Source organism: Theropithecus gelada, chromosome 8 (assembly GCF_003255815.1).
Source record: "Theropithecus gelada isolate Dixy chromosome 8, Tgel_1.0, whole genome shotgun sequence".
Lineage (NCBI taxonomy): Eukaryota > Metazoa > Chordata > Mammalia > Primates > Cercopithecidae > Theropithecus > Theropithecus gelada.
Window position 1 is genome coordinate 611028 of NC_037676.1, and position 131388 is coordinate 742415.

General features: G+C 47.1%; 2 protein-coding genes across 9 annotated transcripts; one reads left to right on the forward strand and one right to left on the reverse strand.

Annotated features, from left to right (window-relative positions):
* Positions 1–59323: 59323 nt before the first annotated feature.
* CTSB (cathepsin B) lies at positions 59324–82965 on the forward strand. 3 transcript variants are annotated; one of them, XM_025393147.1, is made up of 12 exons: positions 59360–59461; positions 63052–63139; positions 65016–65150; positions 73893–74043; positions 74678–74763; positions 76263–76377; positions 78062–78180; positions 79048–79133; positions 79395–79538; positions 80046–80162; positions 81423–81551; positions 81997–82965. In XM_025393147.1, the coding sequence occupies exons 4-12, from the start codon at positions 73918–73920 to the stop codon at positions 82092–82094; spliced, it is 1020 nt and encodes a 339-aa protein (XP_025248932.1). In that variant the 5' UTR covers positions 59360–59461; positions 63052–63139; positions 65016–65150; positions 73893–73917; the 3' UTR covers positions 82095–82965. The 3 variants fall into 3 exon arrangements, with proteins under 3 accessions (XP_025248931.1, XP_025248932.1, XP_025248933.1); XM_025393146.1 differs by lacking the exons at positions 63052–63139; positions 65016–65150 and having other exon boundaries at positions 59324–59461; XM_025393148.1 differs by lacking the exons at positions 59360–59461; positions 63052–63139; positions 65016–65150 and adding an exon at positions 59528–59593.
* A 2928-nt stretch (positions 82966–85893) lies between these two features.
* On the reverse strand, positions 85894–120844 carry FDFT1 (farnesyl-diphosphate farnesyltransferase 1). Of its 6 annotated transcripts, XM_025393143.1 has the most exons (9): positions 120526–120844; positions 119942–120136; positions 114519–114616; positions 113559–113742; positions 100878–101006; positions 96854–97045; positions 92783–92959; positions 91551–91703; positions 85894–86803 (listed from the first exon to the last, which is right to left on the reverse strand). In XM_025393143.1, the coding sequence occupies exons 3-9, from the start codon at positions 114521–114523 to the stop codon at positions 86582–86584; spliced, it is 1062 nt and encodes a 353-aa protein (XP_025248928.1). In that variant the 5' UTR covers positions 114524–114616; positions 119942–120136; positions 120526–120844; the 3' UTR covers positions 85894–86581. The 6 variants fall into 6 exon arrangements, with proteins under 6 accessions (XP_025248928.1, XP_025248926.1, XP_025248929.1 ...); XM_025393141.1 differs by lacking the exon at positions 119942–120136; XM_025393144.1 differs by lacking the exon at positions 119942–120136 and having other exon boundaries at positions 120233–120743.
* Positions 120845–131388: the final 10544 nt, after the last annotated feature.

Here is a 131388-nt window from a genome sequence, read left to right on the forward strand (position 1 = left end):
GATCACACCATGGCACTCCAGCCTGGGCGACAGAGCAAGACTCAGTTTAAAAAAAAAAAAAAAAAAAAATCTGAGGGTTTGAGGTCTCAATCAGACTGCAGAGAAAAAGACTGAGGCTGTGTCTAAGAAAAAGGCCAGTAACTTCATCAACTAGAAATATTAGGCATATATACAGGCAGCCCATAACCACCTTCCAGACAGGCTGCCCCTCAAGTCCACCCTTAATGTTTCTTCCCCCCTTTTTAACAATATGATGTCTACTGTCAGCGTTGGGGGCTGCGTAGGGCATAAGCGTGACTTTCTCCGTCCATCCCTCACTAAGGGTGTCCACAGGGGTCTAAGTCCCGAGAGCATGCCCTCCAGAGCATCTGTCCTCCCTCTCCTCCCTCTCCTCTCTCTCCTCCCTCTCCTCCCTCTGGGGCGCTGCCATGTGGTGCAAGTTTCCCAGAACACGGCCCATGGCTAGGACCCCAGATTTTAAGTCCATAGACCTGGGTTCTTTCCTTCCCGGCTGTACGACCTTAAGTGAGTCATTTAACCTTTGCAGGCTACAGTTTCCTCATCTGTGACAGATACAAGAAGTCTTGTTCTTTCTCCCTTCCAGGTGGTAGGAATCAAACGAGACCACCAATGTGGGCGGCTCCACACTCTGCAATGCTTGCCACAGTCTTGCCATAGCAAGACCCTGTCTCTACAAAAATAAAACTTTGTTTTAAAAGAACTTTTAAAAAGAAGACAAAATGACTTAAAATGGATAACAAGAGCAACCTGAATCAGTGGGACCAAGACCGTAAACACCAGGCAGAGCTGCAAGGGGCTGTGTGCAAATCCTTGCACCACAAGAAGCAGGAGAGACCGTCTGGAGTTGCCGTGGCAGATGGGCTCTGGAGGGACCCCGAGATCTTGAGGTCCTCGGATGCAGGAATGGGGCCTATTCTTTATATTCTCCAGAACTAGCAGAGTCCCAGGAACCTCCTAAACTGCTGAAGAAGAGCAGTATAGAGCCTGAGAGGTGTGGGAGGGGAGGGATGCAGCGGAGGAAAAGGGAGGCCTTGTTTTCAGGCACCATCCTGCCCATGTGCCCTGGGAATGGAAGAAAGGGAGGAAGGAGGTTTGCAAAGCTGCTGTGGCCACCCACAGGCTGAGCCACCTCGCATCCCCGCTTCCTAGCATGATTCCTTGCGCCCCCACGGTTACTCTGATGATTCCGATTTGCCCCGCCATCACACTCCTGGTGATTCTGGGCACCGGTCTGGCTCCAGTGTATCCCCAGCACTGCCGCCACCATGAGCTGCATCTCCCTCCCAGGCCCCAAGAGCGCCGCTTTCCATCACTGTCTGCCCATTGGGTCTGCTCAGAGCTGTGCACCCCCTGCTGGACCCCACCCCAAAACAGTCATCATAGCAGAGGCTTCCCTGGAGGGGCGGGAGAGGCTGCAGACAAGCTGTCGGGCTGGGTATTATTGTCCAGACCTAAGAGGCCACTTATCTGGGCCGCCCACACAGGGAAATGAGATAGTCCAGCACGACTTTTCCCACTAATATTCTTATCTTGACTGGAAAGAATACTGTGTTTGTGTGTGAAGACGTGCGCGTGTGATTTTGCAAACTCCTGTGTGTCTATTTGAGTGTTTTCATCCCATGACTTCTGACCACATGGCCATACATGGGGACCATTTTCTGTGAATCATGTCTGCCTGGGGCGTGCTGTATGAAAAGGAGATGGCAAGAAGGGAGACAAGAAGTGGAGGATGCCAAGGAAAAAGACAACAATCAGAGGGAAAAAAACATTTTTAAATGGAAAACAACTAGTTTTGGTAAAAGGATGAAGCAATGGGTACTTTCATATACTGATTATGAGGGTGTGTATTGATATAGTCCTTATGGAGAGCAATCTGTAAATGCTAAAATGTGGAAATGTTAAATGTGTCTTCTCTCGATTGGAAGTCTACCCGCCATATCTTCCCAAGAGAAATGCTTGCATCCAGACACACAGAAATATGTACAGGAATGTTCATGCAGAATTATTTGTAGTAGTGAAAATTATAAACAACCTAAATGTTCATTGACAAGGAAGTGATTAAATATAGTATTTTGTTGTTGTTTTTATATCTTTCCTTTAGTTTTTTTCTTTTTTTCTTATCTCTGATGTTTCCTTAGATAAATTATATTGTAGCACAGGATAACAGTGCTCTGGAATACTATGTATCAGTCAGAGACAACAAGAAAAGTCTTTATACCAGAATGAAAAGATTCCCCAAATATGTAAGTTTTTAAAAATTGTAAAACGCACATGGATTGTACCATATAAGCAACTAAAAGGAAAAAGCACGTGTGTGTGCATATATATATGCATATATATCGATATATATATATCGAGAGAGAGAAAGAGCTGGAGGGAGTATACACTAAAAGGAAGACTAGAATTGAAGGTGGGAAAAGTGTCTTTTGCTTTCTGTGCATTATCTGAATTATTCTACAATGGAAGTAAGTTTCTGTATTACTTATGAATTTATAAACACTTTTTGATTTTTAAAATCAGCAAGAGTAGAATCCAGTCACTGTAGATGCTACGACATAAACAAAAGCCAAGAAAGAAAATAAATACCTTGTTTTCTGTGATGACTGTGATGTAGCCGGATTCCCATTCTGCAGGTGAAGTGGAGAGGGACACAGGAGGAGAGGCAGGTGGGAAGAAGGCATCCCCAATGCCAGGACATCCTGGAAAATAGCTCCCACTGCAGGGAACTCAGAGGGGTGGCTGGAAGTGTTCCTCAGTGTTAAATTCAGGAAAGAGTTTAATTTGGGTCAACATTGTGTCTTTATCAATGGTGAAACTGAGGCCTGGACTGAGAAAAATGAGATAGAGCATCACACTCAAAGTAAAAATTAATTTCTGCAAGTCTACAATTATTTCTCTTTCTCTCTGTGTCAGTGGAGGAGGAGAGGGAAATTCAATCTATAGACACCAATGAGTGTTCATTCCTCCTCCCAAGGAGAAATTCTGGCAAAGTTCTTGAATGTGAGCAGACCCACAGATACTCACGGCCAGCACACTCCAAAATCTAACTCTATTAGGAGAGAGGGGAACCAGGAAGCCTAGAACCAGAAGCTGAAGAATAAAGCTCCCAGCGCCTATTGAACCACCCCGCCCCGAATCTCCTTGTCAAGATGGCAACTTTATTCACGAGGGGGCTGCCAAAGTTAAACAGAGCTATTGAAGAAGAAATCATCCCCCACCCCTCCACCACAGGCCCAAAGAAGAACTATAAGAGGATCCTTTGGAAAAATGAGATTGAATTTTGCTCTTGTGGCTGCAAGGGCACATAATGTAATAGTTCTTTCAACTAGTGTCTATGAATAGATAAACTCCATCTTTATGAACATGTTTTTGGTTTTTTTGGGGATTTTTCCCCCTTATTCTCAAACAGTACCAGTTTTGTTGGGTACAAAATTCCAGGTCACCAGTCATTTTCCTTCAATGCTTATTCCATTGTATTCTGGTTTCTAATAACTGTTTAAAAGTCTATTGACCACCAAAATGCTGTGCCTTGGCATGCTAATCCATTCTTTCTCTCTAGTTGCTTTAGAAATTTTCCTCCTGTCTTTGGTATTCTACAAAACGTATGGAAATCGATTTTTTAAAATCTTTTTAGGACTTCTGTTTCCTGAATCTAAGGATACCTGTCCTTCATCAATTCTGAAAAGCACTTAAGTATTATTGCTTCAAATATTGCCTTTCCCTCACTCTTTGTATCTCCTCCTTTTGCCTTAGTTTAAGTTCCTGTGAAAGCGAAACCTGAAAGGAAGACTTGAGTTAATTTAAGAGGTGGTCACAGTGAACTGAAGTGATGGAATCGGAAGAGTAAAACAGAAAATCCAGTAAAGTTGGATTATGAGCTGGCTACCACTGAGATTCACTGAGGCTCAGTCCTGCAGAGGATTCTTTGAGTAAATTAATAGAGAATGCCTTAGATTGTCTCACCAAAGGACAATTGAGTTGATACATTTATCTACTTACTCTCATCCCTTAGTTGAGGGCTGCTGCCCGCTGTGTCAACACCTTCAAAGGTCTGAACTCTTTGTGCATAAGCTAAATGGGCTTTTGCAGTGTTGGGGAAAGCCCAGAGTCAGAAGAACAGAGAGACACTCTGGTCTGCAGTTGAGAAGGGATGCTGGCATTGCCCATGAAATATGCATGAAATGTTGGCATTGCACTACGGCTGCACAAAATCAGGTGGGTCAAGCAAATTAGCACAATGCATGACCGGAATCATCTTCAAATTTATAGTGACACTTCTCATTTGATCTTTCATATCTCTTATCCTCATTTTTATATTTTTCATTGCTTTTTAGCTCTGAGCCTCATATGTGGCCGTTTCCTCAGATCTATATTCTCACTTGATGATTTTCTCTTTAGATGTATCTAAATAGCTCATCTCTCTCATAATAGCATTTTCTTATAGTTTCATCTCTCACATGTTTGTTTGCTTTCAGATTGTGTCATTATCTCAGTATCTTTGGCAGTAATCCTGCTACTCATTGTGCCTACTCACTATCATGGCAGGCTATTTTTCTATATGTTTTGTGATTTATTTTCAGTGAGGATTTATTGAACTTTAGTTTACTGAACTTTAATTTATTAATTTATTGAACTTTAATTTATTGAATTTTAATTTACTGAACTTTTCAGTGAGGATTTACTTATTCACTTATTCACTTATTTCAGTGAGGATTTTCAGTGAGGATTTACCACCCCACTCCCTGCCATTCTATTGTAGAAATTCTACACACTGGGAAGAGAATCATGTACTTTACTATTTGATTCTGCCAGATGCTCCATGAGGGGTATTGTAAACTTGGGATCATTTTTGTCTATTGTGATAAAATACACATAGCATAAATTGACCATTTTAAACATTTTTAAGTGTACTGTTCAGTGGCGGTAAGTACATTTGCATTGTTGTACAGCCATCACCACCATCCATTTCCATAACTTTTCCATCATCCCAAACTAAAGCTCTGTACCCATGAAACACTAACCCCCCATTCCATTCTTTCCCAGCCCTGATAACCACAATTCTACCTTCTGTCTCTATTAATCTGACTATTTTAGGTACTTCATGTAAGTAGAATTATACAGTATTTGTCCTTCTGCATCTGGCTTCTTTCACTTGGCATGATGTCCTCAAGGTTCATCCATATTATGGTATGTATCAGAATTTCCTTCCTTTTTATAGGCAGAATAATATTCCATTGTACATATATTCCACATTTAGTCTGTCCATTCATCCATGGATGGATATTTGAGTTGTTTGGACCAATGTTTAAGTGAATTTCTCAGCTTAGGTTTTGGTTTATTACATGAGAGATATTTTTTCCCCACCAAGAGCCCTAAGCAAATGAAGTCTCCCTCACCAGCAGGTAGGATTTGTCGGGTCCCCCATTCACTGAGCAGGCAGATTTTCAAGGGTCCTGGCTTTTGCACGAATCTCAGATCCAGCTCCCCTTTCTTAGAAGCCTAAGGCCTCATCATCAGTCCCCGTAAGTGTTAAAATCCAAGCCTCTGGCCAATAGGACTGATTTCCTGGTCCTACAGCCATTCCTCAGAATGTGCGCCCCCACCAGGCTCCAGCTCCCCAGCATCAGCTCTCACACTTGCCACTCTACCTTTCAACGTCCTCTTCATCTCTGGCATCTGGGATTCCCCTTTCTTGATTGGAAGAAATGGTTTTCAATCTTGGCTTATATTTACAATCAACTGGGGACATTTTTTTAAAATCCCAGGACACAACCCAGACCGATTACATTCAAACCTCTGGCACAAAAAGTGAGGTTTTAAAAACATATTATACAAATAACAGAACAATAGGCACCTGGATATGTAAAAACTCATAAAGGTATAACTTGAATTATCAAAATGTTGTGAGCCCTGCTCTAGTACCGCTGCCTGTGTTAGGTGCTTCTGGACTCTGGTTCTAACAGTGGGAGGTTGTGCTTGTGATCATTTCTAGGCAGCAATTTTAATCTGGAAATAAAATGGTCATTTGGGCTTTCTCTTTCAGCGTCCTACGTGAGAGTTTCCCAATTCTAAGAACACTCTGATGTTCTATGCCACATCTTCCTATGGGGTATGAACCATTTTTCAATAATAGCAAAGAAATGAGCCTTCTCAGTGTATCTTCATCTCATCACCACTGTTGAAGACGGCGATTCTCCTCTAGCCTATACATGAGTTTTGGCTGCTGTTCAGTTACTCCAGGAAACGCCAGGAAACTTATTACTGATGATAACAGCAGCCAACAAGTATTAAGAACTTTTGCTATTACATTGCCCTGCTACCATTGGCACCAAGAACCTGGACCACAAATTTTCCATTTTTATTTTTTATTTTCCTTCCATAAATGTAAGTATACAATATATAGTGAATATAAAATGTATACAATGTAATAAATATATAGTATAATAAATATATACTGTATATTGTTACTATTATTATAAACTGTATGTTTATTATGAACTATTCTAAACATAGAGATAAGTACAGAAAAACAGACCTCAGTATGACCGCCAGAAAGATTTAATAGATGTCAATACTTTGGCACATTGGTATCGGATCTTTTGAAAGAAAAAACAAATTGTGGCCAGGCACGGTGGCTCACGCCTGTAATCCCAGCATTTTGGGAAGCCAAGGTGGGAGGATTGCTTGAGACCAGGACTAGCCTGGGCAACATAGTGAGACTCCCATCTCTACAAATAAATAAGTGAAAAAAGAAATGGTTACAGATAAAACTAAAACCTTTACCACTCCTTCACCCCTACCCAATCCAAAGGTAACTACTCTCTTCAAGTTATGTTTACCATTTCCGAGCGTGTTTTTCCTCTTTCTACATGTGCATATATTCATAAATAGCCTATGATACATGTAAATTTTCTACATAAATTCCATTGTGTTGGAATGACTGGAGTGACTGAATGGCTGCCCGCGCACGTGCAGCGCCTGCTTGCTCCAGTAGATGTCACTCGGGTCCCAGTCAGCGAGGGCGCAGCTGTTCTGTTCTCAGCGGCGAGTTTGGGATTCGCTCTGCTGTAGTGCTGACTGGCTTTGCAGTCTGAGACTGTTCACCTGCAAAATGCAGTAGCTTTATTTTTCAAAACTTAAAGTAACATCGGCAACAATGACACCTCGAATGATTTCCTTTGCGGCCGGGCGCGGTGGCTCACGCCTGTAATCCCAGCACTTTGGGAGGATGACAGGGGTGCATTACTTGAGGCCAGGAGTTTGAGATCAGCCTGGGCAACATAGCAAGACCCGCATCTCTAGCAAAAATACAAAAATTACGCAGTCTCATAACCCGGTCTCAAAATAAATAAAAATGTAAAAATTAAAAAAAATAGTTTAACAAAAAGAATGATTTCTTTACCTAGAGAGAAAGCTCATGAGAACACAAGCACAGGGCAGAGGACGAAGAGCTGCGTTCAGATCCCTCCTGCTCAGCCGAGCAGCAGATAGGGCTCGGGCTGGCCAGGCCCCTCCCTGCCTCAGTGCCCTCCTCCTAGAATGGGAGAGCTGAACTGATTCAGGGGTGGCAAATCATCCCATGTCACACACCGCCTCTTGTCCATTGATAGTGGCTCCCTGGAGGCTGCTCTGGGCAGAGAAAGAAAAGGTTGTCCTGGACCAGCAATAGAGGGGCATGAGAGGGACGGGGCACCATGCGTGCTGCTGACCCAGGAGGCCACCTGAGGCCCTCCCAGCATAAAACCCACCTCCTGCTCCCACCTGTGTGCTGGGAGCAGCCCAGAGATGCAGACCCATGGCCAGGACCATGCTCCCATCTGGGTTACACACAGGTGTCATTATTTTGGAAGCGGTGTGGCTTCCTTTCCGGCCCAGGAAGGCTTAGGAAGCTTGACCTCACAGGTGACAGACTCAGGACCAGGGAGCACAGAGGCTGAGAAACCCCCAGGTGCTGTGTGTGCTGTGATCAAGCTCTGGCCTTTCCCACCTGAAACCACCAGCAGGTTAACCCCGGCCCCCAGGTCCACAGCAGAGCCTGAACACACATCCACAACTTCCCCACTCACTCAAATTTGCCAACAGATCCAGCAAATTTGACGAAACAAAAACAAGTCCAGAGAAGTAAGTGCTGCCAGTTTGATATGGTTCCAGGATGCAGTTGTGGCCGGTGTCTTCCCTGGGACATCTGTTGGTCCTAGTGGCTGCCCTGGAGGCAGGAGCATGGACAAACTGGTCCCCAGGGCACACTCCAGAGGGCTGAGAGCCCATCAGCTGAGCCAAAGGCGCCAGCAGCCTCCCTGCCTGCTCCTCCTCTTGGCCCCTCCCTGACCTGCCCTCTTGCTGGCCTCAGGGCCCCAGGGGAGGCCTAAAGAGGCCGTGGGAGTTTGGCTACCATTATCCGGCCCTTATCACCACTAACGTTCAAGCTGACACTGAGCCCACTTAGTTCAATGACGAGGAGCCGACCTGGGGGTCACGCCTGTCTCCAGAGAGCCGGTGCTATCTCGGTGACCTGCGGAAACCTTGGCATGAGCTCATGTTTTCTGACGACAGAGGACCCCAGCCGTATCGCCGGCCCGCACCCCCACCCTCCGCGTCTGGCATAAGCCGGGTGAAGGCTCTACCATTACTCACTGAAATAGCAACACTGATAACCGCAGCAGACAGAAGCACATTGATGAATTTCCATTCAGAAAAGCACCTACTCCCGCCCTGCCCACTGCCTGCGTGTGTCCAAGGCGGTGGACACCCAGGCACAGGCAGAGCCGTTTTCAGACACAGCCCCGAAACATCAGCACCCCCAACCCCTGGCCCCGTTGTTGGGGAACAGGCCTCAAAATCTGGCCATAAACTGGCCCCAAGACTGGCCATAAACAAAATCTCTGCAGCACTGTGACATGTTCGCGATGGCCATGACACCCATGCTGGAAGGTTGTGGGTTTACCGGAATGAGGGCGAGGAACACCTGGCCCACCCAGGGCGGAAAACCACTTGCAGGCGTTTTTAAACCACGAACAATAGCATGAGGGGTCTGCGCCTTAAGGACATGTTCATGCTGCAAATAACTAGCCAGACCCATCCCTTTACTTTGGCTCACCCCTTTATGTCCCATAAGGAATACTTTTAATTAACCTATAATCTATAGAAACAATGTTTATCACTGGCTTGCTGTCAGTAATACGTGGGTAAATCTCTGTTCAAGGCTCTCAGCTCTGAAGGCTGTGAGACCCCTGACTTCCCACTCCACACTGCATTTCTGTGTGTGTGTCTTTAATTCCTCTAGTGCCACTGGGTCAGGGTCTCCACAACCGAGCTGTTTTCAGCACCCCGTGAAGATATGATGTGTCCATATGCCCTTAGAAGAATATGTATCCCGAGAATTCATGCTACAGCCTTCTCTTCTCCTCACTCGGGAAAATGCCTTTAGGATAGAAACCTTGTTTGATATATTTGTATGTTCCAAAATTGTCCCCGACCTCACCAGCACAGGCTGTCCAACATAAACGGGCTGGGTTGAATTGAATTGGGCAGAGTCGACAGAACACAGGACCAGGAAGCAGGTCACCTGGGCTGCTGGCCCTGCCATGGCTCCTGGTGGACCTGAGGCAGGTGAGTTTCCTCTCCATGGTCTTAAGATCTGTCTGTTAACAAGAGCACTTAGTGCATTTACCTTTAATGTCATTACTGACATATTTGAGTTAAATCTGCCACTTCTTTATTTATTTATTTTTGAGATGGAGTCTCGTTCTGCCGCCAGCTGGGGTGCAGTGGCACGATCTTGGTTCACTGCAACCTCTGTCTCCCGGGTTCAAGCGATTCTCCTGCCTCAGCCTCCCAAGTAGCTGGGACTACAGGTGTGCACCACCACACCCAGCTAATATTTGTATTTTTAGTAGAGATGGAGTTTCTTGATCTCTTGATCTTGTGATCTCCTTGCCTCGGCCTCCCAAAGTGCTGGGATTACAGGCGTGAGCCACTGCACCTGCCTCCTGCCTCTTTTGGAATTTTCTATTTGTCCTGACTGTTCTATGTTTATTTTTCTCTCTCTTCTTACCATCACTTTTTTTAATTTTTTTTATTATATTCTATGCTTTTTTTTTTTTTTTTTGAGACAGGGTCTCGCTCTGTTGCCTAGGCTGTAGTGCAGTGGCATGATCACAGCTCACTATGGCCTCAACCTCCTGTGTTTAAGCAATTCTCCTGCTTCAGCCTCCTTCATAGCTAGAATTACAGGTGGAAGCCACCACACCCAGCCAATTTTTAAATTTTTTGTTGCGACAGGGTTTCACCATGTTGCCCAGGCTGATCTCAAACTCCTGGGCTCAAGCAATCTACCTGCCTCAGCCTCCCAAAGTACTGGGATTACAGGCGTGAGCAGCCACACCTGGCTCTTCATCACTTTATTTAATTTTATCATTCCATTCTTTCCCCCTACTAATTTGAAAAGTATATGCCCTATTTTATCGTGATTACCCCAGCAATTAAACATACAGAGTTAACTTCTCATCAAAGTGTAAAATTGAGTGCTATTGGCTGTGAGTGGTGGCACTTGCCTGTAATCCCAACATTTTGGGAAGCCAAGTTGGGAGGATCATTTTATCTCAGGAGATCGAGACCAGCCTGGGCAACATAGCAAGACCTCATCTCTACTCAAAATAAAAAGTGAAATAAATAAATAAATAAAAATTAAAAATTAGTTGGCTTTGGTGGTAGTGCACATGTGTGGTCCCAGCTACTATGGAGGCAGAGGCAGAAAAATCACTGGAGCCTGGAAGGTCGAGGCTGCACTGGGCCGTGATCGTGCCACTGCACTCTGGCCTGAGTGATGGAGCAAAACTCTGTCTCAAGAAAAAAGAGGTTGGGTGCATTGGCTCACACCTGTAATCCTAGCACTTTGGGAGGCCAAGGTGGGTGGATCACCTGAGGTCAATTCAAGACCAGCCTGGCCAACATAGTGAAATCCCATCTCTACTAAAAATACAAAAATTAGCCGGGCGTGGTGGCACGCACCTGTGATCCCAGTTACCGAGGAGGCTGAGGAAGGAGAATCGCTGGAACCTGGGAGGCGGAGGCTGCAGTGAACCAAGATTGCGCCATTGCACTCCAGCCTGGGTGACAGAGCAAGAATGTGTCTCAAAAAAAAAAAAAAAAAAAAGAAAGAAAGAAAGAAAGAAAGAAAGTATTTGATTACCTTCGGGATTCTATTATTACCTTTTTTATTTTTTACTTTTTTTTTTTGAGATGGAGTTTTACTTTTGTTGCCCAGGCTAGAGTGCAATGGCGTGATCTCGGCTCCTTGCAACCTCTGCCTCCCAGGTTCAAGCAATTCTCCTGTCTCAGCCTCCTGAGCAGGATTACAGGTACGCGCTACCACACCCGGCTAATTTTTGTATTTTTAGTAGAGATGGGGTTTCATTACATTGGTCAGGCTGGTCTCGAACTCCTGACCTTAGGTGATCTACCCACCTTGGCCTCCCAAAGTGCTGGGATTACAGGTGTGAGTCACTGCACCTGGACCTGAAATGAGTACTATAAATATATTTTTAGTGAGTCATCTTATTACCTTTTTTATCTGGCTACTTTAAGATATTTTTGTCTTTGGTTTTCTTCAGTTTTATTAAGATGTGTGAAAGTATATTTTATTTATTCAGGTAGCGATTTATTCTATTAGACTTGAGCTGTGGATTTGGGCATTTTATCAATTCTAAAAAATAACCAACTATTATCACTTCAAATATTGCCTCTGTTTTATTCTCTCTTCTGGGATTCAAACTTATTCTGTCTTCTGTGTATCTTATCCTTTCTTTTCTGTTTTCCATTTATCTCATTTCTTCATGTTACATTCTGGTTGATTTCTTCTGGATAATTTTCTATTCACTTTAATTGTGTCCAATTGGCTGTTATGCCCATTCATTATTGAACTTTTAATTTTCAGTTATTGTATTTTTCATTTGTGCAAGTTCTTTTTGCTTCCTTTTAAAATCTGCTGTGTCTCAAAGTCATTGAAAGAGAAGGAAAAAAAAATCTGCTATATCACTCTTGAAAGTTTCCTGCAGATATTTCCTAGCTTCTTCTTTATTTCCTTAAGCATGCTAATTGTATTTTTGGTGGGTTTTATTTTTGTGTGTGTCAGCGGGAGGGTCCCTCTCTGATTATTCCAGCAGTCAAAGCATTTGTAGATCTGATTCTCTTGCCTGTTCTTTCTCCTGGTTCTCCTCACAGTACCTTGTTTTCTTTTGGTGTTAGGTTACCTTTCATTGTGTGCTGCTCATTGCACTAAAAATACATTTATAGTAATCATTTCAGGTCCAGGATGACACTACCTTCCTCCAAAAAGGATCTTCTTGCCTCTGCCGGGTGCCTAGAGGCTCTGTCTCTCCAGAGCTACCTTAAACCAAGTCCAAAGTTTGATGTTCCTTGGACCACCCAGGCAGTGAGAACTCTAGCTGATAATCCCCAGAAGGACTGGTGTGTGTCTGGTTTACCCTTACTCCAGAGTTGTGGCCTTTTGCAATCCAAAATTTTCTATTCAACTTCCCAACTTTCGTGGGCTTAAATATTTTTTTCTCTCTGGCATCATCCATGAGACTGTTAAAGAAAAGTCTAAATTTGTCAGGATCAAAAACTACCATCAAGGCAAAAATGATTTCTGAATTCTGTTTACATCTCCCAGTACCTATTTACATTTCAATGTTGGCCTAATAATTTGGTACTTATCTGGGTAAATCCCCAAACTCCTTCCCATGGCTGAGCCCTTTCAGGTCACATCTCCGAGCTCTGACTCCATCCTTCCTTAGGCCCGAGCTGCCTGCCACCTCCCAGGCCCCCACTTCTGCCCCCACAGCCAGGAGACCGCCACCACCCACCCGAGGCCACCCTCTCAGCTCTGTCTGCAGCCACGTCCAGCCCGGGCGTCCCTGAGAAGCTCCCAAGCTGGGACCAATGGGCATGTAGGCAGCGTTTTGGGGACACTGTGGGGAGACGGAGGGTGCTGAGGAACGGGAGATGTAAACAGGAAGGTGGAAGTGATAAGGAGGTCATTTCAAGGGAACTATAATGTATTTTTAAAAACAGCAAGGCTTGGGGAAATCCTGGTCTGAAGAATAGCAGTGCCTGGTCATCAGGATCAAAGCAAAGCTGACACACCCCTTGGCACAGAGCGGGGAAGAAGAGGCAGCTGTGTGCTGCTGGGAGTGGCTCCTCCCGGAGCTGCAACCGTTCATTCGTTCAATCCAACATTGATCAAGGGCCTATTTCTTTTAAGTTCTGCACAAACACAAATCTGGCAGGTCCCCCTGGGCCATGGCACCTGGGGAGTACCCAGGTTTACTTTTCCTGGGCATCCCAGGCACACAGCTGCCTCCACACCTTCGTACTCACTTTTCCTCTGCCTGGAGGGCGTTTTCAGTGATATCCACACATACCACTCCTTTCCTCTTCTTTAGTAAAATGTCACCTTCCCTGCCCATTGTATTTAAAACTGCAGTGACACCCCACCCCCCAGTCTCCATGCCTATCTTCCCAGGCCTGTCCCTAACATTTGGAGAGCCTGGAAAAAGAATAAAAATGGGCTGGGCACGGTGGTTCATACCTGTAATCCCAGCACTTTGGGAAGCTGAGGTGGGTGGATCACCTGAGGTCAGGAGTTTGAGACCAGCCTGGACAACATGGTGAAACCCCGTCTCTACTAAAAATGCAAAAAATTAGAAGGCGTGGTGGCATGTGCCTGTAACCCCAGCTACTCAGGAGGCTGAGGCAGGAGAACTGCTTGAACCCAGGAGGCAGAGGCCGCAGTGAACCGAGATCACCCCACTGCACTCCAGCCTGAGTGACAGAGCAAAACTCTATCTCAAAAAAAAAAAAAAGAGTAAAAATGACAGTTCATCCCCTTTCTCTTCCCACCCCCATTTCCATCCTGCACCTCAGTCATGCATCTGAACATCCCAGCTACATCCCCAGGAAACAGTCACCTCTTGACCACACTTTTGGCTTACAGGTACATTCCACCCTCTCAGGGTGAGACCTGTGGGAACACATACAAGCCCCGAACATGGGTTCAGTGCCATTTGAGCAGGAACTCTTGAGGTCTTGGATAACCAGAGTGAAACCTAGAGAAGGATCCTGGGCTCCCAGGGACCACATCCCCTAGTCCTGGCCGACTCCTTGCCCTGGAGGGACTTAGAGAAGGGTGGAGCTTGGGGCGAGGGTCCCTCTTGCCCAGGTCTAAGGATAGGACTGTCCCTTCCACTTTATTTTTCCGCAAACACTCAACACCGTCTAACATACTATATATTTTAAGTATTTAGTTTGTTTATTGTCTGAAAGCCTCCAGTAAAATGTAAGCCCCGTAGAAGGCAAGGATTTCTGTTTTGTTCACTATTATACTCTCTGAACTTAGTATCTGGCACATAGTAGGTGCTCAATCAATATTTATTGAATAAATAATGGATTGCCAGGTTTGAGATTCCAGAAGATAACCTAAAGGCCCTAGTCTCCTTAAAACTTCCTTGTTCTGCAGAGAGCTTCTGGCAAGAAGAGTGTTAGGTGCATGGTGCAAAACCCCCTCTTTTCAAACCTGCAAACCCTAGAGAGGAAATGATGCATCCTGCTCTTTTAGAAGATAGCGGCACCTGGGCAGCTCATGCTTGTAATCTCAGCAGTTTGGGAGGCCGAGGCAGGTGGATTGCTTGAGCTCAGGAGTTCAAGACCAGCCTGGGCAGCACAGCTAAACCCCATCTCTACAAAAATAATTAAAAATTAGCTGGGCCTGATGGTGCCATGAGTTCCAATCAAGTGGAGAATTCAGGTGCATAAACCAACAGCCAAATGTAAGACAATAAGCACCAAAATTAAAGGGTGGTCAAGGTATCATCCACAGCCAGGTGAGAGTACAGTAAACACTGCCTGTGTGAGTCACGGAGACCTCCAGGGTGGAGTGACATGGGCTGCTCTTTGAAGGATGAGTAGGAGCTTCCGCTTTCGAGAAGCTCAGTAACCGTCTGTAGAAGCATAACTTCTTCACACTAAAAGATGGTTAGCACATGTGGTCCTATTCTTGTAAAATACGTATATGTATTTGCACAGAAAAATGTTTTTAAGTCTAAGTAACATGTTAATTAAAAATTAGCAATAGGGGCATGGTGCAGTGGTTCATGAGTAATCCCAGCACTTTGGGAGGCCAAGGAAGGCAGATTGCTTGAGGCCAGCAGTTCAAGATCAGCCTGGGCAATATAGCCAGACCCTGTCTGTCTGTCTGTCTCTCTCTTTTTCTCTCTCTCTCTATATATATATACACACACACTTATATTAGTTATATACAGGTAGTGGAATAATTCAAGAAAGTGGGTGATACTTTTTCTTTACACTTTTTTCTGTATAGAAGAGCACATATAATTGGAAAACATTAAGATAATAACAGGCCACATCTACACATCCAATATGAGCATTTGTGTGGATCTCAGGGTGAGCTGGGGGAGATGACTTCCAGGCCAAGGAAATGGCACCACAGATCGTGTGGAAGTGGGAAACCATGGAGATATTTTGGAGAACAGTGAGTCCCTCTGGCTGAGTAAAAAGTAGTTGGAGTGGGCCGGGTGCGGTGGCTCACGCCTGTAATCCCAGCACTTTGGGAGGCGGAGGCGGGTGGATCACGACGTCAGGAGTTCTGAACTAGCCTGGCCAATATGGTGAAACCCCATCTCTACTAAAAATACAAAAATTAGCCAGGGGTGGTAGTGTGTGCCTGTAGTTCCAGTTACTTGGGAGACTGAGGCAGAAGAATCGCTTGAACTCAGGAGGCGGAGGTTGCAGTGAGCTGAGATCGTGCCACTGCACTCCAGCCTGGGTGACAAAGCAAGACTCTGTCTCAAACAAATAAACAACAAAAAAATTAGTTGGAGTTGAGGCTGGAAGAGGAGGCCAGGCTTGGTGGCTCATAACTGTAACACCAGTACTTCAGGAGGCTGAGGCAGAAGATCCCTTGAGGCAGGAATTTGAGACCAGCCTGGACAATACAGTGAGACCTTTGTTTCTGCAAAAACTTTCAAAACTTGGCTGGGCAGGTGGTGCTGGCTTGTGGTCCCAGCTTCACCAGAGGCTAAGGTGGATCACTTAAGCTCAGGAGTTCGAGGCTGCAGTGAGTTATAATCGCCCCCCGGCACTCCGGCCTGGGTGACAGAGCGAGACCTGTCTCTAAAAAGTAAATAAATAAAATTGGAAGAGGAGACTAAGGCCAGACTGCGGGGCCGTAAATTTCAGGCAAAGGCTTTTGGCCTCTGACCTACCTTCATGACATGGCTTGAAGCAAGAAGGTTTTGCTTTCAACCGGGGATGTCTCTCTGCACCCCGTTTCCCAGATGACAAGAAGCTCAGACGTGGCCGAGCTGAGCCGGGATCCCACCTCTGGTGACTGCATGGCCTGGGCGGAAGGGCAGGGGTAGGGGCAGCAGAGGTGCAGGTGCAGTTGCGGGTTGGGAACTCGGCGGCCCCACCTGCCCGCGAATGCGCTCCAGACACAGACGGGAAGGTCCTGAGACAGACCTCACGGGAGAGTTTCCCAGTCCCCCAGACACAGCCCCAGCCACAGACCCCACTCGAGCAGGGAACGCCTACGTCACAACAGAAGCCACGGAGGCGGGCCTCAGGATGCTCCAGCAGGCGTGTGTGTCGCCCTCTGTCCTCGTGGGAAGGCTCCTCCCCGCCGGGATGGTGTCCACCGGATCGCAACCCAAGCGGGGCTCTCGCCACTCTCTCCGCCTCCCCGCTTCCTCGGAGTGAGTTGGCCACTGTTTCCCAGATGGCCGCTTGGTGGCGCTGCCTGCATTAACCGAGGGCGCCGCCGGACCCCGCCGCCGCCGGAGCTCCGTGGAGAAGCGCTCCGTGGTGACTTCCAGTGGCCCCAGTGGCCTACATCACTTGAGCCCTGCATTCGACTCAGATCCAGGCCTGGAGAGGCCTGTCAAACCCACATAAGGTAGACAGATAGGACAGAAATGGTGGCTGTCCATCATTCAAGGACATGTGGTCCCTGTGAGGTTATACGCTCAAGTTTCCTTGGCTCAAATATCCAGCAAGCCACCCTGGGCAACCTAACGAGACTCATCTCTACAAAACATGAAAAAAATTAGCCAGGCATGGTGGCAGGCATCTGTAGTCCTAGCTACTCCCGAGGCTTAGGTGGGAGGATGGCTTGAGCCTGGGAGGAAGAGGCTGCGATGAGCCATGACCACACCACTGCCTTCAAGCCTGGGCAACAAAGAGAGACCCTGTCTCCAACAAACAAACAAAAAGTTTAGTAAACAGAATTGCTTCCCTTTTTGTTGTTTGTTTTCTGAACAGTGCATATTTATGTAGTAAACAAAATGCAGAGCTCAGAGGGATCAACAGGATATTGGTGGGTCCAAACTGTCCCCAACAGGATTTGGGTAGGAAAAAAAAAAGCGGACAGCCCTGAACTTTGATTTCAGAGCTCGGAAACTGTGGGAGGTCACAACTATAAGATGCAGGAGACAGCGCTGGGAATGGCTCAACGTGGGTCTCTGGACTGAGGAGAGAGTCAAGGCCGTGAACTGAGCCTGACTCTTCCTCCCAGCCTCTCAGGACCTGGGTCAGCTTAACTGTGAAGTGGGAACACTGGCCAATGCCCTGCTCAGCTGGGAGGGAAGAAGTCTGGTAGGCAGAAAAGACTTTTAAAATTATTACATGCTCAATGAAGACAAAGAATTATTAATATCATTATCTTAATCATCATTATTGGAAAAAGACCTCTCATCCAGCGCCCAGGAAGAGCAAAGACCAGAAAGCACACACTCCTGGCTCCTCCTATTTTACGTGGACATTAACATAGATGGGATTCATCTATGGTGTTTTCACTTTGCAGCCAAATTTCCTGGTAGTTTATAAGTCATTAGCTTGAGGGATACTCAACCTGGAGTCATTTGGGTACTGGGGCCAAAAGCTTTCTGGGGGAACCCAAACTCAGAGTGTGACCTCCCCCACCGCAAGGGCCCCATTTCAGAGGTTATAAAGCCATAACCTTGACCTTGCCTCTCCCTCTTCTCTACCCTCTCCGCCTCTGCCATGTGACTTTTTTTGCTGCATTTGCTCCAGGTCCTCACAATTGCCCTCCACCTCCACCAACAGATTCCTAGCCACATGGCTGCAGCAAGCTACAGAAGTCAGGAGCAAAACTGGACAGGGACCACTGAATAACTGTCATGTTTATAACATCCTTTATATTTCTCATTTCACTCATGTAGAAGAAGACAAATGGCCATATTTCAAAAAAGGCTTGAACAAACATCTCATGAAAGATGTATGAATGGTCATTGGGCACAGGAAAAGATGCTCAGTGTCATTAATCATCAGGGAATTAAAGCCACAATGAGATCCCACCGCACCCCCACAAGAGCAGTTACCTTAAAAAGACGGACCCCACTGATTGTCGCCGAGGATGTGGAACAACTGGAACTCTCATCGCTGCTGGTGGCAGTATAAAGTGGTACAAGCACTTCAACACAGTTTGGTCGTTTCTTTAAAAGTGAAGCATGTACCTACATATGATCCAGTGGTTTCGCTTTTAGGTATTTACCCAAGAGAAATGAAAACACAAGACTTGCAGTAGAATGGCCACTGTGATTTTCCTTATAATGGCCAAGAAATGGAAACTTAAACTTCTGTCAACAGGTAAGTAGATAAACAAATTGAGGTCTGTCTATTTGATGGAATACTACTCAGCAATGAAAAAAGAATGAAGTGTTGATACAGGCACCTGTATAGAGAAATCTCCAAATAAGAACCCAGACCCACTGAAAAAATAATGCATACTATGTGATCTCATTTGTATATAATTCTAGAACATGCAAATAAATCCCAAGTGAGAGCAGAATCAGTGGTTGCCTAGAGATAGCGGTGGAAGGAGCAGGAGGGAAGGATGATAAAGGGCCACCAGAAAGTTTTGGGAGGTGATGAGTGTTTTCATCGTCTTGATTCTAGTGATGGCTCACAGTGTATATTAAAGGGTTTAATGTTATTGGCAGGGCATGGTAGTTCATGCCTTTAATCCCAACACTCTAGGGGGCTAAGGCAGGAGGACAACTTGAGGCCAGCCTGGGCAACACAGCAAAACCCCACCCATACAAAAAAAAAATCAAAATTTATCCAGGTGTGGTGGTGTGTACCTCTAGTCCCAGCTACTCAGGAGGGTGAAATAGGAGGATCACTGAGTCCAAGAATTAAAAGTTGCAGTGTGCCATGATCGCACCATCGCACTCCAGCATGGGCGACACAGCAAGACCCTGTCTCCAAAACAAAACAAAACAAAACAAAACTTATCAAAGTGTACACGTTAAACACATGCAGTTTACTGTATGTCAGTTATGCATCATGAAAGCTGTTAGTTTTTTTTTTTTTAATTTTTAAAAGGAACAAACCACTGATACACATAACAGATGGATGATTGTCAAAATCATTCTGTTGAATGAAAGAAGCCAGACGTGAAAGATAATGTTCTGTATGGTTCCATTTATTCAAAATGCCTAGAAATGAAAACTCATGGGGGCCAGGTGTGGTGGCTCATGCCTGTAATCCAAGCACTTTGGGAGGCAGAGGCAGGCAGATCTCCTGAGGTCAGGCGTTGAAGACCAGTTTGGTCAACATGGTAAAACCATGTCTGTACTTAAAATATATATATATGAATTAGCTGGGCATGCTGGCACACGCCTTTAGTTCCAGCTACTCGGGAGGCTGAGGCAGGAGAATCACTTGAACCTGGGAAGCACAGATTGTAGTGAGCCAAGACCGTGCCACTGCACTACAGCCTGGGTGAGAGTGAGACTCCATGTCAAAAAAAAAAAAAAAAAAAAGAAAATTAATGGGAACAGACAGAATATCAGTGGCTGCCTGGGGCAAACATGGAAGTAAAGACAGATTGCATATAGTTGTTTAAAAATATGCCAGACACTTCAGGAGGCTGAGGCAGGCAGATCACTTGAGCCCAGGAGTTCAAGACCAGCCTGGGCAACACGGCAAGACCTCACCTCTATAAACAAAATACAAAACTTAGCAGGGTCTGGCGGCACACACCTGTAATCCCAGCTACTGAGGAAGCTGAGGCGGGTGGATCACCTGAGCCCAGGAAATTGAGCTGTGATTATGCCACTGCATTCCAGCCTGGGCGACAGAGTGAGACCCTGTCTCAAAAAAATAAATAATAAAAATATATCAGAGCAGCCGGGCACAGTAGCTCACGCCTGTAATGCCAGCACTCTGGGAGGCCAAGGCAGGCAGATTGCTTGAGGTCAGGAGTTCAACCAGCCTGGATGACATGGTGAAATCCCGTCTCTACTAAAAATACAAAAATTAACTGGACATGGTGGTGCATGCCTGTGGTCCCAGCTGCTTGGGAGGCTGAGGCAGGAGACTGGCTTGAACCCAGGAGGTGGAGGTTGCAGTGAGCCCAGATCACACCATTGCACTCCAGCCTAGGTGACAGAACGAGACTCCATCTCAAAAAAAAAAAAAAAAAAAAAAAAAAAAAAAAGCCAGGTGCAGTGGCTCACGCCTGTAATCCCAGAACTTTGGGAGGCTGAGGCAGGTGGATCACAAAGTCAGGCGTTCGAGACCAGCCTGACCAACATGGTGAAACCCCATCTCTACTAAAAATACAAAAATTAGCCAGGTGTGGTGGTGCACACCTGTAATCCCAACTACTCGGGAGGCTGAGACAGGAGAATCACGTGAACCCAGGAGGTGGAGGTTGCAGTGAGCCAAGATCACAGCACTGCACTCCAGCCTGGGTGACAGAGCAAGACTTCATCTCAAAACAAACAAACAAAGAAACAAAAAAAAATCAGAGCATCAAATACTTTTGATTATAGTTGCTTGAGCACAATGAATCACAAAATCCACATATCCATAATGATACTCAAAGAAGGGAGACCCAAGACAATAAGAAAATGCAACTCATTTGTTACTATTTGAGGTGATTATAAAACTGGCTCCTGCTTTGGAAATTATAATTTAAAGGGAAGGAATTCTAGTTTATTCTACTTTTCCAGGAGGAACTATATTTCAGTTGATGAGGAAAAGCTCTGCTTTACAGAAAAATACGCCAGCTAATAAACATCAAATGAGGCCAGGTGCAGTGGCTCACGCCTGTAATCCCAGCACTTTGGGAGTCTGAGGCGGGCAGATCACTTGAGGTCAGGAGTTTGAGACCAGCCTGGCCAACATGGCAAAATCCCATCTCTACAAAAATACAAAAAAAATTAGCCAGGCATGGTGGCAGGCACCTGTGATCCCAGCTACTCAGGAGGCTGAGGCAGGAGAATCGCTTGAGCCCGGGAGGTTGAGGTTGCAGTGAGCCGAGATTGCGCCATTGTGCTCCAGCCTGAGTGACAGAGTAAGACTTTGTCTCAAAAAATTAAAAAAAAAATTTTTTTAAAAGAGATTCATAGAATTAGAAAATAATTATTTTCCAGTCATTGAGGGTTATTCTTTAACGTTGAAATTACGAAGTGAATTGTAAACAGGGAACTGGACATTCGTACAATGCTAAGGGAACATTCAAATATTACTTTCTGGACACAAGCAGGAAAATATTGTCCAGTGGGGAAATCAAGGTGTCTCCCTCTAATCCAGGAGTTATTGTAAACAACACTAATGGAAGGACAACCAGATTCTCTGTGTCTCTTGATTCATCTCCTATGATTAATTCCAGCTAATGAGTTAATGTCAATCTACCTTTCAACTATAGGAAGTGTAGGTGTGAAGGAACAGGCTAAGCTTCACCACAGGAAGTAACTAGACAAGCCCAGAAAGTGGGGGGCATTCTGCAGAACTCTTGGTGCCAGGATCAGCGTGATGATGAAAGGGTCTACTTTTGAGTCAAAGAAACTTAAGAGACATAACAACCAGGTGCAATGCTTGGTTCTATATAAACTAACTTAAAAGGACATTAGGGGTCTACCTGGATTGAACATTAAGTGATAATAAAGAATTGTTACTTTTTAAGTGTGATAATGCTAGTTTAAGCTACGTTGGGAAATCTCTTTTTTTTTTTTTTTTTGAGACACGGTTTCACTCTGTCACCCAAGCTTCGTTGCACTGGCACCATCATAGCTCACTGAAGCCTTGACCTCCTCAGCTCGAGCGATCCTCCCACTTCACCCTCCCAAGTAACTGGGTCTACAGGCACACGCCACCATGCCCAACTAATTTTTAAAAAAATATTTTTAGAGATGGGGTCTTGCTATGCTGCCCTGGTTGGTCTCAAACTCCTGGACTCAGAGTGGGAAATCTTTTTTTTTTTTTAAACATATACTGAATGCTTAAAATTTGTAATTCATGAAATACTCCAAAACCAAAATCCCATCTGTTTATGTTAATCCCTTGCATGTTCACATCATTGGTGGGAAGAAATCCGTGAGTCCAATTTTGATTACAAAATCAGGAAAACCTAAAAAGCTTCATGCTGTCGGATTCTGGAATCCAGTTAATGCTATGAAAATGCTGTTCCTGGCTGGGCGTGGGGGCTCATGCTTGTAATCCCAGCACTTCAGGAGGCTGAGGCAGGCGGATTACCTGAGATCAGGAGTTTGAGACCAGCCTGAGCAACATGGAGAAACCCCATCTCTAGTAAAAATACAAAATTAGCCAGGCATGGTGGCACATGCTTGTAATCCCAGCTACGCAGGAGGCTGAGGTAGGAGAAACGCTTCAACCTGGGAGCAGGAGGTTGCGGTGAGCCAATATTGCACCACTGCGCTCTAGCTTGGGCAACAAGAGCAAAACTCTGTCTCAAAAAAAAAGAAGAACAGAGGCCGGGGGCAGTGGCTCACGCCTGTAAACCCAGCACTTTGGGAGGCTGAGGCAGGCAGATCACAAGGTAGGAGATCGAGACCATCCTAGCTAACACGGTGAAACCCCGTCTCTACTAAAAGTACAAAAAATTAGCCAGGCATGGTGGCAGGCGCCTGTAGTCCTAGCCACTCGGGAGACTGAAGCAGGAGAATGCCGTGAACCCAGGAAGCGGAGCTTGCAGTGAGCCAATATTGCGCCACTGCACTCCAGCCTGGGGGAAAGACCAACCCCCCCCCCCAAAAAAAAAAAAAAAAAAAAAAAAACAGAAAAAAAGAAAATGCTGTTCCTGTATTGAGTGTTTTTCAGCAGCCAACGCTGACATCCACGTTCGCTGGCCAGATGAGCAGTGTTGTACTTAGAGCTCAAGACAGCTCCGGCAATCCCTGCTCCCGGGAGTCACACCCCTGTGCTTCCTCTCTGGACCTTTGTCCTGCCCAGCGACCTCCACATCTGCTGATCCTCCTGTACTGCACAGGGCCGGCCTGTGTAACCACTGGGACACTGCAGAAATGACTGTGTGGCATCCGAGGCAAGGTCCTAAAAGAACTGCAGCTTTTGCCTTGCTCTCTTTGGTGTCACTCACTCAGGGAGAAGCCAGCACCACATGGAGAGAGTGCTCAAGCAGCTCAGATGAAGAGAAACTGAGGCCTCCTGCCAAGAGCCAGCACCAACTTGCCGGCCATGCAAGTGAACCACCTCAGAAGCAGAAGCAGCAGCCTCATCGAGCCTTCAGATGACAGCGGCCCCCAGCAGATCCCTTACACAGATTCCACGAGAGACCCCTAGGTCAGAACAGCCCAGCTCCATTACTCCCAGATCCCTGATTCACAGAAAACAGGAGATCCTAAATGACTGTTGTTGTCTTAAACCACTAAGTTTGGAAGTAAACTGCTTCTCAGCAAAAGATCACTGGTATAAGTAGTGACGGGCAAAAGCACAAACCATGAGATAGCAGAGATGTATTTCAGTTCCTGCGCTTCCATTACTGCTGTGCCTGTTTGAGCCTCAGTGATCTCGCCTAAAAAAGAAAATAGCATGAAAATACTACTGTCTCCACAAGTGTGTTAAAGGATCAAACATATATAAAGCACCCAGCACAATGTTAGGTCCAGAAAGATAATAAATGCTGGTTCTCTTCTTTAACCACACTTCCCACCCCACCATTCTCCCACTCAGTGGCAGATCTTCTCATCTGTAAAATGGGCTTGAAACACCTACCATGAGATTGCTGTGGGGATCAAATGAAAGTCTGTCTTTGGAGAGGTTTTGTAAATCCTAACGTTCTCAGCAAAGGCTCTTACTAGCATATAAGGGCCTGTCTCAGGAGAATCTGCCTAGCATGACTTTCTCTGTTGGAGGTTACAATCAAGGGCTCCCCCAAAAATCTGTTTTAGATTGGAGTCACGCAGACATGAATGGAAAGTGGCAGGAAGACTGTTCTCCACTGCTGACACCGGGTTCACAAACCAGCTATTGCCAAAGAGTTGGGGTTTTGAAAAGCTCAAACTCCAAAGTAGATGGGGGCATGTGATTCCGTGGTCAGGAGACACTGAGGTCACTGTGCAAGCCAAAGATTGAGAGAGGAAGCAAAAATACAAAAATGAAAGCTCCTGTCTAAAGACTCATGAAGAAACAAGGGGAGTTTCACTGTGTTGTCAGGTTTGTGCCCTCTCCTGGCCTGCGTGTGGACGGGTCTGACATCCATGGTTCAGCAGCTCCCCCGCCCCCCTTTCACACTGCCCTCAAGTCCTTCTGGAGTGGGAACTGGCCTGTGGGGGCCTCCACTCAAGCTAAGCAAACAACCCTCTTAAATCATGCCCTGACAGCAGGCCAGGAACCACGCAGACCGGGGGACAGAAAGAGAAAAAGAACAACAACCTGGTCAAATGACCTGGTCAAATGATGCCTGAAAGTCCCTGTGAAAGTTTTGCTCTCTGAAATGTTGCTTTAAAATCTGGATTTCTTGAAAAATGGCTGCACCTGGGCCAGTTGAGCGGAGGTTGCAGCGAGCCTCGGTGTGGCTGAGGAAGACTGGGGAGGCACTGGCTGCTGGGAGAAGGGGAGTGTAATGTTAAGATGCAAAATCGGCCAGGCGCAGTGGCTCACACCTGTGATCCCAGCACTTTGGGAGGCCAAGGTGGGCGGGTCACGAGGTCAGGAGATCGAGACCATCCTGGCTAACACGGTGAAACCCTGTCTCTACTAAAAACTTCAAAAAATTAGCCAGGCGAGGTGGTGGACGCCTGTCATCCCAGCTACTCGGGAGGCTGAGGCAGGAGAATGGCGTGAACCTGGGAGGCGGAGCTTGCAGTGAGCCGAGATCACCACTGCACTCCAGCCTGGGTGACAGAGTGAGACTCCATCTCAAAAAAAAAAAAAAAAGATGCAAAATCATCAACCAGATGATACTATACTATCAAGGAAAATGTAACAATATTCAGGATCATAACCGGAAAAATTAATCAACTTTCATAAGCAGAAAGTAATCTGCGTGAGCATGGGATTGACATACATTGGACTGAACACTGCCCTTCATGGCTTCATGGCATAGTAGACAGTCTTTTTGACACACCTTAAATATGGCAATGTGACATAGGCTCATAGAGCTGCTGGCTTACCAACGGCAGTGAGCTCCCCCCCTTTTTTCTTTTTTTTGAGATGGAGTTTCACTCTTTCACCCAGGCTGGACCGCAGTGGTGCAATCTTGGCTCACTGCAACCTCTGCTTCCCGTGTTCAAGCAATTCTCCTGCCTCAGTCTCCTGACTAGCTGGAATTACAGGCGCCCACCACCATGATCGGCTGATTTTTGTATTATTAGTAGAGACGGATTTTACCATATTGGCCAGGCTGGTCTTGACCTCCTGACCTCGTGATCTGCCCACCTCAGCCTCCCAAAGTGCTGGGATTACAGGCGTGAGCCACCACGCGTGGCCTAAATTTATTTTATTCAATTTTCCTATCATATTATTCCACAGAAGTGAAATAATAAGCACATTAAAATATTTGTGTGCTTCTGCAAGCAGAGCTTTTAAATGTTTTTAATTTAAATGTTAAAATATTTATCTTTAAAAATTTTTGTCCAAAGTTGATGCAAAAAATTTTTTTTCAATAGAGGTGGAGGTAGGGCATGGTGGCTCACATCTGTAATCCCAGCAGTCTGGGAAGCCCAGGCAGGTAGATGACTTGAGCCCAGGAGTTCGAGACCAGCCTGGGCAACATGGTGAGACACTGTCTCTACAAAAAATAAAAAACAGAAGTGAAGGAAGATGGCCAGATAGAAGCCCCCACTGATCATACCCCATGCAGGAACACCAAATTTAACAACGATCCACACAAAAAAAGTACTTTCATAAGAACCCAAAATCAGGAGAGTAATGACAGTACCTGGTTTTAACTTCATATAGCTGAAAGAGCCACTGAAGAGTGTGGGAAAGACAGTCTTAAATTGCTGATCACCTCCCCCCACCCCCCAACATCCCCTGACAGTGGCTGGCTGTGTGGCATGAAGACAGAATCTGTGTGCTTGTGAGCAGGAGAGCACAGCGATTGCGGGACTTTGAATTGGAACTCAGAGCTACTGACATGGGGCAGAACTGAGCCAGTGGCCCCGGAGGGGAGCATTTAGACCAGTTCTAGCCAGAAGGATAGATTCCAACCCATCCCAGAGGTTGGAACTTGAGTTTTGGCAAGCCTCACCACCATGGGCTAAAGTGCAATGGGGACCTAAATAAACTTGAAAGATGTTTAGGGCACAAGGACTGCAACTCCTAGGCAAGTCCTGGTGCTGTGGTGGGCTCAGAGCCAGTGGACATTGGAGGGCACATGACCTAGTAAGACACCACCCAGGGTGGCTAAGGGAGTGCTTGCAGCACCCCTCCCGCAATCCCAGGCAGCACAGCTCACAGCTCCAAAAGAGACCCCTTCCTGATGCATAGGAGAAGAGAAGGAAAACTAAAGAGGACTTTGTCTTGCAACTTGGATACCAGCTCAGCCACAGTAAATAGGACACTAGTCACAGTCATGAGGCCTCCATTCCAGGCCCTATCTCCTGGATGACGTTTCTAGACACACCCTGGGCTGGAAGGGAACCCACTGACCTGGAGGGAAGAGCTCAGTCCTGGAAGAATTAATCACTTGCTAAATAAAGAGCCCTTGGGCCCTGAATAATCAGCAGCAGTAACCAAGTAGTAGAGGCAGTGGGCCTTGAGTAAGACTCTGAGGTGTGCTGGCTTCAGATGTGACCGGAAGCACATTCACAGTCTGATGGCTATGAGGAGAGACTCTTGCTGCTTGAGGAAGAGAGAGGGAAGAGGAAAGGGCACTTGGTCATGAGCTTAGGTGCCAGCTCAGCCACAGTGAGGAAGAGCACCAACAGGGCCCTTAGGGCCCTCGATTCCAGGCTTGATCCAGCAGAAGAAAGAATGAGTGAGCTTGAAGACAGACTACTTGAAAATACACAGTCAGAGAAGACCAAAAAAAAAAGAGAGAGAGAGAATAAAAAAAAAACAAAGCATGCCTACAAGACCTGAAAAATAGCCTCAAAATGGCGAATCCAAGTTATTGCTCTTTAAGAGGAAGTAGAGAGAGATTGGGTAGAAAGTTTATTCAATAAAATAATAACAGAGAACTTCCCAAACCTAGAGAAAGGTATCAATTTTAAAGTACAAGAAGGTTATTGAACACCAATCAGATTTAACCCAAAGAAGACTACCTCAAGGCATTTAATAATCAAACTCCCAAAGATCAAAGATAAAGAAAGGATCCTAAAAGTAGCAAGAGAAAAGAAACAAATGACATACAATAGAGCTCTAATCCATCTGGCAACAGACTTTTCAGTGGAAAGGCCAGGAGAGAGTGGCATGACATATTTAAAGTGCTGAAGAAAGAAACTTTTACCTAGAATAGTTTATCTAGCAAAAATATCCTTCCAACATGAAGGAGAAAAACCTTCCTGACAAACAAATGCTGAGGGATTTCATCAACTCTAGACCTGTCCTCCAAGAAATGCTAAAAGGGCCGGGGTTGTGGCTCATGCCTGTAATTCTAGCACTTTAGGACGCTGAGGCAAGTGGACCACTTGAGGCTAGGAGTTCAAGATCAGCGAAACACCATCTCTACTAAAAATACAGAAATCAGTCGAGCATGTTTACGTACGTCTGTAATCCTGGCTACTCAGGAGACTGGGACATGAGAATCGCTTGAACCCGGGAAACAGAGCTTGCAGTGAGTCAAGATTGTGCCGTTGCGCTCCGGCCTGGGTGACAGAGTGAGACTCCATCTCAAAAAAAAAAAAAAAATGCTAAAGGAAGTTCTTCAATCTGAAAGAAAAGGACATCAATGAGCAATAGAAATCCTATGAAGGTACAAAACTCACTGGTAAGTAAACAGAAAAACCGAAAATAATATATATAACACTGTAATTGTTGTGTGTAAACTACTCATCTTGAGGAAGAAGACTAAAAGATGAACCAATCAAAAAAATCACTACCATGACTTTTCAACTCATAGACAGTACAATAAGTTATAAATAGAAACAATGGGCCAGGCATGGTGACTCATTCCTATAATCCCAGTACTTTGGCAGGGGGAGGCAGGTGGATCACCTGAGGTCAGGTGTTCGAGACCAACCTGGCCAACATGGTGAAACCCTGTCTCTACTAAAAATACAAAAATTAACCAGGCATGATAATCTAAAAATTAGTACGCACCTCTAATCCCAGCTACCAGAGAGGCTGAGCCAGGAGAATTGCTTGAACCTGGGGGGCGGAGGTTGCAGTGAGCCGAGATAGTGCCACTGCACTCCAGCCTAGGTGACAGAGTGAGACTCTGTCTCAAAAAAATAAATAAATAGTACGCGGGGAGATCAAGTTAAAGTGTAGAATTTTTATTAGTTTTCTTTTTGCTTATTTGTTAGTTTGGTTTTTGTTTATTGCATAAATAAGTTGTCATCCCTTTAAAATAATTGTTTACAAGATATTTGCAACCCTCACAGTAACCTCAAATCTAAAAACATACAACAAATACACAAAAATAAAAAGAAAGAAAGTGACCAGGTGTGGTGGCTCACACCTGTAATCCTAGCACTTTGGGAGACCAAGGTGTTGGATAGCCTGAAGTCAGAAGTTTGAGACCAGACTGGATAACATGGCAAAACCCTATCTCTACTAAAACTACAAAAATTAGCCAGGTGCAGTGGCGTGTCCCCTCCTGTGGTCCCAGTTACTCGGGAGGCTGAGGCAGGAGAATCACCTGAACCTGGGAGGCGGAGGTTGCAGTGAGCCAAGGTCGCTCCACGGCACTCCACAGCCTGGGTGACAAAGCAAGACTCCGTCTCAAAAATAAAAAATAAAGAAAAAAAGAAAAGAAAGGCCAGGCACGGTGGCTTATGCCTGTAATCCCAGCACTTTGGAAGGCCGAGGCAGGTGGATCACGAGATAAGGAGTTCGAGACCAGTATGGCCAACAACGTGAAACTCCATCTCTACTAAAAATACAACAACAACAACAAAAATTAGCCGAGTGTGGTAATGTGCGCCTATAATCCCAGCTACTTGGGAGGCTGAGGCAGGAGGATTGCATGAACCTGGGAGGTAGAGGTTGCAGTGAGCTGAGATCGTGCCATTGCACTGCAAGGAATCTGAGGGTTTAGTGGCAAGGGGCTTCATCCCAGAAGACTCAAATTTACTAGGCACTTCCTTTTCTGTTCAGGGAATCTGCCTCAGGCCAATGTTAATTGGACCCCAGAGAATCTTTATTCTACCATCTCAAAAACCTTGTTTAAGATTGTCTTAGCTATTTACTGCTGAGGGGCAAATGAGCACAAATTTAGCACCTAAAACAACACACATTGGCAGGGTGTAGTGGCTCACACCTGTAATCCCAATACTTTGGGAGGCTGAGGTGTGAGGATCACTTGAGGCCAGCAGTTTGAGACCAGCCTCGGCAACATAGTGAGATACCATCTCTACCAAAAAAATGAAAGTTTTAAAATTAGCTGGGCATGGTGACATGTGCCTGCCATCCTAGCTACTCAGAAGGCTGAGGCAGGAGGATCACTTGAGCCCAGGAGTTCAAGGATGCAGTGAGCTATGATCATGCCACTGCACTCCAGCCTGGGTGACAAAGCAAGATTCTGTCTCAGACACACCCACACACACACACCCATGTTCTCTCACGGTTTCTGTGGGTCAGTAATCTGGACACAGCTCAGCTGGTTCCTCCATTTTACGGTCTCACACAAGACCACACCCAAGATGTTAGCAAAAGTTGAGTCTTATCCAAAGGTCCAACTGGGGGAGAATCTGCTTCCAAGTTCACTTTTTGGTTGTTGACATGACTCAATTGCTTTTAGGCAGTTGAATCGAGGGCCTTGATTCCTAGATGTTTTTGCCCAGAAGGCGCCCTGTGTTTCTTATCTTGTGGGCCTCCCTAACCAAGCAACTTGCTCTATGAACGCTTATAAAGGAGAGAGTCTGCCACCAAGACACAAGTCATCATCTTATATTTACAGAGGTGACATCCTATCATCTTTGCTCTTCTCTGTTAGAACGAAATCGAAGGTCCTGCTCGAACACAGTGGGGGACATTACACAAGGGTGTGAACACCAGGAGTCAGGGACCACAGGGAGCCATCTCAGAGTTCACTCTACACAAGGATATTAATCTTCATTAAACTCTTTCTGCCCCAGAAAGCAGCCCAGCTTTGGTGGACGTTGTGGGGCCTGTCTCCCAGAAGAGCATTTACGAACCAAACAGTATACAAGGTAATATTAGTCCATTTTTATGCTGCTGATAAAGACTTATCAGAGACTGGGCAATCTACAAAAGAAAGAGGTTTGATGGACTTAAAGTTACACATGGCTGGGGAGGCCTCAAAGTCATGGTGGAATGTGAAAGTCACATCTCACATGGGGGCAGACAAGAGAAGAGAGAACTTGTGCAGGGAAACTCCCGTTTTTAAAGCCAGTAGACTTCGTGAGATTCATTCACCATCACAGGAACAGTGTAGGAAAGATCTGCCCTCATAATTCAATCACCACCCACTGGGTTCCTCCCATGACACATGGGAATTGTTGGAGTTACAATTCAAGATGAGATTTGGATGGGGACACAGCCAAACCATATAAAAGAGCTAGAGTCAAACTCTAGATTTCCTCTTTTTTTTTTTTCTTTTTGAGACAGATCCTCATTCTGTAACCCAGGCTGACTGCAGTGGCACAAACTTGGCCCACTACAACCTCTGCCACCCAAGTTCAAGCAATTCTCGTGCCTCAGCCTCCCGAGTAGATGGGATTACAGGCATGTGCCAGCACACCTGGCTGATTTTGTATTTTTAGTAGAGATGGGGTTTCACCATGTTGGCCAGGATGGTCTTGAACTCCTGACCTCAAGTGATCTGCCCACCTCAGCTTCCCAGCATGCTGACGCCTGGCCCGATTTCCTCATTTTCAATATAATATGGAATTATCTGATTTCTGGATCCCAGTTGTTTATGGAACTGAAACTTCCATTTATTTTTTGGATTATTTCCAAAAACTGATTGGGATTTTTTGACTGTTTTCATTTGTTTGTGTGTGTCATCAAAAGCTGTATTTGTATGGAGATTAATAATATGTTCTAATTCCCCAGAACTTAGCCATGTCTAACCCTGATATGGACAAGGTTCCATTACCTTTTATAAGACCTTTACAGTAAGTCCTCAATAAATATTTGTTGAACAAATGAGTAAATGACTGAATGGACGGGTGAATGGATGCTTTCACTGGCCTGGGTTTGGGCAGACAGTAGAAGTGGGGGCCACTGTTTCACCAAAGGAATCACGCTGGGGAAAACCCCTGAATAGCATTGAGTTGCACAACTGTAAATCTATTCTCATAAATTCCAATCAATCCTGTAAACTTCAGAGCAAAACCGCCAGGCTGTGCTAGTTTGCTCGGGCTTCTGTAACAGTAGGCATTCATTTTCTCACAGTTCTGGAGCTTAGAAGTCTGAGATCAAGGTGTTGGCACGGCTGGTTTCTCCTGAGGCTCTTCCTTCTCTGTGTTCCCACATGTTTTTCTTTTTTTTTCTTTTTTTTTTTTTCTTTTTTTCTGCGTATGTGCAGCCTTCATGTCTCTCCCTCCTCCTATAAGGACACCAATCAGATTGAATTAGAGCCCACCCTAACAGCTTCATTTAACTTAACTACCTCTTTAAAGACCTTGTCTCCAAAGACTGGGTGTGGTGGCTCACACTGTCATCTCAGCACTTTGGGAGGTGGGAGCGAAAAGATTGCTTGAGCCCAGGAGTTTGAGACCAGCAGGGCAACATAGTGAGACTCTGTCTCTACAAAAATTTTGGGCAGATCACAAGGTCAGGAGATCGAGACCATCCTGGCTAACACGGTGAAACCCCGTCTCTACTAAAAATACAAAAAACTAGCCGGGCGAGGTGGCGGGCACCTGTAGTCCCAGTTACTCGGGAGGCTGAGGCAGGAGAATGGCGTAAACCCAGGAGGCGGAGCTTGCAGTGAGCCGAGATCGCGCCATTGCACTCCAGCCTGGGGGACAGAGCAAGACCCCGTCTCAAAAAAAAAAAAAAAAAAAAAAAATTAACTGGGTGTGGTGGCGCATGCCTGCAGTCCCAGCTACTCAGGAGGCTGAGGCAGGAGGATCACTTGAGCACAGGTAGTAGAGGCTACAGTGAGCCATGATTGTGCCGCTGCACTCCAGCCTGAGCAACAGAGCAAGATCCTATCTCTAAAACAAAACAAAAATCAAGACTTGATCTCCAAATATAGTCACATTCTAAGGTAGTTGGACTTACGGTATCACCGTGTGAATTTGGGGGAAGTCACTATTTAGACCATACCACAGACCAGGCCTCATTTTCGCAGGCTTTCCCGTTCTTGGCTCTCACCGTCAGACCCTGTCAACCCCCAAGTCAGTTGACTGAGGAGACTTCTATTAGCAGCCTCAGACCATTCTTATGGGGGTGTGAGGGGACAGTGCAGGTCCCTAGAGGATATGTCCATCTTCTTTATCCTGGGGATTGGCCCCAGCGTCTGGGGCCCACAGTGGACCCCTCTGAACAGCTTCTCCCCAACCCACACACTCCCACTCCCTCCACTGGGGCACCTCTCTACACGCCCAGCCCTCCTGCACTGCTCCTCAATTCCCACCCCTAACCTTGTCTCCTCACACAACTCCAAACCCTGAACTGCCTCCCGATGGCCCTCAGATTTAGCAGTGGCCGTAGACTCATTCGCGCAGGCACAAACCCTGATGGTACGGAGCTCCCGATAGGCTACTCTGCCAAGCCCACGAGCAGAGCACACACCCTTCCGGCGGTCCTCCCTCCCTCGCTGCTGCTCCTCCTCTTCCCCTTCCTGGTCCCTCCTGGGATGGCTCACCTTTTAGCCTTAAAGTATTTGGCTCACTCCTGGGACCTGTGGAGAGCGTTTTGGTTTGGTTTGGGTTTGGCTGTTCTCGCTACACTGGTGAACTCTCAGTCCCATAGAACTGCTGCCATCTGTGCACTGATTGATTGCAAATCCATGTCCCCAGTTTGGCTCTCTGTGAACTCCAGACTCAGCTCTGTTCGGTGTCTTGGCTTGAATGTTTAATAAGGCATCTCATTCTTGACATGCCCAAAACTGAGCTCCTACTCTCCCCCATAAAACTTCCTCCTCTGAAGTCTTCCCCACCCACGTTTATGGCATTCCCATGGTTGCACAACCATCTCCACCATCCATCTCCAGAACTTTCTCATCCCCCAGCTGAAACGCTGCACCTATTAAACACTAGATCCCTCTTCCCCAGCCCTTGGCAGCCCCCATTCTACTTCCTGGGCCTGGGCTTTTACTTTGATGGCGTGGGCGCGATTGGTGGCCTTTGAGCAGAGGAGTATATGATTTGACTTGGATTTTAAAGAAGCCCTTGGGTGCTACGTTGAGACTGGCATGCCGGGGGTGAGGGAGAAAGCAGGGGGCAGGGGTCATTAGGAGGTGCCCAGAGGCTTAGCCAAAAACAAACAAACAAACCAAAGAACCCAACTCGGAATCATCCATTCTTCCTCTTTTTCTCTCATAGCCCACACCCAACCCATGAGGAAATCTCTGCCTTCAGAATATTCTCGCTTCTCACACCTCCCTGCAAGCCCCTGCTCCAAGTCACCCTCTCCTCTTGCCTCTATTCCTGTTCTGTCTTTCATTTGAGCCAACATTTAAAAAGCAGGAAGCTTCATCCAAATATATGGATTTCTACTTCTAGCGAATAAACCAGAAGCCATGGCAACATTCTGCTATCATCCTCTCTTGGCAGGAATCTGCTAGAACTGAGTAGAAGCTACCCTCTCTATTTAAGGCTTACACGTTCCACTTTTCCTCCTCCCTCTTTTAGTTTCTCCCCAACATGAGGCCACGTATTATTTACCACTTGTCATTGTCACTGAACTTTTTCTTTTAGAAAAAAGAGAAATAGGGATAGGCATGGTGGGTCATGGCTGTAATCCCAGTGCTTTGAGGGTTCAAGGTTGTAGGATCACTTGAGGCCAGGAGGTCAAGACCAGCCTGGGCAACATAGGGAGCCCCTGTCTCTACAAAATAATAAAAATTATTTGTTTATTTATTTAGCTAGGTATGGTGACACACACCTGTGGTCCCAGCTACTTGGGAGGCTGAGGCAGGAGGATGGCTTGAGCCCAGGAGTTTGAGGCTGCAGTGAACCATGATTGTGCCACTGCACTCCAGCCTGAGCAACAGAGTGAGACCTTGTCTCAAAAAAAATAAAAATAAAAATGCCGAATGTGGCAGCTCATACTTGTAACCTCAGCATTTTTGGGAGCCTGAGGTGGGAGGATCACACGAGTCCAGGAGTTCAAGACCAGCCTGGGCAACATAGCAAGACCCCATCTCTTAAAAAAAAAATTAGCTGGGATCTTCAGTTGTTATATAGGTGGGGGAAAAAAAAGAAAAAGAAAATAAAATAAAAAATTAGCTAGGCGTGGTTGTGCATGCTTGTGTTTCCAGCTACTCAGGAGGCCGAGGTGGGAGAATCAGTTGAGCCCAGGAGATCGAGGCTGCAGGGAGCCGTGATTGCACCACTGCACTCCAGCCTGGATGACAGAGCAAGATCCTGTCTCAAAACAACAGCAACAAAAACCCTGAATTGCCAACCCGGGGAGCCTCTGATGGACTCTGCCCTAACCAGGACTGTTTCTGAGCTATGGACGGGGCTCATGGGCTACTGTGTTCCACAGTGCAATTCACCTCACCCTTTATGTGAGTGGCACCCCCCCCAAGGTTGTGCCATGGGCAATCACACAGCCATCCAGTGCATCCTGGAGGCAGAGGAGAATCAGATGTGGTCTGGGCCTAGGACCGGGAGAGCAGGGGGGGCAGGCATGGCCAACAGAAGGATCCCTCTAAGCATCACTGGGAAAATGAACAGAAGGGAGGAAGGAAGGCGTGGGGCTGGTTACGGGGTCGGACTCTGTTTCCATGACCCTCAAAGCAGATTCGGCAAAGCAAACCCCTGGGGCCTCCGAAGGCCTCGCCAGTCCTGGCTGTGGAGAGGGGGCTTGCAGGAGGCTGCAGGCTCAGGAGCACCCAGGACATCAGTGGCCTCTCCAGACCAGCCTCGTCTGGATGCTTCCGTCACAGTAAAGAGGAAGTTTCTGGACACCAAGAGACAGAGACCAGGCAACATGTTCTCACAGTCTCGGTCCCTGTCCAAAGTAATGCCATGCAATATGGGGGACGTCCCACACCGAAGGGGCATCCTCACTGCCCGGCTGTCCAGGGTCCTTACCACCACTGACAGGTCGCCTGGACCCTGCAGCCACACTCTGGAAGAGCCTCTGCAGAGAGACTTAAAGCCCCTTTTCTTTCTTCCCCTGGTGTAGAGAAGGGGCTCACGAAAGCATCCCGTATGCTTCTCTTGCGTTATTTAGAATAATGATGGGCTAGGGTTTTGTTTTTTAACTGTCAAATCGAAACAGAAAAAAGCAAGTGTAGATTGTAGACCCAGGGGACTTTTGCAAGGGATCCTGCCTGCATGAAACTTTCTCTTTTCTCTGCCTGGCGTATTTTCTGGTAAAGGGGAACACAAATCTTGGGGAGGTATCTCGAGAGTCGATAATAGTCATGGTTCAGTTCCATCTGCTTCCCAGAGAATTCTAAATGTATTGCGTAGTGAATGCCAAGACCTCCTGAGACGTGGGGGATTGCCTGAGGGGCCCCATAACTCCTCCATGGACTCATGTAGCAGGAAGGGGCTGAGGGAGGAGGCAGGCAGGAACAGGAACCAGTCCTGAGTGAGGGCGGGGAAGTGTAGGGTGCCATCTCTCCCTCCAGGGCAACCCAGGGTAGTGGCACTTATGCTGCAAGGTATAATCCCTGCAAGGCCACTGGCAAGGTGATGACCAAGAATGAACTCCAGCAGGCTTAGGAGAGGCAGAGCTCACTCCCCACCACAGGGATCAATAACGCTGCGGAAAACAGACGCATTCACCCTTGGCCTGAGCTCCCAGGTGGAAATGGAGAGAGGGGAGGGCATTTGAAGTACAGAGAGCAGCAAAAACACATTTCAAAGGCATGGCTATGAAAGACTCCATGGGAAACTTCTTCAAAAGAATGCCCCACGGTCTACTGTGGCCGCCATTCCTTCCTGGTGCTTAACCTCCCTCCCTCAGCTGCTCTTTCCGGCCACATCTAGTCCTCTTCCCAGCTAGATTCTACTGTCAGAAGATTCAAAGAAAGAAATCCCCTGTCTTCCCGTCTAACTCCGAAGCCTCTATGGCAAACCCTTCCTGAGTCTCTCAGTCTGAATTCCAGCCTCTCCTCCCCACCCTCCCTGACACAGCATTTGTGAGTGAGTACGTGTGTACTGAACGCTAACTCAGGCGGATCCTCAGCTAGAATTCCAGCTCCTTGAGGGAGCCTCTGGGGCTCACTCTGCTTTCTGTCCCACCCCATGTTCTTCCCGCCCTGCTGGCTCAAGAAGAGCCCTCCATCTCTCTGTCTCTCTCCGTCACCGCCCCGGCCATCTTTGCTGAATGCCAGTCACTGAACTGAGTTCATGTCCTGCCTTTACTGCTGACCGATCTGGGATCTTGGGTAGGTTACCTCATTCCTTGTGCCTCAGTTTCCTCATCTGTTAAAAGGTCTTAAAAGATTGATATAAGGACTGAACGATATTGTACATTGAAAGTACATGTTAACTGTTATTACCATTTATATTTACTTGTTATGGATACAAAACGTATATTTTAAAATCTGTCTTTGAAAATTCCAGAGCCGTTTTTACCTTGCACCCAGAGATAAAAGTTTGCTTCAATAACTACAGGAAGGGAGTGACCTATCCTTGAGCGCACAGTGATCTGAGACTACTCCAGAAAGAAAAAGGAATTCCTGCCATCCCCTCTCAGCTCAAACCACAGAGTCGGCTTTTAGAAATCCATAAAATATTTAGGACAGGTTTGCTACACCAGACTTGCCGTAACTGGCCAACATTTTTACAAGTGGAACAATGTAATTATTTATAACAACAAAGGGCAGGACTTCATGAGGCCACTTGAATGTAAGGAAGGGGAAAGTGCAGGGACTGAATGGTGAGTCTGAACGTTAGAAATTAGAGGAAAAAGCCCTCTTTTTTTCCTCGTGTTGATGATCATATTGCTTCCTGAAGGAACAGCACCTGGATCTGTGTGAGAACCACTATGCCCCCTCTTTCTTCTCCTCCTCTGACTTGGTTGCAACACATTTCTGTGAATTCCAGAAAAAGCAAACAATGCCTCAGTACTCCTAGCCCAAGAAAAATACCAGAGAGCAGACCCTGCATCTAGACGATGCTGAGCAGGCTTTACACGTTTTTCTCCTCCTGACGTCAGCTTTTCCCATGAAACTCTGAAAAATAGCACAAGCCCTCCCTGCACACTCGCCAATTCCCAAACCATGGAAACAGTCCAGAATCAGGAGGCGCTGCAGGAAGGAATTGAGAGCTCTTGTCATAAGAGCAGCTAGACAGAGGGTAGTGGCTCACGCCTGAAGTCCTAGCATTTTGGGAGGCCGAGGTGGGCCAACTGCTTGAAATCAGGAGTTTGAGATCAGCCGCAACATGGCAAAACCTCATCTTTACAAAAAATACAAAAATTAGCTGGGACTGGTGGTGCATGCCTGTGGTCCCAGCTACTTGGGAGACCGAGGCAGGAGAATTGCTCGAGCCCAGAAGGCTGAGGCTGCAGTGAGCTGTGATTGCACCACTGCGCTCCAGCCTGGGCGACAATGAAACTCTGTCTTGAACAAATATATAGATATAAAATGAACAGCTATAGTGGTGAACTGTGTCCCCCAATAATTCATACATTTAAGTCCTAACTCCCAGTCCCTCAGAATGTGGCTATCTGGAGATAGGATTTTTGAGGAGGTAAGTTAATTATGATTTTTTTTTTTTTTTCCCAAGAAATGCAGGCTGACCGGGCACAGTGGCTCATACCTGTAATCCCAGCACTTTAGGAGGCTGAGGTGGGTGGATCACTTGAGGTCAGGAGTTCGAGACCATCCTGGCCAACATGGTAAAACTGGTCTCTACTAAATATACAAAAATTAGCTGGGTGTTGTAGCACATGCCTATAAGTCCAGCTACGAGGGAGGCTGAGGCAGAAGAATTGCTTGAACCCAGGAGGCAGAGGTTCAGTGAGCCAAGATAATGCCACTGCACTCCATCCAGCCTGGGGGACAAGAATGAGACTCCATCTCAAAAAAAAAAAAAACAAAAAACTTAATAGAGAGGTGTTACAGCAAAAGCACACACACACAAAAAACACATGGAGAAACTCTGTCTCTACTAAAAATACAAAATTTAGCTGGGCGTGGTGGCACATGCCTGTAATCCTAGCTACTTGGGAGGCTGAGGTAGGAGAATTGCTTGAACCTGAGAGGCGGAGGTTGCAGTGAGCCGAGATGGCTCCACTGCACTCCAGTCTGGGCGACAAGAGAGAAACTCCGTCTCAGAAAAAAAGAGAAAGAAAAAGAAAAGAAATGGGGGCCGGTCGGGCACAGTGGTTCACGCCTGTAATCCCAGCACTTTGGGAGGCCAAGGTGGGTGGATCGCTTGAGGTCAGGAGTTCCAGACCAGCCTGGCCAACATGGTGAAACCCTGTCTCTATTGAAAATACAAAAATTAGCCAGGCGTGGTGGCACGTGCGGGTAGTCCCAGCTACTTGGGAGGCTGAGGCAGGAGAATCGCTCGAACCTGGGAGGTGGAGGTTGCAGTGAGCTGAGATCATGCCGCTGCATTCCAGCCTGGGCAACAGAGCAAGACTCCATCTCGAAAAAAAACAAAAAGAAAGAAAGAAATGGGGTATTTTTGTAGAGACAATGCCAACTGCTTATTGCCTAAGCTGGTCTTAATCTCCTAGACTCAAGCAATCCTCCCCCCTCAGCCTCCCAAAGTGCTAGGATTACAGACATGGGCTACTGTGCCCAGCCATAAGTCAAAATGAGGTCATACAGGTAGGCTTTAATTCCATGTGTCCACAAAAAAAGAGGTTTGGAGGCCGGGCACAGTGGCTCACGCCTGTAATCCCAGCACTTAGGGAGGCCGAGGTGGGCAGATCATGTGAGGTCAGGAGTTCGAGACCAGCTTGACCAACATGGGGAAACCTCATCTCTACTAAAGAAAAAATACAAAAATTAGCCGGACATGGTGATGGGCACCTGTAATCCCAACTACTCGGGAGGCTGAGGTAGGAGAACGGCTTGAAGCTGGGAGGTGGAGGTTGCAGTGAGCCGAGATCGTGCCAGCCTGGGGGACAGAGCGAGACTCTGTCTCAAAAAAAAAAAAAGAGGTTTGGAGACAGATACATACGGAGGAGAGCCCATGTGAGCACATAGTGAGAAGGCACCCATCTGCGAGCCAAAGAGAGGCCTCGGAAGAAATGAAACTTCTGACACCTTGGTTTTGGACTTGCCAGCTTCCAGAACGGTAAGAAAATGAATGCATAGTTTAAACTGCCCGGTCTGTAGTATTCATTACAGTGGCCCAAGCAAAGTAATACACCTGGTGTATTTCATTTCACCCTTAGAGCTACACTGATTATTTTTTTCTATCCTGCAGAAGAAATCAAGGCTCAGAGAAGTCATCTAATTTGACTCAGCTCATAGTGAGTGCCAGAGCCAGGCTTTGCAATCAGGTTTGTGTGGTCACAAAACTGACATTCTTTTTTTTGTTTTTTTTTTGTTTTTTTTTTTGAGACTGAGTCTTGCTCTATTGCCCAGGCTAGAGTGCAATGGCTTGATTTTGGCTCCCTGCAACCTCTGCCTCCTGGGTTCAAGCGATTCTCATGCCTCAGCCTCCCCAATAGCTGGGATTACAGGTGCCCGCCACCACACCCAGCTAATTTTTGAAATTTTAGTAGATACAGGATTTCACCATGTTGGCCAGGCTGGTCTTGAACTCCTGACCTCAAGTCATCCACCCGCCTCGGCCTCCCAAAGTACTGGGATTTCAGGTGTGAGTCACTACACCTGGCCAAAATGCACATTCTTTTTACCATATCAAGTTGCCTAATCAAATGAACATTTCACTAAAAATATTCTAGAATCTAACTGAAACTAATTACTAACCAGATCAGTAATTGAAGGACCTTCCAATGGGAGCGAGTTCTTGCTGATTCTACAGGTAGGCTGGGCAACACCAATTTAACGCCTTTGCCTGGCTTCAGTCTCAACCACGGCAAAGTCACATGGGCCTGATGACCACTGGCATGAGGAGGAAACTCCATCAAGTCCTCAAACCTTTTTTTTTTTTTTTTTTTTGAGACAGAATCTCACTCTTGCCCAGGCTGGAGTGCAGTGGCACAATCACAGCTCCCTTCAGCCTCCACCTCCTGGGCTCAAGTAATCCTCCCACCTCAGCCTCCCCCAGTAGCTGGGACCACAAGAAAATGCCACTACCCAGCTAATTTTTTTTTTTTTTTTTTTTTTTGGAGATGGAGTTTCTCTCTTGTCGCCCAGGCTGGAGTGCGATGGTACAATCTTGGTTCACTGCAACCTCCACCTCCTGGGTTCAAGCGAATCTCCTGCCTGAGCCTCCTGAGTAGCTGGGATTACAGGCACACACCACCATGCCCAGCTAATTTTTGTATTTTTGGTACAGATGGGATTTCACCGTGTTGGCCAGGCTGGTCTTGAACTCCCGACCTCAGGTGATCCGCCCACCTCAGCCTACCAAAGTGCTGGGATTACAGGCGTGAGCCATCGTGCCCAGCCAGATTTTTAATTTTATGTAGAGACAGGGTCTCCCTATGTTGTCCTGGCTGACCCTGAACTCCCGGGCTCAAGTGATCCTCCTGTTTCGGCCTCTCAAAGTGCTGGGATTACAGGCATAAGCCACTGTGCCGGGTCAAGTCCTCAATACTTAAGTCCACCTTTAGCCATTCCTTGCACACTCTGAAGGCGGTGCTGACTGTTGCACAAACTCCTATCTCAGTCCCTGTGCCCACGGGTATCAGAGAGTGGGGTCCCTCGCAGAACAATAGTAATTATGGTGCCAACTATTACCTGCAGCCTAACCCCTCCAATCCACTGAGCACTGTGCTAGGCACATGACGTATGCTATATCTAATCTTTTTTTTTTTTTTTTTTTGGAGATACAGTCTCGCTCTGTTGCCCAGGCTGGAGTGCAGCGGCACCATCTCAAATCACAGCAACTTCTGCCTCCCAGGTTCAAGTGAGTCTCCTGCTCAGCCTCCTGAGTAGCTGGGAGGTACACACCACCACATCCAGCTAATGTTTTGTATTTTTAGTAGAGACAGTGTTTCGCCTTGTTGGCCGGGCTGGTCTCGAACTCCTGACCTCAAGTGATCCACCTGTCTCAACCTCCCAAAGTGCTGAGATTACAAGAGTGAGCCACCGCACCTGGCCCCTGGCTAGTTTTTGTATTTTTAGTAGAGACTGGTTTCACCATGTTGGCCAGGCTGGTCTCGAACTCCGGACCTCAGGTGATCGCACCTCAGCCTCCTAAAGTGCTGGGATTACAGGTGTGAGCCACCGCTCCCGGCCTGTCATGTTTAATATTTCCCTCTGTTTTGTGAGAATATACTATCCCCACGCTGCAGAGAATAAACCTGAGCCTGGGAAAACCTGTGGGACTCACCCAGGGAGGCACCAACGAGACAGCAGAGAGCCTGGGTTCAGGCTCACCTGTGCTGGCCCCCAAAGCTTGTTCTCCCTCCTCCACCCTGCCTCGCAGTGAGAGAAACCAAAGGACACTGGGGCATACCTGTGTGGCTCATTTGGGCTGCCCCTAGAGACCCCTAAGAAGACCCTCAGGAGGTCCCTGAACCCCTTTCAGAGGGGAAACCACTACAGGAGTCGGGGAGCTCCAGGGTTGTCATCCACCTAATCAAAGCAAGTACCCAGCCAGTAATGGACCGAAGATGGTTCACAGACAGCACATTCCTGCCGGCCCATCCCAGTGGCTCCTAGCACCCTGCTCAGCCCCACACCCTTGACCCACTCTCCAACAGGCAGCCAGGGACTGGGGGAGTGGTGGGATCAACACTATGACCTTGGCATTTGTTATCTCTGGCCCAGGTAACACCAGCATGAGGATGATCCTCATCATGTGAGTGTCTCTGTTTGTGGACATCTGGGTGTGTCTCAAGGACAGGCAGAGTAGGGCAGGGGACTGCAGGAGTTCCAGCTTGAATAAGCAGCAGGCCCATGTTATCTCTCTGGGCCTAATCCTCTTCAACTCTCTATTAAGGGTGTGCCTGGTCCTCTCTGAAGACCCTCAATGAAAAATGATTTTGCATTCCATTCCCTGGATTTTAGCCCTAACCAAGAGTGGCTGTACCACGCTTCTAGATGAGAACCAGAGTTGCACTTTATAATTCACACATTTACCCCATCCAGCTGATGTCTACTAGGTGCTGCTGTGGGCCTGATGTGGGAACAGCTACAGAAATCCCTTGGAGAAGCATAAGACAGCACTTGATAACCCGGGTTATCAGGCCCCCGAGGGCCTGCCGCTGGGAGATAAGCACGCTGTGTCTGGTTGGGCTGACTGATTGACATCTGTCTTCTCCAACCTAGACCCCAGTTCCATGCCAGGTGGGCCGACATTCAGTTCCCACTGCCTGGTGCAGTGCCTGGCACATGGGAGGCAAAATAAAGATGAACACTGCAAGCCTAGAGAACGACATTATTTCATGTTATTTTATTTTATTTTTGGGGACAGAATCTCCCTCTGTCACCCAGGCTGGAGTGCAATGGCGCGATGTCAGCTCACCACAACCTCTGCCTCCTTGGTCCAAGTGATACTCCTGCCTCAGCCTCCCAAGTAGCTGGGACTAAAGGCACACACCACCACTCCCAGCTAATTCAGAAGGACATTATTTTTACATTAATACAAACATGAATAGCTCATGGAGTATAAGTCCAATTTCACATGCATTTTTAAGATGAAACTTTAGTGCAAATTGCCTAAGTGGGTACATTTGTAGGACAAGGTCATTCTTCTGGGAGAGCTTATGGGACACCAGCACCAGACCAAGCCAACAGAGAAAAAGGGGCCCCACTCCACCCGCATTATCTCCCTGCTGGGCGCTCCCCTGGCCAGCCTATGGGCATGTTGAGAACCATGGAAGCCACTAGAAGATCTGGTGTTCAAGCACACATGACCCCACCAGCAGTCCTGCCCTGACCCCCTCCGTTGCGCTAAGCAAGGCTGGAATTTCTTAAGAAGCTTTTCTAGAGAAGTGAAATTAAAAAGAGAGAGAACAGCTGGCCCCAGAACTCTAACCAGTGAAGGAACTATCTTTAGCCTGGAGAGACCTGATTGGGGCAGATGACATCTTGTGGGACGAAAGTCCGCTCTGAGCCTGTAGGTCATGAGGGAGGCTGTTCTTCAGGGGACAGAGAAGAAATGGGTTGTTTTGCCACTGAAAGGAATGGAGAGAAATCTGAGAATGAGGGTGAGAGGGAACCAAAAAATGAGAAGTTCAGGGTGAAATGAAATCTAGCCTGGAAGGGTCACGAAAGAATGTTATCTGAAAGGCAACGCCTGTGTTCCGGGTGCATTTCTACAAAGTAAATCCCTCCTCTATCTCTTGGTCAACCCCTCCTCATCCTCATTGCCTACCCCTGAGCCTCCAGAAAAGTCTAAACTCACTATGATTCCAGTGTACACAGAAATCAAGCAAGAGGCTGAATTTTACAGCCAGATCAAGCAGCATGCTCAAGAGACAGACACACAGAAAGCGTCCTCTTAGAGACAAGACATCAAAGCATGAATGAAAAACAACCACAGCCTCCTCCACCAGCACTCCCCTCTGCCCGGAGGCCTGCAAACATCTTAGAGACAGCTTTAAGCCACCAGACACCATGAGAACAGAAGGTTTTTGTCCATTTTACCTAGATCTAAAAGGAGGAGAGGCCACACATGGAAACCTAAAGCCCAAGCATGAAAAGAGAAAAGAATAAAAGGGATAAATGAACAGAGCACAATACTTTTGTCTGAATTAACTCAGGACTGTCTTAGACACACAGACCCTGGTTCCCTTCCTGCCCTGGTCTTGAGCTAATGGGCTGATTCATCATGAAGGCTTGGGCAAAGCTGGGTCTCCACCCTTGGCTCCAGACTGACATCTGGCCCAGCAGTACCACAGCCACTCTGACGACAGGCCCGGCCACGCTCCCACCCTGCCTCCACATGCCAGCTCCCTTCTGTTGGCAGGAGGCTCCATTCTCTGACAGGCTCACTCGCCTGCAAACCCTAACCCCAGTCAATCTTCCAGGAAGCTCCTGTTCCTGTTTTTCTTCTTCTTCTTTTTTTTTTTTTTTGAGACGGAGTCTCACTCTGTCGCTCAGGCTGGAGTGCAGTGGCACAATCTCGACTCACTGCAATCTCCGCCTCCCAGGTTCAAGCGATTCTCCTGCCTCAGCCTCCCCGAGGAGTGGCTAGGATTCCAGGCGCCCCTCCCCCCGTGCTCAGTTTTTTTTTTTTTTTTTTTTTTTGTATTTTTCATGGAGACGGGGTTTCACCATGTTGGCCAGGCTGGTCTCTAACTCCTGACCTCAGGTGATCCACCTGCCTCGGCCTCCCATGGGATTACAGGAGTGAGCCACCGTGCCTGGCCTGGTTCTGGTTCTGAAGGACACTTCCAGTGGAAAGGCAGTCAACCTGAGCTCTCGTTAAGCCAGCTGACCTGAGGCTGAAGATGTACCCTGCCCCTATAAAACGTTCAAGCCCTTCCCAGCTCTTGTTGCAAAATTTCACCAGCTTCCCACATGTTCCCGGGTGACTAATCCACCACTTCCCTCCATACACACAAACAAGATGGCTAACAAAAGAAAAATGTCTTCTGTGTCTAGTCACAGACACATCTGCCAATTAGGTCCTCTTGCCCACACAGAACCCTGAATAAACGAACAAGGGTCATATGCTCAGGTAGGTAAACATCTGGGAAAACAAATTATTCCATGCCTCAACATGGATTTCTAAACTCCAAAGCATCCTCAACCAAAGCAAAACTCACGAATAATAAAAACACTTCTTTAAAGATGAGTACATTTTTGAAAATGATTTCATGGCCATCTATGGTGAGCATGCCAACGATAATGAAATCCATAAAGCCCTTAGACCTTCTCCATAGATGATCTCACTGGTATCTAAGTAAGTCAGAGCAGGTCAGGTGCGGTGGCCCATGCCTGTAATCCCAGCACTTTGGGAGGCCAAGGTAGGAGGATTGCTTGAGCCCAGAAGTTTGAGACCAGCCTGGGCAACATGGCAAAACCCCATCTCTACAAAAAATACAAAAATTAGTCAGGTGGCCGGGCATGGTGGCTCATGCCTGTAGTCCAAGAATTTTGAGAGGCTGAGGCTGGTGGACCACATGAGGTCAGGAGTTCGAGACCAGCCTGGGCAACACGGCAGAACCACATCTCTAATAAAAATACAAAAAATTAGCCGGGCTTGGTGGTACACACCTGTAATCCCAGCTACTTGGGAGGCTAAAGCAGGAGAAAACCCGGGAAGCAGAGGCAGCAGTGAGCCGAGATTGCGCCACTGCACTCCAGCCTGAGCAACAGAGCAAAAAAAAAAAAAAAAATTAGCTAGGTGTGGTGGCACACACCTATAGTCCTAGCTACTTGGGAGGCTGAAGTGAGAGGATCGCTTGAGCCCAGGAGGCTTAGTCTACAGTGAGCCGTGATTGCACCACTGCACTCCAGCCTGGGTAACCCAGCGAGATACTGTCTCAAAAAAAAAATAAATTAAATAAATAGGTTGGGCGTGGTGTCTCATGCCTGTAATCCCAGCACTTTGGGAGGCTAAGACTGGCAGATCACTTGCAGTCAGGAGTTCAAGACCAGTCTGGCCAACATGATGAATCTCCATCTCTACTAAAAATACAAAAATTAGCTAGGTGTGGTGGCGGGCACCTGTAGTCCCAGCTACTCGGGAGGCTGAGGCGAAAGAATTGCTTGAACCCAGGAGGTGGAGGTTATAGTGAGCCAAGATCGCACCACTGCACTACAGCCTGGGTGACAGATCGAGACTCCATATCAAAAAATAAACAAACAAATAAATAAATAAGTCAGAATAACAATGATGCATGGAAATGGGAGTGGTTTACTGTCTACGTTTACTCCACCCACAAAAGAAGTCTCATTCACAAGCTCTTTCTGCTGGCCTGTGGTACTGAAATGTCTCTTCTGTTTGTCTGTTTGTTTGTTTTTTTGAGACAGAGTTTTGCTTTTTGGCCCAGGCTGGAGTAAAGTGGTGCGATCTCAGCTCACTGAAATCTCCGCCCCTGGGCTCAAGTGATTCTCCTGCCTCAGCTTCCCAAGTAGCTGAGATTACAGGCACCTGCCACCACACATGGCTAAGTTTTTTGTATTTTTAGTAGAGCCAGGGTTTCGCCATGTTGGCCAGACTAGTCTTGAACTACTGACCTCAGGTGATCCACCCGCCTTGGCCTCCCAAAGTGCTGGGATTATAGGCATGAGCCACCACACCTGGCCTGTCTCTTCCATTTGGACCACGGACTGGCCCAAAAATGATTGAGACACCCTGATTGGGGTACTTCCCAATTGTTTCCTTTTCTTGTCCACAGAAACTGAACTGATAAGTTTGCCAAGTGGACATTCAGTGTCCACCGTTGATGGCACAGATCTATTTTTCACAGATAGTGAAGTCAAATTTACTACCTAGGACTAAAATACTCCAAAATATTCCATGAAACCCCATGGTATGGGATCTGAAGTAGATGCCTCATTTTTCTGTGACTCAGATTTCTTCGCAAACTTCCCGGCAGATTTGGGGTGGGCCCAGGGGACCACATTGCACTCAAGGTGGTAACTGCGATCTCAGCAAAGAGACAGGAAAAGTGCTGGACTGTCAGGAGGCTGAGCTGTGTAAGTGCCATGTGACCTTGGCAAATCTCCCAGCCTCTCTTCGGTATTCTCATCTGTGAAATGCCTACCCCACAGCTTGCTGAGAAGCTAAAAGTAGAAATGGTTATGAAGATGAGAATGCATTGTAAACTGCAAGGAGTCACAGGCGCACAGGTGGTTCGCAGGGCTGGGTGGTAGCTCATGTTAACTGAGCTTGCTCTCACTGAGTACCAGGGGTACTAACTCCCTCATCTCACAACAGCCTCGTGACACCAGCCCAACATCACAACCCTTCTGCAGATGAAGAAGGAGCCATGGAGTTTAATGAACTTACCCAAGGAACCAGTGGGGAGGTGGTAGAACCAGGATCATAAACCCGTGGCCCAGATAAGCTGGAGCTCCCCCAAATCGTATTTTTTTTTCCTGGGAATGCAGCTTAAGCACATTCCCCAAACCTGTGATACTCAGACAGTTGTCATTAATGGAGCACATATCTTGCTCACCAGCTGGGGTGGTTTTCAAGACATGAGGGTTTTTCCCATTGTCTCCCTTCTCTGGAGCAGGGACCCTGGGCTCCATGTGTAGGAGATGGTGGCGCATCCCAAAGCAGCCCGAGTCCCTCAGGAACCTCAAAGCACAGCACCTCCCCTCTTACCAACCCGCATGGTCTCCAACCTGAATAAGAAATTAACCATTGTTGGGTAGGCTTGTTTGTTATAGCAGCTTGCATTATCACCCTGATGAATACATCTCCAGTCCCCAAGGTACCTTCTTAACAAGGACTACTGAACCCTCTTCTGACTACAGCCACAGGCAGCAAAGAGGTACTACCATTTAGGATGGCTTAACAGTGTCAAGGTAGACATCAAGTATCAGCCAGGCAGCCAGCCCAGAATTATATGTGAAACCAATGAAGATTCTTGGTTGCAGTATAAAAAAATGAATGAATGAATTCTACCTCCAATTATACATCAGGACACAACACAGAGTTTTCTTTTGTTTGTTTTTTGGAGACGAGGCCTCTGTTGCCCAGGCTGGAGTGCAGTGGCACAGTCTTGGCTCACTGTAGCCTCCAGGTCTCAGGCTCAAGGGATCCTCCCACCCCAGCCTACCAAGTAGCTGGGACCACAGGCATGCACCACCATGCCCAGCTAATTTTTGTGCTTTTTGTAAAGACAGGCTTTCACCATGTTGCCCAGGCTGGTCTCGAACTCCTAGGCTTAAGGGATCCTCTTGCCTCCGCCTCCCAAAAGTGCTAGGATTACAGGCATGAGCCACCATGCTTGGCCAACACAAAGATATTTTTTTTTTTTTTTTCCTGAGACGGAATTTTGCTCTGTTGCCCAGGCTGGAGTGCAGTGGCGCGATCTTGGCTCACTGCAAACTCCACTTCCCAGGTTCACGCCATTCTCCTGCCTCAGCCTCCCGAGTGGCTGGGACTACAGGCGCCCACCACCACGCCCAGCTAATTTTTTGTATTTTTAGTAGAGATGGGGTTTCACCGTGTTAGCCAGGATGGTCTCCATCTCCTGACCTCATGATCCGCCCACCTCGGCCTCCCAAAGTGCTGGGATTACAGGCGTGAGCCACCGCGCCCGGCCAAGATTTTTAAATGAATATAGGAAGAATCACTTGCTATTGCACTTATCTTCAAGGAAATTTACTTTGATTACTAATACATACGCCACCAAATCTAGGTGGCTTATAGCAAAATTTCCCTTGAACTTCCAGTTTGCAGTGCCTGTCACAGGCCAGGTTCTCAGCTAACATTTGTGGAGGGATGAGTGGCCTTGCCCCTCATCGTTTTCTGCTCACTACCTTGTTGAAATAAAAATGCTCTCAAGATCAGGTGTGGTGGCTCATGCCTGTAATCCCCGCACTTTGGGAGGCCAAAGGCAGGAGAATTGCTTGAGGTTAGGAGTTTGAGACCAGCCTGGGCAATATAGCAAGATCCCATCTCTACAAAAAATAAATATTAGCTGAGCATGGTGGCATGCACCTGTAGTCCCAGCTAATTGGGAGGCTTAGGCAAGCGGATTGTTTGAGCATGAGAGGTTGAGGCTGCGGTGAGCTGTGATCAGGCCACTGCACTCCAGCTCCAGCTCCAGCTTGGGCAACAGAGCGAGACTGTCCAAAAAAAAAAAACAAAACAAAACAGAATGTTCTCACCCAGTTTTTCTCCAGGGTTTCCAAACAGCCTGCCTCTGAAGCAGCCCTCTTCCCAAGCATAGTATTATGGGCTGAATTAGGTCCCCAAAACTTTGTATGTTGAAACCCTAACCCCTAGTACCTCAGAATGTGACCGTATTTTAACGTCTGGGTGTGGTGGCTCATGCCTGTAATCCTAGCACTTTCGGAGGGCAAGGCGGGCAGACTGCTTGAGCCCAGGAATTTGAGACCAGCCTGGGCAACATGGCAAGACCCGGTATTTATAAAAATAAAGTAAAATAAAAAAAACAGTCAGGCATGGTTGTATGCACCTGTGGTCCCAGGCAGTCCGGAGGCTGAGGTGGGAGGATTGCTTGAGCCCAGGAAGTGAAGGTTGCCATGAGCCAAGATCCTGCCGCTGCGCTCCAGCCTGGGTGACAGCGCGAGACCCCGTCTCAACATTTTTAAAAAATTAAATAAATGAAAAATAAAAATAAATCAAACTACAAGGGCTACTGAAACCCCGAGTGAGATAAAACATTTTGCTCCTCATGGAAGAGGACGAGTGAGTAAACCCTGCTCTTCTGTGGTAGGGAGGCCACAGTTAGAAGTAAAGGGGCCCCACCAGAAACGTAAATGGTGGGAAACGGTGGCCTCTGGAGGCAAAGCTTTGGGGGCTGTGGCCGTCTGTTGAGACCCTGGCTGCAGACGTGGCTTCCCTCCCGGGAGAGCTCCTGTGAAAGCCGAGGCCCCCACTGGTATTAGAGGGGCTGCCATCTCTTTTGCTCGCAGTTAAACAAGTGCACTCATAGTAGGATAAGCAGCAAAGGAGACACTGTAGGAGAATAAAGAGGAATCCTTCTGGAAGCCAACAGGAAAAAAAAAATGTGGCCAGCCCTCATAAGGCTAGAACCAGAAACTTAGTTCTCTGAAGCCGAGGCACTGTAATTTCCCTCCCTCTGATGACAGTCACGCCACAGAAAGGGAGCTGTCGGGAGGAAGAAGGAGGAGCCCAGAGGCATGGCTCATGCCTCCTTGCTCGAAGGAGGGGTGAAGGGCATGAAAGTCCTAAGAGAGGAGAGGAAGGAAAAATACAAATGAACAAGACAGCGCCCTACCCCAGCCAACTTAGAGTTTAGATAGGAATGGAGACATATTTCTGAAAATACTGGAAACAATCACAGCCAAATAAGAAATATAGTTCATTTCAATACTATGAATAGTTGAGCACTGTGGGGTATTCAAGGATAATTTTTAAAAATTAAAAAGTAAAATCAGGCTGGGCGAGGTGGCTCACACCTATAATCCTAGCACTTTGAGAGGCCGAGACAGCAGGATCATTTGACCTCAAGAGCTTGAGATCAGCCTGGGCAACATGGCAAAACCCCGTCTCTACAAAAAATACAAAATTTGGCCAGGCCCCTTGGCTCACGCCTGTAATCCCAGCACTTTGGGAGGCTGAGGCCGGGGGATCACGAGGTCAAGAGATAGAGACCATCCTGGCCAACATGGTGAAACCCCGTCTCTACTAAAAATACAAAAATTAGCTGGGCGTGGTGGTGTAATTCCAGCTGTCAGGCTTCTGGGCCCAAGCCAAGCCATCATATCTCCAGTGACCTGCAGGTGTACATCCAGATGGCCTGAAGCAAGTGAAGAATCACAGAAGTGAAAATGGCCGGTTCCTGCCTTAACTGATGACGTTCCGCCATTGTAATTTGTTCCTGCCCCACCTCAACTGATCGATTAACCTTGTGAAATTCCTTCTCCTGGCTCAGAAGCTCCACCACTGAGCACCTTGTGACCCCCGCCCCTGCCCACAAGAGAAAAACCCCTTTTGACTGTAATTCTCCACTACCCACCCAAATCCTGTAAAACTGCCCCACCCCTATCTTCCTTGCCGAGTCTCTTTTCGGACTCAGCCTGCCTGCACCCAGGGCGGCATAAGACTGGGAATGAGAATAAGAGTGAGTATAGAATTCACTCTTAGTCTCATTCCCAGTCTTATGCCACCCTCTACCTCTCCCCAGCTATCTCCACCACACTGTCAGTCTCACTCGCTCTCTCCTAGCCGTTTCTAATCTCTCCTTAGCGAACAATTGCTGGCTTTGGATTTCCCTTTCTTCCTGTGCCTACAGAGCTGTCCCTGCCTGACATACAGACTGGGCAACATCTCCTGTCTCCCTACACTTCCAAACTTCCTTCAACAGCCCTCATCTTTACCCTCCTGAAGAACTTCTTTACTTTCTAGACAGGTCCAGCAAGACCTCCCCAGACATTTCACATCAGCAAGCTGCCGCCCTCCTCCGCACTTACTTAAAAACCTCTCTCTCTCCTTATATCAACTCTACTCCCCCCACATTTGGACCCCCTCACAACACAAACTACTATTCCTGTGGCCACTGCTTTATGTATCTCTCGGCAAATACCCACTGGAATTCCCCTGGGTAACCTTTCACCTTCTCAATGTTACTCACTCTTCATCTCCAAAGCCCAACTACACACATCACTGAAACAACTGGAGCCTTCCAGTTCCGTTTTAGAGATAAGCCCTCTATCAATACTGGCAAACTTGCAAACATTAGCAGTAATTATTGCTTAGGAAGACACTTACCCTGTATTTCGCTCCATCCTTCGCTACCTTCCCCTTGCTCGTCAGTCTCTCCTCCCAGGCCCTCTTCTTGTTTACTTAGACCCAGCCCTGTAAATAACGGTGAAAGTGGCTCGTAGACACTCAACGTTTTGTCACACGCCATGAAAATCGAATCTCCCCCTCTACGCAGTTACCCCATCAGTCCCCATGACAACCTCTGACGGCTGCCGCCCTAGCTGGATCCCTAGGAGTCTGGGAACAAGACACCTCTTTTAGTACTCCTTCTCACCTTTTCACTTTGCATCTCCAGTTTTGCCTCGCACAAGGTCTCTTTTTTCCTCTGTGGATCCTCCACCTACACGTGTCTACCTGCTAGTTGGACAGGCACATGCACACTAGTTTTCCTTACTCCCAAAAGGCAATTTGCATATGGGACCTAAGAGCCCCTTGTTCCCCTCATGACACCAACGTGACAAATAAAGAGTTATTCCGGCCGGGCGCGGTGGCTCAAGCCTGTAATCCCAGCACTTTGGGAGGCCAAGACGGGCGGATCATGAGGTCAGGAGATCGAGACCATCCTGGCTAACACGGTGAAACCCCGTCTCTACTAAAAAATTAAAAAAAAAACTAGCCGGGCGAGGTGGCGGGCGCCTGTAGTCCCAGCTACTCGGGAGGCTGAGGCAGAAGAATGGCGGGAACCCGGGAGGCGGAGCTTGCAGTGAGCTGAGATCGCGCCACTCACTCCAGCCTGGGCGACAGAGCGAGACTCCGTCTCAAAAAAAAAAAAAAAAAAGAGTTATTCCACTAATTCCCTTGCTTATTGGTTTAGGACTTTCTGCCTCCACTATTACCCTCGGTACCGGAATAGCAGGCATTTCAACCTCTGTCATAACCTTCCATAGCCTCTCTAATGACATCTCTGCTAGCATCACAGACATATCACAAACTTTATCAGTCCTTCAGGCCCAAGTTGACCTTTTAGCTGCAGTTGTCCTCCAAAACCCCTGTGGTCCCTTGACTTACTCACTGCTGAAAACGGAGGACTCTGTATATTTTTAAACGAGGAGTATTGTTTTTACCGAAATCAATCTTGCCTGGTGTATGACAACATAAAACAACTCAAGGGTAGAGCCCCAAAACTCACCAACCAAGCCAGTAATTAGGCTGAACCCCCTTGGGCACTCTCTAATTGGATGTCCTGGGTCCTCCCAATTCTTAGTCCTTTAATATCTGTTTTCTCCTTCTCTTATTTGGACCTTGTGCCTTCCGTTTAGTTTCTCAATTCATACAAAACCGTATCCAGGTCATCACAAATCATTCTATACGACAAATGCTCCTTCTAACAACCCCACAATATCACCCCTTACTACAAAATCTTCCTTCAGCTTCGTCTCTCCCACTCTAGGTTCCCACGCTGCCCCTAATCCCGCTTGAAGCAGCCCTGAGAAACATCGCCCATTATCTCTCCATACCAGAGAAAAAAAAATTTTCTCTGCCCCAACATTTCACAACTATTTTATGTTATTTTTCTTATTAATTTAAGAAGGCAGGAATGTCAGGCCTCTGAGCCCAAGCTAAGCCATCATATCCCCTGTGACCTGCACGTATACATCCAGAAGGCCTGAAGCAAGTGAAGAATCACCAAAGAAGTGAAAATGGCCGGTTCCTGCCTTAACTGATGACATTCCACCATTGTGATTTGCTCCTGCCACACCTAAACTGATCGATTAACCTTGTGAAATTCCTTTTCCTGGCTCAGAAGCTCCCCCACTGAGCACCTTGTGACCCCCGCCCCTCCCCGCAAGAGAAAAACCCCCTTTGACTATAATTTTCCACTACCCACCCAAATCCTATAAAACTGCCCCATTCCTATCTCCCTTCGCTGACTCTCTTTTCAGACTCAGTCCGCCTGCACCCGGGTGATTAAAAAGCTTGCTCACACAAAGCCTGTTTGGTGGTCTCTTCACATGGACGCACGTGACACCAGCTACTTGGTAGGCTGAGGCAGAAGAATCGCTTGAACCCAGGAGGCAGAGATGCAGTGAGCTGAGATCGCACCACTACTGCACTCCAGCCTAGGCAACAGAGCAAGACTCCATCTCAAAAAAAAAAAAAAAAAATTAGCTGGGTGTGGTAGCATGTGCCTATAATCCCAGCTACAAGGGAGGCTGAGGCATGAGAATCACTTGAACCTGGGAGACAGAGGTTGCAGTGAGCCGAGGTTGCACCACTTCACTCCAGCCTGGGTAACAGAGTGACACTCTGCCTCAAAAATTTTAAAAATGTCAAAGTGTTTCTTAAAACAAGGTGGCTGTACTCTCGTTCTCCCACCAACAACATATGAGAACTTCCACTGTACCACATACTTGCCAGCCTTTACTACTGTCAATGTTTTTTGTAAGACTAGAACCTCCAGCGTATCTGGCCGTGGGTATTAGAAAATGGGAGGGGCTTTGTGACCAGCGCACGCTGTATCTGTAAGCCATGTGGCTGGTGTCTCCTATAGAATCCAACTGAAATGTATTCCTCACAACACCGTGTTCTGACACTGGGAGAGGGATGTAACTGTGGGACTAGGATCCAAGCCAGGATTTCGGGGTCTCATTTTTTTTTTTTCCTCACCCTGGCTGTGAGGAGTAAAACGAGAGTGTTGGGAAAGGAGACCCCTGTGCAAGGGAATGTTTAAACCTTTTCCCCAAGCCCGACAGGAAGCTCTGCTTCATAGTAGTTCCAAACCTGTGGGTTTAGATGAATTGGGGGGTGTCAAGGGAGGTGAGAAATGCTCCTCCAAAGACACATTCCTTTCATCTGCTGGAGGTCGCAGGAAATCAACCCTTCAGGCTCATGAAAGGCCTGGAGGAAAAGTTTTTTTTTTTGTTTTTTTTTTGAGATGGAGACTCAATCTGTCGCCCAGGCTGAAGTGTGGTGGCGCCACCTCAGCTCACTACCACCTCTGTTTCCTGGGTTTATGCAATTCCGCCTCAACCTCCCCAGGAGCTGGGACTACTGGCGTGCGCCACCACATTCAGCTAATTTTTGTATTCTTACAGAGATGCGGTTTCATCATGTTGGCCAGGCTGGTCTCAAACTCCTGGGCTCAAGCAATCCACCTGCCTCGGCCTCCCGAAGTGCTGGGATTACAGGCGTGAGTCACTGCGCCTGGCCTATTTTAAACAGATTTGGGTAGGAAGGTTGGTCTGATCTTACAAGACCTTGAACTCTAAGCAAATTTGAACTAATGGGTTTAAGCACTAATTGGGAGGAAAGAGAGGTTAGAGAGGATTCACTCTTACCAGGAGGCACTCTGTGGAGCCCGTACCTGGGAGAAAGAACTGGCCATCCCAAAACCGTCAGACTCCAATTGTCAACTACAGAAGAACCCACTGCATATCTACAGAGCCCATCCATTAAAAACCGTTCACCACAGTCTCACTTCCTGGGATTTAGAAACTGTTGGAGGTCAGAGGCAATCAGATTTACAAGGGTTTGTAAAATAAAGGAGAACAAATCGGGCATTTCCTCAGAAAAGAGACCTCTTAATAGGGTCTCATTTAGAGGGTGGGGGCGGGAAGAGTTGTTTTCAGTACTTGCAAAATCAACTTTTTGTTTTTTAGTTTTTGTTTTTGTTTGTTTGTTTTTGGTAACAGCTTTACTGAGATCGAATTGACATAAATATTCATCCTTTAAAGTGCACAGTTTAATCATTTTTAGTATATTCACAGAGTTGTGCAATCATCATCACAAATCAATTTTAGAACTTTCATGGCCAGGCGCCGTGGCTCATGCCTGTAATCCCAGCACTTCGAGGGGCCAAGGCAGGTGGATCACGACGTCAGGAGATTGAGACCAGCCTGGCCAACATGGTGAAACCTCATCTCTACTAAAAATAAAAAAATTAGCTGGGCATGCTGGCAGGTGCCTGTAATCCCAGTTACTCAGGAGGCTGAGGCAGGAGAATTGCTTGAACCCGGGAGGCGGAGGTTGCAGTGAGGCGAGATCGTGCCACTGCACGCCAGCCTGGGTGACAGAGCAAGACTCTGTCTCAAAAAAAAAAAAAAAAAAATTCATATTAGCCCCCAGAGAAACCCCACACCTTTTAGCTGTCACCTACCTAACCTCCCATGTGCACTCCCCCAGCCTAAAGGCAATTATGAATCTAGTTGCTATCTATAGATTTGCCTATTCTGAGGATTTCATGGAATCATACAACACGGGCTCCTTTGGGCCTAGCTTATTTTACTTAGCAAATGTTTTCAAGGTTTATCGATGCAGCGTGTGTCACTACTTCATTCCTTTTTACGACGGAATAATAATACTCCATTTCGTGCATTTATGACTGTTTATTCGTGCAATGGTTTTTAATGGATGGACATTTGAGTTGTTTTCACCTTTTGGTTATTGTAAATAATGCTGCTATAAATATCTGGTGCAAGTTTATATATATATGTTATTAACTTTTGGTTTAGAGATGGGGGTCTCACTATGTTGCCCAAGCTGGTCTTGAACTCCTAGGCTCAAGCAATCCGCCCACCTCCGCCTCCCAAAGTGCTGGGATTACGGGCGTGAGCCCACTGTGCCTGGCGGATTTTTGTGAGGACATATGTTTTCATCTCTTTCAGGTGTTAACTTGGGTCTCTTTTACAGATGTTCTCAAGCAAACAGCTTTTACACATGTAAGTCAGGTCTCTCTGTAAGTTCTGAGAGCTGTTCCCCAGGCCCTGAACCCTGATCCCCAAATCTAGCAGGTTAAGCCAAAATTCTCCTCAACTTCAAGGCCTACTTCATTCATTACACATCCACTCAACGCACATTTCTCCATCCTCTGCTATGGGCCAGACAGCCTGCAATGTGCTGGGATGAAGCAGGGGAACAACACAGGTAAAAATCCTTGCCCAGGTGGCGCTTAAGATCCAGTGAGGGCAGGAAGGAACATACACAAGTAAATATGCTGTACGTTCCTTTCTCCATGAAGCTTTCCTAGATGTCCCAGGAAGGGATGAATTCTACTCTGGTAGTAATTTATTTATTTTCTTTGAGATAGAGTCTTGCCCAGGTTGGAATGCAATAGCGTGATCTCAGTTCACTACAACCTCTGACTGCCTGGTTCAAGGGATCCTCCTGCTTCAGCCTCTCGAATAGTTGGGATTATGGGCATATGCCACCACACTCAGCTAATTTTTATATTTTTAGTAGAGACGAGGTTTCACCATGTTGGTCAGGCTGGTCTTGAACTCCTGACCTCGTGATCCGCCCGCCTCAGCCTCCCAAAGTGCTGGGACTACAGGTCTAAGCCACCGTGCCCAGCCTATTTCTTTTCTTTTCTTTCTTTCTTTTTTTTGAGAGGGAGTCTTGCCCAGGTTGGAGTGCAATGGCGTGATCTTGGCTCACCACAACCTCCACTTCCCAGGCTCAAGCAAATCTCCTGCCTCAGCCTCTCAAGTAGCTGGGATTACAGGCACATGCACCACCACGCCCGGCCAATTTTTGTATTTTTAGTAGAGACTGGGTTTCACCATTTGGGCCAGGCTGGTCTGGAACTCGTGACCTCAGGTGATCCGCATGCCTCAGCCTCCCAAAGTGCTGGGATTACAGGCGTGAGCCACCACACATAGCCTGTTTCTTTTGTTTCAAAAGTTATTTTTACCTCTCAAAAGTGATTTATGTGACACTAATAGAAAATGCCATCAAACAGCCATAATGCAGATCAAGCCCTCTGCTCTGCATCCCTCCTGTCACACTCTAAGGATGCGAGAGGGGAAAGACTTATGCTGGTTCTGGCTGTGTCCTGCCCATTTTGGCTATCTTATGAGTTCTTTATAGAGGTCTGAAATGATTTGACATCCATATGGAAGACAGCATGCCCCAGCACTGATTTGGAGTCTGGAGTCCATGGCCCTCAGGATAGGACTAGGGTGAGCAGGCAGTTGGGACCACCTTGACCTCCAGCCTTCTGGTCCTCAGTTCCTTGGGTATCCCACTTCGCTGGGGGCTTAGTGACCATGCTTGGGCTCCAGAGATTATTTTTTCCTTCCACTCCTATCCTTAGTTTGGTACTAACCGGGCGGGAATACAGGTATGACTCTGAAGACCCTGGCAGGCTCAGGGCTGTGTGACAGCTGACGACCTGGCTGCAGGGAGCCACGTCCCTTGGAGTCCTACTGCCTTCTTACTGTCGCCACAGCCTGGATAAAATACGATGATTCTTCTGAACTTTTTTTTTTTTTTTTTTTTTTTTTGAGGCAGAGTTTCACTCTTGTTGCTCAGGCTGGAGTGCAATGGCGAGATCTCGGGTCACCGCAACCTCCGCCTCCCGGGTTCAAGTGATTCTCCTGCCTCAGCCTTCCGAGTAGCTGGGATTACAGACATGTGCCACCACGCCCGGCTAATTTTGTATTTTTAGTAGAGCCGGAGTTTCTCCATGTTGGTCAGGCTGGTCTTGAACTCCCAACCTCAGGTGATCCGCCCGCCTCGGCCTCCCAAAGTGCTGGGATTACAGGCGTGAGCCACCGCGCCCAGCCCCTTTGAGCCTCTTGAATACAGGGGTCATGCCTGCCTTGCAGGTTTGTCTTTAGGATTAGAGCTGTTTGGGGAGGGTCTGGAGGCGGGTGTCTTGAGCCAATCCCAGCATCTCCCCTCCAGGCCCTCCCACTAATAAACCCCAAGTAAATGTGCACTTTGTCAGTCCTCTCGGAGCAGGTCTCCCGGGACTCCTGTGCCAAGCCGATTTCCGCCCCCCAAGGTCCTTCTCCTCTGTAGAAATCCTGACGCAGCTCCTAGGTTCCTTCGCGGTGACAGCCACCCTTTTCTATTTGTACGTAGCTGGAGTGTTTTGTGGGCACGTTCTCAGAACAACAAAGTGGAGCTTTTAAAGACTGTTCTGTAGGGTCCACAGCCTCGCCACCCCCAGCCCCTGCAGCGGCTTCTGAATGAATGAAATAAGCGACGGCGCCCTCTCCCCCACCCCGCCCCCGCCAACCCGGCAGGCAGGGATCCCCGGCGCCGGTTCTGGCGGAAGCGGTCCCGCGAAGCGGGGGGACTTTTCTAGGTGGGGTGGGGGCTTTGGGACCACCTTTAGGGGCTTTTTCCCCATCCCCTGGCCCCAATTCGCAGCGTTTCGCCACCCAGGGCCCGCAGGGCTCCAAGCCCCTCTTCCCCAACCCGCGCGCTCAGGCCCCCGCCCTCCCCGGCGGTGTCCCCGGACCCCCGGTGGAAGGGGGGGGGTGCGGGGCCGGGAAGAGGGGAGCGCGGGCGGCGGAAGGTGGCGGGAGGGGGTGGGGGCTGGGAAGCGGGGTGCGCGGGCAGCGGGAGGGCACGGGCGGGGCTGCGCGGTAGTCACGTGGCGCAGGACCGGGAGGGTACTTAGGGCCGGGGCTGGCCCAGGCTACGGCGGCTGCAGGGCTCCAGTAACGGCACCGGCTCCGCGGCGCGCAGGCTGGGCTGCAGACTCTCGGCGGCAGCGTTCGGTGAGTGCCGGGAGCGCGGGGTCACCGCGGCGGAAGTGACCTTGGCGGGGACGGTGCCACCGGCCGCCGAGACCGGTTCTTCTGCGTCCCCGGTCGGGCCTAGGCGCGGCCCCGCGGCGTTCCTGGGGGCAGGTGGGGAGCCAGGACCCTCGGGACTGACCCTGACGGGCGGGCTAGGGTGGGAGCTCGCGCACTCCGAAGCGTCGACGAGAAAAGCAGAAAACAGCCCCGCCCGCGCGCCCGCCAGCCCCCTCCCCTCTGCTCCCCTCCCCGGGCTGTGCGCGGGACCCCGGCCCCCGGAGCGGGGACGCGGCCAGGAGCCCCGAGGGAGGCGCCTGCGAGGAAGAGCTCGGCTAGGTCCGGAGGCTGCTGCCTGGGATCGCGCTCCCAGCGCCTGGGCCTCGGTGTCCCCGGGACAAACTGCCGAGATTACCGCATCTGCCGGCATCTATTTTCGGTTTATTTCCCCCTCGTTCCAAAGGATTTGCCTGGCCAACTTTCTGCGCAAGATCCCACACAATTCCTGGGACCCCAGAAGACAGGTCCTGTTGAAGAACAGGGATCTGGCACTGGGTGGGCTGGGGAGGAACCCGCACGGAGTTAAATCCATAAACAGGAAGAGAAACCAAGCTGCGAAACCAAGAGGCGAATGGGCGATTGGATGCCGGGTGGGGAGAAGGCCAGGGACGCTCCCTGCCCCTGGAGTCCAGTAAAGGGAAGCCGGGCAGAGTCCCTGGGGCCCTACCTCCCCCTCGGTTAGTAGCCCTGGAGGCCAGGGGGAGTTGGCCTCTGGGGAGCAGTAGGTGCCTGGGTGTGGGGCGCTGCAGGCAGGCTGGGGTGGGTGACCCAGCTGGAAGTGAATTGCACTTGGCTTCTTGGTGGGCCTCTGTCACCCCCTTCCCCAGGCATCGAGGAAGCCAGCAGGCTGGCAAGGAAAAGGATCCTAGCGCAGGCCCTACACCCCTCCTCCTAACGGAGGAGAGACCCCCAAACCCACTGGAGAAGCGATGCTGTGGGGCTCAAAGGCAGACCTGGCACGTTTTTGTAGCCTAGAAAAACTGATCCCCACTGCCTCCCGCCGGAGGAGAGGATAGCTGAGATGCACCCTCTTTCAATCCAAACGTTCAGGAAGGTAAGGCGAAGAGGCCTAAGAGGGCGTTGGCTTGGTTGAGGGCTGCTCTTTCTCTTCCATAACATCGGTTCTTTTTTTTTTTTTTTTTTTTTTTGAGATGGAGTCTCGCTCGGTCTCCCAGGCTGGAGTGCAGTGCCGCAATCTCGGCTCACTGTAACTTCCGCCTCCCAGATTCAAGCTATTCTCCTGCCTCAGCCTCCCGAGTAGCTGGGATTACAGGTGCCTGCCACCACACCCAGCTAATTTTTGTATTTTTAGTAGAGATGAGTTTTAACCATGTTGACCAGGCAGATCTCGAACTCCTGACCTCAGGTGATCTGCCTGCCGCGGCCTCCCCATGAGTCACCATGCCTGGCCTGGCGGAGAACTGTTTCTTGTTGGTGATGGTGACTTAGAACCCGCCAGCTCCTGGGGAAAGGGGCTGGGCCGCCCACCCTGTGTAGCTTTCCCAAAGACAGAGTCAGACGTCTCCTGGAGAGCAGAGGCTTCCCCTCCTTTTTGGTCATTTGTCCCGGAGCTGGGGTACCCCCTGGTGGAAAGGCACAGGTCTCTTGGCCCAGGTGGCAACGCAGACCAGACACGGCCCTGGCACAGCTCTCGCCCCAACAGCTCTCCTGGATGTTGGCTCAGGACAGCCCTGTTGTCAACTTCTCAGGCGGCGAGGGGTGGCAGCCCTTTGGCTCCAGGTTGAAGCGGCCCATGTGGTGCTGATTTAGCAGTTTGGTGAGGCTCCTCTCCTAGGCAGGTTCTTTTCTTTCCCTGGCTGCTGGACCTGGGAGTTGGAAGATAAGTTGCACCCATTTTAGGGGTAACAGATATTTTCTGTTGCTCTTGGTTGGATTGGGAAATGAAGGGAGATCACGTTTCAGGGGTGCCTTGGGATGTCTGTCGGTGATGTTCTCTTTCTTTCTTTCTTTTCTTTTTCTTTTTTTTTTAAAGACAGACTTTCCCTCTGCCGCCCAGGCTGGAGTGCAGTGGTGCACCCTCCACCTCCCAGGTTCAAGCAATTCTCCTGTCTCAGCCTCCCAAGTAGCTGGGATTGCTGGTGCCCATCACCACACCTGGCATTTTAAAAAATTATTTTTAGTAGAGACGGGATTTCACCATGTTAGCCAGGCTGGTTTTCGAACTCCCACCTCAGGTGATCCGCCTCAGCCTCCCAAAGTGGTAGGATTACAGGTGTGAGCCACCACGTGGGGGTGGGGGTGATTTTCTTAAATCTGTTAATGAGTTATAGTTGTGTAGAATAATACACCTTCCTTTCGAGATATGGACTGAAACATTGAGAGGAGGAGTTACAGGTATGCCACTTCTTATCCTTTTCTCTTTTTTTTTTTTTTTTTTGAGGCGGAGTCTCACTCTCTCATCCAGGCTGGAGTGCAGTGGCAAGATCTCAACTCACTGCAACCTCCGCTTCCTGTGTTCAAGCGATTCTCCTGCCGCAGCCTCTTGAGTAGCTGTGATTACAGGCAAGCGCCTCCACACCCAGCTAATTTTTGTATTTTTAGTAGAGATGGGAGTTTCGCCACGTTGGCCAGGCTGGTCTGGAACTCCTGACCTTGTGCTCTGCCCACCTCGGCCTCCCAAAGTGCTGGGATTACAGGTATGAGCCACTGCGCCCGGTCTGCTGCCTCTTTTTGATGGCCTGGTGTAAGGAAATTATTGGAAAAATGTGCTGTTGAGTGATATTTACTGGGCACTTCCCCATGGTACATGTAAAGGGAGAAGGTTGGGGTGGCAGGCAGTTGAGTCTAGGGGAGGCATGTACAGATGTGTTGTGCCTCTGGGACATTAGGGTGTTAGGCAGCAGTCTCTATGTCTGGTCCCAGGCTGCCTGAGAAAGAGTGTGTGGGAGGCAAACCTTGCGCCCTGGCGTGGTTGTTAAAGTTTATATTTACCCTAGCTTGTGTGGGGTAGGAGGTTTAGGGATCAAATTCCACTCTGTGTTTAGACTTTTTTTTTTTTTTTTTTTTTTTGAGACAGAGTCTCACTCTGTCACCCAGGCTGGAGTGCCGTGGCACAATCTCCCAGGTTCAAGCAGTGCTGCTGCCTCAGCCTCCCGAGTAGCTGGGATTACAGGCACGCACCACCATGCCTGGCTAATTTTTGTATTTGTAGTAGAGACAGGGTTTCGCCATGTGGGCCAGCCTGGTCTTGAACTCCTGACCTCAAGTGATCCCCTGCCTTGGCCTCCCAAAGTGTTGGGATTACAGGCGTGAGCCACTGTGCCCACCCCTGTGTTTAGACTTTTAACTAATCTCGTTTTTAGCTTCAAGCCTTATCCTCTGCCTCTACAGACCACTCCTGTGCCTGTTTACTGGTTCTTCCAGGGGCCATTGTATTCCCTGTCTGCTGCTCCTCTTTTGGATTCTCCTGTACATTTTTTTGTTCATTCATTCATTCATTCATTCATTCATTTATTGTTTGGTTCATGGCAGGGTCTTGCTTTGTGTCCCAGGCTGGTGTGCAGTGGTGCGACCATGGCTCACAGCAGCCTCGGCCACCCAGACTTAAGCGATATGGTTCCCACCTCAGCCTCCCAAGTAGTAAGTAGCTGGGAGCACAGGCGGTACCCAGCTTTTTTTTTTTTCTTTGTAGAGACAGGTTCTCTGTGTTGCCAGGGCTGCTCTGAAACTCCTAGTTTCAGGTGATCCCCTTACCTCCTCCCACTTGGGCCTTCCAAATGCTGGGATTATAAGGCGTGAGCCAACTCCAGGCCTTTTTGTACTTTTAAAACTCTGCATCAGTATATAAATAATGTTTAAGTTTATATGACTTCAGTTCCATTACATGGATCCTTTTTCACTCACGGTTGTGAGATTTATTTCTGTTGATACATCCAATTCTAGTCCATTTGTCTTAAGTGCCCAGTGTGTTTATCTACTGAGGGACAGTTATATTATTTCGTTTTCACTATTATCCCGTGCTACAGTAAATATCCTGTGTCTCCCAGATGCTTAGAAGAGTTTCTGCAGGGCAAATGCAGGAGAGCTTGTTCTGGGTCCTGAGGTGTATTCATCTTCCATCTTGCTAGATGTTGGCAAAGGGTTCTCCAGTGTGGTTGCATCAATTTACACGCGCAGCAGTGTGCACAGTTCCTGTTCCTCACATTTACCAACACTAGATACTACCAGACTTTTATTTTTGCCAATCTGATGGATTTGAAGTGGTACCCTTGTTTTAATTTCATGACCAGAAATTCAAATTTAATCTTTGCCATAGGAAAACATTAACCCACTTATGCCTAGTGTTCCATTATTGGAACGCTAAGCATGTGGGAGTTTTTACATCGTACTGCTCAAGGTCATCACCAAGGTCTGATGTTTTTACTCATGCAACAATTCAAAAAGTTGCAATCTCTGGCACAAATGGGTTAATGAGTGACATTTTTCCTGTTTTTATTGTTGGTCAGTGATGGTGTATGTGCTGGTTTTTTTCTTTCTTTTTTTATTTGAGACGGAGTCTCGCTCTGTCGTCAGGCTGTAGTGCAGTGGCATAATCTCGGCTCACTGCAACCTCTACCTCCCAGGTTCAAGCGATTCTCCTACCTCAGCCCCCTGAGTAGCTGGGATTACAGGTGTGTGCCACCACGCCCGGCTACTTTTTGTATTTTTAGTAGAGACGGGGTGTTGCTATGTTTGTCGGGCTGGTCTTGAACTCCTGACCTCATGATCTGCCCGCCTTGGCTTCCCAAAGTGCTGGGATTACAGGCCAGAGCCACCGCCAGCCTATTTGTTTTTTATTTTAAATTTTAATTTTCTAAATAGAGATGGGGTCACTATCCTGCCCAGACTGGTCTTAATCTCCTGGATTCAGTTGATCCTACCACCTTGGCCTCCCAAAGTGTCAGAATTATAGATGTGAGCCACTGTGCCCAGCCCAGAACTGATGTTTTGTAAATGCTGGGTGCTGAGAAGGATGTGTGGCTGGCAGTCTTGACTGTGTTATCTGTCTTTACCAGGCCAGTAACTTCTTTGGTCTGGACATCAAGATAATCTAGCATCACCAGCAAGCTTGCGTGGAGGAGGATGGGACCAGTGTGGCCAAGATGGTAACGGGACCAGTAGAGAGCCCTGTAGAAGACATCTGGATATTCTGTCCTAGGAGACCTGGAGGGCTAGGCTGTGTCATGACCCTCTGACCTGGACTCTGGCAGAATGTGCACACACATAGTCACGCAGCTTCCTGGCTTGCGCAAGTCCTGGGAGGGCGGTGCCAGCCACAGGCTTCTCCCATTGGAGGGTTGGAAGCGTATATCAAACCACATCAGAGTGCTGGGGGCCACCTGCCACCCATTCCCAACCCACCTAGCCCTCCTGGTGTTTGGGACGCGCTTTGCTTTGGCAGTCAAGACAGCAGAACAAATCAACTTTTGAGGCCTTGTCACTGGGTACAATTGCCATTATTTTTCATCCAAATTAGGATACTTCTGAAAATAGAAATGATGACTCTGGGACAGCAAATGTTGGCTGTCCTATGTATAAGGAGGTAGCTTTTCACCCTCCCAGTGACTGAGGAAGTTTCTCCCAGATGGCACTGCTCTGAGCCTGGTGCGGGGTAGGCACTTTCAAAAGAACGTCTCCTTGCATCTTCCATCAGCCTTGTGAGATGAGTATCTGTTCCCAGGGCCCCAAGGGAGGAAAACAGGACCTAGCTGGATCCGAGAGCTAGGCCTTTCTGTGGCTCGCCGTCATGTCAGCCAGGGCCTCGACTGCCCTGGTGTAATCTCACCCGTGGTTGAATTAGGGAACCGCCGTGTTCTGCAGGCTGGAGAGACACAGAACACTAATCTCACTGCAATCTCAAAAGATCTCTAAAAGCTTTTATAAAGCAGGCCCAAGGTCCTTTGGTATCCGATGCAGAATGGTGAATGCATTGGCTCCGTCAGCCTCTGGGCAAGTCAGTAACAGAACTGGGGAGCAGAAGCTTTCAGAACTTTCTAAAACATTGACTAACCAAATTGTCTTGTTTCCAGCCACCACCACCACCACCAACAAATCAGCTGCTGAGGGCCTTCGTAGTGTCTGCTATTTCAAGCATATGGTAGTCATTTTGTCTGCAGGATGTGGGGTTGCTGTGGCTGACCTTGTACAATATTCCACTCATGGGTGTCTTCAGGCCTATGGAGAGCAGCCTGCGTGGGCTGGCCCTGCAGCACTTGGTTTGCATATAGGTGGGCAGCACGGGGAAGGACCTGTGAGTGGCCAGCCTGGTTCAGGTGACGGAGGTGGAGTGGGGTTTCTCTGCTTCTCCTGGTTCCCTGGAAGCCTCCAAGGCTGATGAGCATCGCTGCTGCCTCTGCCCGCCTGCGTGCTGGGCGGGTTTTCCGACGGGTTTTCAATTGCTCAGGGGCTAAGGCTGCAGGGAGCCCGCTCCATGGGACAGATGGGCCTCTGGTGCCCGTTCATCAGGAGACTGATGAGACCGAGGCCTGAGAGCCCTTTGGATTTCATTTTTGTCCTTAATTTAATCATAAGCCAAGAATCTGCTAAACACGGTTCCATTAGGGGAAAAGACATAACACATCAGAGGCCACAGCAAGGCTGTGATTCCTACTCAAAAAGGAAAGGCCTCTGGGGTCTCCTCTGGGTCACTCCAGAGGATACTTGAGGTCAGCACACTCCCACCCAGTGCAGGGCTGCTCCAGCAGTGAGGTACGTCTGGCAGATTGAAGTGGGGGAAGATGAAACTCTCCAGTCTTGTTTTGTGGGTACACTTAAGTGATGGAAACTTCAGGAGCAACTGCTGTTATTAGCAGTGAGCGCCAAGACTAGTTTTTGTAGGAGAGAAAGAAACAAAGTTCTCTGGGAAGGTCTTACTGAGCCTTCAGTCCCCCACCTTTCCACTGTTGCCCTGCTCTTAGCCGCTCTGCTGGCCTGTAAAGCACGGTCTTCATTTGTGGCTTCTGGCAAAATGTAGGCACTTGACTTTTGATTTTTTTTTTTTTGGAGACGGAGTTTTGCTCTTGTTGCCCAAGGTGGAGTGCAATGTCGCGATCTCAGCTCACTGCAGCCTCCGCCTCCTGGGTTCAAGCAATTGTCCTGCCTCAGCCTCCCGAGTAGTTGGGATTATAGATGCACGCCACCACACTTGGCTAATTTTTTGTATTTTTAGTAGAAATAGGATTTCACCATGTTAGCCAGGCTGGTCTCGAACTCCTGACCTCAGGTGATCCACCTCCTTGGCCTCCCAAAGTGCTGGGATTACAGGTGTGAGCCACTGCGCCTGGCCAACTTTCCATTCTTTAGAGCTAATGGTGAGAGGAGCCAGCAGTATATTCACACATCAGCGAACGTGGAAGAGCAAAAGACTGCATGAGAGATTTGCTAAGAATTCTTTTACTTTTTTTCTCTATCAGCCAGGAGCTAGCAACTTGGCTTATTTGGAAATTTTAGGTGTACATGTCCTGTCTTCTTAAATCCTTTACAGATTTAGAGTGCCGTCTACCTGAGGGCTCTGTGGCCATGTAAGAAAGCCTTTTCTTTTTTTTTCTTTTTTTCCTGAGAGAGTCTCACTCTGTCACCCAGGCTGGAGTGCAGTGGTGCAATCTCGGCTCGCAGCAACCTCTGCCTCCTGGGTTCAAGCAATTCTGCCTCAGCCTCCTGAGTAGCTGGGATTACAGGCACCACCATCACGCCCGGCTGATTTTTGTGTTTTTAGTAGAGATGGGGGTTTCATCATGTTGGCCAGGCTGGTCTTGAACTCCTGACCTTGTGATCCACCTGCCTCAGCCTCCCAAAGTGCTGGGGTCACAGGCGTGAGTCACCATGTCCGGTGTCTTTTTTTTTTTTTTTTTTTTTCTTTTGTTTTTTGAGACAGAGTCTCGCTCTGTTGCCCGGGCTGGAGTTGCAGTGGTATGATATCAGCTTACTGCAACCTCCACCTCCTGGATTCAAGTGATTCTCCTGCCTTAGCCTCCCAAGTAGCTGGGATTATACCCTCTACCATGCACGGCTAAGTTTTGTATTTTTAGTAGAGACAGGAGTTCTGCCATGTTGGTCAGGCTGGTCTCGAACTCGTGACCTCAGGTGATCCACCTGTCTTGCCCTCCCAAAGTGCTGGGATTACAGGCGTGAGCCACTGTGCCCAGGCAGAAAGCTTTCTTTTTTGAGCTTGGTGGCAGCCCAAAACTGATTCTTTAAGGATGTCAGGACTGAACACCTCCTGTGACTTAGCAGCACCTCCTCTCCTTTGACTTTTCATTCCCCCTCTTCCAGAATCTCAAGGTCCCTATTTGTCCTGGGAGCGGCTTCAAGGTAGTCTGGGGTGCTGTTAAGGTGCTCTAGTTGATAGAGTCTCCTGGCCACGCGCTGTTTTTGGCACGTGACAACATTCTACAGAGCTGGAGTGGAGCATGCTTTCACATAAGCATCCGCAGGTATGGAGAGAGAGGATATGAGGAGCACCCTTTTCTTTCTTTTTTTTTTGTGGTTTTTTTTAACCCAAAGATTAACTTGGAAAAGGGGCAGAGGGGTGCAGTGGAACCCAGGTCTGCCCAAGCAGCCCAGCTGACCAAGGTCTAGAGATGCATCTGCTGCAGCTGTTCTTCCACCAGCCTGCATCCTGGAAAGGGTTCTTGTGGCACGCAAAGGTTCACATCCTTCCCTCATGAAATAAGGACTTTGTGTTCTTCATCTCTTGTAAGAAGCAGAGTAGAAAGCACAGAATTGAGAAATAAAAGGGAAGTGTGTGCCTATACAAAGGGAAGTGAAAGCGGGTTGCTGTCCCATGCAAAGACCCTGGAACCTGTCAACAACCCAGCTTGTCATTTTCACCATCCGCATTTGTCCAGAGTGATTGAGATTTGTGTTGTTGTGGAGAGAAAGGCGCCTGTTGCACGATGGAGTGAGGTGGTCACTGCTCTCAGGACCCCTGTGCCTGGCTTCACACTTTTTGGGTTCTCAGCAGTCTTGGGACCCTTAGAGTGGAAGCATTTTTGGATGTTTAATGCTGGGGTTAATTGAAGTTAAGAGCTTGTTTTACTGGGCATGGTGGCTCACACCTATAATCCCAACACTTTGGGAGGCCAAGGCGGGCAGATCACTTGAGTCCAAGAGTTTGAGACCAGCCTGGGCAACATAGCAAAACCCCATCTCTACAAAAAATACAAAAGTTAGCTGGGTGTAGTGGTGCATGCCTGTAGTCCCAGCTACTTAGGACAGCTGAGGGGAGCAGATCTCTCGAGCCCAGGAGGCAGAGGCTGCAGTGAGCTGTGATCATGCCAGTGCACTCCAGCCTGGGCAACAGAGTGAGATCCTGTCTCAAAACAAACAAACAAATGAACTTTCTTTTCATTTAAACTCTTCTCGCCTGTAATCCCAGCACTTTGGGAGGCCGAGGCAGGTGGATCACGAGGTCAGGAGATCGAGACCATCCTGGCTAACACGGTGAAACCCCGTCTCTACTAAAAATACAAAAAATTAGCCGGGCGTGATGGCGGGCGCCTGTAGTCCCAGTTACTCGGGAGGCTGAGGCAGGAGAATGCCGTGAACCTGGGAGGCAGAGCTTGCAGTGAGCCGAGATCGCGCCACTGTACTCTAGCCTGGGCGACAGAGCAAGACTCCGTCTCAAAAAAAAAAAAAAAAAAAAACTCTTCTCGGCGTTGGGGACCTATTGGAATAGGTTTAGTGTGAACTGAGGGCTAGAAGTGGTGGAGGAAGAGAAGAGAGGGAGGGAACAGAGCCCACTGAAGCAACTGCCCTTCCTACCTTATCATTGCACGCCAGGCGCGTGCTGGCGCTTCAGTCCTCAGTTCATTCTTGACTGCCACCTGAGACATGGTGGTTACTAGCTCCATTTTACAGGTGGTGAAACTGAGGCTTGGGGAAAGTCAGACCCCAAGAGTGCCATTTAGTCAGTGGCAGAGCCAGATCCAAATGCAGGTCTCCTGACTCCAAGTGCAGGGCTCATTTTATCAGCCGGTTGCAGCAGGCTGGCGGCCCCTTGAACCCCAACCTGGATGCCATGTGGGAGGAGCAGAGAAGCCAGGAACACCACAGCCCTGGGCCAAAGTGCGGGACTGAAAGAACTTCCCAGCGCTCAGCCTGGGACTAGTGGAACGGGCTGGACCCTGGGGCTGGTGGTGGCGGGCCCAGGGAGCCTGGGAATGAGTGGGGAGCACAGGCAGGTGTGGGAGGGCCTGGGAACCATGAAAAGAAGGGTGGGTTCAGGGAAGTTGCCCACTAGTGAAGTGGCGAGGGGGCCCTGTGGGACTCCAGGGAATAGCCGTGGCAGGTTGTCATCCAGCAGCTGAGGGCCATTGGACATGGCAGCTGCCTGTGTTCTCAGCCACCACAGAAACCAAAGAAATCTTGGTTTAAAAATTCAAGTTGCCATAGAAACGCTCCCATCCTCGACTTGGCTTATTATTTAAAATAACATCTCTACAGCACAAAAGCCCCCGGGGACATCCGAGGACACTCCTGTCTGCCCACGAGACACGCTCACCTCACAGTGTGGAGGCTGTATGGGTCGGTGACACGCAGGACCACGTGAGATGCTGCCTACCCACAATTCACGGAAAAGGGGAAGATTATTAAAGTCGCTAGGGGCCAGGTCCAGTGGCTCATGCCTGTAATCCCAGCACTTTGGGAAGCTGAGGCAGTCAGATCCCTTGAGGCCAGGAGTTCGAGACCAGCCTGGCCAACATAGCGAAACCCCGACTATACTAAAAAAAACCAGACGTGGTAGCACAGGCGTGTAATCCCAGCTACTCAGGAGGCTGAGGCACAAGAATCCCTTGAACCTGGGAGGTGGAGGTTTCAGTGAGCCAAGATTGCGCCTCTGTACTCCAGCATGGGCCACAGAGCGAGACTCCTGTCTCAAAGTCACCAGGGAGGAAGCCTCATTGGTGGGAAGGAAGACCAAATTGGAAATGCTGTGAGGAATCATTAAACCAAATGTCCTTTTATCAGTTTGGTGGCTCAGGGCCTTTAGTAACACCGCCAACTATTTTTCCTAGAAGAAACGAAACTCAAGTAATAGGAACATAGTCACTTTTTCTTTTTTTCTTAAAAGTAAGAGTATGTTGTGAAAAAAAAGTCTTCCCACTGTAGTGACCGACAACTGTACATCGTCCTCAGCATTTCGCGTGTGGTAGCAGGAGTGTGCCTGCATGTGTAGATTGTTGAGAGGGTCAGACGCTTATGGTCCTCGGTCACCCACAGCTTGCTTTTTCCCCACTTAACACTGGGACTTGGGGCATTTTTACTTTGTTAGTACAATAGAATTTACTTCAACTAGCTGCTTTTTTATTTTTATTTTATTTATTTATTTTATTATTATTTTTAGACGAGTCTCTATCTGTTGCCCAGGCTGGAGTGCAGTGGCGCAATCTCAGCTCAGTGCAACTTCCGCCTCCTGGGTTCAAGCAATTCTACTGCCTCAGCCTCCCAGGTAGCTGGGATTACAGGTGTGAGCCACCACACCTGGCTCATTTTTGTATTTTTAGTAGAGATGGGGTTTCACCATGTTGGCCAGGGTGGTCTTGAACTCCTGACCTCAGATGATCCGCCCACCTAGGCCTCCCAAAGTGCTGGGATTACAGGCATGAGCCACCGCGTTCGGCCTATTTTTATTTTTATTTTTTTTAATTTTTGAGACGGAGTTTTGCTCTTGTTGCCCAGGCTGGAGTGCAATAGTGCGATCTCGGCTCACTGCAACCTTTGCCTCCTGAGTTCAAGCAATTCTCCCGCCTCAGCCTCCCAAGTAGCTGGGATTGCAGGCATGCGCCACCATGCCTGGCTAATTTTTTTGTATTTAGTAGAGACAGGGTTTCACCATGTTACTAAGGCTGATCTTGAACTCCTGACCTCAGGTGGTCCAACCACCTCGGCTACAGGCATGCGCCATCACGGTGCCTGGCCAACTAGTTGCTTTTTTAATGGTTGCTTCATATTCTATTTAACCACTTACTATAATTTAACAATTACTCTGTTACTAGATACTTGCTTCATTTCTGGTCTTTTGCTAATGCAAAAATTATTGAGCGAGCACTCCTGTGCATGTATCTTTGCATTTTGTGGGATACATTTCTGAATGTCAGGTTGCCAAGTCCCAGGACATGCAGATTTAGAAACTGGTGGGTGTTGCTGTATATCAAGGAAAGGAAGCCTAAAGTATATGTTAGTACTGCTTTGTCATTTTTGTTTTAAAGAGACTTTTCAGTTTAATGCAAGCATTTTCCTTTGAAGGCTATGTTTTCTGTCAATCCTAGGCTTTCCTCCAGCATTACTTTAAAAAAAAAACTTTATTTTCTTTAGAGATGGGGTCTCACTATGTTGTCAAGGCTGGTCTTGAACTCCTGGTCTCAAGTGATCCACTTGCCTTGGCCTCCCAAAGTACTGGGGTTATAGGTGTGAGCCACCGCACCCGGCCCATTTTTAAAAGGGCATTGATTTTTTTCATAAAACCTTTATAATTAAGATCTGTGGGCCGGGCACAGTGGCTCACACCTGTAATCCCTGCACTTTGGAAGGCTGAGGTGGGTGGATCATGAGGTCAGGCATTCGAGACCAGCCTGGCCAACATGGTGAAATCTTGTCGCTAAAAATACAAAAATTAGCCGGGTATGGTGGCATGCGCCTGTAATCCCAGCTGCTCAGGAAGCTGAGGCAGGAGAATCGCTTGAACCCAGGAGGCGGAGGTTGCAGTGAGCCGAGATCATGCCTTTGCACTCCAGCCTGGGCGACAGAGCAAGACTCCATCTCAAAAGTCTGTGTTGCATGTGGTACTTTTTGTGTGTGAGGAGTCCAGTGTGAAGATTCAGCCTTCAGGCAGCCACTTGTACAAGCACTGTCCTGTTTCGTCTCTGGCCTCACCTAGGTACGCTGATTCCTCCGTGGAGGAGGTGCTTCCGAGCGGTCTGTTGGGTGCTCTGCTGATGGGCATCACCCAGCGTTTTATGATACATTTGCTGCCCCAGAGGGCCGGGCTCCCGTCAGAGCTACTTTCCACTGGCTGGGTGCGGTGGCTTATCCTTGTAATCCTAGCACTTTGGGAGGCCAAGGCCAGCGGATCACCTGAGGTCAGGAGTTCGAGACCAGCCTGGCTAACATGGCAAAACCCCATTTCTACTAAAAATACAAAAATTAGGTGCATGTGGTGGCGCACACCTGTAATCCCAGCTACCTGGGAGGCTAACACATGAGAATTGTTTGAACCTGGGAGGCGGAGGCTGTAGTGAGCCAAGATTGTGCCACTGCGCCCCAGACTGGGTGACAGAACAAGACCCTGTCTCAAAAAAAAAAAAAAAAAGAACTTTTTTTCCAGAGCCGTCTTGCTGTCCTCATATATTTATTCTCCCAGATGAATTGTTGCTTAAGCAACAATGCAGTTTAAATTGTTCTTCAGATAGAATCCACAACTTCAGATAGTTCCAGTCAGTTTGTTAAGCACTGACACCACAGTCCCGTGACTTTCATGTTGACCTGTGACCTGTGGGAGGTAGAGCACTTCACTCACCCGCGGAAGCCCCTGCAGTGAGGGACAGGAGCCCCTGCCTCACCCATCTCCCCACGCTGCGGTTCTCCCCAGCCCTGGGTGCAGGCGCCCAGGAGACATGTATTGATTTTGTCGAGCTGCTTGCTCAGGAGGGTGACTCAGAGTTCAAGCTGGAAAGCACTGGCTTGTGACTCATGAGCCAATCCCAGATCAAAGGGCTGAGGCATCAAGGTGAGAATTTTCCTTCCCAGAAGCCTCATCTCTGCAGCCGGAAGCAGAGCCCTTGGCTGACTGGAAAAACCAGAGAGGCCCCGGGAGTGGGTGGATGGGCAGCCCAGCCCCACCTCTCAGCCTCCACCTCGACCAGCCCACACCAAGCTTGTTTGTCTGTGTCCTGTCAAAACTAGGACTCCTGTCTTTTCTTACGTTTCTTTTCTAACTTTTCTTACATTTCCCTGTCCCATGGGTGTTCCACTTAGGGCGTAATGACACAGACAGGCTCTTCACTGTTTCACGTCACTTACTTGGGCAAGTCTCTCAAGCTGTTCCACAAATCCATGCAAAGGCCGTTTAAAACTAGTGGAGCAGGCCCTGGACTCAGTCTAGTCCAGCACAGCCCCTTGGCTTTCTCTCCTGGCTCTGGCCGCCTGGCCCCCGGGGACACACACGAGGTCATGGCATGCTGCAGGCACCAGGGCAGGGAGGCGGGGAGCCCATGGGCACCTCAGCTCCTCAGAGTTCTCCGCCTGGGCCAGGACGAGCACGGGGGTCCACTGATGTCTGAGACGGTGCCCGTGTGTGTGTGAGCCTTTGACCCACACAACAGAGAGGTGTCCTGATGCCCTCTGTCCTCTCCAGGTGGATCTAGGATCCGGCTTCCAACATGTGGCAGCTCTGGGCCTCCCTCTGCTGCCTGCTGGCGTTGGGCGATGCCCGGAGCAGGCCCTCTTTCCATCCCCTGTCGGATGAGCTGGTCAACTATGTCAACAAACAGAACACCACGTGGCAGGTAGGCTGTGGGGCTGCGTCCTACGTATGTCCCCTCCCAGGTCGGTCTGTGCACACTGACTCCAGGGATGGGGAGCTGACTCTCACTGTGGCCCACAGAACATTATGTCCTGGACTGTTGAGGAACAGCCCTGACCCCGAGTCACGGCGGCTCTGGACCACACCTGCCTCCTCTGTCCCATACCCCATCTGTGTGCACGAGTGTGTGTGCATGTGTATGAATGTATGGTTGTGTGCACGCGGAGGTGCATGGGGGAGTAGGTGAGCTTTGGAAGTGTTCAAAACCAGCTAGCCCCTGTGACGCCCGCCGTGGCAGAGTGGCAGTTCATCAGTCCTGCCCCGATTCCCTTTGTCTCTGTCCAGCTCTGACCCTGGGACTGAGAACCAGGAATGAGGAGTGAGCCATGTTGAGGGCCGGAGAGGGTCTCTGATTGTCAGCAAATGGGAGCAGATCAGGGGAGACACCCACTCTGCCTGTGTGTCACTCTGGGCTGTGCCCCACTGCCCCCCAACCCTCGTGCCCTCGAGCTGGGTAGGGCCCCTGGCTTTCCCTGGGTTGGGCCTGGTGTGTGGGCAGCGTGCCCATCCACCACTATCCCAGGAAACCCCTCAGTCAGTGGGTGACTCTCTTCCAGGCCGGGCACAACTTCTACAACGTGGACCTGAGCTACTTGAAGAGGCTGTGTGGTACCTTCCTGGGTGGGCCCAAGCCACCCCAGAGGTGAGTGCCCGCTCCTCCGCACCACTGTGATGTGAGTGGCGGGCGTTGGTTTGGGGCAATGGGAAGTGGGAGAGTGAAGGCCTCTCTGGCATCCGCAGGGCTCATGCCACCCAGGGCTACCGACACCGCTTGAGGTACAGCACTTGTCTCTTCTTTTCATTTTTGTATTATTTACTTTTTCTTTTTATTTTATTTTTTCCTTCTCAAGTTATTAGTAGAGAAGATGCTGGTGCTTTCTTTTGTTTTGGGGAGGGTCTTACTCCGTCACCCAGGCTGGAGTGCAGTGGCGCCATGTTGGCTCACTGTAACCTCTGCCTCCCGGCTTCAAGCGATTCTTGTGCCACAGCCTCCTGAGTACCCGGGACTGCAGGCTTGCACCACCATGCCCAGCTAATATTTGTATTTTTAGTGGAGACTGGGTTTTGCCATATTGGCCAGGCTGGTCTCAAACTCCTGGCCTCAGCAAGTGACCTGCCCCCATCGGCATCCCAGAGTGCTGAGATTACCAGCATGAGCCACCCCCAGTGTTTTCTGTTGCGCTTCTCTAAGGTATCTCAGCCCTAGGTGTGACAGACTAGGTCTGGGTCTCCACTATGTGGGCAGACTCAATCTTGAGTACTTTAAGAAAAATTTAAGAACAGCCAGATAAGGCCAAGTACAGTGGCTCTACTAAAAATACAAAAATTTGCCAGGCATGGTAGCGGGCGCCTGTAATCCCAGCTACTCAGGAGCTGAGGCTGGAGAATCGCATGCACCCGGGAGGCGGAGGTTGTGGTGAGCCAAGACCGCGCCACTTCCCACGTGAGGATGGGGTAGTTAAGTTGCGAGACGCTGCCTTCTGCACAATGGGGATGATATGAGAAATGATGAGAGGATCCTGGGCAGATGTTGAGGCAGGAGAGCGGGGCCAGAAACACTATCTGGACTGGATAAACTCATCTAAAAAATCCATTACATAAGCCTAGAAAGAAGCATACAACATCGCAAGTCAGACCAGGCATGGTGGATCACGCCTGTAACCCCAGCACTTTGGGAGGCCGAGGCGGGCAGATCATTTGAGGCCAGGAGTTTAAGACCAGCCTGGCCAACATGGTGAAACCCCATCTACTGAAAATACAAAAATTAGCCAGGCGTGCTGGTGCATGCCTGTAATCCCAGCTACTCAGGAGGCTGAGGCACCAGAATCACTTGAACTCAGGAGGCAGAGATCTCACCACTGCACTCCAGCCCGGACGACAGAGTGAAATTCTGTCCGGCCCGCCCCCCATCCCCAAAGAAAAAATCGCTAGTTGCATTGAGCAATAGAATTTCCTTTGGTTTTGTGAAAGTCCCAGGGACACCTGCCTGCAGCCTTCTCCTGCGTGTCTTCTTGTGCTCACTTCCTTTCTAGGGGATTGTGGCCCAGCCACAGTGACTGCTCTTAAACCAAGCGGCCTTTGCAGGGACTGGGGAGGGAGCTGTGGGATGAGAGCTTGTAATGAAGACCTTCCTTTATCCAGAGTTATGTTTACCGAGGACCTGAAGCTGCCTGAAAGCTTCGATGCACGGGAACAATGGCCACAGTGTCCCACCATCAAAGAGATCAGAGACCAGGGCTCCTGTGGCTCCTGCTGGGTAAGGCCCTGCTGGCCGGCGGGGGAAGGGCTGGAGAGAGAGGAAGCGGCAATGGGGAGTCTTGGGGGATTCGGGGTGGGGACAACTCTGACAAGGCAAGTTATAGAAACTTTCTGAGTCCCAGTTTCCATCAATACAAACATCACAATCTCTCTGGCCATGAATTATGGCAAGGATTAGGCGGAGTGGCGGGCAGAGCATCCTGCAGATTGCAAGTCCACATCTATGGGTGGCAAAGCAGCTCCCTTCCCCTGACACGCTGCCCTGTCCACAAATACCAGGAGCTCTCACCGCTACTCTGCTTCAAGAAAGCATCCCTTTAGTGTCAGCGAGCTGTCTTAATTTTGTCACTTAATTGTGGTAAAATACACGTAACAGAAAATTTAATAATCTTAGCAATTTTCTTTTTCTTTTTATTTTTTGGAGATGGAGTCTTGCTCTGTCACCCAAGCTGGAGTGCAGTGGCGGGATCTTGGCTCACTGCAACCTCTGCCTCCTGGGTTCAAGCGATTCTCCTGCTTCAGCCTCCCCAGTAGCTAAGATTACAGGCGTGTGCCACCACAACCAGCTAATTTTTGTATTTTTAGTAGAGACGAGGTTTTGCCATGTTGGACAGGCTGGTCTCAAACTCCTGACCTTAGTTGATCTGCCCTCCTCCGCCTCCCAAAATGCTGGGATTACAAGCGTGAGCCACCACACCCAGCAACTATTTTCAAGTGTACAGTTCTGTGGCATTAAGTACATTGACAGTGTTGCTCAGCCATCACCACCATCTGTCCCCAGAACTCTTTTTCACCTTGCAAGACAGAAGCTCTGTCCCCATTAACACCAATCCCCCAGCCCCTGGTGACCCCCACCCTACACCCTGTCTCTGAATTTGACTCCTAGGGACCTCATACAAGTGGGTCACACAGTATTTCTTTTCTGGGTGAGCTGTGTTTTTTGTTAAGAAAAAAACATGGCCAGGTGCAGTGGCTCCCGCCTGTAATCTCAACACTTTGGGAAGCTGAGGTGGGCGGATCACCTGAGGTCAGGAGTTTGAGACCAGCCTGGCTGGTGAAACCCTGTCTCTACCCTGTCTCTACTAAAAATGCAAAACAGCTGGGTGTGGTGGCGGGCACCTGTAATCCCAGCTGCTCTGGAGGCTGAGGCAGGAGAATTGCTTCAACCCAGGAGGCAGAGGTTGCAGTGAGCCGAGATTGCGCCACTGCATTCCAGCCTGGGCAACGAGAGTGAAAACTCCACCTCCAAAAATAAAAATAAAAAAGTGAAAAACACACACATACAAACTAAAACTACACATTTGACACATTTCAGAAATGAACTGAGTTCCCAGGCGGAGGTTCACGGTGGTGGTTCTCTTGCTTTAAAAGCTGAGTTGGGCAGATACCGAGGCAGGAGAGTGGGGCAAGTGGCTCATCATGCCTCCAATCCCAGCGCTTTGGGAGGCCGAGGTGGGCAAATCACTTGAACCCAGGAGTTCAAGACCAGTCTGGCCAACATAGCAAGACCCCATTTCAACCAAAGAAAATGAAAGCTGAGTTTGAGCCCCAGGCTCGTCCCCTGGTGTTGAGAGATCAGTTGCCCACAAGGTCTGAGGTGCCCCTGTGGCCCTTTGAGGGGACCGCGGCAGAGGGCCCAGCCCAGATGTGGCAGCCTCGTGCGGTGGGACTCGTTCCTACAGGCCTTTGGGGCTGTGGAAGCCATCTCTGACCGGATCTGCATCCACACCAATGCGCACGTCAGCGTGGAGGTGTCGGCGGAGGACCTGCTCACCTGCTGTGGCATCATGTGTGGAGACGGGTGAGTCAGGCTCTGCTTCCGCGGCGGGTTTAGTGCTGGGAGACCCTGGGCCCCGGCTTCTCAGTGCAGGGGACTCCTGGGACTCCTGCGAGTCAGAAGTGTTTCAGGGAGACTCCGGGAGTCTGGCAGGCAGGGCCTGGCACAGCTGCTGCTTCCTGAGGTGCCTGAACCAAGGCTGGCCCGGCAGAAGTGTCTGAGGGGTGGTGTCCCAGCAAAACAGTCTCAGAAAATGTGGTGGAATGTCTGACCCCGGCCTGGTTCGTGTCATCGCATGTTCCTTTTTCCTGCTTGGGGAAGCAGTCTGGGCATTTTCTTATGTGTAGTTCAGGAGGATGGAGCCACCTTAACAGCAAGGTGGTGGCACAGAACTTCCCAGCCCAGCCTCGCCTTGGTTCTGCAGTAGTGGTGTTCGCCCGCAGCTGCAGATCCGAAACACCTGAGGCCTTCAGACATGTGCCTGGGCCTCTCCCCAGACTGGTTAAATGGGAATCACTGGCGGTTCTCATTTCAGAGAACTGGTGGTGCTCTCGTAAGAACCACCAATGGTGGCTTTTCATAAGTACCTCGGGGAAGTTTAGTGTCCGCTCAGTTGAGGATCACTGTTCTACCGGGAAGGACACGAACGGGAGAGCCTCCTGTCTTCTCCAGGATCTTTGTGGGCAAGGGTGGGGCTGGGGGTTATTTCCTGCAAGCTGTGCTAATCTAGGGAGCGTCCCTTGGAGGGTTTGGTGTCTGGGAGGGCTGCTGCACCACTTGCTGAAGGTGGGGCGGGTCCACGAGTGACCTCGGGCACGCGGGTGGCACGCAGTGGTCTGGAGAGCCGCTAGTGCTGCTTCCGGAGGTTTTCATGAGAGGCTGTCTTTTCAGCTGTAATGGCGGCTATCCTGCTGGAGCTTGGAACTTCTGGACAAGAAAAGGCCTGGTTTCCGGTGGCCTCTATGACTCCCATGTAGGTGAGTGTCTCCCCTCGGCCCCTTGCCGGCCAGATGGATGGTTTAAGCAGTTAACCATCGTGGCTTTATTTGCCTTTATAAAGTGGAGGTTGAGACAGAGGGCCGGGTGAAAGGTGCGAGCAGGTGCACAGGCCTCTGGCAGGACCTGCCTGGCATCCATGCTGCAGGCACGAGGCTGGCCTTGCGCCAGGTCTGCCTGTCCCAGCGGGGCTTCTTGGTGGGGGCTGTCGGTTGACTCCGCTTTCTCCCGGGTCCCATCAGGGTGCAGACCGTACTCCATCCCTCCCTGTGAGCACCACGTCAACGGCTCCCGGCCCCCGTGCACGGGCGAGGGTGATACCCCCAAGTGTAGCAAGATCTGTGAGCCTGGCTACAGCCCAACCTACAAACAGGACAAGCACTACGGTAAGGGGCCTGGCCACGGCTGCGTGAGGCTGGGGAGCTGCTGCATCCTTCCCTGCGCTGCAGGGAAGAGGTCAGGGCTGAGAAGCCTTGGGGTCCAGGAACCCTAGGATAGAGAAGGAAAGGGAAATGATGCCCTCTTGCCAGGGGAAGCAGCACACTCTCCACTTGCTGTCTGTTCCACCCTGAACTCAGCCTCAGCCCTCCCAAGCTGGAAGGGACCAAAGCCCTCATTTCACAGGGGAGTGGCGTGTCCTGGAGTCCTGGGGTATCCTGGCCTCTTCCAGGGCCATATGCTCACTGTTCCCTTCTCCCACTTCTGAGCTTCCAGCCCCAGCCCCGTCCTTACTCCCTCAGGGGAGCCTTCCTCGAGCTCCCCTGGCTGGGCAAGTCCCCTTAGACGCACAGTCTTCCCCTGGAGGCCACCAGAAATCAGTGACTGGCTGACGGTGGCACAGCACAAGGCACTGTCACCGCCCTCCCCAACCGCCAGCTCGGTTCATTTTCCAGGATACAATTCCTACAGTGTCTCCAATAGCGAGAAGGACATCATGGCCGAGATCTACAAGAACGGCCCCGTGGAGGGCGCTTTCTCTGTGTATTCGGACTTCCTGCTGTACAAGTCAGGTGCGCGCTGATAACGGTGGAGGCTCATGCTGACCCTCCAGGGGAGGGGAGCCCGGGGGGCCAATAGGACTTGATTGGGTAGGCAGGCAAGGGGCTGGGGAAGAGGCTGTGAGGGGCCTCCTGTGCAGGCTCACTCCTCTGTGGACCAGGCTGGCTCCTCACAGTCTGTCTCTCCACCTGCTGTGCCACCACACAGAATTCCGGAAGCCTCTCCCAGGGCCTCTGGGCTAGTTCCTTCCCATCCCTTAGAGTCCAGCTCACATGTGTTTTCCGTGGAAGCGCCTCCCTCCCTGGCAGCTGACCATGCCTGCCCTCGCCTTCATGGCTTTGCATTGCTTTACCAGCATGTTCCCGTTAAAACGGCAGGCCTTTCGTGTCTGCACTGGCTGGCACATTTTCTTCATCTTTGTCTTTGCAAAGGCCTAGATCATGCCTCACACCAGTGGATGAACACACAGGGACCTTGCCCTGGGCAGTGCTGTAGGGACTCGAAGCAAGGAATCTGGACAGTCCCCATCCCCAAGTCCTGTCTTAGAAATCCCTTGCTCCAGATGAACGGTCTTTGCTGATCGCATCGATCTCATTAATATTTTGCTAGATGGGAAACTCCAAAGCTCTCAGCTCTATATAAAACAACAGTTTGATAAAGGAGGATGATTCTGGCAAGAAAAAATGACTGTAAAGATGGTAGTTCTTAGCACCGTCCTTGCCCATATTATTAAAAGATGTGTTTCCACTTTGATAGTGATTTCCGTACCAGCGGAGAGCTTGGTTGGGCAGTCCTGAACCCCTTAGCCGGTATCTGTCTCATTAGCTAGCACTGGCCGCCACCAGCCCACCCTTCTCCCTCACCTCTCCAGGGTGTACCTGGAGCAGCTGTTAAAACTCTTTAAGCCGTGTAACCCTTCTGACAAACCCTTACTTACATGGAATCCCAGTGTATAGAACAGATAAATCTGTCACGTAACATTAAATGTTTTACAAACTAGAATGTATTAGAAATTCTATTTTTAAAGACAACCAACAAGCACATTTTGTAGGAATCTATTTTAATATTTACTCAACAGATTTGAGTGTATTGGGCCTTCAGAAATATATTTAATATTCCCCAGTGTTGTGGTAACCCTGGAGCCTTCTGATGGAGCAGCAGGGTCCCTCTGGAAGCTGTTTCTCCTGCCCGGAGGGTGACCAGCGGAGTGTGGGGGGTACTGTGGGGTGCGGGCCAGTGGCCTGGTCTTGGTCTCAGCCGGTTCTTTTCAGGAGTGTACCAACACGTCACTGGAGAGATGATGGGCGGCCATGCCATCCGCATCCTGGGCTGGGGAGTGGAGAACGGCACACCATACTGGCTGGTTGCCAACTCCTGGAACACTGACTGGGGTGACAATGGTGAGTGGCGGCCCCTTCCTGTCAAGAACAGGGAATTGTGAGCCACACACAGTGCCCGTCTCGGCTTTCTCTGTTCTACCTGCTGCACAGCCTCACACCCTAGACCTAAGGCCAGGCTGTGAGCTCCTCCTATGTGCCAGGCACCCAGGAGTTTCCTTTTGCTGCAAGGGCAGACCCCGAGCAGCTTCAGAGCCCACGCCTGCCACAGTTCCCACAGCATCGCGCCAGATGCCGTGATGGGGGCGGTGACCGGGCAGGAGGGTTGTCAGTGGAGGTGTGCCCCACGGCTGCCTCCGGAAGCCTCATGGTGCTGAGGGCTGTGCTACTGGGCAAACAGCAGGAGCTGCCAGGGATTGGTGATTACTCCCAGGTCTTTTAGGGATGAGTCTGAATATATTGATTGACCCTTGTCACACTTTAAAAGCACCTTACTTTTTATTCCCAGGCTTCTTTAAAATCCTCAGAGGACAGGATCACTGTGGAATCGAATCAGAAGTGGTGGCTGGAATTCCACGCACCGATCAGTACTGGGAAAAGATCTAATCTGCTGTGGGCCTGTCCTGCCAGGCCTGGGGGAGTTTTCCCTGAATACGGTCAGGGATCGGGGTGAGATGGGGGTAGAAATGCCTTTTATTCTTTGAGTTCACGTAAGATACACGTTTTAGACAGGGCTTGAAGGACTGGATTGGCCAAACCTCACATCAGCCATCAGAGCTGTCTTCCAAGGAGACACATCCCAAATCCTGGCTACATCCCAGCCTGTGGTTACAGTGCAGACAGTTAGGCCATGTGAGCCACTGCTGCCAGCACAGCACGTCCTCCCCCTATAGACCAGTGCCACAGGGAGTGCCTGCTGCCCCAGCTGACTGTGGCCCCCTCCCCGATCCATCCATCTCCAGGGAGCAAGACAGAGACCCAGGAATGGAAAGCGGAGTTCCTAACAGGATGAAAGTCCCCCCATCAGTTACCCCCAGTACCTCTAAGCAAGTAGCTTTCCACATTTGCTATAAGATCAGAGGAGAGATGGTGTTGGGAGCCCTTTGGAGAACGCCACATTCTCCCAGACCCCCTGCATCTATCGAGTTTGCAGTGTCACAACTTCTCTGATCTTGTGCTCAGCATGATACTTTTTTAATAGAAGTCTTCTCTTTTGTGCACTCTGCTAATCATGTGGGTGAGTGAGTCGAACAGCTGGGAGCACCTGTGCTAGTTTTACAGATTGCCTCCTAATGGCGCGGCTCAAAACGAAACCAAGTGGTGAGGACTTGTTTCTGACCCACTGGTCTCTACCACCACAAGGAAACTAGTTTAGGAGAAACCAGCTTTTACTGTTTTTTAAGAATTACTGCTTTACCCTGTCAAGTTAACAAGGAATGCCTGTGCCAATAAAAGGTTTCTCCTTCAACTTGAAATCGACTCTGATGGGATCTCAGAGGTCATTTGTCACTGCCTATAGACTTGTGGCTGCCGTCTGTCCTCATCCCTGCAGAGAATTACGTCCTGGAACTGCATGTTCTTGCGACTCTTGGGATCTCATCTTAACTTCTTGCTGCCCCAGCCATGTTTTCAACCATGGCATCCCTCCCTCTTAGTTCCCTGTCATCCTCATCAACCTTCTCTCTAAGTCCTTGGTAAGCTTGCCCTTGCTTAAGAACTAACAACACAGCTGTGCTCTGTTGTTGTTGAGAGAATCTCTGTCTGTCGCCCAGGCTGGAGTACAGTGGCGCCATCTTGGCTCACTGCAACCTGCGGCCTCCTAGGTTCAAGCGATTCTCCTGCTTCAGCCTGCCGAGTAGCTGGGATTACAGGCACTCACCACCATGCCCGGCTACTTTTTGTATTTTTAAGTAGATACGATATTCACCATGTTGGCCAGGCTTGTTTCAAACTCCTGGCGTCAGGTGGTCCACCTGCCTCGGCCTCCCAAAGTGTTGGGATGACAGGCGTGAGCCACCATGCCTGGCCTCTCTTTTTTATCAGCCACAAATCCAGCAGCAGCCTGAGGATTCAGCTCATAAAATAGGCCTGGTGTCTTGGTGATCTCACATAACCAAGATGCCATCCCGTGGAGAACCACATCCCCCTGGATGCCCTCCAGTCTTGGTTTGGGCTGGCGTCAGAGCCTGTAAACGGTATTTTGAATTTGTATGCCACTGGTTTGCATTGCTGGTCAAGAACTCTAGTGCTTTGCATAGCCCTGGTTTAGAATCCTGTTACAGCAGTTCTTGGTGCAGAGGAAACTAGAAGACCCAGCAATCATTCCATTGCCCTGCCAAGGTACACCTCAGTACTCCCCTTCCCAACTGAGGTGGTGTGGGGCTAGCTCTTTCCAGAAGCATTGAAGTTTGGTTTCTGATGTGACTCAGAAGTTAGGAACCAGAAGCTACATCAAATAAGCTCTGAAAATCTGAGGAGCATTGTAGGAAAGGTTATGCTCATCATGGCACTTAAGAGATGCTTAACAAAGGTTACCAAAGCCACAATTCATAACCACTCACTCATCCGGTTTCAACTAGAGTATATTCATAACCTCAATAAAGTTTTACCTGCTCCCAAACTGAGTTGAATCATTCCACGCGCACTGTCTCCCTCACCTCCATCGTATCCCCCCCTGCAGCTCCCTCCCTGCCTCTGCATGGAGCCGGTGGGGATGGGCTAGTGACAGAAGGAATTGTGGGGCATCTCGACCTCAGCTTAAGGCTTTGTTAGAAACACCTGCCTTGCAGTGTTTGTGACTGGGACAGAGCCCAGTGCTCTAATGCACCTCAGATCACCCCAATGGTCATCACTTTGTCACCTCAGTTCAGTAGTTCCTCCTGGATTCTTGTCCAAGTGACAATGACAGGTGGAGGTGACAATGCCTTTTCAGTCTTTATCTAGACTCTCCAGAGAGTCACTCCAGAATAGAAATTAGAGTATAGGTAGGCAGTCCAACCTTTGCCTTTTAAAAAATTTTTTTTGAGATGGGAGTCTCGCTCTGTCACCCAGGCTGGAGTGCAGTGGCGTGATCTTGGCTCACTGCAACCTCTGCCTCCTGGGTTCAAGCGGTTCTCCTGCCTCAGCCTCCCAAGTAGCTGGGATTACAGGCATCCGCCACCACACCTGGCTAATTTTTGTAGTTTTAGTAGAGACGGGGTTTCGCCATGTTGACCAGGCTGGTCTCGAACTGACTTCAAGTGATGCACCTGCCTTGGCCTCCCAAAGTGCTAGGATTATAGGCATGAGCTACCGTGCCCGGCTGCCACTCTTTAAAGAAAGCAGTAATTTGCCCTCTTCAATGTGCCTCAGCCATACTCGAGTGGTCCACAGCACGGCCGTCACCTGAGAGCCTGTTAGGAAATGCTCTCCTCAGTGTGAGAAGGCCAGACCTCTGAACAGCATTCGCATCTCCCAAGACCCCAGGTGTCTCCCAGGCACATTCAAGCTCAGAATACCTTTCCAACTGCTCCCTGATGAGAACACTGCCTGAGAATTTAGGAATGCAAGCTCTTGGGCACCCCATCAAACCTACTGTGTCAAAGTCTTTGGTCCCAGCAATCAGGCAATTCTGATATAAAGTCTGAGAACCACAGCCTTAGAACTCTGTTTCCAAAACTGCTAAGAATAACCTAGAATGCTTGTTCACATGCTTGACTCGCCCTCTTCCTCCTATACACACCCGAGCCCCTGGGAAATGGCTCAGTAGATGGAAGAAGGGGCCCTCCCTGCACTTGGCCACAGGCATCCAGAAGTTCCCATATGCAGACGTCAAACTCTTGTTCCCAACCATTGTAGTTGTTTATGGTGCTAGATTCAGATGGGTCAGAGGCTCCTCTGAGGAAAACTTAAAATATTCCACCATTAGGTAGGATCCAAACAGACGCTATGCCAGAGATGCTATGAAATTATATTAGAAGTGGGGAGTAGAGGGTAGTGTTGCTAGAGTTAGCAAACAGAAATACAAGATGGCCAACTACTTTTGAATTTGCGGATACGCAAGTTTTTTTTTTTTTTTTTTGAGACAGTCTTACTGTCGCCCAGGCTGGAGTGCAATGGCGTGATCTCGGCTCACTGCAACCTCTGCCTCCTGGGTTCAAGCAATTCTTGTGCCTTGGCCTCCCGAGTAGCTGGGGCTACAGGCATGTTCCAAGCCCGGCTAATTTTGGTATTTTTAGTACAGATGGGGTTACGCCATGTTGGTCAGGCTGGTCTCGAACCCCTGACCTCAAGTGATCCGCCTGCTTCGGCCTCCCAAAGTGCTGGGATTACAGGCATGAGCCACCACGCTGGGCCATCAACTCCATTCTTGAGCTCCATCTTTTCCACAGTCAGGCAGGCTTTCAAGTGAACTGAACTTGACAAATGCAGAGCAATTAAATTCTTTATTATAAAAATCTCAAAAATGTCCACCTTTACTGAAGGCCAATCTTCTGAAATGGGGTCAAAGGCAATCCTGCTGTTTCTCTCTGAAAGCTAAACTCCCTTATGATAATAGGAGAACACCCAGAATTTTATTCCCAGCCTTCGTGTGCAAAAGGCAGTTTGCATTCTTAGGAAACACCTAAGTGTCACCTAAACCATAAATATTTCCATCTACTCCATTCAACCCAATTAAGGAAAATAAAATGATGAGAAAACTAGGAACTCAACAGAAAGAAATTTCACATCATTTTCTACTATTGTGAACATTCAAAGGTTGCTTCAAATTAAATACTTTTAATTATCATTCCAGCCAGGATCACACTAAATAGGATCTCATGACAGTTACATACGCAGCCATTTCACCTAAACTGTGGCACAGAGTCCTCTGCCGTGAGTCACAAGAAGCACAGTGATCACCACCCACAAGGACAGGTTGCTGGGGTGAGGCACCCTTTGCTTTCATGTTTAGATTCTTCTCAGCTGCATCTCGCTTTCCTAAAGGCCCCAGCCACACAGTTCTTTCAGGGATTAAAGTAGGAGGAAAAAAATAAAGAGAAGCCAACATCCATCCTTAAAGAAAAAAAGTAAATCCATTTGATGGTGAACTTCACCCACGGACAAATTTGGGATCAGTGTTCTCCAGTCTGAACATAGTCTTCTGTGACCTGGGAGAGTGTGGTCAGGTACTGCCAGCTCAGGGCAGCCAAGAGCATGACAAACGACAGGTAGATGGGGGAGTAGTGGCTTCGGGAGATCAGCTGACAGTTGGGAAGATTCTGCGTCCGGATGGTGGAGATGATCTGCCTTGTTTTACTAGAAGATGGGTCTGAGTCGGGGATTCTATGATAAATCTGTTAAAGACACAGGAAAAAATGGTAAGTGCTATGTGCTTTACATTTTCCATGGCTACTTACAATCCTCCACTGGTAGGTAGTTTATGCCTATTTTACCAATGAGGAAAGGGAGGCTCAGAGAACATGAAAGTAACTTACCCAAAGCCACCCCAATGATAAGGTGGGGATGTCAGCCCCAGCCTACTCGTCGCAAAGCCTGTCTTCCTGAGCAAACGGGAAGCACAGGTGTGCACACTGCACCCCGGAGGCCCTCAAGAGCAGCGGCTGAGCCACACTGATCTTCACATCCCCAGCACCTCACAGTGCCCTTCCAGGAGATAAGTAAGGTGAATACATGAAGAGAAATCTCGGTTGTGACGGTCCCTGGTAATGCAATTAGTGGCAAAACTTTTGAGTCCTTTGATGATCACTTCTAATATATAAGCATGACAGCACAGCCGGAAGAAGCTGCAGTCACTGGTCCTCAGACATGGCCTTACCTAAAACAGAGCCGCTAAGGCCAAAGGGACCTTCTAGATGCTTCGTTGCTAGCCCAAACCCCACTTTCCATTTACCTGAAGGCATACAGTAGGTTTTTGCAAACTCAATTATTCAGGTCTTAAAAACCTACCAGCCTCAGTCAAGGAGATACATCTGCTTGTCAAGGACAGGTTGTGGCAAACTTTTCATCTACATGCCTGGCATATAGTTGAAGCAAAAGAAATACTTGAGGGGTTTGAGACAGGGCCTCACTCTGCCCAGGCTGGAGTACAGTGGTGCCATCTCAGCTCACTGCAACCTCCACCTCCCGAGTTCAAGCGATTCTCATGTCTCAGGCTCCCAAACAGCTGGGATTACAAGTGTGTGCACCACCACGCCTGGCTACATTTTGTATTTTCAATAGAGATGGGGTTTCACCATATTGGCCAGGTTGGTCTCGAACTCCGGACCTCAAGTGATCTGCCTGCCTCAGCCTCCCAAAGTGTTGGGATTACAGGTGTGAGCCACAGTGCCAGGCCTGATGATTAAATGACAGAGGCTCCTGTAAGTGCTTACTGGACTGAAATAAGCTCTTGTGCAATGCTGTGCTACCGGAGCTCCTCTGTGAGTCCATGTGGTACTTTCAGGTCTCAGCAGTTCTACTTACAACAATAGAATATGGAATCAGCTTGATAATCATTTAAAACTCTCATCTATGAATATCTAAACTCCCATTAAAGCAAAAACATCATTTGGAAAAAAACAAAAAAAGGCAGATTCCGATTCGACAGGTTTAGGTGGGGGCTGATGTCTAACGGGCTCCCAGGTGATTCCCAGCGGCTGCTGGCTGGGACCATCCTTGAGCAGCGAGGCACCTGGGGTCCAAAGAGCCTGATGATGCTCTGACTTAACCACAGGAGGGCACAGGAAGTGTGCAGAGACACGAACAACATTCTCCCTGCCAAGGAATCACTTTGGCAGAGAGGGGAATGGGGGTTTCTGGCCGTTTGGCTGAGCATTTATTTATATCCCAAAATAGCAGGTTGATCTTCTCCCCAACTGACAGGCGTCCAGGCTGGTTTAAAGCGGCGGCTGCTCCAGGGTGGGGTGAGGGCCCTGCAGAGTGTGGCCACCTGCTTGGGAAGGCCTGGGGCTGCATTCCCAAGTTCTCACTAAGCACTGGAGATGCATGAGGAGGTCCTCTGGCAAGTCCCTTCCAGGTGCATGCTCGCTACAACACTAAGTCCAGAGATCCTACAGTCAACATTTCCTCCTTTCTTACTGCAAAGGACAGACTCGGTCAGCGAGGAGAAACAGGATCAGTGTTCATATCTGGACACCAGCAAGAGGCCAGACGACTTGTGGCTTCACACAAAATGTTTTCATTTAAAACTTTACTTGTAAAATGTCCTTACTGCTGAAACTAAAACCAAAGACTTAGAAATCTTCATAGATTTGTCTAAATCAAATCAACTTAAGTATTAATATTAACATTTCTCCCCAAATGCCTTGAGTTTTACTTGGATAACTTTAAACAAAAACAACTGATGCCCTAAGCCAGAGGTCAGCAAACCTCTTATTCAAGGGCCAAAAAATATTTTTAGCTTTACAAGTCATCCCCGTTGCAGCTCCTCAACTCGGCTGTTACATTGCAAAAGCAGCCACAGAAGATACAGAAGCAAATGGGTGTGGCTGTATTCAGATAAACTTTATTCACAAAAACAGGGCTCGGCCAGCTGTGGGTTGTCCACCCTGACCCTCAAACTATGAATTACCACTAGGATTTAATTCCAATAGTTAAGGAAAAATCAAATACATCTGAATTTTAATATAGTAATGGAATTGGCCACAAAATGTTTAAAAACTAGTTTCTAAAACTAGTGATCAGAATAAAACTGCAAAACCGAAACATTCTGAACTTACTACATAAAATGTTTCTAATTTATATAAAATGAAGAAATAGTGCTTAATATGGCAGGATTCCATTTAGAAAGGGTAGTTGGCCGGGCGCGGTGGCTCAAGCCTGTAATCCCAGCACTTTGGGAGGCCGAGGCGGGTGGATCACGAGGTCAGGAGATCGAGACCATCCTGGCTAACATGGTGAAACCCCGTCTCTACTAAAAATACAAAAAACTAGCCGGGCGTGGTGGCGGGCGCCTGTAGTCCCAGCTACTCGGAGGCTGAGGCAGGAGAATGGCGTGAACCTGAGAGGCGGAGCTTGCAGTGAGCCGAGATCGCGCCACTGCACTCCAGCCTGGGTGACACAGCGCGAGACTCTGTCTCAAAAAAAAAAAAAAATAGAAAGGGTAGTTGAACCCCTTAGAATTGGGGTTAACATCATGGATTCTGATGTCAGACAGACCTGGGTTCAAATTATCACTGCAGCCATGAGGCTGGGGCTCAAGTTTCCCTGAGATTACTCCTATCCACCTACTCGGTCACTACCCCAGGCACATAGCTCAAAATAAGTCCTGGCTACATGGCAAACTGGAGAGCCTTGGTAGCAATTTTTTTGGTCAGTGGCTGAATACTTTCATCTAGTGACTATAAAATTTTAGGATTTTTAAAAGCAATTTGGTCTTCTGTTAGACTTCTATAGGTGCCTCTGATGTTTTGGACATCAGCATTTCTATGACAGAATGAAGGTAGGGAGGAAATAGAAGGACAATATACAACATGCAAGAGAAATCAGAAATAGCTATTTTGTATAATTCTATTTAGATGAAAACACTGTTGCAAACCATATTCCTGTAAAGGCATAACAAGGGGACTAGAAGGATGTACAAAACCATGGACAGTGGTAACTTCTGGGGAGGGAGCTCAGGCAAAGGAAAAATGATCAGCGTCCTGTATGTTTTCGTAAAGTCTATAGTGTTTCAATCTCAACAAGATCACACCTGAGGATCACAGCATCATCCTGGGCCTCTACTCACCAGATGCCAGGAGCACCCGATTCGTGTCCTCTTGTGGGAGGGGAGCAAATCACCTCCATTTACAAACCACTGCTCTAGGGTCTAGAGATTCTAGAGATTACTAGAGATTACAGAGACTTCTGGTTTCTAAGAAGTAAATTTTTTTTTTGAGACAAAGTCTCACTCTATCACCCAGGCTAGAGTGCAATGATGAGATAACAGCTCACTGTAGCCTCGACCTCCCAGGCTCAAGTGATCCACCTGCCTCAGCCTCCTGAGGCAGCTGAGACCACAGGCGTGCACCATCATGATCAGCTAATTTTTAAATTATTTGCAGAAATGGGGTCTTGCTATGTCACCCAGGCTGGTCTTAAATTCCTGGCCTCAAGTGATCCTCCCACCTTGGTCTCCCAAAGTGCTGAGATTTCAGGAGTGAGATACTGTGCCTGGCCAGAAATAAATTTTCTGAACCTAGTCAGATATTAGAGATTTGACCTGAGAAGGTATGTTTTCTTTTTATAGGATGCTTTTGGTATTTGAAATGAAATTTTCCAAATAAAATTTAGGAAATAATTGCAACTGGATGGCTTTCGTTGGCCTAAATTCCCTACCGTGATTTTTCAATTGAAGCCTGTGGCATAATGAAAGTACCCGACTGGGAGTCAGAACACATGGACCAGGAGCCAGAGATCCACTCAATCACGTACTGCATCAGCACAGACAAGCTTCAACCTCACATTCCTCACCATCAGCAAGAAGCTTGGTTGGCCTCTGGCACCATCTTGCAGCTCAAAATCTATGACTGTACTCAAGGGCTCCATCCTACAGTCTTGCTCCATTTATCTCCTCTCACCAGGGTACTACACAGCAGTGAGCAATCTGCTCGACTCCTGTGCATAGATTTTTTTCCTAACAAAGGATATCAATTCCTGTCTCTTTAGGCCATAGGACAGTGAGTTGTTAGGATCATCTAATATCCAAACATGTTTAAACAGTGACATTACTAAATCATAAAAGTAGCTACGGCCGGGCGCGGTGGCTCAAGCCTGTAATCCCAGCACTCTGGGAGGCCGAGACGGGCGGATCACGAGGTCAGGAGATCAAGACCATCCTGGCTAACACGGTGAAACCCCGTCTCTACTAAAAAATACAAAAATCTAGCCGGGCGAGGTGGCAGGCGCCTGTAGTCCCAGCTACTCGGGACGCTGAGGCAGGAGAATGGCGTAAACCTGGGAGGCGGAGCTTGCAGTGAGCTGAGATCCGGCCACTGCACTCCAGACTGGGCGACAGAGGGAGACTCCGCCTCAAAAAAAAAAAAAAAAAAAAAAAAAAAAGTAGCTACAAATTATCCAAGTAGTTAAATAAAAACCCACCTCTTCCATATACTGATATATGATGGCTTTGACAGCTGGCATATTGGTGGCATCCATCATCAGGGTCACCGCTTGCCCTTTCCGAATCTTCACTGCCCCTTTGAACACCTGCTGGTTATTGTAACAGGCAGCCAAAGTGGCAATGGCCATCACCTACAGAGAGTAAGAAGAGAGGGGAAAAAAGAAGAGATGGTGTTGTAAGCTATCATTATCACATTCTGTCGAACGGGCAATTGCTAACTGCTAATGAACTAAGATGTAATTAATCAAGAAAAAATACCCACAAAGAAAGTATGCCAAGATTTTTACCTTCCCGACTCCTGCCTTTCTCAACAACACACAGAATTAAGCAGCGTAAAACAACTCTACAGTTTAGCCACAAAAGTTCCATTTTATTTGGAAAAAGCAAACACAAGTAAATCCAACATTTTCCATGCTAGAGCAATGGATTATTAGATCTGAAATATCTATTTCAAAATAATATATGGAAAGAATTTTCTGTTTTACTTGTTTTTCTATTTTCCTACAACAAACATAATCATTACATATTTAAAACTAATGCCAGGGGGAGAACAACAGAAGGGGATTAATTTCCTGTGCTCAAAGATAAACTATTTCTAGGTAAATTGAAACATAAGACAAGGATATAGATTTTACTTTCAACCACCATTCCAAGTTGGTCATTAGAACAAGATCAAACCAAGTTCCCAAATCAGTTAAATGCTATTACTTTCTTCACTTATTTGCAGTAGTATCTGAAATACTTGGTAAAGGCAACTAAAAAGTGTTAAGTTCCTAGCATACTGAGGAACTAGGTCTACAGGACCAGGTTCTTGTTATCCTGGGTCTAGAAAAAGGACAGCAATAATTAGATGCTTAATGAAGACATTTTAATGATAACAGCCTCACCCATGTTTTACCCAGCACTCCCCATAAATCTAGGCCAAAGACCTTGACTTAACTGAGGATAAGAACCTAACTAGTTTAGAACAGCTGTGGAAAAGAGGAAATCCAGAAAGAAGGTTCTGAAAAGGAGCAGGCTTAACCTCAAGGCTGAGCTGAGTCTGGGAGCTCGAAGCAAAGCGGGGTGCTATGAAACCACCAGCAAAATCAACTGGAGCCATCATCTTTTTAAGGAATCATATCCTTGAATACAGCATAGCAAAATCCACCCTTACGCCCACCCCACTCCCTTTAGCCCCATATCCACCCAGAGGAGTCCCATTCCCTACCTGTGGAATAGCACAGAAGTTAAACACACTCTGGTTTCTGAGTCTTGAAAGGTAGGTGATGACATCTGGGATGTGGTGCAGTGCATTGGTTATAAGTTCATTCAGGCACTGCACGGCCAAGTCAATATTCTCTGGCTTAGCAAAATCCCCTAACTTCTTAACATACCTGCTCCAAACCTAGACAGATAAGATTAAGGAACAGGTCAGCATGTGCATAGGGGAGAATTTATAAACAATATTAAAGGATCTTTGTGCATAAGAACTATGATACAGGCTGGGCGCGGTGGTTCACGCCTGTAATCCCAGCACTTTGGGAGGCTGAGGAGGGTGGATCATGAGGTCAGGAGTTCAAGACCAGCCTGGCCAAGATGGTGAAACCCTGTCTCTACTAAAAATACAAATATTTGCTGGGTGCGGTGGCAAAAAAAAAAACTATGATATACAGTAAAGTCTCTCTTAGCTGCAGACTCATCTTCCACCAAGATCAAGTTCATTTTAAGCTCCATGCAATGGCTATTTCTGACTACCAGTAAGGGTCCATTTGCAACCTAGGAGTGAGTTAAGTATTGGAGAACATGTCTTTATGGACAATTAGGGCAATGCTGCACTACTTGGACGAATTCAGACTAAAGAGGCTCCTGTCAGAGCTGTCGGTCTACTTCTGAAAAAAATAACCCAATATACAAAAATAGTTATAACTGTACTGCAGACTAAACATTAAACATTCTCAAGATGGCCAGGCCTCTAAATAATGACTAATATTCTATTCCTACTCTGGTAAGAATGCTGCTGAAAGGCATACCTGGGAAACAAGCTAAGTCTATCCTCTAAGTGTATTACCTCCCTGGATCCTGATAATTAGAAAGTAAAATAAAACCCTCAGTTCTAACAGTGGGATTCGGCTTGATGATTTTTAATGATATTATTTAGAGGATTCTCTGAAGCTAGCAAAAGTTCTGGAAAGATAGCGTTGACGGTTATATAACATCATTAATGTGCTTAATGCCACTGAATGATACACTTAAAAACAGTTAAAATGGCATATTCTCTATTATGTACATTATAAATAAGAAAATGTTAAGTATATATACATACAGTTAAAAAAAGATAACAAGAAGTGTTGGTGAGGATGTGGAGAAACTGGAACTCTCACACTGCCGATGGGAATGTAAAATGGTGGGGCCACCTTGGAAAAGGGTATGGCAGCTCCTCACAAGGTTCGAGCTGCTGTATGAACCAGCCATTCCACTTCTCAGTATAGACCCAAGAAAAAGGAAAACACACATCCACACAAAACCTATTCACCATAGCCAAAAAAAATTGGAAAGAACCCAAATATCCTTCAACTGATGAATGGATAAATGTGGTCTGTCCACACAGTGGAATAATACTGGGCAATAAAAAGGAATAAAGCACTGATGCAATGCCCCAGCACGGAAGAGCCCTGAAAACACACTAGCAAAAGAAGCCAATCACCTAGGACCACATTTGGCATGATTTAACTACTATGAAATGTCCAGAACCTTTATTAAGCATTCTGTGCTGGAAGTTCATCTCATTTTATTCACACCACCACACTGTGGTAGAAATAATTCTATTTTACAGATAAAGGAAGTGGATGAGAAGAGCAGGGCTCTGCGCCTGTGTGTGCAGGATGGTGTGGCTCATGCTCATGAATCACATGCCCATGGCTGATGTTCTGTCTGGGAGACAATGGAACAGTGGTCAGGTGCTGGCCGAGGAGCCGGGAGACTGAGACTCCACTTCCAAGGCAGCCACTGCCTCACTGTGCATCCCCAGACAAACCCCTTCCCTTCTCGGAGCCCTGTTGTCAGCAAAAGATGGGTAGACAAGAGTGGTTTCTCAACCCTGGCTGCACACAAGTCACCTAGGAAACTTAAAAGGCTGTGGCTGAGCTCTGGGTAGTGTTTTTGTTTTTTTTTAGAGCCAAGGGTCTTGCTCTGTCACCCAGGCTGCTAGAATGCAGTGGTGTGATTGTGGTTCACTGCAGCCTTGAACTCTTGGGCTCAGGAAATCCTCCTGCCTCAGTTTCTCAAGAAGCTAGAACTATACGGTCATGCCACTATGCCCAGCTAATTTAAAAAAAAATTTTTTTTAATGGAGTCTTGCTCTGTCACCCAGGCTGGAGTGCAGCGGTGTGATCTCAGCTCACTGCAACTTCTGCCTCCTGGGTTTGAGCGATTCTCCTGCATCAGCCTCCCAAGTAGCTGGCACTCCAGGCATATGCCACCACGCTTGGCTAATTTTTGTAATTTTAGTAGAGACAGAGTTTTGCCATGTTGGCCAGGCTGGTCTCAAGCACCTGACCTCAAGTGATCCACTCACCTGGGCCTCTCAAAGTGCTGGGATTATAGGTGGGGAGTCACTGCGCCTGGCCAATTTTTCCGTTGTTTTTTTTTTTTTTTTTTTTTTAATAAAGACAGGGTCTCACTACGTTGTCCAGGCTGTTCTTGATATCCTAGCTTCAGTGATATTCCCACCTTGGCCTCCCAGTGTGGAGATTACAGGCGTGAGCCACCGCACCCAGCCCCCAGGGTAGTTTAAATGTGAATTTTTCTTAGGAGTAAGACTCAGCATCTTTTCGGGTTTTTAATAATCATCTGCATGTCTCTTCCTGTGAACGATCTGTTCTTATCTCCTTGCCCATTTTTCTATGGGGCAGTTGGTCTTTTTCTTAACTTTTAGAAGTTCTTTTTATATTAGGAATATGAACCCTTTATCTGCTCTATGAATTGTAAATATTGTTTCCCCCTTTGTCACTTGTTTTTCTTGAGATAGTTTCATTCTGCCACCTAGGCTGGAGTGCAGTGGTATGATCATAACTCACTACAACCCTGAGCTCCTGGGCTCAAGGGATCCTTGTGCCTCAGCCTCCTGAATAGCTAGGAATACAGGTACATGCCACCATGCCCGGTTAATTTTTTAAATTTAGTTTTTTCTACTTTCTTTAATTTTTATTTTTGCTCTCTTTCAGCAGAATCATTTTCAAACAATTTTTGGTAGAGATGGTGTCTTGCTGTGTTGCTCAGGCTGGTCTTGAACTCCTGGCCTCAGCACTGGGATTACAAGTATGAGACGCCTCACTCGTCTTTTTAAAAATTTAAAGTACTTGGCTGCAGGAAACAATTTTATGGAAAGCAAAAGGTAAATGCTGGAATAAATTCAGGAAACAATCATAAAATTTTCCAGTTTCCTTCTGAACAAAATCAGTATTAAAACCTTTCCGTTCCCTGTCCATGTTTTAATTAAGTTAAAGATCAACCCTTGTCTCTTATTACAGACACCTGGAGTGTTTTGTCCACCTGGCATCCCTTTCCCCTTCTTGAGGCAGAATTCTTTCTTTGGGGGAAACCCATTCTGTGTGTACTGTGTAGACACAATCCAGGTGAGGCCAGAGAACTCAGCTGCATAGCAACGGATTCAGGGCTGAGCCGAAGAACCAAGCCCTTCCTCTTTTTTTGAGATGGAGTCTCACTGTCCCCCAGGCTGGAGTGCAGCGGTGCGATCTGAGCTCACTGCAATCTCTGCTTCCTGGCAACTCTCCTGCCTCAGCCTCCTGGGTAGCTGGGATTACAGGTGTACACCACCACGCCTGGCTAATTTTTGTATTTTTTAGTAAAGACGGGGTTTCACTATGTTGGCCAGGCTGGTCTCGAATTGCTGACCTCAGGTGATCCGCCCACCTCGGCCTCCCAAAGTGTTGGGATTACAGGCGTAAGCCAGTGTGCCGGGCTGAACAAAGCCCTTCCTAAGAACTTTGTGTTAAGCTAGTGCACGTGGGTTGTTATCATATCCACCGCCTGGAGAAAGACTGTCTGAAAGAAAGCAAAGACAGCAAGGCTTGAATATACTGATTACAACATGTAAATCCTGCGATTCAGCCAGTCTACCTGAAGCACACTCATCTCAAACGATCCTATTTTCCACATCCTCTTATGTTGCCTGGGGGAGGTCTGACTTGTGCTTCTGTCACTCCCAACCTCAAGAGTTAAATGATTTTTCAGAGAATGTCTAAAATTTTTTTCCCCCAAAATACCCTGAATCTGTTACCTCTTGAGGCCAAAACTCTCTTCCTTCTTGCTGGTCTTCCAGATAGTCACGAATGATGTTTGTTTTCTGCAGAAACAGGCCCATAGAGTTGGCACGTTCCGTATCTTCACCAACTAAGGGGTCTTCGAACTCTGAAGCCGAGAAGAGACGGGAAAGGCCAATTCCTACCAGCCCAGCGACATAGTGGCAGTACTGCAAGAGATGATTTTTAAAGTACTTTAATCATGGAATTTTTATTGAAAGGGACACACTAGAGATCATTAGCTCCAAAAAAGCAGGTTCGAAACAGAATGGGTAAGAATGCATTTTGATTTTAAAATACAAATATACATACCAGAATTTTAAAAAAACATCCAAGAAAGATGTGCTCAAAAGACTTCACAGCGGTCTCTGGCTGATGGGAATCGGATGTTTTTATTTTTTACCTGTATTTTCTAAATTTCTACAATGCACATGTACTGCTACTATAATAAAAGGCTATTGAAAAAAACTAGTCTAGTAAACATTTTTTATTTTATTTTATTATTATTTTTTAAGAGATGGAGTCTCATATGTTGCCCACGTTAGACTCAAACTCCTGGGCTCAAGCAATCTTTATGCCTCAGCTTCCCAAATAGCTGGGATTGTAGGCAAACACCACTGTGTCTAGCCTTACCTTACAATAAACTTTTTTTTTTTTTTTTTTTAGATCAAGTCTCACTTTGTCACCTGGGCTGTAGTGCAGTGGCACAATCTCGACTCACTGCAACCTCTGCCTCCTGGGTTCAAGTGATTCTCCTGCCTCAGCCTCCTGAGTAGCTGGGATTATAGACGCCCACCACCATGTCCAGTGAATTTTTGTATTTTTAGTAGAGACAGGGTTTCACTATGTTGGCCATGCTGGTCTTGAACTCCTGACCTCAACTGATCTGCCCTCCTTGGCCTCCCAAACTGCTGGAATTACAGGCCCAAGACACCATGCCCGGCCTAGCTTTACAATAAACTTTTTGATACATAAAATTGTGAGAGAAGGCAACGATTAATGATGGAATATTCTGGCTAACAGAAACTAAGACAATACTAAGTATAGTTGAATCTTTTTTTGACCAACCTGAAAACATTTCAAGATCTGCAGGCCCTCAGAATCACCATTATATGAAAGAACAAATAACTATCATATGTTCTTGACACTGTTTTAAGAACTTTGCACATTCAATCCTCACAAACATTTATCAGGTACATAGCACTATGATCTCCATTTCAGATGAGGAAACTGAGGCACAAAGAAGTTAATTAACTTGCCCAACATTGCCCATCTGAGAAAAAAAAAATTAGCCAGGCAGGGTGGCACATGCCAGTGGTCCCAGTTACTCAGGAGGCTGAAGTAGGAGGAACACTTGAACCCAGGAAGGTGGGGCTGCCATGTTTGTGGCGGGGGCTGAGGGTTCAAAACTAGGTAGTCTGACTTAAGTGTCAGGCTTTAACAACTTTGCTAAAACCTCCCCCTTTTTTTTCTTTTTAATTTTTCTTTTAGAGATAGCGTAACTTCCCCCCTCAACAGAGATTTCAGTAAATGCAAGTCTTAATTGTCAAATACTTTTTTTCCAAGACACCAATTTGTTAAAAGTTATCGTCCTCTGAAAAGGGTATCCTAAGACAACTTAACACAACATTCACATACAATAATTGTCTATTAGTTAACTTAAGAAGAGAAAAGTAAAGAAGGTAAGCTCTGGAGTGTCATTAGGAAGGGTCAAAGTTCGGCAATGACCAAAGTGCACCCCTGTAATCCCAGAATTTTGGGAGGCTGTGGAGAGGGGATTGCTTGAGCCCAGGAGTTTTAGACCAAGCCTGGCCAACAAAGCAAGACCCTATCTCTGTAAAACATTTTAAAAGGCTGACTGTAGTGGCTCACACCTAGGAGGCCAAGGCAGGTAGATTGCTTGAGTCCAGGAGCTCAAGACCAGCCTGGGCAACATGATGAAAACCTGTCTCTACCAAAAACTTACAAAAACTAGCCAGGTGTGGTGGTGTGCACCGACAGTCCCAGCGAATCGGGAGGCGGAGGTGAGACGACTGCTTGAGCGCAGAAGGTCGAGGCTGCAGTCAGCCTTGATCATGCCACTGCACTCCAGCCTGAGCGACAGAGCAAGACCCTGTCTCAAAAACAATATAAATTAAAATAGATTAGCCAGGCACGGTAGCAACATGCCTGTGGTCCCAGTTACTCACGAGGCTGAGGCAAGGAAGACTGCTTGAGCCCGGGAGCTCAAGGCCGCCTTGTTTGTGCCACTGGATTCCAGTTTAGGTGACAGAGTGAGACCCTGTCTCAAAAAAAAAAAAGTCGTCTCTGATTGAAAGTAACACAAGGCCAGAGACTAATTGGGGGCACAATGAACAGGCGAAGAGAAAGCGCTTGAAATTTGTTCTAGGAGAAAAGTAACATGAAAAAAGTAACATTTTGCTGAAATTACGTGTAAATAAATTAGCTTTGGGCAGCTATACAAAATCTTAAAAAGAATTACTAGAAATTTTAAAACCAAAAATATATTTTAAGATAATAGTTCTTTTGGTAGAAATACTCCTAAAATGAAGACGTATATAATTCATCTTCCTCCAAAGTTGAAGAAAAAAAATAACTCCTTAAAATATTTGGCTGGGTGCAGTAGTAGCTCATGCCTGTAATCCCAACATTTGGGAGGCTGGAGTGGGAGGACTGTTTGATGCCAGGAGTTTGAGACTAGCCTGGGCAACATGGCAAAACCCTCTCTCTACAAAAAAAAAAATACAAAAATTAGCCTGGTATGGTGGCATGCACCTGTAGTTACAGCGACTTAGGAGGCTGAGGTGGGAGGATCATTTGAGCCCAGGAGGTTGAGGCTGTAGTGAGCTGTGATCACACCACTACACACCAGCCTGGATGACAGAGCAAGACCCTGTCTCAAAAAAATTCAGTTTTATCTGATCAGAACGTCTATTCAACAACCTACAATTAAGTTTCCTGAATAAAGCTGCACAACAGAAAATGAAGTTACTATCATAACCAGTGCTGGTTCTTGGCCAGAAGTTTTAACTTCAACTTTATTTTCTTTCAGATGGGGTCTTGCTCTGTCACCCAGGTTGGAGTGCAGTGGCACAATCATGGCTCACTGCAACCTTGAACTCTCAGGCTCAAGCAATCCTCCCACACCTCAGCCTCCAGAGTAGCTGGGACCACAGGCACATGCCACCAATGCCCTGCTAATTTTTTAATTTTTTGAGGGATGGGGTCTCACTATGTTGCTTAGGCTTGTGTCGAACTCCTGGGCTCAAATGATCCTCTCACCTTAGCTTCCCAAAGGGCTGAGATTACAGGTAAACCACAGTGCTGAGATTACAGGTAAACCACAGTGCCCGGCTAACTTCACCTTAAATGCAGAAATTGATTTCTAGCACTCATTATATGCTGTTAACTTGGGAAGCACAAACCAGCAGTTCCAAAGACATTGCTGTTATGTTTTGAGGTTTGAAAAATTAAGAGGCCCAAGACCTTGGACCCACTAACTTGGTGACTATGTAGCAGCATCTCTTTGGAGATCCTAATTTAAGCACTGTTAAAGGTATGAAATACATCAACACTTTAGATGTTTGAAATGTCTTTGATTGTTCAGTTTGACTGGCTTTAAAATAAATTAATAAAATGTCTTTGCTTCCACAGAGGTGATAAGTCTCGCAAACACCATTCCTATGAAAAATAGGCAAGACTCCTAACCCTACCTTATGTTTTGATGTGTAGTTTAATCTTCATGGTCAATTACATCCCTTTGTCTAGATAATCACTTCTCTCCAGCCCCTCCTCCTCACCTGGCCGATATCCTACATAGCTGCTGGTTTGGAATCACCTCTGGAACCAAGTGTTTATGATGAGACATTCAACCTAAACAGATGAATTGTAAAACCAGAGGGCCTGGAACTAGTGAACGACTTTTCTTGCTCTGCGCTTCACTATGAGGATTGCTAGCTGTGTCTAATACATCACACACAGACACTGTTTTATAAGACTAACCTTGTCCCACTCCTGTTCAGAGGTCACATGCTTATCCAAAAATTCTGCCATCCCAATTCCCATTCTCTGGCAAATGTCGGCAATCACCGTTTGGTATTTCTCAGCCAGATTTCTAAACTCGAGGGAGATCTGAAATAGAAACCGTAAACACACAGAAATCATGAAATATGTACAGACATGGCACCAAAGATCACAAGGCAAACAATGGTGGAATTAATTATCACTCTGCAGTGGTTCATCCATAAGCCTAATTTAGGTCATACATGTTTTGTTTTTGTTTGAGACGGAGTCCCGCAATGTTGCCCGGGCTGGAGTGCAATGGCGCGATCTCAGCTCACTGCAAACTCCGCCTCCCGGGTTCAAATGATTCTCCTGCCTCAGCCTCCCGAATAGCTGGGATTACAGGAATGCACCACCACGCCCAGCTAATTTTTATATTTTTAGTAGAAATGGGGTTTCACCATGCTGGCTAGGCTGGTCTCAAACTCCTGACCTCATGATCCACCAGCCTTGGCCTCCCAAACTGCTGGGATTACAGGTGTGAGCTACTGTGCCCAGCCTCATGTTTCTTATTATTCCATAAATTTTATAAATATTCTAATAGAAGGGTCTAAAAATGCTAACGTTTCTAGATTAAAAAGAAGATTCAAAGTCTCACTACACATTTCATCTTTCCAATGTATAATGAGATGCTTCAACATAAAGAAAGCTGGGTATAAGAATTTTAGGGAGAACAGCTTGTTTAGACAAACCTCATTATGAGAAAGACTCATTTGTGCAAACATGGATCAAGCACTTCCTATGTAACAAGTATCATTCTAGGCACTGGGGATGTACATCACAGACACAAACAGAAACTCAGACCCGGAGCTGCTTCTAAGATGCCCAAATAGGAACAGCTCTGGTCTACAGCTCCCAGCAAGATCAACGCAGACAACGGGTGATTTCTGCATTTCCAACTGAGGTACCTGGTTCATCTCATTTGGACTGGTTGGACAGTGGGTGCAGCCTACGGAGGGCGAGCTGAAGCAGGGCGGGGCATCGCCTCACCCGGGAAGCACAAGGGGTCAGGGGATTTCCCTTTCCTAGCCAAGGAAAGCCGTGAGTGACTGTACCTGGAGGAACAGTACACCTCTACCCAAATACTGCGCTTTTCCCACAGTCTTCACAACTAGCAGACCAGGTGATTCCCTCCAGTGCCTGGCTTGGCAGGTCCCATGCCCACGGAGCCTTGCTCGCTGCTAGCACAGCAGTCTGAGATCAAGTTGGGATGCTGGAGCTTGGCGAGGGCAGGCACGTCTGCCATTGCTGAGGCTTGAATAGGCAGTTCTATGTTCACAGTGTAAACAAAGCAGCAGGGAAGCTCAAACTGGGAGGAGTCCACCACAGCTCAGCAAGTCCTACTGCCTCTCTAGATTCCACCTCTGCGAGGAGGGCATATCTAAACAAAAGGCAGCAGACAGCTTCTGCAGACTTAAACCGTCCCTGCCTGACAGCTCTGAAGACAGCAGTGGTTCTCCCAGCATGGTGTTCGAACTCCGATAATGGACAGACTGCCTCCTCAAGTGGGTCCCTGACCTCCATGTAGCCTGATTGGGAGACTCCTCCCAATAGGGGCCAACAGACACCTCATACAGGTGGATGCCCCTCTTGGACGAAGCTTCCAGAGAAGGATCAGGCAGCAATATTTGCTGTTCTGCAGCCTCCGCTGGTGACACCCAGGCAAACAGGGTCTAGAGTGAACTTTCAGCGAACTCCAACAGACCTGCAGCTGACGGGCCTCTCTGTTAGAAGGAAAACTAACAAACAGAAAGGAATAGTATCAACATCAACAAAAACGACATCCACACCAAAACCCCATCCATAGGTCACCAACATCAAAGACCAAAGGTAGATAAGATGGGGAGAAATCAGAGCAGAAATGCTGAAAATTCCAAAAACCAAAACACCACTTCTCCTCCAAAGGAACGGAACTCCTCACCAGCAAGGGAACAAAACTGGATGAATGAGTTTGAGGAATTGACAGAAGTAGGCTTCAGAAGGTTGGTAATAACAAACTTCTCCGAGCTAAAGGAGCACGTTCTGACCCATCACAAGGAAGCTTAAAACCTTGAAAAAAGGTTGGATAAATGGCTAACTAGAATAACCAGTGTAGAGAAGAGCTTAAATGACCTGATGGAGCTGAAAACCACAGTACGAGAACTTCGTGAAGCATAGACAAGCTTCAAGAGCTGATTTGATCAGGTGGAAGAAAGGATATCAGTGACTGAAGATCACATTAATGAAATAAAGCAAGAAGACAAGATTAGAGAGAAAAGAGTGAAAAGAAATGAACAAAGCCTTCAGGAAAATATGGGACTATGTGAAAAGACCAAATCTACATTTGATTGGTGTACCTGAATATGGTGTACCCTACATTTGATTGGTGTACCTGAATATTGGTGTACCTGAATGTGGGATTATGTGAAAAGACCAAATCTACATTTGATTGGTGTACCTGAAAGTAATGGGGAGAATGGAACCAAGTTAGAAAACATTCCTCACAATATTATCCAGGCCTAGCAAGGCAGGCCAACATTCAAATTCAGGAAATACAGAGAACACCACAAAGATACTCCTTGAGAAGAGCAGTTCCAAGATACATAATTGTCAGATTCACCAAGGTTGAAATGAAGGAAAAAAATGTTAAAGGCAGCCATAGAGAAAGGTCGGGTTACCCACAAAGGGAAGCCCATCAGACTAACAGCAGATCTCTCGGCAGAAACCCTACCAGCCAGAAGAGGGTGGGGGCCAATATTCAACACTCTTAAAAGAATTTTCAACCCACAATCTCACATCCAGCCAAATTAAGCTTCATAAGTGAAGGACAAATAAAATCCTTTACAGACAAACAAATGCTCAGAGAGTTTGTCACCACCAGGCCTGCCTTACAAGAGCTCCTGAAGGAAGCACTAAACATGGAAAGGAACAACCAGCACCAGCCACTGCAAAAACATGCCAAATTGTAAAGACCATCGACTCTATGAAGAAACTGCATCAATTAATGGGCAAAATAACCAGCTACCATCATAATGACAGGATCAAATTCAAACATAACAATATTACCTTAAATGTAAATGGGCTAAATGCCCCAACTAAAAGACACAGACTGGCAAACTGGATAAAGAGTCAAGACCCATCAGTGTGTTGTATTCAGGAGACCTATCTCACGTGTAAAGACACAAACAGACTCAAAATAAACGGATGGAGGAAGATCTACCAAGCAAATGGAAAGCAAAAGAAAAGTATCCTAGACTCTGATAAAACAGACTTTAAATCAACAAAGATCAAAAGAGACAAAGAAGGTCACTACATAATGGTAAAGAGATAAATTCAACAAGAAGAGTTATCCTAAATATATATGCACCCAATACAGGAGCACCCAGATTCATAAAGCAAGTCCTTAGAGACCTACAAAGAGACTTAGGCTCCCACACAATAATAATGGGAGACTTTAGCACTCCACTGTCAATATCAGACAACAGATCAACGAGACAGAAGGTTAACAAGGATATCCAGGACTTGAACTCAGCTCTGGACCAAGCGGACCTAACAGACATCTACAGAACTCTCCACCCCATATCAATAGAATATACATTCTTCTCAGCACCACATTACACTTATTCTAAAATTGACCACATAATTGGAAGTAAAACACTCCTCAGCAAATGTAAAAGAACAGAAATTATAACAAACTGTCTCTCAGACCACAGTGCAACCAAATTAGAACTTAGGATTAATAAACTCACTCAAAACCACACATCTACAAGGAAACTGAACAACCTGCTCCTGAATGACTACTGGGTAAATAACGAAATGAAGGCAGAAATAAATATGTTCTTTGAAACCGATGAGAACAAAGACACAACATACCAGAATGTCTGGGACACATTTAAAGCAGTGTGGAGAGGGAAATTTATAGCACTAAATGCCCACAAAAGAAAGCAAGAAAGATCTAAAATCGACACCCTAACATCACAATTAAAAGAATTAGAGAAGCAAGAGCAAACACATTGAAGAGTCAGCAGAAGGCAAGAAATAACTAAGATCAGAGTAGAACTGAAGGAGATACAGACACAAAAAACCCTTCAAAAAAATCAATCAATCCAGAAGCTGGTTTTTTCAAAAGATCAACAAAATTGATAGACTGCTAGCAAGACTAATAAAGAAAAGAGAGAAGAATCAAATAGACGTAATAAAAAAATGATAAAGGGGATATCACCACCGATCCCACAGAAATACAAACTACGATCAGAGAATACTATAAACACCTCTACATAAATAAACTAGAAAATCTAGAAGAAATGGAGAAATTCCTGGACACGTACACCCTTCCAAGACTAAACCAGGAAGAGGTTGAATCTCTGAATAGACCAATAACAGGTTCTGAAATTGAGGCAATAATTAATAGCCTACCAACCAAAGAAAGTCCAGGACCAGACAGATTCACAGCCAAATTCTACCAGAGGTACAAAGAGGAGCTGGTACCATTCCTTCTGAAACTATTCCAATCAAAAGAAAAAGAGGGACTCCTCCCTAACTCATTTTATGAGGCCAGCATCATCCTAATACCAAAGCCTGGCAGAGACACAACAAAAAAAGAGAATTTTAGGCCAATATCCCTGATGAACATTAATGCGAAAATCCCAATAAAATACTGGCAAATCGAATCCAGCAGCGCATCAAAAAGCTTATCCACCCCCAATCAAGTCAGCTTCATCCCTGGGATGTAAGATTGGTTCAATACATGCAAATCAAAAAACGTAATCCATCACATAAACAGAACCAATGACAACAACCACATGATTATCTCAATAGACGCAGAAAAGGCCTTTGACAAAATTCAACAGTCTTTCATGCTAAAAACTCTCAATAAACTAGGTATTGATGGAACGTATCTCAAAATAACAAGGGCGATTTATGACAAACCCACAGCCAATATCATACTGAATGGGCAAAAACTGGAAGCATTCCCTTTGAAAACCTGCACAAGACAAGGATGCCCTCTCTCACCACTCCTATTCAACACAGTAATGGAAGTTCTGGCCAGGGCAATCAGGCAAGAGAAAGAAACAAAGGGCATTCAGTTAGGAAAAGAGGAAGTCAAATTGTCTGTTTGCCGATGACATGATTGTGTGTTTAGAAAACCCCATCACCTCAGCCGAAAATCTCCTTAAGCTGATAAGCAACTTCAGCAAAGTCTCAGGATACAAAAGTCAACGTGCAAAAATCACAAGCATTCCTATACACCAAGAACAGACAGAGAGCCAAATCATGAGTCAACTCCCATTCACAATTGTTACAAAGAGAATAAAATATCTAGGAATCCAACTTACAATGGATGCGAAGGACCTCTTCAAGGAGAACTACAAACCACTGCCCAACGAAATAAAAGAGGACATAAACAAATGGAAGAACATTCCATGCTCATGGATAGGAAGAATCAATACAGTGAAAATGGCCATACTGCCCAAGGTAATTTATAAATTCAAGCTATCCCCATCAAGCTACCATTGACTTTCTTCACAAAATTAGAAAAAAACTACTTTAAATTTCATATGGAATCAAAAAAGAGCCTGCATAGCCAAGACAATCCTAAGCAAAAAGAACAAAGCTGGAGGCATCACACTACCTGACTTCAAACTATACTACAAGGCTACAGTAACCAAAACAGCATGGTACTGGTACCAAAACAGATATATAGACCAATGGAACAGAACAGAGGCCTCAGAAATAACACCACACATCTACAGTCATCGGATCCTTGACAAACCTGACAAAAACAAGCAATGGGGAAAGGATTCTCTATTTAATAAATGGTGCTGGGAAAACTGGCTAGCCATATGTAGAAAGCTGAAACTAGATCCCTTCCTTACACCTTATAAAAAATTAACTCAAGATGGACTAAAGACTTAAATGTAAGACCTAAAACCACAAAAACCCTAGAAGAAAACCGTGGCAATACCATTCAGGACATAGGCATGGGCAAAGACTTCATGACTAAAACACCAAAAGCAATGGCAACAAAAGCCAAAATAGACAAATGGGATCTAATTAAACTAAAGAGCTTCTGCACAACAAAAGAAACTATCATCAAAGTGAATGGGCAACCTACAGAATGGGAGAATATTTTTGCAATCTATCCATCTGACAAAGGGCTAATATCCAGAATCTACAAAGAACTATAACAAATTTACAAGAAAAAAACAAACAATCCCATCAAAAAGTGGGCAAAGGATATGAACAGACACTTCTCAAAATAAGATATTTATGCAGCCAACAGACATGAAAAAATGCACATCATCACTGGTCATCAGAGGAATGCAAATCAAAACCACAATGAGATACCATCTCACACCAGTTAGAAAGGTGATCATTAAAAAGTCAGGAAACAACAGAAGCTGGAGAGGATGTAGAGAAATAGGAATGCTTTTACACTGTTGGTGAGAGTGTAAATTAGTTCAACCATTGTGGAAGACAGTGTGGCGATTCCTCAAGGATCTAGAACTAGAAATACCATTTGACCCAACAATCCCATTACTGGGTATATACCCAAAGGGTTATAAATCATGCCACTATAAAGACACATGCACACGTATGTTTACTGTGGCACTATTCACAACAGCAAAGACCTGGAACCAACCCAAATGTCCATCAATAATAGACTGAATAAAGAAAATGTGGCATATATACACCATGGAATACTATGCAGCCATAAAAAAGAATGAGTTCATGTCCTTTGCAGGGACATGGATGAAGCTGGAAACCATCATTCTCGGCAAAATATCACAAGGACAGGAAAACCAAACACTGCATGTTCTCACTCGTAAGTGGGAGTTGAACAATGACAACACGTAGACACAGTGAGGGGAACATCACGTACCAGGGCCTGTTGGGGGGTGGGGGTCTGGGGGAAGGATAGCATTAGGAGAAATACCTAATGTAAATGACGAGTTGATGGGTGCAGCACACCAACATGGCACATGTGTACCTATGTAACAAACCTGCACGTTGCACACATGTACCCTAGAACTTAAAAGTAAAATAAAAAAATTAAAAAAAAAAAAAAACTCAGACCTTTGAAGAGCTTAGATTCTAGTGAGCAGATCTGCCAACCATTTCATCTCATTAGTTACCCAATTTATATTATGAAGCTACAGAGTCTCTCTCACTATTAAGGCTATACTTTTACATTCATTAAACAACTCAATATGAGGCATGCTGCCCAATACTTTTTCCATAGTCCAAGCCCTAATGTAGAAAAGTTGAACTGATGTTTTTAAAATTTATTGTTACTGCCCGAATATCTTGTTTTTTTTTGTTGTTTTTTTTTTTTGAGACGGAGTCTTGCTCTGTGCCCCAGTGCAGTGGCGCGATCTCGGCTCACTGCAAGCTCCGCCCCCCCCGGGTTCACGCCATTCTCCTGCCTCAGCCTCCCAAGTAGCTGGGACTACAGGCGCCCACCACCTCGCCCGGCTAATTTTCTTGTATTTTTAGTAGAGACGGGGTTTCACTGTGTTAGCCAGGATGGTCTCGATCTCCTGACCTCGTGATCCGCCCGTCTCGGCCTCCCAAAGTGCTGGGATTACAGGCTTGAGCCACCGCGCCCGGCCCCGAATATCTTGTTTTAACTTCAAAGAATTGTTCATAGGTTGACGAAATACAATATAAAAACACCATGGGAAGTCTTAAAACAACCTACATATAATACTGCAAACAGCGGAGAGATTTGGTTAAACATTGAAAGTGTGCAATATACTTGGTCTGTGTTTACAGAAAAGTTAGAAAAACTTCCTCGGAAAACACCTAAAATTAAGGGCCCAGAGGAAAATCAGGTGGCCGGCTGATTGCAAAGCACCAGGAATTCACAGAACTTAGGATTTCTGATTAACATCAACTGTCGACACCCCCATGCCCCTCCCAAAAAAAACAAAACCAAAAAACATCAAATCAATCAAATCAATCTGGTCTTTCCAGAACTCTTTCCAAAAAGTTGTTCTTTGCAGAACAGCTGTTCAAGCTAATGCCAAAACATAATTCCTTCTTGTGGCTGAAACAAACTAGTGATTCAACAAGAGGTTATTAGAATCCCTGAATCTCCACAGGACTCTGCTCTTTCCACAGATCCTTGGCTAGACCAGTTTTATTTATTAGAGAGGAAAGGCCAATGAGAGTGGGGAGGAGCTTAGACTCCTCCAAAACACTTTCACTTCTGAACTTGACCTATCCTTCCAACAACTTGTGGTATTTATTATATAATCGTACAGTTCCAAAAGTAAAAACAAAAGTATACAGGAGAAAGTGACAATGAAGAGCTCTATGGTTTTTCCCAGAAACCCAGAGGACGGACAGGGCTTTGCTGACTCCACACTCAGTGCCCAGTTTTGTATATTCCCTGGGTACAATAAGCCCTGACATGTGAATTGAGCCAGGAGGGCCTTTTCCCCTTCCAGGTAATTCTGTTCCACAACACAGTAGTTTTCTATGTTCTCAGATCACTTTCTGGTGACTCCAAGTACAAGAAGGAAGGTACTAGAGCAAGTCCACAGGGATAATGGAGAAAGGCCAAATCCCACATAGGAGGTAAGAGTAGCAGGGAATACAAATACAAATTCCTCTGATTATAAACCTTAGGAGTACTGTGATCAAAACACTGGGTGGGTCTACCTTTGCCTATGTTTAAACTGTTTTTGGTTTGTTGGCTTTGTGTTTTCAACCATTTTTTTTTTAAAGTGGCAGTAAAGTATGCCAGTGACTAAGCACAAGGGATCTGAGGCCAGACCTTCCAGATTCACTGATTCTGCCACTTAACTTTACAGGTAATCCTAGGCAAAGTACTTAATTTCTCTGTGCCTCAGTTTCCTCATCTACATAAAATGTAGATAATAGCAGTATGTTATGTACTAGGTAATTTCCCTGTTAAACGATGTTGTAGATGAAATAATACAAAGAGTAAATTAACAATGAAATATATTTAGCAACTAACTCATAGTAAATTGCTCAATAAGTGAATGCTATTATCGCTATTATCATTTAAAAATAAGGAAATAAGGCTGTATTATTACTTAAATTATGTTTACAGGTAGAGTTCTAAGCTTTCTAGCTTTCCACTAGTACCAGGTGAGAAAGATACGTGGTCATGTATTGTATAATGATGTTTCAGTCAACGACGACTGCAAATACAACGTTGGTCCCTTAAGACTGTAACAGCATATTTTTACTAAATCTTTTCTATGTTTAAAGACACAAATACCACTGTGCTCCAATTGCCTGCAGCATTCAGTACAGCACCGTCCTGCAGAGGTGTGCAGCCTTGGAGCAATGGGCTGTACCACAGAGCCTACACATGTAGTAGCTATGCCATCTTGGTATGTGTGAGTACACTCTATGATGTTAGCAAAATGATGAAATCATCTATCGATGCATTTCTCAGAATGTATCCTGTGCCACTCATTAAGTGATGCATGACTGTGCTCTAATCGAACCCCTAATATACAATGAGAGTTCTAGAAAGTTCTACTAACGCATAAAGCATCAGGTTCAATCTACTGTACATCGAGATGGAGGTCACTTGGTTAGAATACTGTATTGAGGCTTATTCCTAAACAAGCCTGCAAGGCCTGGGATAAGAGGACAAATGGAGGCCTACTACATGTAGCTAAAAATTTTAAAATGATCAATCGAGTTAACAACTTGTTAAATAAAATATATTCTATCCTCCTGCCTTGACGAACATATTTTCCTAACAACCTGGTTGATTCAGGTTTGAATTTAAAATTCTTAGTCCCTCAGAGTTTTATTCCAAAAGGCAGCAGGGCACAGACAGCTGATTCTCATATCCCAGGCTCTTCCCTTCCACTGCTTCCTGAATCCCACTCTCTCCAGCACAGGAGGCACCTCACATTCATTTGAGAGGATATCCCAGCCCTTAGTGCCAGGATCTATCCACGACACTCCCCAACACAGCCCTGGGCCATCACTCAGGCCCAAGGGCACAGTCAATGGTGGCATGTTCCCACCTGGAGGAGATGGACGGACCTTAGGAAACAGACTGTGTGGATGCGGACATGGGCTCAGGGATTCGGGGCAAGGAACTCCAGATGTCCAGAACGTGGTGTAGGAGAGCCCATGAGAGCTGAATAAGCACATTCCCATGTGACCCCTCACCCCATGGGGCCCTCTAAAGTGAGGAGTTCCACTTGCCCACGTTTAAGAGCAGTGCTGTGTGAGTGAGGCCAAGCTATTAGTCCTCTTTTACACTACTTGTTCTATCCTGGGACGTCTTAGCCAAAAGCTGATTGCAGGCCTAGCCCCACACAACTGGTTTCAAAGAGATGCTGGGCTACATCAGCACATATACAAATCATTCCTTAAGAAGACAAGGCACTATTAATTCCCATACAGTCCCATCTCAAGCTGAATCACAGGCTGGAGGGACCCATAATTCAAGCAGCTTAAAATTATATATGCACACAAAACACACAACTTAGTACATCTTTATATTCGTAAGGATACAAAAGGTTAACAACAGCGAAAATAGCTGTGCCTGGCTTGCGCTTTCTGCTCCCTTTTACTCTCCCCAGGGCAACTCTGCTTTCCGGAGGACTGCATCTCTAACTCTACTACCCAAAAGAGAAAACGATCAGTTCACATCTGAAACCTTCCAGAACTAAGCATTATTTTTCCACCGGAACACTGTATGAACAAAGGAAGACACTGAAGTTTTACAAACATATTGGAATATCATCTGGAAATTTGCTAGTGATATTCCCCAAAATTATGTTAGCATTCACACACTTTCATATTCTTTCACTTTTGCTGAGTGGATAGGGCTGCCTTGACTTATGTAATACCTAAGACATTTATCCCATGCCCCAGAAATTTTTTAATTATTATGAATCTACTCAAGTCAAAAGTAATTTGGCTGTTTATGGCAATAAAATGACTTTTTCAAGATTATGTGATTTAAAAGACTGACTCTTTTGACAAAATAATATGTATTCATGATAGGAAATATACACAAATAAAAACAACATAGTTCACTTAAACCCCCCACCAGAGCCCAGGGTTCACTGTTACCATTCTGAAGTGACTATGGAATTTCAGGCTAGGTCCAGCTAGAATAATATTAGTTGTTTCTAAGTGAGAATGTGCTTCCATCATAAATGGGGTATGACTACTTCCTCTGCTTTGGCAGAATTCAGAGGCCCATCCATGAATGGTCACAGATTTCCCATCAAAGGAAACCCATCCTCTGGTCATCAGGTGTCCTGTGAGAGCCAAATCACCAGGACCTTCCCAGGGTTGCAGCTCTAATTCTCACCCAGTTACTCGTCATAAATTTTCTTTCTTCTTTTGAATTGTACTGTATAAACTCGAATTATTCTTCAGATATTTTCTTCTCATTTGTATCGTGTTGTACTATATTTTGGGCTTTGGTACTGAAGGTCTGATCTCAGCAATCTGAAATAGCCTTTGCACCAAAAGAGTCTTCCCCAAATATTCCTTTTTTTTTTTTTTTTTTTTTTAAATATTGCTCTCACTATGCAGATGAATCAAAGATTCATTTCTTTGGCGGAGGACTCTCCATCTGTCCACTTAGCTCCCTCCCAACTCAGATACAGATTAGGTTTCTTTCAATAACATAAGGAATGTTCTCCAAAAGCTCTGGCAACTGTGGATAAAAAGGGCTTCTTTGGGCTATTACAGAACATGTGACTTTGCCAAATCAAACTTTTATTTATAAGATATGGAAGAATCAGTTATTTATGTGATTCAAGACATGCAAATTCTAAGATAGTAGGACCTAGTCAGATGTCCACATAAACTTGAGGGACTTTTTAAAGCTTAGGATTTTAACTATAACCTACTTTACTCCAACAAAATAGACCAAATAGTTAATATTTTCAGAACACTTACTCTGTACCAGGCACTAAGTACTTTATACATGTGAAATTACTCAATCCTCTCAGTTCTAACTTTACAAATGAGGAGATGGAGACACAGAGCAGATAAGGAATTTGCCCAGGATCACAGGTGAAGTGGCAGAGGCTTACCCTGCTTCTCAATCCTCACCCTAGCTGCCAACAGACACCACCCCCTATGCCAGGCTGCTACCCATCTTGAGCAGCAGTCCCTTGCTACCAGGCTCAGGGTAGTCAAGAGACCAGCAGTGTCACACAGGTAGGATGCATCATACAGTCAGCAGGCTTTTGTGAGCTAGCCTGAGAATCTTTTACAACACTAAAATGTGAGTACGTCTTCCCACAGGAAGAAACACTGGACTTCCAATACTGATAATAACAGCAGTAACTAACATCCTAAGATCATTACCTATGTTAATTCTTTGAATATTCAGAATACCATGAGGTAGGTGTTATTATTACCCCTATTTTATAGACGAAGAAACTGAGGCACAGAGAGGCTTTGCAAATAACCAACAGTTTAGTAAGTGGGAGATCTGAGATTCCAACCTGGGCAGCCTGGCTTCAGAGTCTTGGCTACCAGGGTTCTTAACCATCACATTATGCTGCCCTCAAACTGCTTATTTCACCTTTCTCCATAAGTATGCAGGCTAGCAGACAACCACATTAGCAATTATGAACGCAAGGGTCAGTCGACAAGATGCGTAACCCCACTCACCGTTGGGAAGTCCTCCAGCACCTGGCGATCCTTCTCCTTGCTCTCCATGAACCGCCAGTCTGGTTGGTAAAGGAAAGAGTGAAAGTTGTGTAACAGCGGGACCTTCTTTTCCACACTGATGGTCATGTCATCTTCCAGTGTGTCCAGAGCTCGGAGAACCAGATAAAATATGCACACTGCGTTGCTGTAAAAAAGGAAAACCTATTAATATATTGGAACAAACAGCCAAAGTTATCTTATTTTAAAATAACTTATGCCAGGCCATTTTCCAAACCCATCTACACCCTTAACTCTAAAGAACTACAAGGATATCCAAAGTTTTTCATACTTAACGAAACTTACATTAGTTTTCCTTTCTTACATGAGACTAATGAACTTCTGTAGTTTGTTTATTAAAAAATAAAAAGCCTACTAGTTGGGTGTCACTAGTACTCCCAGCAGTGAGTTGCATTTAACTAATGTAGAACAACTATAGAGACCAAAAGACTGAACTAATATTTGGCAAATAGAAAAGAAAGTCAGAAAACACAGTAACTTCTTGGTATAAATACGATCATACATAAAGGCATCTGGTGTTAAGTTCATGGGTGTAATCTGCACAGAGATAGCTTCAAAAGAATCAACCCAATATGCTAGAAATAGCAATGCAAAGTTGGATAAGAGAAGCCGAGAAAATACACGACCTGCTCACAGACAGGTTCAGCTGCCAGGACTAAAAAAAGTTAATAAACATCACCCCCTCCCCCCTTCTCTGAAAGGCTGGGCCCAAAGGGACACTACTAGATGGCAAAGAGCCTGGAAGGGCTTTCTAAAGTAAACACATAGGGCAGGGCTATGTTCTGGGCAAGCCACAGCAACGAGGCTGCAACGCTGAGCGCTATATCAACACGTAGCCTCCAACCACTCAAAGCTCCCCTACAAGCTTTCCTCCAAGCCAGAGGCGCTGCCTCCATCACTCACCGCATTTCCCCATCCAGCGCCTGGATAACAGCTGCGAAACTGCGACTGGTCTGATTGAGATACTTGTAGCAAGTTTTCAGGCTGCTGCTGAGCGAGTCCTGCGGGCAGACAAGACACACGGCGGTGGGAGACGTCGAGGAGCAGGAGTGGGAGTGGGACTGGGGCAGGCGGCTCCACAGCCTGCCGCCCTCTCCCCGGGGCCAGTCCTTGCAGGGCCAGGCTGCAGGAGGCAAGCAGCAGCCCCGCGGGGCGGTGCCTGCGCCCGGGCCCCTGGGCGCCGCGGCGGGACTCAGCACCAACGTGCGCTTGAAGAGGGCCATGGCCTTGGTGCCGCAGGCGGCTGCGGCCATGGAAATCGCGGACCCCGCGGAGTTTTTCCTCCATAGACTCGAGCGGATCTGGGAAGCGCCCAACAAGGGGCGGGACGGGGAGCCCTCTACTCGAATACGCGCTGGGCCGACCCAGAACGGGCCCGCCCCGCACGTGGAGGCCGCTCCCGGCCCGCAGCCCCGCCCCCGGTCTCCCGCTCCGCACCCCTTCGGCACCTGGCGCCTGCTTCCTCCCGGTCTTGCCCTTCTCAACGGAACCCACCTGCCGCTAAGGGAACCCAGCGCACTTCAGCTCGCTTTTCCTCCCAGTGACAGAGTCTCCCTAGACCAAACTCTACTCGGGCTCCGCTGAATCCTCTTCCCAACAAGGCCTGGACTTTGTACTCAACGCGTCTGTCTTTGCATCGCCCAATTTTACCAAGAATCCTGCTAAATTGATTTGACTAGAATCCCCCAATTTCAATATCTGATCACCCTAGACACCTGATCAGGTTCCACAGCCCCCTGCATCCCTCAGGTGATGTCTGATAACTCCGGCCTGCCTTCAAGAATCCTTACCCCTGTGTTTCCTCGTAATAATTTTCCATCCACTGACATCCGGCTCCTCCGTCATCAATTCCTACTTTTCCTTGTATTCGGAATGGAGCCCAGTTCTGTACTGAGGTCTCTCTCCTCTTACTGTAATAGTTGTTCTGAATAAAATCTGTGTTTTGCCGTTTTACTACCACTGTCCAGCTATGGTTTTTCTCTGACACCCGTTTTCAGAGAAAACTATGGTTTTTCTCTGATACCTGTTAAGCCTCTACTATTCTCTAGAAAGCCAGCCATTCCTGTCTTCTCATCTTTCCCTTCGAAATTAATGGAAATGCAGTGCACTGACCTTTACTCTTCCCTAAAGCAAACAAGGACTGTGTTTTTCCAAAAGGGAAAAAAAGCCTCATTTTAAATGCAAGCATATCAGAAAGAGTTGCTGTTTGAAGTGTGTATATTTTCATAGACTATTTTTCAGAGCAGTTTTAGGCCCACAGGGAGTCGAAAGTACCGCGGGTTCCTATTCCCCACTTCCCTCTCCTCACCCCACAGTCTCACAACAGTTCTTTTTGGGAGAGAGATGGGAATCATTTATCTAACAGGGCCGGGTGTGGTGGCTCACGCCTGTAATCCCAGTACTTTGGGAGGCCAAGGTGGGAGAATTACTTGAGTCCAAGAATTTGAGGGCAGCCTGGGCAACATAGTGAGACCTCGTCTTCACAAAAAAGTTAAAAAAAATTTTTTTTTTAAAAGCCAGGCATGGTGGCGCCCACCTGTAGTCCTAGCTACTCAAGACTAGCTACTCAGGAGGCTGAGGTGGGAGGATCGCTTGAGCCCAGGAGATACAGGTTACAGTGAACTATGATATTGTATACTACTGAGACCCCATCTCAATAAAAATTTAAAAACCCACAAATATCTAATAGGAGTGGTTAAAAAAAATATGGCATATCCACTGCTAGGAAATTCCACAGTCACTTCAGAATGGTAACAGTGAACCCTGGGCTCTGGTGGGGGGTTTAGGTGAACTATGTTGTTTTTATTTGTGTATATTTCCTATCATGAATACATATTATTTTGCCAAAATAGTCAATCTTTTAAATCACATAATTCTGAAAAAGTCATTTTATTGCCATAAAAATTATTAGTAAAAACAAATATTTACTGGACACCATAGTATTAGTAAAGTTCAGTGTCTGGCACATAAACATATTCGGTGAAGGTGTGATGAATAAATGAAGACATTCATCGAGTATTTTAAAACAATTCACCAACTCCTTCCCTCTCAAAATATGGGGAGGCAAGATTTCAGAGTGAAAGAAACAGAATAGCTGCTCCGGACTGAGCTCCAGATCAGCTCTTCACATAGCCTGACCATTACCAGGCTACAGCAGGCAGTGTTTTTAACTGCACTGCCAAATGTCATGTTCAGTCCAACCAAGAGTTTGGGGGCTGATGTTAAGCCAGGAGTTTCAATCAATGCCAAGACACAGTCCCCCTAGATTTGAACACCAACACTCTTCAAGAACACTACCCCTCCTTTCCATACAGTTCTCCACTCTGAAAGGGAGCAAGCTAAGCCACTTACTCCTCCAGCTCGTACCCCTGCTGCTCTTTTTCCTGTCACCTATTTGTTTCAGTGCCTTACCTTGTAACAACAGTTTCTTCAAATCATCAGGAACAAAACAGGAAGACACAACTAGTAAGCACACTATGGAAAACACCACTCACTAAAAATTTCCATGAGCTAAGGGAGAAAGAAAGCTCAGGCTACTGCTGCCTGTCCCTCCTGGGTTTTCTATTGCAGTCTGAGATTCAGGGCACTCCCAAGAGCTCGCAAGTGGGAGAAAACAGGGATGGAGGGAATTTAGAGGAGGGGTGTGGGGTGGTCAGGAGGACAAGAGCAGACTCCCAGGAAGGGGCTCCAGCCTCAGGCTGAAAGTTCCACAAGTGAACAGCTACCAGCTACCAGCTACCAGCTACCAGCTACCGGCCCTCTATGCAGCCTTCCTCACTTTAAAATAGAATAGGTTTCTCCAGGAGGGGAAAAATACCACAAACTTGAGAACTGAATTTACATAATCAGATTGATAACCACCATTTATCAGGCACCTAACTCCATGCCAAGCACAATGTGGATATCGCCTGTTATCCTTACTCAACCCTTTAAGGTCTCAAAGGCCCACAATCCACTGAAACATTTGTGGCAAGACCTGGGGCAGAATTCATTTTTAGTGTTTTAGAAAATAGGTAATAAAACGCATATACAACCCCAGTCAGTGTGCAGTAGCATCTCATAATTATTTCTTTAGCAAAACATTTGAATATTTATACTAAGTGGGATGAATGAAGCCTCAACTTCAAGTCAGGTTTTGCTGCCAAGCGATTTTGAGCCAAATTGACAAAAAATCATTTTCTGACCATCTTAGAGTTGGGAAGTTGTGGTTAAAAAATCGTGACCATACATACATCCCTATTTTACAGATGAAGTAACTGTGGCTCAGAGGTTAAGTTACCAAGGTTGTTCACCAAATTTAACAGAGTCAGAAACTGGACTTAATAATAATAGACTTAAGATACTAGTCTAAATAACAGGATTTAGATTTGATAGAAGCCAGATCTGCCTGATTACAAACAGCCTGCTTTTTCCATCACTTGGCTTTTGGGTGATGCCACACACCTTGCAGGCAGCATATGCCCCTAGATTTACTGATATGCTCCTAAAAATGCAATATAAATCAAGTTTACTAAACCCTGAAATTCTATAGCCAAATCCTTCTGCGATAGAAATAATCAGCCCTCAATATCTGCTAAGTGTAAATTTTTTCCCTAGTTTGTAGAGAGAAACTGGTTGGGTGCAGTGGCTCACACCTGTAATCCCAGCACTTTGAGGCTGACGTGGGAGAATCGCTTGAGCTCAGGAGTTCAAGACCAGCCTGGGCAATGTAGTGAGACATCGTGTCTACAAAAAATTTAAAAATTAGCCAGGCATTGGTGGCACGTGCCTGTAGTCCTAGCTACTAAGGATCAGGAAGCTGAGGTGGGAGGATGGTTTGAGCCAGGGAAGTCAAGACTGCAGTGAGTCATGTTCAGGCCACAGCATTCTAGCCTGGATGACAGAGTGAGACCCCGTCTCAAAAAAAAAAAAAAAAAAAAAAAAAAAAAAAAAAAAAGCCGGGTGCAGTGGCTCTCACCTGTAATCCTAGCACTTTGGGAGACCACAGGCAGATCACTTGAAGTTAGGAGTTCAAAACCAGCCTCACCAACATGGTGAAACCCCATCTCTACTAAAAATACCAAAAAATCAGCTGGGTGTGGTAGCAGGCGCCTGTAATCCCAGCTACTCGGGAGGCTGAGGCAGGAGAATTGCTTGAACTCGGGAGGCGGAGGCTGCAGCGAGCTGAGGTCGCGCCACTGCACTCCAGCCTGGGCAACAGAGCGAGACTCCACCTCAAGGAAAAAAAAAGAAAAAGAGAGAGAGAGAGAAGCTAAGATAATGTTAAGTGAAGGGAAATGTATTTTCCAATTTGTTTCCCCTAATTACAACTCAGTTATTTTTTTAACGGCTCATGGGGATTTAAAAAGTGCCCAGAAAGACTACAACAAAACAAATAATACTGTACCATATTATCAGAGCTAGAAGGAATAGCTCAAGTCTCACTTTAAAAAAAAATTCAGTATACTGTGAAGTCTTTCGCTACTCACTTACCATGACCACCCACTTTCCCTCCCAACAGGTAACCAATGCTACCATTTTCTCTAATAGTCTCTTTCTGTAGAAAGGAAAGAGACAGAGGAATGAAGTCTCTGGACCCAAATAAGCTCTGACTGCACTCAGATCCCTTGCCCTGCTAGCATCTTCCTCTGCGGTGCTTTTCTCCACCTGAAAAACTGTACATTTGTTTTTTTGAATTGTCTCTCTTCCACTAAAAAATAAGTTTTATAAAAGCAAGGTCTTCACCTATCTTGTTCACTGTTGTATCTCCAGCACCTAAAACACGATCTGATATACAATTGGTGGTCAAATATTTGTTAAATAAATGAATGCTACATCTAAATAAAAAAGTGACATCTGCTCTATCAAATAATAAGTTATTCTGCAGCAAAATAATTAAAATAATGTAGCACCGGCAAAGAAAAGATGGAGAAAATGGAATATTCTACAAATAGGCTGAAGGATGTACCTGTCCTAAAGCTGGCATGTGAAAGATAACATCAAACGAGGGTGTAGTCTACTGGGGACAAAAACCAGAAATTTATTTTCTGGTGTGTTTACTGAAGCACATGGACACTCACAGAAAGACTCCAATGTTCAGGCACCTATCAAGCCTCGGCCTAAGTCACCTCGGCCTGAGTCACATTTGCTACTGTCCTGTTGGCCCAAAAAAGTCACAGAAATCAGCCAGGCTGGTCCAGACCAGAAGAACTTGGTTGAATGTGTCTATTCATTCAATAATCACATAGAATAATTTTCTTGTTGGAATAAAAACACCTCTTATGCATTCATTTAATAAATAGTACAGGCATGAGGCAGATAAAATGTAAGTAAAACCAAGTTCTGACCTTCCACCAACCACCTAGCTAATCCGTAGACGTACAGATAACTCATTAGAACTCGGAAGTGTAGATAGGCGATTTTAAAACTCAGGAAGCGCTGAGGATGAAGCGGTGGACAGCAGCAAGGCGGGGAGAGCTCTGGAGGAGGTGAAACTGGAGGAGTGAGATTTCATTCCAGAAACGGTGTTCATGTGATGTTATCTGCATAGTTCATTTTGCTTACCAAAACACTCACTCCTCCTCTTCCACGTAACCCACCCACATCGCCTCAGATGTGCAACCCGCGGGTTAGAACACTGGTAAGCGCCGATGCTCACGGAAGGGACGAAACGGGGAGCGCAACCGCCGGGAACCACGCAGAAGCCGCTCAGGCCCAGGGCGGCTTGCGTGGGCAGGGACAGGCCTGCCAGGAGGGCCGCGTCCACCCGGGCCCGACGTGGGGAAGGCTCGAGGTAAGGGGGACGGGAACGCCCAGGCGTCGGCCCTGCTCGCTGCGCCCCTTGCCCCAGATCCGGGCCCGGCCGCTCAGGCCCTGATGCCGTCCCGGCGCGCTGCCTCCCCGACCCAGGAAGCAGGGATGCTCGGCCCACCTGGTCCATCTTGGGCATCACCTTCCGCTTGCCCCCGATCCGGAAGCGCACCAGGTTGTAGAACTCTTCGGGGTGGCCCAGGCACTTCACGAACTCCATCCTGGCGCAGGTGGCGGACTCTCGGGCGCGGCACTCACCTCTGCGGTCCCCAGGCTCTCACCGGCCGGCCGGACCTGTGGAGTAGGCGCGCCCGGGGCTGGCCGGGCAGGGGGCGGGCACAGCACGACGACGCCCCGCCCGCCGCTCCGCCCACTTCAACGGGCCTCGGGCACTAGCGTGGCTACCTGCGGCTGGCGGGGTGGACTGACGGGCGCTGATTCGCCAGCACCGCTCGCACTAGGAAGACGCCGGCCAATCAGTGGCGGAAGGAGCCTGGCGTGACAACACCCTAGAAGCTCATTGGAGGCGGAGAAAGAGGCCGACGAGCGGGATTGGTGCCCTGATGGAGCCGGGCCTTTGTTTTCTCCAGCATACGCCGCCTGGGAGTGCGAACGTTGTGGGGAAGCTACGTGAGGCAGCGGGGTTAGGGTTCGCAGGAGCCCAACGGTGGTCCGGCGTCTGGAGAGCAGTGCTGGCCGGCGTGCGCCCCGCTTAGCCAATAAGTCGCCCACGTGTCCGGCCTCGTTGGCTCCTGCCAACTGAATGAGCTCTGCAGCCGTTTCCCGTGGAGCCTAAGACCGTGAAAAGGCTGGCCTAGCGCCAAGCTGGGCGTCTTTACTGTAACACACCCCAGCACAGCCCCGCTCGCCTGCCCGCCACCGCCATCCGGCCCCAGGGATCCCCGCACACTCCTGGAGCTTCAGCTGCCTCCTCTCTAAAGTGTTTACTTGAGATCCAGCTTAGTCCTAGAAAAAAGAGCTGAAGCCTTAGAGGGCCTATAACAGGAAGGTGGAAACTTCTCTCATCCTGGATCTCTCCAGCCCTAGAAACTACTGGCTACCCGGCCGGGTGAGGTGGCTCACGCCTGTAATGCCAGCACTTTGGGTGGCCGAGGCGGGTGGATCACGAGGTCAAGAGATCGAGACCATCCTGGCCAACATGGTGAAACCCCGTCTCTACTAAAAATACAAAAAAGCCGGGTATCAGGTGGCAGGCGCCTGTAGTCCCAGCTACTTTGGAGGCTGAGGCAGGATAATCACTTGAACCCAGGAGGTGGAGGTTGCAGTGAGTCAAGATCAAGCCACTGCACTCCAGTCTGGGCAACAGAGCAAGACTCCGTCTCAAAAAAAAAAAAAAAAAAAAAAAAAAAAACTGGCTACCTAAGCCATTCTGCAGTCTGTTTTAACACAGCAACCAGTAATCCTCTTAAAACCTGTCCTGTCTGGCCGAGCGCGGTGGCTCACGCCTGTAATCCCAGCACTTTAGGAGGCCGAGGCGGACGGATTACCTGAGGTCAGGAGTTCAAGACCAGCTTGGCCAACGTGGTGAAATGTTGGTGAAATGTCTCTACTAAAAATACAAAAATTAGCCGGGTGTGGTGGCAGGCACCTGTAATCCCAGCTACTTGGGAGGCTGAGGCAAGAGAATCGCTTGAACCCAGGAGGCAGAGGTTGCAGTGAGCCGAGATGGCGCCATTGCACTCCAGCCTGGGGGACAAGAGCCAGACTTCGTCTCAAAAACAAAAACCCTGTCAGCCCAAAGCCGTTCAGTCTCTCTCCAGCAAAAGCCAAAGCCCCTACGGGGATCCCAAGAGGCTACAATGAATAGTCTTCCACCCAGATTACCTCTCTGGCCTCCATCTCTTATGCTTTCGCCTTCTCTAGTCCCAGGGCTTTTTGTCTAGCTGTTCACTATTCCTGCACTATCCCCCAGATACTGGCTTGGCTAACTCCTGTACCCCTCACACCTCATCTAGACCCACCTGCTTGCCCTCTCCCGCATTTCCACCACTGCTGATCCCATTTTCCTGCTCCACTTGCCTGTATTTACCATATTCTATAGTAAATACATCATTTACGTATGTATTAGATTACAGGGTGTTTCCCCTTGCTAGCGTAAACTAAAATTAAAATTCTAAGCCCCTACCACTGGACAGCCCTCCCACTCCCCACCTTGGCCAAGGGAACCCCAGAAAAATCTTAAAAACTTAGTTTCCAGTCATGATGGTGTAAAAAGTAAAGTAGAGGTTCCTCTTCAAAGACTTTCCTCCGCATTTAGTTAGGAATAAATAGTAACTTCTCTTAGAAGCAAAATTTATTCAAAGACCTGTGCTAACATTCTTAAATATCTGCTAGCCGTGATAAAGAAATCAATGTACTTTATGTTCTTAGCTCCCACAATTTAGCCTAAATATTTGCCCTGGCATGCTTATACTGGTCCAAGCAAGCCTGTTCCTCTTTCTTATTTGAAGGTGTTTTTACCTTTCTCACCATTCCACAAGTTACTTCCTCCTTCCTTTGTTCTCCTCTACCTTTTCCTCTTTTAAGAAGTTCTAAGTTGCTAGACAATCGGGACAAATAAAGAATGTCAGGTCCCATTCCAGACAACGGAAACCGGACACAGCAGTAGGGTGGACGTGTCAGGTTATGAATGACCCTTTCTCCTTTGTTTGGTATACTCTCGTGACAAAACTGCTGGCAAGTGTACCCTTTCTGCAGGAAGTAAAAATAGCCTTGCTGAGTAAATTAAATTTCTGTTCAAGTGCCTTTTTTTTTTTTTTTTTTTTTTTTGAGACGGAGTTTCATTCTTGTTGCCCAGGCTGGAGTGCAGTGGCGCAATCTCGGCTCACTGCAACCTCTGCCTTCTGGGTTCAAGCGATTCTCCTGCCTCAGCCTCCCTCCTACCCACCACCACACCTGGGTAATTTTTGTATTTTTAGTAGAGACAGGGTTTCACCATGTTGGCCAGGCTGGTCTCAACTGGTGACCTCGTGATCCACCCATCTCGGCCTCCCAAAGTGCTGGGATTACAGGTGTAAGCCACCGCGCCCAGAATTCAAGTGCTGTTTTATTTTTTTTGAGATGGAGTATCACTCTGTCGCGAGGCTAGAGTGCAGTGGCGCGATCTTGGCTCACTGCAACCTCTGCCTCCCAAGTTTAAGCGATTCTCCTGCCTTAGCCTCCTGAGTAGCTGGGACTACAGGCATACACCACCACACCCCGCTAATTTTTGTATTTTTAGTAGCGACGGAGTTTCACCGTGTTGGCCAGGATCGTATCAATCTCTTGACCTCGTGATCCGCCCGCCTTGGCCTCCCAAAGTGCTGGGATTACAGGTGTGGGGCACAGCGCCCCGCCTACAAGTGCTATTTCTTTTTTTTATTTTCTATTTTATTTATTTATTTATTTATTTTGAGTCTGAGTCTCGCTCTGTCGCCCAGGCTAGAGTGCGGTGGCGTGACCTGGGCTCACTGCAAGCTCCACCTCCCCGGCTCACTGCAAGCTCCACCTCCCGGGTTCACGCCATTCTCTTGCCTCAGCCTCCCAAGTCGCTGGGACTACAGGCGCCCGCCACCATGCCTGGCTAATTTTTGTAGTTTTTAGTAGAGACGGTTTTTCACCGTTTTAGCCAGGATGGTCTTGATCTCCTGACCTCATGATCTGTCCACCTCGGCCTCCCAAAATGCTGGGATTACACACGTGAGCCACCGCGCCCGGCTCAAGTGCTATTTCTTTAAGGCACAGGGGAACAAGCATTTCAAATAACGGGACAGGAGATCAGACAGCCCTCATTGTACCCCCTCCCTTTTGGAGTTCATACACAACTGACCGGCATTAACATTAAAACAGAGATCATAAGACTAATGGAACAGACTCTGTGGCAGTAAGACACCCAATTATAAACAGGACCTAAGGCCGAGCAGGCAATGGTGAAGTTAGGCACCCCTACGCTTAAAGAATCAACTAAGCTCTCAGTGGCTCACGCCTGTAATCCCAGCACTTTGGGAGGCCAAGATGGGCGGATCACGAGGTCAGGAGATCGAGACCATCCTGACTAACACGGTGAAACCCCGTCTCTACTAAAAATACAAAAATTAGCCGGGCGTGGTGGCAGGTGCCTGTAGTCCCAGCCACACGGGATTGCAGTGAGTGGAGATCGCGCCACCGCACTCCAGCCTGGGAGACAGAGCGAGACTCCGTCTCAAAAAAAAAAAAAAAAAAAAAAAAAAAAGAATCAACTAAGCTCTAACTGCCACAGGGTTCTTCTTTTTCTCCAGCAGCTAAACAACACTGGCCTTGAGATAAGCAATAGTAAAACACTTGCAGCTCCACCAGACAGTGACTAACTGAATCCTTGTTCCACCAGCCATAACTACGGCTTTAACTGGTCAAGAGACTGATTTCAGTAACTTTCTGCTGATAATACCACCGACCATGGACTGGTCTGACCAGTTTACAGAGACTGTACACTCAAGACACCTTCCTGTCCTAAAAAGACCTTTTGACATATACGGTCTAATTGTAATGCATTCACATGTTGAGTCTCTATCTCAAAGTGAATATGGGTCATATATTACATACATGTTTGTTCAATGTGTCAGGTCGACCTTCATAAATATTCATAGGTCCTCTTGTAACCTGTTAAATATGTATGTTTAGCCAACCCATTCAGCATAAAGCGCCTACCTCAACCCTTTCTCCTTCCAAGTGCCTGTCTCTGGTCTAAGCTGGAAGCATGCTGTAACCCTTTAGAATAAATAAAGTCTCTTCTCCTTTTCTAAATTGATAAATCGTATTTTTTAAGTGAACACTAGAAATCTAAGCTGAATGATGACGGATCTTTTTTTGCTCACTAATGTCCCCTCAAGCATCTAGAATAGTGCCCAGCACATACTGGGTGCTCAATGAATATTTATTGAATTGAGCTGCATGTTGGACATCTCCTCTTTGATGGCGCCTAAACGGTGCAAACTTAACATGCCCATTCCTTACATCTCTCTCCCACTGAATCTGCTTCTCCTGTGGATAGCATTAACAGCCTCTCAGTTTTGTAATCACAAAATCCAGGTGTCATTGCTAACTCCCTTTCTTTCCTTATATCCACCCCTTCAAAATCATTCATCAAGTCCTATGGAGTCCAAGAAAACAAATATCTTTCATTTTAATCTCTCCTCTCTGCTCCATCTTGGTTTAAGCCACATCTTCTTTCCCAAACCCTGTTGAAGTTGACTTCCCCTGTCCTTTCCATATGGCAGGTAGAGTTATTTGTCTAAAACACACACTGGGCTGGGTGCAGTGGCTCACACCTATAATCCCAGCACTTGAGGTCAGGAGTTCGAGACTAGCCTGGCCAACAAGGTGAAACCCTGTCTCTACTAAAAATAGAAAAATTAGCTGGGCATGGTGGTGGGTGCCTGTAATCCCAATAACTTGGGAGGCTGAGGCTGGAGAATTGCTTGAACCCAGGAGCCAAGATCACGACACCTCACTCCAGCCTGGGCGACAAAGTGAGACTCCGTCTCAAAAAAATAAAGAAAACAAAAACAAAACACACATGATTATAATCCTTCCATTTTAAATTCCTCAATGGAAATGTCTTTGAATCAATGAATTGATTTAAAGGAAATCAAGCCTTCTGGCATAGAATAAAAACTCCCTTGCCATTTGGCATCTACATCCTTTGTTGGGATTTCAGCCTCCTGTCCACCCACTCTTGTACTTTCACACCCTGATCCAGTCCTAGCAGCACTTATTGTTCCCCAAACAGGCTGCAGTACTTCACATCCGGCCTTGGCCCAAGCAATTCACCTGCCTGGAATACACTTCCTGCTCCTTGCCTAGCCACCTGCCACGCCTCCATTACAGGTCAGGTGGAATCTGCCTCAGGAATCATCCTTTTCTGGTGTTTCCTGGCCTCTCCTTTATCTGTTCCCGCCCCCTACCCGCCCCCCTTTTTTTGTGTGCAAGACAGACAGGGTCTTAGGTTTTCCAGGTGGGCCTCAAACTCCTGGGATCAAGGATCTTCCCATCTTCCCATCTCAGTTTCCCTAGTAGCTGTGATTCTTTATCTCTTCTTTAAATGCAACAAACATTGGTTGAACATCTACAATGTGGCAACAGACATGGGAAAAAACAAAGATGAGTAAGATAAGGTTCCACACCCAAAGAGCTTACAAGCAGAGGAAGAGACGGACGTGTCATGTGATGGTGCTATTTATTAGAGACACAGTTGGAGCCCCTAATCCAACTCTCTCAGTCTGACTGAGGTGCCCACTTGGAGGCTGAATATACAAATGGACAACAGCCAGACCTTATATGATAACAGAACTGTGGCTTAAACAACCACTGCTGCAAGCAGTCCGAGGAAATCAAACTGAGGTAGGAGATGAGATTCGACTCCAGAGGCGGGGCTTAGACAGCCGACCAAATTGAGGACCAGCTAAAACACGGAGGGGCAGAAGCAGCTTTCCACCAGTGTGCCATGTCCGTTTACCATTGCCATGGCAACACCCTGGCTTTAGGACCCCTTTCCATGGCAATGACCCAACAACCGAGAAGTTACTATCCCTTTCCTAGAACTGTCTTCAGAAACTGTCCCTTAATCTGCATGCAATTAAAAGTAGGTATAGATCTGACGGCAGAACTGTCCTGAGCTGCTGCTTTCAGCACACTGCCTGTGGAGCAGCCCCACTCTGCAGGAGCAGTCACAGAGCTGCCACACTGCCTCTTTAATAAAGCTGTTTTCTTCCACCCTACCACTGGCTCACCCTTGCATTCTTTCCTGGGCAAAGCCAAGAACCCTCATGGGCTAAGGCCCAATTTGGGGCTTGCCTGTCCTGCATCAAAACCACAATCTCAGCAGCAATCAGCCCCAAATGGTCAGGACTCTCGCAACTCAGAATCAATCACAGAAAGACAAACACGCTCCTCAAACCAATCACTGAAGACACCTACCTCTATCAGCTGCCTCCAGCCTGCCCAGGCCAGAAGCCTCCAATCAGAGCACCCCTGCAGCCTTCTCCTTTTCCATTGTAAAGCTTCCCACTCCCCTGCCTGCCTCGGAGTGTCCACCAAGTGCAAAACTCCGTTGCTAGAGCAAGTTCGGAATCAAGAGCCTCATTGTGTTGTGCTCATTGGGCTGGTCTTTACTTTCACAGACCTCAGTACTTCTAGTACTTCTACCATGTTCCGTGGTTCCTCCCATCCTGAACTTGCTGTGTTCTAACAATTCTTGTCTGTCTCACCACCTCACAGTGGCCCCTCAAGGGCAAGCACTGGGCCTACACAGTATCTGGCAGAGTGCTCACAGCATAATCAGGTCTGTCCTAGAAAGCTCAGAACATGGACAGTCCAGTCACTTATCCCCCATCCTCACACAGCACTTTTTCCATGAACAGAAACACTTTTCACACTCCCGTTACAATAGGATTTGGCTTTGTGTTTTGTTTATCCTTGTATTCCCAAATCCTAGCATTTAGGAGGTATTTAAGAAAGATTTATGAAATGGCTAGAGCCACTGTGAAAGCTTACATTAAATCCCACGTTTTTCACAATGTCAGTTATCTCAAAACCCCAACTCAGGAGCTAAACCGATCTTTCCCTTAGAATCTGTCGAGTCCAAGTATCCCGCCTCTCCTTACTTTGACGGAAGCCTAGATTCGCCCCCCACCCCCCATATTTCCATGCCCTCCTTCACCGTCCTGTCCAGCAAAAACCTCTGCTCCTTCCAGGCAACAGGCACAGGCACAAAAGGCATAACCGCCACTGGTCATGTTCCACCCTGCTGTCTCTGTACCATCTCCTCCTCTCTCTTTCAGTCCACTTACACTATAGCATGCCCACCTTCTTTTATGTATTTATTTTATTTTATTTTATTTTATTTTATTTTATTTTATTTTATTTTATTTTTGAGACGGAGTCTCGCTCTGTCGCCCAGGCTGGAGTGCAGTGGCCAGATCTCAGCTCACTGCAAGCTCCGCCTCCCGGGCTCCCGCCATTCTCCTGCCTCAGCCTCCCGAGTAGCTGGGACTACAGGCGCCCGCCACGTCGCCCGGCTAGTTTTTTGTATTTTTTAGTAGAGACGGGGTTTCACCGTGTTAGCCAGGATGGTCTCGATCTCCTGACCTCGTGATCCGCCCGTCTCGGCCTCCCAAAGTGCTGGGATTACAGGCTTGAGCCACCGTGCCCGGCCTTTCTTTTATGTATTTATTTTAAAATTTTATTTATTTTTGAGGCAAGGTCTCACTCTGTCACCCAGGCTGGAGTACAGTGACATGATCTTGGCTCACTGCAGCCTTGACCTCCTGGGCTCAAGTGATCCTCCCACCTCAACCTCCCTAGTAGCTGGGATTACAGGTGTGCATCACCATGCCTGGCTAATTTTTGTATTTTTTTGTAGAGATGGGGTCTCACTACATTGCCCAGGCTGGTCTTGAACTCCTGAGGTCAAGCGATCCTCCTGCCTTAGCCTCCCAAAGTGCTAGGATTACAGATGTCAGCCACTGCACCAGGCCCTACCTCCTTTTGGAACCAACTTGAAACCCACTGAGAGCCTACTGCCAGGGTGAGTTAGATCTCACTCACTGGGAGAGAAGCATGGGAGTGTGGGTTGTTACCTGCCCACATTCCCGGTCCCCCACCTCTTCCATGTGGAACACGCTCTATGGAGTTCCAACGGCACCAACCACAACCCTTACCCTCAACTGCTAGGTACTAGTATTTTCCCAGCTATTAGGTTTTCCCATAAGCCACTGCAGTCAGAGACACTATTAGCAAGGCTGCTCCAGAGAACCTCCTAAGGCAAGGACGAAGGTCATTCTTTCACGTTTCACTCTATAAACTTTATTGTGTGACTCTTTCGACGTTTGTAATTTAAAAAAAATAATGTTTCTCCTTGCCCCTTTGGTCTCCCACCATTCTTACCCTGACAAACGTCCACGTCCATTGTGGGGTAATCCAACATCCAGTGTCTTCATTTTTGATCCTAAGCCACTGGATGCTGTCAGGAAAAGTCAGGAAATGCACAAGTGCCCTGGGCTTGCCGTGTGGCTCTACAGCCCTTCCCTCTAACCGGAAGGGATCATGTTTCCCTTACAGCTGTTACAAACCTCCTCACTCTTCTGTACCCCAAACGCCTCACTTTTAGCAAATTTTCTAGGGACTTGTTATTCTTTCTCTTCCCACCCTAGCCCAGTCATCTTTAAGTGACAGCTCTGGTGTAAGCTTTCTCTCTCCTGGTTTTCTCCCCTGAACTAACTACACACAAACCTTCACGTTATATTCATCCTTTGCTCTCCTCCCTGCCTTTCATTTTCTTTTTCTTTTTTTCCACATTTCTTACTTTTATTTCAACATTTAAAATATTCATAGATGGAGTATTATATTCAGCCATCTCCATGGAAGATGTATGAAAACAAAGCATACAGGTATTTCACAATTACAAAATTACGTATTTGTGATTATGTGAATATTTACCCTAGAGTTTATCTGGAAAAACACCATTAAAAAAAAAACAACTTTTGAGTGTTTCACTGGATTAATTTCCATAAAAAAACGAACTGCAAAGAACTTGAGGATACCTAAATATTAGTACTTTTTAAAAATTTCAAACTTTTATAGTATGCTGCTAACGTATCTCCTATAAGGAACACTTAATACTGAATTCTTTTTTTTCCCCCTCAATAGCCAGGTCAGAATATACTTATTTCATTTTTCACCCAAGTCTTTGTTTCTAAACACATTATGTAGAATAGATTTGATTGTCACAGCATCTTGAGTAGCTAATGAGGTAGGAGTATTCTTAAGTTCTTAGGCATTGATAAAGCAAAGCAAAAGACAATCAAGTTACAAAGCTTCTTTTTTAGTGGTTGTTCTTTAAGTAAAATGCTAAGAGCAATGGAAATTGGTCAAATGCTGCTCACATTTTAAAAACAAAGAGGAAAAACCCATTAGAAAGCCCTGATATGCATAGAGTCTGTTAAAGGGAAAAACCTGAGTACTGGAATTAAATTCATTTTGGCATTGTAAGGTAAGGTATCTATGCCTAAATATGCTAAGCTTTCTGCCTTGGAAAAAAAATCTTACCAAGGAGATAAAATTTAAACAGAACACAAAATTAAACTATACTTTCTTTTCAGAACAAGTTAATTTGCTTCTTTTAACCCAGTTCTCTTTTCCTATACACGAAAAAAGGATTAATAATTTCAGTATACTGCATATCCAGTAACACATTTAAATGAAGTTAGCAGTCAACTTACCAACTGTGCCAGAGAAACGCTCTTTATATGGAGATTTCATTAACATAATGCTAAACAGCTAGAAAACATGTAGGTAATAGATTTCAGCACCATCTGTTAATAGTGTTTCAAAATGCATACACCCCCTAAATTCATATAAACCTAGGAAATTTACCCATCATTCTCTCTGCATCTACACCAAAAATCAAAGTTCTGAATTCTAACAACCCTGTGTGCCAAAAATAAGAAATACTTAAAAATCTATCCAATTAAGTTAATAGGACACAAACATGTTCCCCAAAAAAGGAGGGAAGTTACCAATCAAGCATGACGTGTCTAAAATACAAATTTTGGGAGTTTCTCTGAACCTACTCTGGTTCAAGGGGCTGCAAAAAAAAAATACATATTTTTAATACATTGGTACCTATTATTTGATGAAGGCTAAATTACAAGAAGAGATTTATTTTACCAATTTGCACCCTTTAAGGTTACTGCTAAATATACTTTTAAAAGTCATCTGAAAAATGTTTTAAAAGTACAACAGAATAGCTGCTAGAAAAAAAAATTGACAACTATGTGGTCTGGCAAATGATTTTCAGATTAAGTCCTTGACAATCAACTACAAAATGTTTTAGATGTACGAATCAAACTTGGTAGCAAAACAGTGCAAAACTCTGATATGGCAGCCCTTAATAGCAGGTACTCATTTGAGATTTGCTACCAAAAATAAATTGTCAACAAGAATCTTT

Bases quoted from the DNA above. Each gene is read 5' to 3' on its own strand.
- CTSB (XM_025393146.1), top strand. From the start codon at position 73,918: ATGTGGCAGCTCTGGGCCTCCCTCTGCTGCCTGCTGGCGTTGGGCGAT. The intron at 74,044-74,677 runs GTAGGCTGTGGG...ACTCTCTTCCAG, and splicing joins AACAGAACACCACGTGGCAG to GCCGGGCACAACTTCTACAA. The intron at 81,552-81,996 runs GTGAGTGGCGGC...TTTTATTCCCAG, and splicing joins CACTGACTGGGGTGACAATG to GCTTCTTTAAAATCCTCAGA.
- FDFT1 (XM_025393140.1), bottom strand. From the start codon at position 114,868: ATGGCCGCAGCCGCCTGCGGCACCAAGGCCATGGCCCTCTTCAAGCGC. The intron at 113,743-114,518 runs GTGAGTGATGGA...CCTTTTTTACAG, and splicing joins GCGCTGGATGGGGAAATGCG to CAACGCAGTGTGCATATTTT. The intron at 101,007-113,558 runs GTGAGTGGGGTT...TTTCTATTTCAG, and splicing joins TGCTGGAGGACTTCCCAACG to ATCTCCCTCGAGTTTAGAAA.